Below are 144179 nucleotides of genomic sequence, written 5' to 3'. Positions count from 1 at the left end.
TTAGGCTTCAACTTTCAAACACTAGGAGGAGAGAGTGTCCTGACTGACGACCCCTGCCCCAAGTGACTGCATTCCTGCTCTCAAAGGTGGGTTTATCAATCACCTAGCACATGATCGCTGAGTGTGGACCACTGCAAGGGACTTTAGAGGACGCAATAATATATGATGCGATCTCTGTCCCCAGGAAGCTTGTGATCTAAATTTCACCATCACCATCATTGTCAGAGCTACCCCCTAGTTCTTATGTTCCGGACACTGTATCTGTTAATTCATTTACTTTACATCGTCATGGGAAAGGGTGCTCTCACATAGGAGAAGAATCTTGGAGGAGACGGAAAGATGTAAAGAAATAAATTACTTACTGCAATGCTTGGCACACAGTAGGCCCTTAATAAATTTTAGTTCCCTCTTTTTTTCCTTACGTTTGGCTGTGTCTGCACTAATCATTCGTGCCACTAGGTGGCAGTCTTGTGGTCTAAATAAACAAACAAAAAACCGAACTCTGACACTCATACCTTAAAAGATTTCTTGGGGTCTACCTACCTACCCATATTACTTGGTGGCTTTTGTGTCAAAGTAATAGAAATCTATCTGTTTGGATCCCAAACAATGGCCAATGTAAATACGTGGCAGTAAAGAGCTGTTAGGCGGGAAAATTGTCTAAAGCTGTGCCCGGGCCAGCACTTGGCGTGTTAGTAATAATCACTGTGTACGCTGCTTAAATGCGTTAAGTGTTAAATGTCCGTTTATCTCACAATGTCCTCGGCATTCATTGGTGACAATGCTTTTTTCATGTTTAAGAGCTAACTGTATTTGCAGGAATATATTCTTTGAAATAATTATGTTGGGGAGTTCACTGGCTACAGATCACTCAGTTACCTTCCCCCAGGAATTCAAAGGGCAAAAACATTAGCAAGGTTTTGTGGGGAGACTGAGACTCACAGCTCAGTCTTTCCCCAAAGTTTGTAATAAGCAATGGCTGAAGACGTTTACTGAGCACTGTGACAAACCAGTTACTACGCTCAGGCTGTTCACAATAACCCAATAAGTGAGTGCTATTGTTTTTTTCCCAACTGAATGATGTTTACTCCACAACTGCAAATTCAGTTCAACGTTTGAAAAACTGGTGCAAGTGCAATTTTCTTTACTAAGCGAATAAGGAGGAAAATTATATCATTTTCTGAACAGTGCAGAAAAGTCTGACAAAATTCAACACCCATTCAAAGTAAAAAATCGTAACAAACTGTGACTAGAAGGAGGCTTCTGTAATCTGATAAAGGTCTCTGCAAAAAGCCTGTTCTTTAAACATTATTCTTTAAAAATCTTTAGTAATGAATATGATCCAGCAAGCCCACTCCTGTGCATCTATCTGGAGAAAACTCTAATTCAAAAAGATACATGCACCCCAGTGCTCATAGCAACACTATTTACAACAGCCAAGGCATGGAAGCAACCTGAATGTCCACAAAGAAGGTGTGGTATATTTATACAATGGACTACTACTCAGCCATAAAAGAGAATAAAATACTGCCATTTGCAGCAACATGGTTGGACCTGGAGGTCACCATCCTAAGTGAAGTCAGACAGAGCAAGACAAGTACCATATGGTATCACCCATATGTGGAATCTTAAAAAAAAAGACACAAAGTAACTTATTTATAAAACAGAAAGAGACTCACAGACATAGAAAATAAATTTATGGTTACCACCTCCTTGGTTAAGTTTATTTCTAGGTATTATGTTGTTTTTGATGCAATGGAAATGTTTATGCCAGCTATTAAATTCTGGTTTTGAAGTGAAAAGAAAACTGAATGAAGGACCACAAGTGGCAGAATATCCTTCTTTCTTATGAGTGAGTTGTGTTCCATTACGTGTATGTGCTGCATCATCTTCATCCGTTCATCTACTGATGTGCACTTAGGGTGCTTCCATACCTTGGCAGTTATAAATGATGTTGCTGTTAATAGTGGGGTGTGTGTATCTTTTTGAATTAATTCTTATTTTGTGGTTGGCTTTATTCCTTTGATAACTATGTAAGTTTGAAAAGCTAAAGTTTTAAACATTCTTAGAAACAATAAACAGTATATATATGTAAATTTTTAAAAAATATGTGCAGTATATTGTGTATACATATTTACATGCAACATACTGGGTATGTGCAGTCAAACTGTAACAATTCTACTTAATAAAACTGAAAAATGAAAAAAAAATTATGGTTACCAAAGGGGAAGTAGGGCAGGGATAAATTAGGAGTTCAGGATTAGCAGATACAAACTACTATATATAAAATAGATAAACAACAAGGTCCTACTGTATAGCACAGGGAACTGTATTCAATGTTTTATAACAATTTATAATGAAAAGATATGTATGTAAAACTATAAATCACTATGCTGTACATGAGAAAGTAACATCATAAACCAACTATACTTCAATTTTTTTAAAAGATGCTTTAGAACATCTCAGCGGTGTTCAGCATGTGGTCACCAACCCGCACCGACACCATCAGGAACACCGTAGAAGCGTGAACTCTCAGGTCCCACCTCACACCCACGGGGTCAGATACTTTGCAGGTGGGGCCCAGCAATCTGTGTTTTAAAAGGCCCTCTAGGGGTTCCTGATGCCCTGGGAAGTTTGAGAGCCACTGCATTAGATTTTTAAAACATATCTGAGCTGTAATTCAGGAGACAGGTCAAGGCTCTGGTTGCTGCCCTGGGAGTGTTTCCAGCCCCTGCAGCCCTGCCTCCCCGTGCTGAGGGCGAGCCCAGGCTGCATCCTCAAGAGCAGTAAGATGCCGGGAAACACAGAAGTTGGTTGGTAGGATTCCACTAGCATGAAAGGAAGAGATGGAGCCTATGGTTTGCCTTACTGTCCCAAACCTGCCAGCGCCTGGTGGAGAGGACCCACGGCAGAGATGCCTTGAGCCAGTCCCACTGTACCGAGCCAAGTTCACCAAACAATGCCTAAATGTCAGAGTTTGGAGCAGAGAAAGGTTTACTGCTGGGCTGAGAAAGGAGAATGGGTGGCTGGTGCCCCCCAAACCCTGAACCCCCCGAAGGGCTTCAGCTGAGCCTTTTTAAAGTCCAGCTGAGGGAGGAGCAGCCCAGGGTCTGTGGTCAGCTGTGTGCAGCTCTCTGGTTGATGGTGACCAGTCCTCCGGCCCCAGAAGGTCTGAGGGCCACGGGCTCCTGATCATCAGGTAGTTAATTTCTTCCATTGGGTGGTGTTTTCAGCATCTGAGAAACTTGGGAAATCTGCGTGAGATACTATTATGTGGGTCCTCAAGAGAGAGGAGCTGCCACAGAGGATCTGGGGGAGGGGTCTGTCCCGGGAAGGGCCCCGAGGGTCCTGCTTGGTTACATCACATGACGCTCCTGTCCACCGGGATCCAGCCCGGCCTTCCGTAGGACCACTTCCTCTGTTCCTCCCTTCCTGCTGTTACTGTGTGTGTGTGTGTCTGGGGCGGCGGGAGAGGGGCTAGCTGTGTTTGGTTCCGGACAGACTGATTTCAAGAGCTGAATCGTACTTTAAAATGTGGCCTCCATGGTAAACACACTTTAAAAAGCCTCTACTTCTGTGTTGGTAAATCAGAAACAAGCTTTCTTCTTCTCCCGCAGAAACGCAGGAGAGTGTTAACAGCTGCTCTGTGCCGGCCGGGAAAAGCGCTGGCCCTGGGAAGTGCCGGGCAGCTGTGGGGTCGGCGGGGTCAGCGTTAAAACTTCCTCCTGTCCTGCTTTTCCACGTCCAGAGGGACAAAAGCGACGACGGCCACAGGGAGATGTGGAGGAACAGGGTGGGCGTGATGAACGCAGCAAACGAGCCACGAGGCTGACACGTCGCTAACAGGAGGGTGGGAGAGCCCTGTGCGCCCCGGGCAGGGCTTCTCGCACTTCGGTGTGCACCCCGCCACTGGGGAGCGCGTCAAAGGCGCAGATTATGATTCTGTGGGTCTCCGGGCGACCCCGAGTCTGCATTTCTAATAAGCCCCCTGACGGGGCTGGTCCCGGGGCTGCACTGGCGAGGTCGGGCTCCGAGACGTCAGTGCACACGGTTAGGTGGCCCTCTAGTGATAGTCCCGGGAAATCCAAGGTGTTTCTGCTTGAACAGAGAATCGGGCCCATTAAGATTTTTTAAAAATTAAGACTTTTAACGCCAGATTAATTAGAAATGTATCAGCTTTACAGAGGAAGAACCAATGTCAAGCTGGCTGCTATTTCCATCACCTCAAACTCCCCTTTATCGAATAAATGGAGACTCTTCCACTCTTACCTGCCAGTCTTTGAGACCGGGAACGCCGGGGCCATCCTCACCCCGCATTAACCTTTGTCCACACGGTCACAACACTTCCCCTTAGACTGTTTTCAGTCTGCATGCGCTACAGCTGTCCTCAGCCACGCTGTGAAGTTCAGACTTCGCAGCACACCTGGAATCCTTCCCAGCCTCGTCGGAATTGGATGGCCATACATGCCTTATAATGTCTAAGTGTGCGTGCCTTGTACAAGTGTATTCTGTACAAACGTATCCACACGTGCAGTGAGCGCCATGCCTGCCAGGGGCTGGGGGGCTGGGGGTGCGTGATCCTGCCACCAAGTAATTTTTCAGTCTACTCTCTCTCATGTATCATTTGTAGGAACACTCAAAGGCATTGTGTAGTCCACTGTGCAACTATGTATGGTGTTGGAAATGTTTCCATGTTATCAATGAGCTGTTAGGCACACAGCTATTTTTTGGAGGAGAAGGGGGTGGGGGAGAATCTGTCTTCTCAGCTATGCACCCTAAAATAGGATCATTGAGTTAAATTATGGTGAGTTTCATAGCTTGTTACATATTGACGGATTTCCTTTCAGAGAATGAAAGAATTTCCGTGTTACCCACAAAATATTCATACCAGTTTTCATGCAGTACCTGCTTCACTGGGTTTTATACTTTCAAACTTTTTTTTTCACCCTGATAGATACACTTAGGGCTACCACTCGCCTATCAGTGCCTTGGTGCAAATTAGGAGAAAGCAGCCTGTGGGCACATGTTTGTATGAAGAGAAACATGTCCCTCCTGTGGATGGACGCAGCCCCAGGACAGGGAGGAGGATTAGTGGAGGAGAGTGGACTAGATTTCAGCCCCTCTCTCCCATCTTTAAGTGCATGGTCCGAATCTTCATCTGTGGGGCTCTGTATTTCTTTAACAAACATTTTGAACCTCTGCTAAAACAGGTAAAGTTATAACCTGACACAAATATAAAAAATGCATTTCAGAGATTTTTATTCAACTCATCAATCAACAAGAAATCCAGGAAGATGTTAGCACAAAGAGCCCTTGCAGAGCTGAAAGCACTTAGAGGCAATTTAATAAAGGATTGTTAGGGTAAGGTTGCCAGGTTAGATAAAAACTGTTTAACATCCCTACAGGGCAATAGACTGCAACCCTCGTGGTTCTCTTTTCCACCAGACAGATTACTTGCCTCACTCCCAGACCTCTTTAGGTTAACCTTTAAAGAGTTGTAAAATGGCCCAGTTGATAGGAAGAAAGTCAAAGGGCAAACCTAGCCCTGAGCGAAAAGAACACCCAGAAATCTCTTTTGTCTGTTTCCAAGTTTTGCATAATTATCCTGACAGTTTCCCTCACTTGCAGTCAGAAATAATCCCCAAAGATTATTTTACATACAGAAAGGCTGGTCTCCTTAGATTTGGTTGGCCTAATCATTTACATGAGTGTGGCGAGAAAATTAATTACCCGTTAGACCAACCTGGGTTTACTCTGCAAACAGAACCACACGATGTTGAGCGACTCCGAAGCCCAAGACGCCCTGCTGACCAGATGCCACCCGTGACGCCTGTTTAGCCCTCAGAACCGTTCTCAGATGCAGCACTCGGGGTAAGGTCTCGATTGCACAAGTGACTTCTCCATGATTTCCTGGCAAAAAGGAGGGTGAATTACTATTCAACTATGCAAATAATGATGTTCATATGAAAAGAGAGGTGATTCAGTAGAAGTCTTTGTTTTCTGAATTCTGAAGTGTGAGAATCAGACGCCATTAAAAATGTACAAAAGTTTCAAAAGGTTTATACATTAAAAATGTACAAACATTTCTGTTTACAAAAGCAGAGGGTACTACACTGAGAGCTATGCTTAAAAAGGCAGAGCAAGGGCTTCCTACTATTGGCACGGAAACCTGAGTATTAAAAATAATTCCAGCAGTATTCTGAACAAAATCCCACGGTGAAGTTTCCCTCAGTTCAGTCCTCTGGAATCGATTCCCCTGCGGCTCTATCTTGGGGCAGCCACGTGCTCTCCTGAGGTCTGCCTGCATCTGGATTAAAGAGAGAGCAGGAAGTCCCCATTTGGCTCCCTGGACAGTATGAGTGTTACCTAAGCAGCGTCAGCTCACAAGCCTGCACACAGGTGTCTATTCTTTGAAGCATCAGTCATTTAAAGTGCCTCTGACACACCTTTCCACAGGGTTCTGAGACTGTCATTGCATGAAGGTCACATCCTGCGTTATCTCTGAGCCTTCAGACAAGCATCTGAGGGCAGCAGACGCCTGTGCGGCCAGGAGACGGAATAGCTGTGGTTAATATGTCACAGCAAAGAGCAGGATCAGCATGGAGGAAACCGGAATTCTCTGTGGGGGCCAGTGCTTAACTCCTTCGTAAAGATTTAACCAATGTTTCCCCTGAAAGTAAGAACATACCAGAGGTACTGAGGGCACTAAAAATCTCCAAGACCTTCCCACAAAACATGCAAGTTTTGGAATATCGCTGTTAATAACATTTCACCAACACAAACGTAACTTAGGGAAGGCTGGCTGGCTGTCTCCTCTGGTTTGACAGTTTATTCTGCGCAGTCCTTTTGTTGGGCTAATACTGAAATATGGAGCGTACCAAGCAAACCCAATTATTTCTAGCCTCTCTCCTCTTATAAGGTGAAAAGAATACATATTTGTGATTTCCAAGGGTCATCTGGGAAATTTCAAAAATAGTTTAAGTGTAAAAGAGAGCCCCTCCCCTTTTTAAAATGTTAAGGCTTGATTTTAGAAAGACAAAATCAAAAGAATATCAGAGGATGTCTGGGTACTTTATTAAGATAGGATCACAGGGAGCCTAAGAATTGTTGCTCAGTTACTTATTTAACTGGCGTGAAAATACTTAAAAATAAACGTGGAAGAAAGCACAGTCTTGTAAGGAGCCTTAGCTCTTTCGCAAGAGAGGAACGTTTTGCATTTTGAGTAACCAAGGACACGATTTTAGGAAACTGTGGAATCCAGGCTGCCTGAGTAGCTTTCTTAGGCAGTGAGCCCCTGCAGCCCCTTGGCATGAGCCCTGGGACCAGTCTCTCACGTAACAGGGAGGAAGCCAAGTCCCAGTTTGCGTTAATAGAATACACGGAAGTACATGTTTTCTGATGATCCCCTATTTTTAAACAATTTCTTTTAAAATTTTTTATTTATTTTTTGTTGTATTATACAATTATTTTATTTTGGCAGGGTGGAGGGAGGTAATTAGGTTTATTTATTTTTAGAGGAGATACTGAGAATTGACCCCAGAACCTCCGGGGTGCTAAGCATGCGCCCTACCACTTGGGCTATACCCTCCCCCCAACAATTTCTTTTTGTTTGTTTTTGTTTTGTTTGGGGGTAGAGGTTATTAGGTTTACTTATTTAGTTAGTTATTTTAATGGAGGTACTCAGGATCGAACCCAGGACCTCGTGCCTGCTAAGCACACACTCTACCGCTGAGCTAGTCCCCCCCACAAACAATTCCTTAGTGAATAAGCCACCAAAGCTGGCAAAGAGTCAAAATTTAGCACGTCTCATGGTTTCTGTTCACACTCAAGGAGTAGAAATGAAAGCAAGTAAAATCAGCTTGTCTTACACCCTCGACAACTTGTTACTCACTCAAATTGTATCTTTCATCATAGTCTCCCATTCTGAAACAAACATTTTATTTTTAAGACAAAACTACTCTTTTTTCTCTGAAAACAAAAACTCGCCCCATTACTTTGCATACACAGTTGTAATTTTCTGTCACTATTGCTGCTGGTATAGTTTTAGGCATGAATACTATAACTTGTAACCAAAGTAACTAAAGTGTATTTCAAACAGAAAAGTGGGAGCCAGGTAACTGAGAACTGTTTGTTACAAATAAGCATTTCAGTGACTAGCAAAGCTCAAGGATATGCATAACACAACTCTCTTCATCACACACACACACACACACCCTCTTAAAGTGGCAAAATGAACACTTTTTTTTAATGTGACCCAAAGATATAATCACTTATTGTGTACTGAAAAAAAACCACCCCAAAGTAAAAACCAAAAACTGAAAATCATGCTTAGTAATTGGTGTTCCATATTAAGTCTTACTTAGAAATTACTCCAGTATCAAAAAATTATTCATTAATTAAATTGATTTATTATTAATCCAAGTTTTGGAGTTATCTCAGGATTTTGGACATTATGTTTAAACTGACATACTACAAAACTTAATTACTGTTATAAAAACATTTGTTGACATTGTGATCAGTTTAGTTGAACACAAATACACATTTTAATAACCTTAAGGTGTATAAAGGAGTAATGTTAGTTTATTTGATGAGTAACCAACATAAGAAATTTATGAAGTTCAAGTTAACTAATCTCTTTAAGACAAAATAAATCAATCTTATGAAAAATTAAATGTGTGCTTGTAGTTCACTTAGTACTGATAAATCAGAGAAGAAACATAAAATTGTTTATTTTCTTTCTTAACCCCAAATTGTCAAACCAGTCTGATTTGTCCAAAAATATGCCTTATTTTTATAAACTTGGACTTTTAAAGTGTTTCTGAGCTAGCAGTTTATGTAAGGATGATTACCCCTCACCAAAAGCTTAGCACTTTCAAAATATTAAAGGTACAGCTTGTTTATTTTCTGTACATTTTGTGAATATTCATTGTGTGTAGGCTCGCTCTTATCCCTATGAACAATCAGAACAGAGTTCCTTTAACTGAAGAGGGGTAATTATTATTAACCTCTGGATGGAAGGAACTGTTTCACACTTGCACAATTAGAGGTGAAGGCTGTTCTAAATCATAGACACACAGGTGCATTAACACACAGAGAGCTTACAGCTTAGCGCTTAGGTCTACAGGTTCAGCCACAATCAGAGGGTAAACAGAGAAACACAAAATCTCACCTGTCCTGATCCCAGAGAGCCCTGCACAGTGGGCGTCAAATGTCTGGTTGATTGGTCGCTCTCTCTCTTGCCTTTTGAGCCCTCGCTCTGTCTATGGAGTGTGTGTCTACTTTACTTTAAACTAAACACCCCACAATTCTTGGTCTCTCTCACTCTCACCTTTCTGAGATGGCCCACATCCTGCCCACAGAGTGTCTCTCCTAAGCCATTTTCCCTTCTGAGTGAGACGGACCCCACTCTGTCTGTGGAGCGTGTATATCTATAAATAAACTTACTTTCACTTAAAAAAAATGTGATTGATTGAATTGAGATCACAGATATACAGACAAAGACAATGTGTGTCATCTCTATCTGAGAGAGCAAATCTCCACGGCCATTCAGCAAAGACACCCAGTCATGGGGCCACACCAGCAAGCTCCCAGCCACTGCCGGCACTCTCAGGGGTCAGAGACAAAGCAGAACCGCAAACCCAGAAACACACAAGCAGAAGCAGAAACACACCATAGTCAGCACAGGTTGTTTCATCACTGCTTCAGAGTCTCTCTGGAAGTCAAGAAAGGCTTGTCTGGGCTTAAGCCACCTGTAGGCGCACTTTTCAGGTCAGGCTGTTGAACTGGCTCTGGGGCCACTGGCCATCTCAATGGGATGCCCTCTGGAAGTGCTAAAGCAAATTTTCAGCAAGTTAAATTCGTGACTCTCATGCAAATATAAAACAAGCACATGCCAAACGTCATCAAATCCATTCATTGATGAGGGAACCAGTAAGATGTCAGAATCAACTCAAAGAGCATTTGAGGCACTGGGGATTCACAAGCTCAGTATCCAAGGCCATAGACTGTAAGCTTTGGTGTTACCTTTTGCACTAGACAGAAATTATTTGCATCTCTACCGGAGAAAAATCCCCAAGCGGTCCCACCCCGTGGAGTCATCAAATGGCTGTAAGACAGCCCAGTCACTACGACATCAGTCAGAGCTGCAGGCCCAGTGCCACCCGGAAGGAGCACTTGGCAATCTTCGCCTGTTTCTGTTTCCATGTTTTGCCAGCATTTGTTATCTTGTGGTTGGACGAGGGTTACAAAGACAACTAAGAAGTTCGTGTTTATTGTTTATGGTAACAGTACCTTCAGTTACTTAAAATGCCTTTCCTTTAATTGTTAGAGACGCTAAGTACTTTTGTGTATTTTCTCTTTCTGTTTTTGTCCTTGCACACTTTTTTTTTTAATGGAGGTACCAGGGATTGAACCCAGAACCTTCTACGTGCTAAGCACACGCTGTGCCTCTGAGCTATACCTGCCCCGACCTTGTACACTCCTAATTCACCTACTATGAATCACTCCTGGACTGAACCATGGGCATTTAGTAGCCAATTTTGTTTCCATTTTTGGCATGTACTTAGCAGACAGCTTTTGTCCCTTGTATTGTCACAGATGTAATTTCTTGACTGCTGTTTTCTTTTTGACATGTACAAAATATGTTCCATTATGAGATTAAAAGTTTTTTAAATACCCAAACATCTTAGAACTGATAATGTCTTTGACTTCTTCATTCTTAGGTTTACTTCTCTTTCCTGGCTGGATGAGCTAGTGCTTTATAGATTTTTATATGGTTTAATTTTTTTAATAGTTGGCCATTTGGGGAGTCAAACAGATTTGTCCATCGGCGACCCAACTGTAGACATGTTCAAACAGCATCTATGACAGTTTCCTTTTCCCCTCTGCTGTAGTGCTCCTGGTTTATAATTTAAATTTATACAATGATTGAATTTAATTTCTGGAGAGACATTAAGTTTTTAACTGTGATTTTAAAGGACAGTCAGCCCCTCTTACTTGCAGGTCCAATATCCACAGATTCAATTAACTGTACATCAAAAATATTCAGAAAAAAAATCCAGGAATTTCCAAAAGATCAAAACTTGAGTTTGCTGTGCACTGGCAACAATTCACACAGTATTTACGTCCTGTTAGGTAACTGTAGTAATCCAGAGGCGATTTAAAGTGAAAGGAGCGTGTGTGGAGGCTGTGTGCGGACGCGCACCGGTCCAAGTACGCACCTGAGCGCCCACGGATTTCGGCATCTCTGACGGGCCCTGGGACCAGTCGCCCTGGATTCCAAGGGATAGCTGCGACTCTCCCTTTGTAGTGTTCATGTTAGTTAAAATTCTCAAAGAATGTTTTCTAGAACATTATACATTTGTATTGAGGTTTATCCAGAAAAGAGAAACAGGGAAAACTAGTCAACACTTCTGAATCTTCAATGAGGATGGATTCAGGTGAGTCCGTCCCCACTTTGATTCTGCCATTTTCGTAGGTTAGTTCTCTTGGTTCCTAAGTTAAATTAATGCCTGAGTATTTTGAGTCTTCTTTTGGTGGTGGTAGGGTCACCACAGTAAATGAAATCTTACTTTTTAATTATACTTTCTAGCTGTATTGCATGGATAGAAAGAATGTGATAGGTCTTCTGGTTTCTCACACAGAAGACTCTTGCTTAGGGTTTCGTATAGACCCAAAGTATGCCTCCTGGCGCTGCGGTCACCAAGCTCCTCCCAGTTAGAGCCAGCAGGAGGCAGCGGTGAGTCAGGAGAGCTGCGTCCTGGCTCTGCCACTCCCTGTCTTCCAGCAAATCAGCAAACTTCCCTGTGCTTGGTTTCCTCAGCTGTAAAGTGTGAGTAATAACAGTACTTGCCTCAGTGGATTGTCAGGAGGATTAATTGACACCTCTTAGGCCACGTCGGGCTCACAGCGCTCAGCAAACATAGTTACTATTATATTAGTATTATGGTTTACCTAACCCCTAATTTAAGTGAAAAGAAACAGAGAAGCACTTCAGAGGACAGGAGAATTGTGTGCTGGCGACTGGTCCTCAACAGCCAGGCTTGTCTTGGGTCTTTGGTGTGGAAGATGTGCACCAGTTTGTCAAAACCACCTTCCAGAGACCAGAGCACATCTTGAGTAGAATCCATCTTGAGTAGAATCCATCTTGAGTAGAATCCTTCTTGTTTCCATAACCAGTGAATTTTTGCTTTACAGTGCAAATCTAGTAAACATTCCTTATTTTGTTTTGTGCATTCCACTTAAAAAGAATTGGCCACATGTGCCAAGAAGAAAACCTGGTCTCCTAGCCCACGTGCAAAGCCGCTATCACAGTCACTGGTTTTGCCAATGTTCATCACGTGTTAGGTTTTGCTTCTGTTGGCATAATTTCATGCCACAGTAGCCCAGTGAGGAGGATTCATGGCAAATGATACCCAGCAGTTTCAATTAGCGAAGATGCCAGGTGTGTGGTGTTGGAAAACTGGAACGGGAAGATACTAACCTTGTTCACAGAGCACCCATTACCCAAAACATTATTTTAACATCTGTTCGAGTCACATTCATTAGCAGCCATTTGCAGGATTGTGAATGGAATACTGATTTCCCAGGACTGGGCAATCGACAGTTGCTGGATTTGGAAACCAAATGGCTCCTGTCATTGAGCGTGACAGTGTCACAACATGGCTGCAAAGAAGGCTGCTCTGGTTTGACTAAGGGAAAGTGGAGCTGGCCGCAGGTTTCTCTAGAAATCTGGGAGGCTCGGGGGGACAGCTGGAGAGGCCCGGCCCCTGCCCCTCACCTCCCGGCCCTCACCAGCCCGCCCCTCCATCGCCCTCTCTGCCCACCTTCTTGTCGCCCCACCCTGGTTTGGCTGCGTCCGTTCTCACCCGGGCGGACACGCAGCTCCCTGCCTCTCCTGCCTCTAGCCGCGTTCCCTCCAGTGGTTTCCCCACATCGCTCCTGCCTGCCTGAGTTTCCTAACACGCACTTCTGTTTTACTTCCCAGAGCAAGGTTACTCAGTGGCTCCCAGCTAGCCACCACGAGGCCACTGAAACTCTTGGGGTGGGTCTACCAGCCCCTCCGGTGCCTCTGCCCTCATGTGATGCCTCCTCTCCCTCTGTTCCCATCCATACAGTTCATTCCCTGTACACACCCTTTACATTTCTGCTCAACTGCTTTGCTCCTTAAAGAGTCTGCTCTGCCTGGCAGACCCAGGGGGACTTCCCTGTGCTCCGACAGCACTTTGTAATGCCAACCAAAAATATAATGCAGGAGGCTGCAAATAAGAGGTTTATTTGGGGCCTCAAGAATTACATCTTGGAGACACAGATTTGGGTAACCCCAAAAGAGTGTTTGGGGGAAGAGAAAAAGTCAGGGGCTTACAAAGACAAAAAGCCACTAAAGACTTAAACGTAAGAATATAGCTCAGGGGTAGACTGTGTGCTTAGCATGCATGAGGTCCTGGGCTCAATCCCCAGGACTGCTGTTTAAAGAAAAAAAATCCCACAAAAAAACACGAATTACCCACCCCCACCAAGAAAGCATAAAAATTAGAACAAAAATTTTAAAAACCTAGTGGGCCTGATACCTTCTTTGCAGGAAAAATTGAAAACAAACAAACAAACAAACCAGAACACCACAAACCTCCTAGAAGAGAACACAGGCAGAACATTCTCTGACATAAATCACAGCAGTGCTCTCCCAGGGCAGGCTGCCCAGGCAACAGAAACAAGAGCAAAAATTAACAAATGGGATCTAATTAAACTTACAAGCTTTTGCACAGCAAAAATACCCTAAATAAAATGAAGACAACCTACAGACAGGGAGAAAATATTTGCAAATGATGCAACTGACAAGGGCTTAATTTCCAGACAGAACATATGAACAGCTCAGGCAACTCAACAACAACAACACAAAAAACAATAAAAAATGGGCAAAAAAAAAAAAAAAAGGGCCAAAGACCTAAATAGACATTTCTCCAATGAAGACATACAAGTGGCCAATAGGCACATTTTAAAAACTGTTCAATATTGCTAATTATCAGAGAAATGAACATCAAAAGTACAATGAGGTATCATCCCACACCAGTCAGAATGGGCATCATTCAAAGGTCCACAAACAATAAATGCTGGAGAGGCTGTGGAGAAAAGGGAACCCTCCTACACTGCTGGTGGGAATGCAGTTTTGGTGCAGCCACTGTGGAAAACAGTAGAGAGATTCTTTAAAAAACTGAAAACAGACTTACCCTATGACCCAGCAATTCCACTCCCAGGCATATATCCAAAGGAAACTCTAATTCGAAAAGACACATGCACCCCAATGTTCACAGAAGCACTATTTACAACAGCCAAGACATGGAAGCAACTTTAATATCCATTGACAGATGAATGGATAAAAAGATTGTCATATATATATGACACATACATGTATATAACACATATAACACACACATATATAACATATATAAAACACACATGTATATATACACGTATGTATACATACATATCCTATTATCTATATATATAATGGAGTACTATTCAGCCATAAAAAGGAATAAAATAATGCCATTTGTAGCAATATGGATGGACCTGGAGATCGTCATTCTAATTGAAGTAAGCCAGAAAGAGAAAGAAAAATACCATATGATATCACTCATATGTGGAATCTAAAAAAAAAAAGAAAGAAAGAAAAAATAGGACTCTAATGATCTCATCTACAAAAAAAATACTTGCAGACAAAGTAAAGAATCTTATGGTTAACCAGGGAAAGGGGGTGAGATGGGATAAATTTGGGAGTTTGAGATTTGCAAATGTTAACCACTATATATAAAAATAGATTTTAAAATTTCTTCTGTATAGCACAGGGAACTATATTCAATATCTTATAATAACCTTTTATGAAAACTAATATGTGTATATATCTTTATGACAGAGACATTATGTTGTACACCAGAAACTGACACATTGTAACTGACTGCACTTCAAAAAAAAATCAGCTTAAGTTCACACAGCTTAAGAAAATCATATGGGGATCTCCAGTGATGAGAATGTTTCAGTTTTGATGTAAACTTCCACCAAGAATTCTAATTCACGTGCATTCATAGTTTGAGAGGTGATGACATATAATTCACTCTTGTGACAGTTCCTAACAAAAGTGATGAAAGTGATTTTCGTTGAACAAATTTTAGTCAAAGAAACCATCTGAAGAGATTGCCAAGAATCGTCCTTGTGTCGAGTTATTTGGTAATGACACCCAAAGTGATGGAAAAAAACATTCCTTACTCACTTGAGGCTGCCAAGGGGATTGGAAAAACACAAGAATCCTTTTTTTTTATTAAGTTGTTTGAGCCTCTTTTTAGTTCAAAATTTTCTTTGCAAGATCTTTGGCTGAGTTCAAAGCCCATGTGTTCAACTAACAAAAGGAATCAAGCGCTCCATAGTCAGAGGGCCCCTCCCTGGGACAAGTTTTATGGCCACATGGACATTCTGCCTTGCCTGTGGACCTCAGCTTTGTAGGAATAAATTCAAGCTGTTTGGATGAGCAGTTGTAATTACAAAGTCATCCAACCATGCAAGTTAACTCAGAGAATAAGAGGTATCTTTCAGAATGACTTTCTCATCCTAATTTGGATGGACACTGGGAAAAACACAAAGCTTCGATGCGAAACAGTAGCTGTTTGGAATCACCGCCCATCTCTGCGCAGAGCTGGAAAAAGTTAAAAGGGAAAAATTCAACCATTTAAACAGCTTGATTCAATTCCTAAGTACTTCTCTTTATCTCCAGACATTTGAAGACTTCTCCAGGTTCCTCCCAGTGCACAGATTTTAGATTTTACCTCTGGAATGATAGCTTGAACAGATGGAACATGTCCTCCTGGCTTTAGCCCTAGCTGGGGTCACCACATGGGCACTGATGTAACTGTTCGCACCAGTGACCCGGATCCACTGTGTTACCGTCTCACACTTGTAAAGAATTACGGCGAGCAAGTCAGTTACTGGCTATGTCAACTATGGCGTGTGGCGGACAGAATCATGACCCTCCAAAGATGTCCTCGTGCTCATCCCCAGAACCTGCGCGCATGTTACATGGATAGAGAGACCCTGCAGATGCGATTAGGGGTAAGGAGCTTAAAATAGGAGATTAAACTGGATTATCTGAGTGAACCCAATCTAATCCCATGAGCCCTTAAAACTTGAGACCCTTTCTTGGCTGTGATCAGAGAGATGCAGCTTCATTTATGTGTATGAAACTTGACCAAAAGAGTATTTGACCCCTAATTGTTACCAAACAGGATAAAGTAATGAAGCCGGTGGTAATGACCACCCACTATGCCTCTGACTTAGCTTAAGAGGAAATAAGCCAGTTAAACCCGATGTAACAGCTTTAGAGGGATGGACTGAGGATGGAGACTCCATTTTCTCTGTGAATGAGAACCTGCTCTGGCTGAGAGGACAGATGGCCAAAGAGGTTAGGAGCCTGGAGGAGGGTCAGGAGGATGGAGGTGGGAGCTGGGCAGAACAGGAAGCAGGAGACTGAGCGGTGCCGCAGATGCAGCTGAGGTGGGAACCATGGGTGTGAGGCATGGTCACATCGGTCAAGACAGGGCATGGTTCTACCTGATGCCTCTGAGGCACATGGCAACCGTGGATGTTTTACAGATAATGAGACTTTGATGTACAGTGGTCGTGATGGCCCTGAAATTGTGGCTGATTGGCTTTGTACTCTTCTGAGTACCTATACCTCCTGGATGGGTGTGACCAAAGGTTTACAATCCAAAACTGGGCTGCAGCCTGAAAAATGGCTGGAGAACTAAGAGGCTGGCCTGTGAGAAGGGATATTTACATGAAACCTCCCAGGACCATGTCTGGAGTTGAAGTGAACGTAATCAGGAGTCCATGAATGAGACAAGGAAGATGGTGCCAGGTGTGGAAGATGGCAGGTGGCGTGGGTCTCAGTAGCTGGGAGATGCTGACAGCTTGAAGGCCCCTTGAGATGAGGAATGGAGGAAGAGAATAAATATTTCATTGTTAATGAATCAGAGACAAAGAAATGCTCCTTGGCTCTTATCTTTTGCTTCTAAAGAAGCAAAGAGAGAGAACAGTCCTAGAAGGGGAGACACTGGTGAGGTGGGTTGTCCAGTGGGCCCAGGTGGCCATAAAACTCATGCTCCCTGGAATTTGCAGAAGTCCTGGGGAAGTCTTTGATAGTAAGCAAGGATGTGAACTAAAGTTATACTTTAAACACAGCTCAAATCGCAGAGCAGGAATCCGCAGCTGACCTCTGGGTTACTGTCTAAGAGCAGGACATTTTCCACTTGGTAGTTCATTTCTATTTCCATCCTGGTAAATAAACAACCCATCCCCCTCTTTTTTCTGCTTCTCTTGCAGAATCTGTGCTAGATCATTTCTTCTATCTTTGACCTACTGTTTGTCACCAGAGGTTATCAAATACAGTGTATATTTTTCCTTCATCCTGGTGTTCTCTTTTTGAAACTGTTTTATGTCATTTCCTTTTTTCTTCTTCTTCTATTTTTGTAGCAGGTATGTCTCTCAGCCTATAATTTAAGGGGTACAAGAAATACTATTTTCAGAACATGCACCTCAATATTCATAGCAGCACTATTTACAACAGCCAAAACATGGAAGCAACCTAAATGTCCATCAAGATGACTGGATAAATAAGTTGTGCTATATTTACACAATGGGATACTACGCAGCCATAAAAAAGAATGAAATATTGCTATTTGCAGCAACATGGATGGACCTGGAAATTGTCATACTAAGTGAAATAAGCCAGAAAAAGAAAAATACCACATGATATCAGTTATATGTGGAAACAAACAAACAAAAAGACAAATGAACTTATTTACAAAAGAGAAACAGACTCACAGAAAACAAACTCATGGTTACCAAAGGAGAAGGGGGGAGGGATAAATTGGGAGGATCTGATTAACAGATGCACACTACCATATATAAAACAGATAAACCAACAAGTTTCTACTGGGAACTACATTCAATATCTTGTAATAACCTATAATGAAAAAGAATATGAAAAGGAATGTGTGTATGTTCATGTATGACTGAACTATTACACTGTACACCAGAAATTGACCCAACATTGTAAACTTTACTATATTTCAGTTTTAAAAATGGGGGGAAAAAAGACAAAATGAGTCACATAGCCGATGGAACTGAATACACACAGGGGACTTGCAGTGGCCATGTCCAAGCAGTCTATCAAAACACACATTTTTTCCTGTGTGTTAATATAATCTGGGGGATGTATCCTTGAAGCCAAATAAATCCTGTTTCTCAACTTTTTGCTTGATGGCTTTAGTATCCATTGATATCACATTGGAAGTTACAAAGCGGTGATTTTCTATTTTATCATTCCTTCTACATTTACTAGCTGGCATTCAGTAAAGACAAAAACTCTTCTTTTCCCTCTCTTTTCTGTGTCTCTTCTGTGACTGTTACTATGAACTCTTGGAATTTTAAAGTTCAATATGTTAGAATCCATAACCTTAAATCTGTAACAGAACGCAAGTCTGTGCCCGATGCACAGTGAGACCAAAAGATACTGAAATGTCAGAGTTTGGAGCAAAGAAAGGTTTACTGCTGGGCTGAGAAAGGTGAATGGGTGGCTGGTGCCCCCAAGCCCCCGAACTCCCCAGAGGCTATCTGCTGAGCATTTTTAAAGGCCAGATGAGGGAGGGGCATCCCAGGGTCTGATCAGCTGTGCACAGTTCTCTGACTGGTTGATGGTGATCAATCCTTGGGCACCAGGACATCTGGGGGCTCGGGGCTCTTGATCACCAAGCAGCTAGTTTCTTCCACTGGGTGATTTTGGGCATCTTAAGCACTCAGGAAATCTGCGTGAGATGCTATGATGTGGGTCCTACAGAGAGCAGCTGCCGCCGAGGGTCTGGGGGAGGGGTCTGTCCGGGAAGGCCTATAGGGTTCTGCTTGGCTACAGTTCCATTTTCTTTTTCCCTTCTTAAAATTTTTTTCTCTCTCTCTTTCTTTCTTGGCTCAAATTGTCTCGCATGTGGCTGTGGGATGTCCTTCCCACTGACTTCTCTGTCCTTTTGACATTACCTCACCACTTTCGATCCTTCCTTCTCTGGGGACAAGATTGCGATGTGGCATGTTCCCTCGGACTTTCCCCGACTTGGGTTCTGGAATCAGCCAGAGGCTTCCAAACTTCCAAAGATCACTACTTCTTTCTAATGGGCCATGGCATTTAGGAACTAGGAACCAGGCATCAGCTACGTTCAGTGTTATAGCATGTTGTCTTCAGCCCCTTTCTGTGGACACAGCTGAGTAGCAAACACACAAACAATCATGAATTGATACCGATACCAGCAGTCAAACTTGACAGGCACAGTTCTCCTTCACTTTTTCCATTTCCTATCCAGGCATGTGATGGAATTTAGCTGGTGATAAAGACAGCATGTCCAGTTGGTGAGGAAAATACGGCTCATTCAGTACTCTGTCTGGGGGACACTTGGCTATCAGTCTGAAATCAAATCCCTACTTAACACAAAACAAACTCCAGAAGAGTTGGTAAAAGGGGTATGAAAATATTAGAAAAACACTAGAGAAAAAAATGTATAATCTTGGGGACACAGGAAGCCCTTCTTCAGAAAGATGAAAGCCAGAAGTCACAAAGGACAGGCTGACAGCCTTGATGGGGGAGCATCCTGCACAGCACCCCCGTAAGTGCCAGGAGCGAGGTCACCGAGTCCCACTCCCCACAGTCTCCAATTCTGAGACAGTGTCACCTTGTCTTCTGAACAAGAAGAGCATGTTTCAGTTTAAAACTGAATACCATCCAGTAACCAGCTGTCCGCTTGAGGGCCTTGACGGAAGGTCAGGGCCCGGAGGTTAGGTCCCAGACAACCTTTACAGAGCACAGAGCAAGCCCCACACACACGCAGGCAGCGGGGTGAGAGCGTCCGGCAGGGCTCACTGGCCGCCCTTTCGCATCTTTGAAACCTTGCACCTGGTCCAGGCCTCGGCCACCCGCGCCAGCCTCTGCCTCCAGGAGTTTGAGTTTTCTTTATTGAGCCCATTCAGCTTCCCTGGGAGGGGAAGGGCGTGGGGTCCACCAAGGACACTTCTGTGGGGCTGACAGGTCCCCCAGTGGGCAGCACAGATGAAGGACTGGAGATGTGGGACACATTCCAGAGACAGGAGGATGGAATTCTCCCTTTATGACCCTGCCAGGGGCAGCCCAGGGTTGAGGTGATGTGATGGGGCCTTAGAACCACATGTCAACATGTGCCCTTTGTTCAAAAGTCTAAGGACACAGGGTGGTTCTTCAATAGAGCGAGCATGGAATTTCCATTTGATGCAGCAATCCCACTTCTGGGGGTGATACACAGAGAAGAACTGAAACCAGAGGCTCTGGACACCAACGCTCATTATTCACAGCAGCCAGATGATGGAAAAACCCAATGTCCATCAACGGATGAATAAATAATCAAAATGTGGTGCATCCATACAATGGGATGTTATTTGGGCTTAGAAAGGAATGACCTTCGTGACACTCGAGGACATTACACTAAGCAAAATAAGCCAGACACGAAAGGACTGTCTGATCCCTCTTACACGATGGTATGGACTGAGCTGTGTCTCATGTTGAAGCCCCAACCCCCAACATCAGTATTTGGAGGAAGGGGGTCCTTATGAAGGCAATTAAGGTTAAATGGGGTCATAAGGGTGGGGCTCTTATCCAATAAGATTAGTGTTCTTTTAAAACGAGACACCAGGTAGTTCTCTTTCTGTCTCCCTCCCTCCCTCCTTCCGTCTCTCACGCTCTCTCCCCTCCTTCTCTCTTCCCTGTCCCTCATGGTGTATCTGGAGTAGTCAGAGTCACAGACATTGAGAAGCAGCCGAACAGTGGTACCAGGGGCTGGGGGTTCTCGTCTGATTGCTACAGAGCTTCAGTGCAGAATGAGGAGACAGTTCTAGAGCCGGGTGGTGCTGATGGTGGCACAACAATGTGAATGGACTTAATGCAGCTGAACTTCTTCTTAAAGAATAGTTAAAATGGTAAATTTTATATTATGTGTATTTTATACTACAATTTAAAAAGTAAAATTTTTTAAAAAGTAAGAGGAAAAAGTCCAACAACCATGACACCGAAAGAATCTAAGGAGCATCTTGTGGCCCTTCTGAAACCCTGATTCTGCACGGTCATCCCAGACCAAGGGGCCACCTCTCCCACCGCCCTGCCGTGGACACGATGAAGACGCCTTCCTACCAGGGCCCCTGGGACGCACCCAGGTCAGCAGATAACAAACTGGAGGGCATTTCAAGTTCTTTCTGAATGGGCTCTGGAGTTCCGCTGTCACTGCAGTAAAAAGTCTTCCCAAGAGAGAAAGAAACATTGAGAAGAAAAAATGTTGGCAGCTGGAGCCTGAATTATCATTTTTGTCTCCAAAGACCGGAAAACACCTGGTCCCAGCAGACTTTCTATTGAATTGTATATGGCTTTCAAAAGTAGACTAATTCTTAGCTGACTGGCAAGATTCAGTTATGTTTGGCTGTCTAACACAATTTCATCCAAGCTCAAGCAATCACACATTATTTTATTTATTTTTTTAGCAGGAAGAATATACAAAATTACTGCCATCGCTTTCCTAGGTCAAGTTATAGTTTTGATGAATCAGGAAGCTTATAACAGAGCAAAGCACGTGGTCTCAGAGAACAGGGCAGTCAGGGAGCCGCGAGTCCAGGGCTCGGAACCAGGGATCCCCGCTTCTCTGAGCTGGTCCTGGGACCAGCGGTGTTAGCACACGCTCAGAGCCTGCGGGAAGTGCAGAACCTCCCACCCAACCCGGAACCTTGTGATCCAAAATGTGCGTTTTATCCTCTGTGGGGTGACAGGGAGCTTAACACAGATGTTCTAGATTTAACACTTAAGCTCTGAAAATTCTTTCTTTAAAAAGTTGAAAGATCTAGAAAATGCAAAAGCGGTCCAGCAAACACCCATATTCCTGCCACTTAGAAAGAACCGTGAATGCTTCGCCATATTTGCTTTTAAGGCTTTTTTTTAAAGCAAACAAAAACTAGTCATAACTTAAATTCCCCCCATTTCATTCCAGTGCATCTCTTTTCGGATGTTTAGATGTTTAAATACCATATTTATAGATACACGTATCATCTTTATGTGTTTTTTTAATTGGCAGAAATGGTATCGTATTGTAAGAAAAAAAAACCCTGCACACTTAAACAAGTCCCTAGGAACGCTCACTAAGGCTTGAGAAGCTCTGCTCCAGGTCACTTGTCCTCAGAGGGTGGCCCTCAGACCTCCCTTCGCCCAACTGCCTGGGAATACTGACTACAAATGCATATTCCTGGGTCCCGCCCAAGACCCGTGAGCACTCACGCCCCCTGTGATTCTTAGGCAAACGAGAGTGAGAACCGTTTCTGCAGTTCTCCCCAGAAAGTAGCTTAGAAAGCCGCTCTGAGGATTCGGGTTCTCCTCCCATCGCCCCACCCCCCTTTGCAGCCCCCTCCTTCGGGAACCTCGGACCAGGTCATAGGTTTGGGGGTGGGGAGTGAAACTGTGCCAGCGGGATTCCAGGTGGCTCTGCCTCCGGTTTGGACGGATTTTTTTTTTTTGATTGAAGTCTAGTGGGTTTACAATGTTGTGTTAGTTTCTGGTGCACAGCATAGTGATTCAGTTCTACGTATAAGTGTTCTTTTTCATTGTAGGTTATTACAAGCTATAGGCTACAGTTTCCCGTGCTCTACAGTAGGTCCTTGTTCATCTGTTTTATACACAGATAGGTTTGTATCTACAAAACCCGAACTCCCAATTTATCCTTCCCCACCCTCTTGCCTCCCTGGTAACCATGTTTGTTTTCTACATCTATGAGTCTGTTTGGATGGCTTTTAAAGGACGTTTCTATCTTTCTTACTTCATTCTACCTCAATTTCTGTCTCACATATGTGCACACGCGGGCGCGCGCGCACACACACACACACACACGCACACGCACACGCACACGCACACACACACACACACATACACAGGCGCACAGCCGGGCTGAGATAAGAAACGGAGTCAAGAGAAGACCTTTGCATGTCAGTCTTTGAGGAATAAGCCTGGCCCTGAGGCTCAGACCTTCCACCCGCTTATCTCGGAGTTGCGGGAGCCTCCGGACTGGGCGTGGCCGTAACCACCGCCGCCTCCCCGCTTTGCGCAGCGGTGTTGACGGCCTGGCGGCGGCTCCCTCCAAGGCCCGGCTCTGAGCACAGACCAGCGCGCGATGGGACCGAAGGGCCCGAAGGGCTCCCCTCAGCGCGCAGTGGTGTCTGGCCCCGTCTGAGCGTCCGCTCCGCCCTGCTCCACCCGGGCACGTGCAAGCGTCCTGGGGCCTCCGGGGCACACGCTCTCAGCTGACGCTGCAAAGTGGGCTTGTCATCAGGTCCTCCGGAGCCGGGCACAAGCTGAGAGCGAAATCTCAGCGGCCCGAGAGAAAGGCCGAGAGCCTGGGGTGCAGGGCGGGCATGTGCACGAGGAAAGAAACGGTGAGAGGCGTCACTTCCTCCCTGGGTCTGAAGACCCAGCTTGGGGGCCTGGCGTGAAAGGGCATCGTCGAGACGACCCTCACCGCGCCCCCCCAGCCGCCGTGGGGCCTGGATGAGGGTGACCAGAGGGGAACTGAACGCCGTGCCCGAGCGGGAACAGACAGCATGCCTGTCCTGCCCGCGGTCCTGCCACCGAGGGCGCCGCCGGCCCCGTGCTGCGGTCCTGTGGGGGAGGAGGCCGTCGGGAGCACGAGGCCGCCGCCGCTCGGCAAGCTGGACCGGCCAAGGGAGGCTCCTCGTCCCGCCGCGGTCCTTGGAATGTGCTGTCGCGACTCTTCCCGCGCCAGCATCCGCGTCAAGGACACAGCCTTGAGGGAGTGAGGTGTGGTGAGGCTCTCTGGGCTGCGTCCCGTTCAGGCCTCCAAATAAACGTTTGAAATGCTGGTGGGTGGGCGCGGGGATCCGCTTGCCTTTGTTCCCCGCGCCCGGGACAAGCGTCGTGTGCAAGTTGCCGGCTTGTGGCACCTGCCACCTCCCCGCCTGGAGCGCGCGCGCGCCTCTCTCTTCGCGGCCCCTGGCCCTCCCAGCCCGGGGCCATGTTCAGAGTTCGTCCGGGAAACTGTCCAGGTTGCAAAGCAACGAAGTGCCAAGGGGTGAGGGACTCTCAGCGCGGTGCTCTCCCAGCTGTGTCTTTCTGCCTTCCCGGGAGAAGCCAGAAAACAGGGTCTACAAGAGCCGAGTCTTAGTCCTGCGTGTAATAGTAAATTCTATGGCTGCAGCCAGGTGGCCGGCAGCACCGTGACTAAGACCGTAGGCGTCAGCATCGGAGGTGGGTCCAGGTTTGGCCTTTCTGCTTGCTCAGGAGCCACAAGGCACCTGCCTTTCCATCCCCACGTCAGTACAATGTGGCTAATACTGTCCGAACTGTAGTGTTGTTGGATGATTTAATGAGGTAATATGAGTAACGTTTGATGTTTCTCAAACTTGAATGAGCCTTTGAATTGCCTGAGAATCTTGTTAAACTGCAGGTTCTGGTTCCGTGCTTCTTGGGAGCCGCCAAGAACCTGCGTTTCTGAGGAGTTCCCAGATGCAGCTGGTCCACGGACCACACTTCAAGCAGCAAGGAGGTCAGGTGCATACTTACCAAGTGGAAAGCTTTTTTCTTTTCTTTTTTTTTAATGTTGTAACTTAAAAATTTGAAATAACTTTGTATTTGCAAAAAAAGTTGCCAAAAAAAAAAATAGTGCAAAGAATTCCTAGAGACTCCGTACCCAGTTCCCTCAATGTTAACACCATAGATGTCATCTTGGTACAGTGATCAGAATAAGGACGTTTTAAGCTGAAATACAGTTGATGAACAATATCGTGTTAGTTTCAGGTGCACCACACAGTGACCTGACATTCGTGTAGATCATGAAGTGATTACCACTGCAAGTCCAGCAACCACTTCTGCACATACAGAGCGACTACAGTATTACCAGATTCAAAAACAAGGACATTAATATTGAAACAATACTAGGGGGAGGGTAGCCCAGGGGTAACGCGCATGCTTAGCATGCAAGAGGTCCTGGGTTCGGTCCCTGGTACCGCCATCAAAAATAGTGATAAATAAATAAATCTAATTACCTACCCCCCAACAAAAAAAGGACAACTTAAATTTATTTAAAAAAAGGAAGCAGCAGCAATACTATTAACTGATCTTCATACGTTTTCAAATGTCATCCATTGCCTCACTCATGTCCTTTTCCTGGACCAGAATCCACCCAGATCACATAACCTACCTAATGACCATGCCTCTTTGGTCTCCTTTGATCAGGGACAGAGTACACGAGAGACTTTTAGTGAGAGGCAGCTCGGACAACAGTGGCCACTGCTTGAATTTCTTGCTCGTCTCTGAATTCACGTGGTTCTCGAACACCAGTGTTCATAAGCTTGTTTCACACGTTCATTCCGAGACAAACTGAATCTGTCAGGTGCGGGTGCTATATAGGGGTGTGCATTTTGATGAGCATAGTGGGGACTCCGATGCAGGTGGTGTGATGGGGACCAGAATGAGCCACACGCCCAGGCGAGGCGGACACAGCCTCAGTTAACACTTGCTGTGTGATCTCTCCTTATACAAGGACAAGCTGCCTCTGGTTCTTAAAAACATCTTCCGGAGCATGACATTGACTTGGCACATTTCCAGAGAGAGTGTGGACCTGCTCCCACCCCTCCCCCCTTTCACAGCACAAGTGCAGCCCAGCCACTCGCCCATTCTGCACCTGACCTTGTCACCTGACATACCCTTTCCTTTTCCACCTTTTCTGGGCAGCTCCAGGTTCACTCTTTCTCAGAGTTTGCCGCGAGGGGGCACCAGTGACTTCCAGCTCGTGCTGACGTAATAGTGCTCACCAAGGTTGCCAAATTAGCAGGCAATTAGCAAGAGTTTGAAGAAAGAGACAGAGGACGTCTCATCAGCCAGACCTCGCCACTTGTGGCCTCAAAGGTCTGGAGCTTCTGGCCTCTGATTGCATTAGGATGCATCCCAGAACAACTTACCCTGGGCTGTCTCTCTGCTGGCACAAATTAAAGAGATTTAATTGCGGGGAACTGCGGGGGGTGTGGGCTTGGCTTTCTTTGCAGGTTTCTCTGCAGGTCTGGGTCGTCCTGAGCAGCAAGGACACTGTGAATCAGGGAGCAGCTGTGTAGAGGCTGAAGCACAGAACTGCAGGCTTGACGCACTTTCCCCATCAGGTCCTGGTGGTCTTTGTTTTACATCCTTTTCCCCAGGGTCCAGTGAACAGAAGTGACACTTCATGTGTTTCAAAACCCACCCTCATCATCTCTGGCCCTGTGCCCGTGGTGAGTTTACTGTCCAGAGTGCTGGTAAACAAAGGTTCAGCGAACAAACACCTTTGAGTGTTTGCCGACTTCTGTAGGGGTAGGTACTCCGATCACGGTCGACGTCCACTCTCAACGTGACGGCATCAAAGGCTGAGCTGGGCAGCGATGTGCAGAAGCCCAGCTGTGTGTAGTAGGTCCGCCACGTGAACACCACGGCTGCCACCTCAAGAGCATGGACCAGGGTGGACAGAGCAAAGTAGGATGAGGATGAGGGAATGGATGAGGTCTGAGTGTTTAATACCCTTGTTTAAAAAAAGGTTTTTTGACTGTGGTAAAACACACAGTATAAAATCTACCAAGACCATTTTAAGTGTATAATTCAGTATGTTCAGTATATTCACATTGCCGTGCTGTCCCCAGACCTGTTCTCATCTCATAAAACTCAGTCTCTACCCGTTAAATGACGTCTCCCCCTCCCTCCTTCCCCCAGCCCCTGACAACCACCATTCTACTTTTTCCTATGAGTTGGCCTGCTTTAGATCCTTTATGTGAGTGGAATCATACAGTATTTGTCTTTTGTGGCTGGTTTATTTCACTGAGCATAATGTCCTCAAGACTCATCCATAGTGTAGCAGCTGTCAGGATTTCCATACTTTCTGAAGGCTGAATAGTATTTCATTGTGTGTATGCAACACATCTTCTTTATCCAGTCATCTGTCGGTGAACACTTGGCAGTTTCCACCTCTTGGCTATTTGAATAATGCTGCTACAAATATGGGTGTACAGATACCTATTTTGTTTCTGATCTTAGAGGAAAAGTTTTCAGTCTTTCATCACTGAGTCTGATGTTAGCTGTAAGCTTGTCCTGTAGGCCTTTATTATGTTGAGATAGTTATCTCCTATTCCTATGTTTTTATCATAAAAAGGTGTCAAATTTTGTCAAATCCTTTTTCTGCATCGAGACGATCATGTGTTTTTTTTCCCCAGCATTCTGTTAATATGGTGAAATTTATTGATTGATTTTTGCGTGTTGAACCATCACTGCATTTCAGGAATAAACCCCACTTGGCCATAGTGTATAATTCTTTTAATGTGGTATTGAATTCTGCTTGCTAGTATTTTGATGAGGATTTTGTATTCATATTCATCAAGGGGGAGGGTATTAAAAATATTCATCAGAGATTTTTTTTTGTAGTTTCTTTCCTTGTATTATTATCTTTGTTTTTATATAATTTATTTACTTGTAAGTTTATATAATTTACTTTAAAAAATTTTTCGAAGGGGGGAGGTAATTATGTTTTAAATTTTTTTTTTAATTTAATGGCAGTCCTGGGGATTGAACCCAGGACCTCGTGCATGCTAAGCATGCGCTCTACCACTGAGCTATACCCTGCCCTCCAATTTAGTTTTTTTGAAATATATATGTTTTTATTGAAGTGTAGTCAGTTTATAATGTTGTGTCCATTTCTGGTGTGCAGCACAGTACTCCAGTCATATAGGAACATACATATATTCGTTTTCATATTCTTTTTCACCATTAGTTACTACAAGATATTGAATAGAGTTCTCTGTGCTACACAGTATAAACTTGTTGTTTATTTTATACATAGTAGTCAGTATTTGCAAATCTCGAACTCCCAATTTATCCCTTCCCACCCACTTCCCTTCCTAGTAAGCATAAGTTTGTTTTCTATGTCTGTGAGTCTGCTTGTGTTTTGTAAAAAACTTCGTTTGTCTTTTTTTAAAGTTCCAGATATAAGTGATATTATATGATATTTTTCTTTCTCTTTCTGGCTTACTTCACTTAGAATGACAATCCCCATCAACAGATGACTGGATAAAGAAGTTGTGGTATATTTATACAACGGAATATTACTCGGCCAACTTACTTTTTAATAATGGCTGTTTAACAACCAGTCCGTAAAATTCCTGAAAATTTAACAATTGATTTTCATGAGTCAGTGTGAGCTGGTTTCAGTGTATTATTGTCCAGACTTCATGTGTCTTTTCCTTTTGCAATCTGGACCACAGTGCATTGGGAGGCTTGCTTAATTCCTCATAATAACAGGAAGAGCAAGAAATGAAGGCTACAGCTGTATGTCACCCTTTTCTGGCAAAAAAAAATAAAATAAACAAAACAAAACAAACAGAACAAATATTAAGCTGTGAATTATTTTCCCAATCCCCACCTGACTGCATCATCCCCCGTTTTTAGGGGAAGGTGCTTTAATCTTTATCTTTTTCTTGTTTTAACATTGGCCTGAGTAAGTGCTGTGCACGCACCGTCTCATTTCAGTCTCGCAACAATGTAGGTGCTGTTATTTTCCTCGTCTTAGAGATAAAGACACTGAAGTTGAGAGAGGCTACTCGCGGGAAGCCGCACAGTCAGGGCGGCAGCCAGAACTCGAACCGGGTCTGCCTGGGCTTCCCCTGTCACCTGACCACACGCTGGCGTGCGCTGGGACACACGTCGCCCCATCTGGTCCTGGGCTGCTGATACGTAACTGTGCGCCTTGTCTTCCAGTGCAGAGTCTTGAGTTCTGTCTGGGAATTATTTGGAAATGACTTGGTTCGTGTGAGGTTAGCTTTTAGGATTTATCAGTTCCCTTCTGAGGGCTCTGCCTGATGCTGTGTGAATGTGAGGGTTCCCACTCAGTGGCCAGTGGGAAGGAAATCTGTTTCCAGCTCTAAGCAACTTTGAAGAGTCATTCCCTTTGGATTTTTCTGGTATTTTTTTCCTCATCTTTGTGCAGTTTCTTCAGACACATATTACTGTTCAGTTTCCAACTAGTCAAAAGGGGACCTCTGCCGATCTCGAGTTCGCCTTCCCTTCAGCACTCTGCGAGCTGGTCCTGCCCTTGGCTGGGACTCCCAGTCCCCCCCTCAGCTCTGAGACGCTAGCCGCCTCCTCCCCTCCGCGGCGCATCCTCGGGACCCCTCCCGGGGGCACGCAGGGGGGGTCCCCTCACCTGCCTGCTCTCTCTCGGGGCTCCCTGTCCTGCACTGCCCATAGCCAACATCTCAAACCCAGTGACTTATGTCTTTTGTTCAGATTTTCTGTCAGGCGAGAGGATATACCTGATCTTTGTTACTTCATCTTGGCCAGACTTGAAAGTTCATATTCAGAGCTTTTAAGCCCAAGTTTTAAAAATCTTTAATGATTTGACTTAGGAGTGAACACTGATTTTATAACATGTCTTTCTATATTCCTGATGAATAAGTGAATTTTTGTACAAATTAAAGTTAATTAAATTGGTTTACAACCAGCTTTATGACTTCACTCTAATTTTATCATGTTATAAAAATACCAGTTTATACACGACTATGTTTGTGTGTGTGTGTGTGATTTAAATTCTCTGAATGTCCTACCTTGGTTTGATGAATCGAGTACTTTATCCTCTCTTTTTTTTAAGATCACACAAAGTAAGATTGGTTTCACTAAATGAAATTTAATAATTACATCTCTGTTTTTTGTCTTTGTCAAATTCAGGCCCCACATTCAGGACAATCAAACGGTTAGGATGCCACAGAGGCCTAAGCTGTCCGGTTCCCGGAACGATTGGCCACAAGCAGCACAAGGGTTATCGGTTCCGTCTGTAAGAGGGCAATTTTGAAACCTTCTTCCACCTTCCAGTCTCATAAAGAGAGGGGGAATGTTTCTTTCTAGAAGTGAAGCCTCCTCGGTTTTTACAGCCCTTCCTTAGCTTTGAGCCCACCACCTCGCACCTGTGGTTTGCGTTATTTAGTCACGGATGCAGGGCTTTGCACCTGTCCTCACCGAAGCCAACCTGTTACTTAAAAATGTGGCCTTTAAATGCCTATGTGGACTGAAGAGTTGAAATAGTTTGGGGGGTGGTAATAGCTCAGTGGTGGAGCACATGCTTAGCGTGCATGAGATCCTGGCTTCACTCCCCGGTAGCTCTAAACAAACAAACAAACAAACAGATTGGAGACACATCCCACCTGGGGCAGGTTGCTTCCTCCCTCCGGGTCTGATTTCTCCGCTGTAAGCGGGGGAAGAGGAGGATGTGCCACTTACATGGGAGCACAGAGTCCACAGTGGCATAGCCTGAACAACCACACCCAGTGGCCTTGGTTAGGACAACTACACGAGGCAAAGCACGCAAAGCGCCTAGAGCAGCGCCGGCACTTAGCCAGTGCTCAGGAAACCTGAGCTGGTGCTCGAGGCTGGAGGAGGGAACGTGATGAGGAAGGTGGCCCAACAGGGTCTTTGTAAACCATGTGAGGAAGCTTGGACTTCACCCCATGGGCATCCTGTAAGTACAGTCGGATTTGAGGCTTAGAAAGACTGCTCCACCAGCAGAGCGAGATGGGGAAAGGTTGAGCATTAAGGCTGGAAGCAGGGAGGGCCGTCAGGGGACCGTAGCTAGAAGAGAGAGTGTCTAGAAGAGAGAGTGGCCTGGACTGATGTGGCAGCGGCAGAGATGGAAAGCAGGACACTGACTGAGCACACGTAGTGAGTGAAAAAACCATTCATACCATTTTTTGCCTGATGGGTGTGGGAGGTTAGGTAGAAGAGAAAAATAAGAATGACTCAGGTTTCTGGCTCAGTAAGATATGCAAACAGTGGTGCCATTTATTAAGACAGAGAACACCGGAGGGGAACAGAACTACCTGTGTGGGTTTCAAGGTCGTGGAGGAAAAGGAAAGATGACCTTGGTGTGGAATGTGTTGAGGTTCCGTGTACTGAAGACATCCCAGGGGACATGATCAATTAACACAGGTACGCGTGGCATTGGAACAGCACTGTCCAGGGGAGCTTTCTGCAGTGATGTCAATGTCCGTTATGTCCAATATGGTGGCCACTACACCACGTGGCTTTTGAGCATTTGAAATGTGGCTCACGTGACTAAGGAGCTGGCTCTTTAATTTAATTTTGATGAATTTACATGTAAGTAATCAATCATGTGGTTAGTAGCTTGAATAACCAAACAGCCCAGACTTGGAGTTTAGAGTCAAGAGTGCAAATGATAAAAAGTAAAGTTTGACTTAAGGCAACCAGAGTAGTCTGAGGGTAATTAAGGGAACTCCTCTGGGCTTTATGATGGCTACCTTGGAAGTAAAACTGGTCTTAGAGAATCCCTAGTTTGGTCATAACAGCATATTAGTTTTATCATATTCAGCCTGTTGTGAATGTGTCATTTAGCTAACTTCTAAGCACAGTCGGTACCTTAAATTCATTCACTGTAAACGTACAAAGTTCCTCCTCCGATCATAAATATCTTCCCAGAGTCAAAGGTGCGTGTGGATGCATGGGGCGGAGGGGCTCTCTTGCTTCTAGAATTGCAGTATTTGGTGAACAAAACCACTGATCACTCTAGGCACATCCCTTGAAATGACTTCAGTAACACCCTGTCTCATCTTTCCAGACCAGAGACCAAGTGTTTTCAGTCTATCCACATATCTCCATGATCATTCTGGATGCTTTTTCTGGAAACCAAATAATTTTTTTCTGCAAATAGACAAATCAGAATTTAAAAAAAATTTCCAGCTACTTGTAACAATGGCTTGATATAAGGGTAAACATATTTTTTAGTTTCTACTTTTCTTTTTTACTAACTTTTTTGGTTAGATATTTGGAGGCACAGAAATATCACAGTGTGGCAGGTTGAATGGTAGCCTCAAAACTAAGTGCCAGGTGGGGAGGGTACAGCTCAGTGGTAGAGCGTGAGCTTAGCATGCATGAGGTCTTGGGGTCAAACCCCGGTGCCACCATTAAAGAATAAACAAACCTAACTACCTCCCCTCCTCAGTAAGTCAAGTCCTAATCCCCAGAATTTGTGAACATCCCCATGCATGGCAAAAAATGTGATTTCAGTCACGGATCTTGAAGGGTTTATCTTGGATTTTCTGGGCAGGCCTTAGATGCAATCCTATGTATCCTTGTCTGAGAAAGGCAGAGAGGGTTTTCAGACACACTCAGCGGAGAGGGCAGTGTGAAGACAGAGGTAGCTTGGAGTGACACCACCGTACACCAAGGACAGCCGTGCAGCCCGCAGAAGCCGGAAAAAGTAAGAAAGAGACTCTCCCCTAGAGCCAGCGGGGGGAGCGCGCGCCTGCTGACATCTTGATTTCAGCTCAGGGAGACTTATTTTGGGCTTCTGGCCTTCCAGAACTCTGAGAATAAATTTCTGTTGCTTTAAGCAGTCATTTGTGACAGTTTATTACTGCAGCCACTGGAAACCAACGCACGTGGTTGGAAACGAAGCCTCAAGGAAAGACCAATGTCCTGCAACACCAACGATGGTCCTGAGCACGAGCCCCTTTGCGTTTCCTTTAACTACAAGAGCAGGGCAGATCGTTCTAAGACGGCATTTTCTTTCAACATAGTTTTACGCTTGCCTGTATGAAAACTTTTTTTTTTCCGCTTTTATACCTAATTTGCTCAGAATATACCCTTGTGAGGAAACGCTGGAACTATCATCTGTACTCCACAGATAGTTTCCAAAGCTGGATAAATGTTACGTTTCTTTTTTTAAATCTCCATTAGATTTTTAAGATAAATCCATTAGACATTTTATCTAATGTTAGTTCTAATGTTAACCTCATGGTTACCTGTGCTCAGCTTGTTTGCTCAGTGCACGTTCTCCTGGAACGCCAGCTGCGCGACGGCAGGGACTGGGACCACCGCTGAGATCCCAACACCCTCCCGACTGCCTGCCTGGCATAGTGCTTGTGGAACCAGTGTGCTATTCGCCTACTGCTCCTCTTTGCTATTGTTTTCAAACTTTAAAAAAAGTCAGCAGAATCCTTATGTTGAAGGAATTCATACAGAATATATGGCTGACTTTTGTTTTGGGTTTTTTGGGGGGAGGGTGGTAATTAGGTTTGTTTGTTTATTTTTAATGGAGGTGCTGGCGGTTGAACCCAGGACCTCGGCATGCTAAGCACGCGCTCTGTCTAAGCATCACTGAGCTGTCCCCTCCCCCTAGAATGCCAATATATGAAAGCAGGTCTGTTCCACGTATGGGCAAGTGTGAAGTCCTGCTCGCCTGTAACATACTGCGTATTAGTACTGCAGCGTATTTTACACTGCCGCGATATGCTTGAAAACAGCCCACCTAAAGCTGGAAAATACTGTTCATATAGTCTTTTTGGAAAAATGAAGTTTATATCTAGGGTAAAAAGTCACGGTTTGGGAGATTTTTTTGGCTCCTGCTCATGAAATGGACCAGAGTAACAGAAGTAACAAAACTGATTTCTTTGGGAACACAACCAGAACAAAAGCTATTAAGAAGTTAGAATAGAAACCTGCTTCCAGGGTTATCCAAAAAGCAGGGACAGGCAGACAGCAGTAGCTTTGGGATCCAGCAGATGAGTTCAAATCCTAGTCTAGAACTCTTAACACGAAAAGAAACATGCACCCCAGTGTTCATAGCAGCACTATTTACAATAGCCAAGACATAGAAGCAACCTAAATGTCCATCAATAGATGACTGGATAAAGAAGCTGTGGTATATTTATACAATGGAATACTATTCAGCCATAAAAAATAATAAAATAATGCCATTTGCAGCAATAGATGGACCTGGAGATTGTCATTCTAAGTGAAGTGAGAAAGAAAGAATACCATATTATATCACTTACATGTGGAATCAAAAAAAAAGAAAGAAAGAAAAAAGACACTATTGAACTCATCTACAAAACAGAAACAGACTCAGACATAGTAAACAAACTTATGGTTACTGGCGGGAAAGGGGGTGGGAAGGGATAAACTGGGAGTTTGAGATTTGCAAATATTAATAACTACATATAAAATAGATGAAAAAACCAAATTTCTTCCATATAGCACAGGGAACTATATTCAATATCTTGTGGTAACCTATAATGAAAAAGAATATGGAAATGAACATATGTATGTATATTCATGACTGGGACACTGCTGTACACCAGACACTGACACATTGTAACTGACTGTACTTCAATTAAAAAATAAAAGTCCTGGTCTGTCCATCACTGGAGAACCTCCAGTGAATCTCACTTAGAACACGGTCACGTCACAACCCTACCACCTGCTCTAACGGGTTACTCTGAGGACACACTCAGGGAGCGGGGGTCAGTAACTAGGCTAGATGCCAAAGTTCCCTTGGTGACTTGCTTCTCCCTTTCCCTAAGATGTGTGCTTAAATTCCTCTTTTAGGTCCTTCACTTCAGGCTACTACAACATTGGTAGCGGAATATATGCAAATACGGCAAGATACTTAGAGGCCAAAGACTCAGTTTTGTGTGAATTTCCTTAAAGAGCGAACGATACCAGTTGGTACGGTCTCTGCATCCTGCGGCCGGTGGTCAAGTAGGAGTGCTGACCGCCCACCACCGCCTGCTCCTTCTCTAGGCCGAGCAGCACGAGACTCGGCTCAAAGTCCCACCTGGGAGTTCCTTGTCCCATCACTTGAGAGCTTCCCGCTGGCAGGAGGGCAACTGGGCAGCCCTGGCCTTGTTCCAGCTGCTAGGTTTCACGGAGAAATTTTTATCCGAATCCGAATTACTCTTCAGTACATCAAAACCAGCAGCTTGAATTTTAGTCACACTCCTTAGCCACGAGAACCCTGCAAGGCAGCTTTTGTCCTTTCTCCTGACAGCACGCAGCGCAGAACACAAAGCAGCTACCCAAAGTGGAGCTCCATCCCTCTGAGACAGGCGTGAAGGCCTCTCAGCCCCCATCAGTGGCAGCTGAACTGATTACATCGCGATCTGAAACCACTCTCTCGGTGATCCTGTCCATCAAGTCCTGGTCTCCAGCCCAGGCCTCTCCCACCGCCTACTGGATGTCTAATGGACAGCTCAAACTGTCCCAGATCGAGCTTCTCCCAAACCCCACCCCGCCCACAATGCTTTCCAGCTGTGGCCAGTTATTCAGGCCAAATACTTTGGAGTTTTCCTTAAATCTCCCTCCTCTCATGTACCTCAGTCTGTCCAGTGAGCAAATTTTACTGAGTTGGCCCTTGAAATAAAACCAGAATCCATTATCTTATAGTAACTTACGGTGAAAAAGAATATGAAAACAAACATATGTATGTTCATGTATGACTGAAGCATTGTGCTGTACACAGACACTGGCATTGTAAACTGACTGTACTTCAGTAAAATATGTATATACCAAAACAGAAACCCCAAAACCCAGCATCCAGCTACTTCTCACCTCTGTCCTTGTCACTGCCATCTCTCACTTGGACGATTGCAATCTGCTTCCTAACTGGGCTCCCCTTTTAGTCGATTCTGAACCCCAAAGCCAGAGTGACCCTGTTCTGATCGCATCACTCCTCTGCCCCAAAATCCTCTCGAGGGGAGGAAAAGCCAGAGTCCTTAAAGTCACCTACCAGAGCCCTTCGAGGGGGCCCCCACTGCCCTCTGAGCTGCCTGCTCTCCTCTCCTGCCTGTGCCCCAGCCGCACCGCGGCTCCTCCCGCAGACCAGGCACCCGCTCCCCCGCCCAGGTCCTAGTGCGCACCTCTCCGCCACCCCCCCCCCCCCCCCCCCGCTCTCTGCGGGCCCCTCCCTGCCCGACCCGCTGGACACAACCCCCACCCCATCCTGGTGCTGCTCCTCCCCCTCCCTTGCTGTACTCCCTGCCCCCCGGCCCCAATACTCCACACAACACAATTTAAATTTTACTTACACATTTTGTTTTTATCACCCAGTGAGACTCTAAATTCCAGGAGGGTAGGAATTTTTTTCACTGTTGTAGGACCCAAAAGAGTCCCAAGCACAGGAAGTAATTGTGCAGTAAACACTGGTCGTAAAGGTGGACGTCAATCCCGTTCCCCTGTCCCCCCTACCCCCGCCTTACTGATGATTTTAATGAAAGTCCCGCGAAAGTTCTTGGACTGAAAATAAAAGCAAAAGACCACTACACATTAGTTTGTCAACATGTAATGCCCTGGGTTTATTTTGTGAGAACTCTATCACAATTTTTCCAGGTGGGATTAAAAACCTTAAGGATAACGTATGCCAACGGCCTGGGCATTCAGACTTCGGTGCTGGCGAAGCTCTGGTAGTAGTCTGTTAAGTACCACTCTCTTCACAGAAGAGAAGTCATGTATTTCCAAAGGAAGGCACCCGATAGTTGTGGTTCTGGCCTTGCAGCCTTCTGGAGAATCTTAAAAGGAAAAAAGCTGGCTGGCTGTTTTTAGAAACTGGAATGATGATACACGTACAGCAATTACTGCGTTCTTCTCCCTTATATCCTTTTCCTAAGAACAAGGAAAGAATGAAGTCTTTTAAACAATTCGACAATAAAAAGTACAATTTTCCTCTTGTGCTAAAAAAAGGGCAAGACAACATAAACTCCAGTTGTAAGGACTCCGTCTGCAGACCTGACTGAACGCGTTCCGGCGTGGGAGGAAAGGGGGCTGCGGGCCGTGTGCAGAGCAGCGACGCAACGCTAGTGCTGTGAGTACCGGAGGGGCCCGCGGCGCCGCGGGCAGGCGGGGACGGGAAGAGTCAAGAGACTTCACTTTTAGCTTGTTACTTGTCCTAATGATGTCAGACCAGGAAGATCCCCATTTAACAGTACATTCCCCGTTTTTTTTTAAATTGATGCCTTTTTTTTTTTTTTTGTAAAATTCTGTATGTATGTCACCATTTTTTTCACATGATACACAGAAAACTCATGGACCCAGAGGGGAACCAGGTCATGTTCTACCATTTACAAAACACCAAGGAGTCCACAGCTACCTAACACATTTACTACAGCACAGGAACCAGTGAAGGTACAGTGTACAAAACTGTAAACACGGCACAATAAATAGATAAAACAGCAGGCTCCACACCATGCGCGTGTGATGAGACTGCATCTCGACACAACCTCACATCTCACACTCTTTGTTGCAATTTATCTCCCGCCCACCCCCACCCCCAGTGCAAAGCATCACAAATGAACACTTCCGTATTCAAGGAACATATATACAAGGGTATTACAAATAGCAGTACTGTACAGATAATTGCTGTATTCTTAATTTACAGGTGTTGATTTTTTTTTTCCTATTAACAGTAAGGAAAGAAAAACTGAAGCGTGAGAGATGAGCACTGCTGTCAACTCCTCACAGCTGCCACGGAAACGCACGAGCTGCATTCCATCATCCCCTGCATCCAACGCGACGATGCATAGCACCTAACCACATCCGCGGGCGGCGGCCCCTCTGGGGCGGCTACGTCACCTCCATCGCTACTGTGTTGTCCGCGATGTTGTTCAGGGCTGGCTTTTCCGATTCGTGATTTTCCCTGTGGAAATACGGTTCAACAGATCACTTATTTGCAGTAAACTGAACCAATCAAGATGACCTTCCCAGTAAAAAGCTGAAACATTTTTAGTAACAGAAGGAGACCTGACTCTTCCGGGACAAGGCAGCAAGTGAGGAACATGAGCCTTTGCAGTTTGTTATCAGGAAACACCCCCGAAGTCAGGCTCATGTCACCATAAACTCGGTGGCCGATGTGGCACCAAGAAAACTGTAGCAGCACCCAAGCAATCGAGGTGCTAAAAACACACAAAGAATTTCTGAGCTTTGGTTTAGTCTCAACCCCCTCCTCTACTGAACCTTTCCTAAGGGTTTTAAAAGGAAGCACGTGACTGAGGTTCACTAAGGCCAGGACTTTCAGTCAGGGTTCCTCCTGCGTGCGGAGTGGGGCCGCCAGAGACCCGACCCGCTGCTGTGCCTGGGGAAGCCAGCCACCTGTCTGGGCCTCAGTTTCCTCATCCGTAGAACAAAGGGCCTGAAACAAGGCATACAGAAGCTCCCACAGACTGAGTGCCCCGCGGTCCTCTAACTTCACAGCGGTGAAAACCACAGTATTATGTACTTAAGTAAGAGCTGTCACTGGCCGCTTAGCTACGACCAGGCCCAGAACACCGACGGCGCAGGTCAGCGTCAGTGCCGAGCAGACACGACGTCGGTTCAGACGCAGTCAGGGACGCGTGTTGCAGTCCGCGGTACAAACCCTGCTCCCTGCTCTGGGCGCTGCGGGCTGAGGAAGCCTGCGCGTCAGGCCGGCATCCAAGAAGCCCCCAAGTCCACTCCCCCCTGTCACTCCGACACCAGCTTACCTGTTAACCTCTGAGCACGCTGATACTCCCCCCCCCTCTCTCCTCCTCTGCCCAACCAAGATGAAACCTGATCTCGTTCTGTAGGACAGTCCCAGGTGCACCCCGGAGTGACACTGTTTCTCCTCATTTTGAAGTAAGAGCCATAATCCACACAACTAATTTGACAAGCACGTAATACTCTGATGCCTCTAGGACAGTTTTCGCCCATTACTCACAATTAATATTGTTTACCTTTTCATGCTTGTCTGCTCACTGAACTGAGAACTCCTTGTCTTCCCCTGCTTCCCCCCAAACAACTTGCAGACAGTAGGATTTTTACTACCATTAGTATTTAAAACAGAACAGAGCCTGAGGAATCATTCTAACCCATCTTTTGAAACCTAAGAAGACAAGTCAGCATAACCAGTAACGGCTTGATGAAAAGCTGACCTGCACGAACACCGGGCCCTGCACGTGACCGCAGCAGCAGCAGCAGCAGCAGCAGCTTGGCTCACTGGCCGCGGGGGCTTTGGTCAACTCTGCCCACATGGGGAGCCGCGGACGGAACTGCAGACAGAGAGACATGCTAAAGAGGGCGCCCTCCACGCAAAGGTGGAAGGGAAGCCAGAGCAGTGCAAGCTCTCGCTTATACTGAGAACGTGGCGCCAAATCGTGTGTGAGTACCCACTCTGCGCGCTCAGCTCAAATTCTCAGCAACTCTGAATTACAACATTTATCTGTTTAGATCTTAACTACGGAAGTCTCATCTAGACATGTTTAACGTATGGAAAGAAAAGAGCACAAACACCAAGAAATAAGTAGAGATGAAGGCCAGAGAGTCTGAGTCAGGCCTCCTGCTTTCCGATCGCCCTAGGCCTCCGTGACTACTCACCGTGGGACCGAATCTACGGAGGGTGAGGACGGGACCTTGGAAACTTGACAGTTTGCTGCGGCAGCCAGCTTTAAGGCAGACGATGGCACAGCACTTAAAGTCCTGGGTATATGTCGTGCATTTATAGGGGCAATAGAGTTTACAGTGGCAACTGATGAAGGTACAGTCAATCGAATGTTGTTCCCAATCAGAACCTGAGTTGGCGCAGAGTTGGCAGCAGTCACCTGGTGACTCGGCGCGCTGTGGGGCCCTGGAGTCTGGGTCAGGCTTGCCGGCTGCAGCAACGCCGAGGCCGCCGTCGACGGGCTCGTGTGGACAAGCGCTGCAGGCGCCGCACCGCCGAGGTGTAGGCCCTTGTACACGCCTGCGGGGAAGAAAGGACAACTCTCTGGTTTGCCACAGACGCGGGCGACAAATCTCAGCAAACCACTGTGAGCGCCCCTGTCCTCACCTGAGGCTGGAAGGACGCCGTTCACCCCAATTCCAAGCACCACGTCATCCTTCATCTTGAATCCCATCAGCTGCTCTGATGTCACCAAAGCAGAAGCGGCGAACTGAGCACTAGCAGAATCCAGAGTCTTGGAGACAAAACCCTGCAAAGAAAACAAAACCAATCTCATCAGCATCAGTCAGCCTCAAACTGATGTTAAAGCCACACAGGTCTACCAAAACCAGTCTGACTGTAAGTCAGAGTGACAGACCACTGGAGTATCTTCATCTCTCTGACAGTCATAAACCTGATCAGTGTCCAAGCAATCCTGTAACTCAAGGATTACGAATTCTGATCTTATGTGATAACACACAGTACGGAGTTACCAACATAAACCTTTTATAACATAGAAAGAGTGAACCTCCAGTACAAAGTACTGGACAAGAAACATGCTAGGCAAAACATTTCGGTGATTTGCGACGGATCAATGAATGAACAAATGCACGTAATGAATAAATGAGGACGTAAACTTCTTCCACCTGACTTACGCCCACGCACACACAGAACCAAAGGCACCTCTGGGACAGTAAGATGACCATCCTTTTAGAACAGAAGTAACACACATCACATCCTAACTCAGCCTAGAAATTAAGAAGCCCCTTGAATTTTTTTAAAGGATTTTTTTCCTCTGAGATGCTTAGAGGCGCAAATCTCAGCCTCAAGTAAGCCTTAAATATGCTTAAAAATGGCAAACATTTATCATGCTTTAGGTTTAAAAGTGGTTTCTTTTATTAGTGAAAGAGGTTATTTTAGTGTGACATTTAAAATAATTAAGGTTCCCCACATAACGAGCTGGGTGGGGTTGCTGAGGAAAGAGGTACCTTCACAGACTGCAGCCCAGACCGCAGGACAGGGCTCCGCCTGTCGTGGCCATGCTTTTCAGTTTCACGTGTTAAACCCGGGAGCACACCTCCCAGGCTCACCTGTCGTGCTCTTTTTAAACCCTGCACAGAATGGCTATAACGGAGATTCGGGCGAAGGCCACGTTCCTGCTAGTTAGATGCAGGCTCTGTGACGAAGGCTGGTGATCAGAGATGAATTCCGGTGGGAAACAACGAGGGGTAATCGCAAGGCAGACAGCTGCTCACCTGTGGAGTGTTGGTGGCGGAACTGCTGCTTGCTTGCTGCTGCTGAATCTGTGCGAGCTGCTGTTTCTGCATTAGTGCCAGCTGCTGCTGATGGTGCTGGTACTGCTCGGCTGTAAATGCTGAACGTAGAAGAGAAAACACTTTACAAAAACGCACAGCCATCACACACATCTTACAATACACTGAAACAAATCAGCATTTAAAAAAATACGTGTGCAAAATTAAAGCATTTTAGCTTTCTGCTTTATAAAGATCACTTTCAAATGAAAATTTCAGCAGTTTTATAACCACACTTAACAAGAGTGGCTTGAGTTTAAAGAAAAACAAAATTAAACTTTCTGAGTTACACATAGGAAAGAGAGGTGCTCACTTCCCACAATTCAAAACCATTATCTTTGTAAGCTGTGACCCTCGGGCTGGCTTGCGTAAAAGGTAATACCAGCTTTTTTTTAATCCACGTAACTGAAATTCAACTTGGCACTGAGCTTGAGAAGAAACCTGACAGTTACCATCTGGTTTCTAGTTCATTCATCTTACTGTCCCAGTGGTTCAGATGATCCCTAGCTGTTCTGTCCATAAATACTTAGCTGCTCGACACACTTCCTAACTTCAGTCATTACAAATATTTCCTTTGTATGAAATACAAAGTTGTTGGGTTATTACCTTTTTCTTTTCTAATTAAAAGAACCCATCCTTTAAGTTTAACAGGAAGAAAAGAGGATCCAAAGGTTAATTAATTTCCCCACCCAATTAACCCACCTGGAAAAAATCCAGTCAATAAGAACGGAGTGGTTTATGTTGGTTACTGTACAGAATGATGTCTGAGGAAAGACACTGTGTTATGCTACTTATGTTTGTCTATGGAGAGCTCAGTTCTAAAAAAAACAAACAAAAAAATGTTCATTTATTACCCCCCAAAAAAGTGTGTGCAGTTTTTAAAAAAGGAAACCTTTTTTCTTTTTTTTTTTTTCTTTGCCAATTTAAAAAAAAGCAAAAAAAAGAGCACATACAATCACAACATGACTTTACAGGCTTCTTTAAGAAGCCTGTGACGTTTGGGTAAGAATTATTTCAAAACAATAAAAAAAAAAAAAGGGTTATCATGCACCCCTGGGTACTAGGGAATCTATAAATCATGCATATTTTCTCCATCTAACGTTTAATGCTTTCAAAATACTGTCAGCTAATTTGTTACTGTCTTTGATTGCATTTTGATAATTTAGTTAGAACATTACTTCACCAAGTTTTATAATTTTCATTTAGCGCTCACGAAGAATCTTTCTCTCCCAGGATACGGCTTCTGCCTAGGACAACTGCAGAATGTTCAGACAGATGTTAGGTAGAAATTCTAATATATTCTGAATGGATCAGAAAACTGAAATAACATTTAAGAAAACTCCAGGTGTTATCAGTATTCACACAGGCTCTTATTCTTGAGCTGAACTAATTTCTTGGGCTAAAAAGGCAAAAAATAAGTTGTTGGAGAAATTCTATTATTCATTTTCTTATTTTGGGTGTTACAAATCTGTTTAGTTGATATCTGTCTTTTGATGAGTTTCTTTTCCTACCATGTTTGTAATCCTTGGATCTGAATTCTACAGGAAGACTTTTATTGATAATAGGATAGTCCCTAAATATTGACATAAAAGTAACTTTGTCAACATGACCATTTCCATGTAACAGAAATGTGTTAAATCAGAACTTGAAGAAAATTAAATTTAAAAAACGTTGCTGCTCTGAAAGTGTTTATAATCAACATAATGTTTATCTTTATATTTAAAAAAACCTATAAAAAGCAGTTGTTTAAAACTACAGATCTTTAACTTACTAGTTCAGCTAATATATTTTTGAAATTTATACTTGAATTTTCTAAGTTTGAGTGAGTTACTTAAATCTTGAATTTCCTCTTGAGATGCTTAGTAAACTTTAAAAACAAAAAAAGGACTGTTTCTGGAAGGTCGTATCATTATACACCTAGAAAATAATTTAGCATTCACTATAAAAATCTATATACAAAACTCCATTTATATAAGTGAAAATATTCTTTCATCTAACTTTGCCTGTGTTAGTGTGTTCTAATAAAAAAAATTAGCAATATTAAATTGGAAATCAATTTGAATAAAGGTTCCACATATTTTTGCTCTATTTAAATCAACATTTTAATCCTCAGTCTCTGAAGGTTTTATAAATTTCACTTTTTGAACAACTGTTAACATCCTCCTAATACAGATTTAGAAATAAAAATGCAACTGACTTTTTAGATCCTGAACACTCATCAGATTTTAGATCCCCAAGTCAGATTATTTCTTACCTCTCTCTATGCTCCAGAGCCTGGTTATGAAAACTCCCCTGAACATTTCTGTTAAATGTTCCAGAAGAAACACACAGAGCAACGTGTAAGCTAGAAGCGATGGTAATAAAACCATGGGTCTCGGGGCCAAGAGAGCCTGATTTTTTCTAAGTTCTCAGCTCTGTCATGACCAGCTGAGCATACCTGAGCAAGTGACTTAATAATCTTTTGGGGCTCAGTACGTTCATTCCAAAATACAAGAGAGATTAAAATAGCTGATCATGAAAGCCCTTAAGCTGTAAGAAGCTGAAATGGAGACGACCTTGGATATCACTGTACTTCAAAGTCCAACGAAATGCTAAATGGGAATAAACAAAGATGACCATATTCCCCTAAATTTCTATCATGGCAGAAAGTTTTTAGGTCGTATGTCTATCTCCAGATGGGGCGTAGTAGTCAGGTTTGCAATTTACACAAACACGGGCAGGCTGATTTTGTGGACAGATCACCAAGCCTAGAATCAGAATCATTTCACGGAACCAAAAAACTTTAGATCAGGAGGGATGCTTGGCGATTTCTTCCTACAACCTCACACTCGAGATGCCCAAGAACCTGTCATCTGAGGTCACGAAGATACTGAGTAGTGAAAAGGGTTTGGAACAAACCCTCCCACAAACCAATGAGATTTTAAATATATATATAAAAAATAGACAAAAGTTTGTTTGAGATTTAATACTGTTTACAAAAAATAATCAAACTTTTTACGTGTCAACAATATGCATCAAGTGCTTTCACAGGAATCTCAGACCCAGACCTCCTGACAGGCAGGACTCCGGGAGGGAGAAGAGCCAGGGGCTGAGGGAGGGGGGCACGGACAAGGTGAAAATCTGGGAACAGGGAAGGGCGGGCCAGGACTTCAGGCACATGGAGGCCACTATGATGATGGAGTGCAGGAGTGCAGGAAACCCACCAGTGCGCCTCCAGGACACACAGGACCTGTGCGTTTATGTTTAAGGAGGCAGCTTTTGTTCGATATGAACAAACTTTCTAAACAAGATTCCCAGCTGGAGAACAACCTGATCTAGGAAGTTGCTGGATTTTAATTTGCCCCGGAGGTATCTAGGCAGAGGTCAGATACTACTGTTGCTTTGGGAGCTTCTAACAATTCTCTGGGGTAGGAATTTAGATGAAATAATCTATAACTTCACGAGTCCACTTCTTATGCAAGGAACCAGCGTGCGGGACACCAGCACCTGCAACAGCCTGAGTTCAGGCTGCTGCCCTTTAAGTCACGTTCCCGAAGCTGGAGGTCAACTGAAACGACCCAGGAGTGGACGGGGTGGGCCCACTAAAATAAACTATTTGAAAACTCAGTTTCAGAAGATGGATTCTAGATTACTAAAATGTGTATTTCTTATAAAAACAAAAACAAAAACCAACAAACCCAAACACCTATTTCAAAAGATGCTCCTCAATTAGAAGTTCTTTGAGCAGTACACAGGGAGAAAATTATCTTAATACAAAAAAAAAGGGTACCTTTAAAGAAATAAATATAAACTGAAATGACTGCAGACAGTAATGTGACCCCCCTAATCAGTGAGCTTGAATTGACAATTTGGAGGTTCATAAGTGCTTATAAGTTACCTAAAAAACCAATCTGTGAAAACAAATCTTTATTACAATTCATTTGATAGCAAGATATGGCCAAGTCTGTATCATCTGACTGCAAGTGATTTGGACATGAGATTATCTGTGGTCAACCTTCCGCTCAGTGTGGACACTGCTGCACATCACATAGCTGTAAAAGCATGACTGCATCTGACTGCGGGCGCGGCTCCAGACTCTGCTGAGTGTGTGATTCTCATTCTGAAACACATCTGGATAAGGATTAAGGTCCCACAGAATGACAAAGTCTAACAATGAGAATATTCAACGTTCAAATCTAGAGTTCCTTCCCCACCGCACTCAGGAAAGTGACTGGAAGTGCTGATGAAATTTCACTGGGAATTCAAATCCTGAACATATTAGGGTCATTTAAAAATCATTTTTCTGTTTTTAGTCCTTCTGAGTTACAGAGCACATTCTAATTATGAAAAAAAGGTATGAATTCTGAATCTGATACCCCCCAAACTCAAACACATGCAAATGAATATTAGTTGCTGAACAAACACTAAGTTTTCAAAGGTGCTTTTGTAGATTAAACAACATCAAAAAAAATGTATTTGGAAACTGTCCAAATCACATATTAACTAAAGACTATTCAAAATACACAATTTACCCTTAAGTACTAAAAGCAGCCCTAGAGATTTTAACGCTGTGTCATTCTGCCGCGCAGCATCCAGAGGACCGAGCACTGCAGCGCCAGACTAACCAGGCCTCCACTCGGCCGCACAACCATGCAAAACGGACAAGACTGGGAAGGCAGCAGACAGACTCAGAGCAGCTCGATCAGAGGCGACAAAAGCTGGTGTGCTCAACTCGTGCCCTTCACCAAAAATGATGGGCTCACGATACCCTCATTCAGAATCTCCTACTTGAACGTGAGAACCGGCCCTTATGGAGGATTATTCAGAAAAGGAAAAAATCAGTCCAGAGGGCACCACTATGTCAACGGCACACATGTAAACACTAGCATTTAAAACAATTACAGAATAATCAAAAGTGGCTGAATCAAAACCCACATATCTGGCCAGAGCAGCAGGCAAGGTCACCAGCTGACCCGCAGGGTATGTAACGGCTAAGTTCTGAAGTCGGCACAGTAGAAAACTAAGCCCTGAAGACTCCGTCAGCGTGTCCGTGAGAGACCCACCTCCTTCCAAGCCCCACACAGCCAGCCTTCCTCTGGTAGCAGACTAGATCGGACTGTCTGCGGCTGAATACCAGGTTCGTATTTGGGGGCTACGCTACATGAGAAAACCTATCTTTAGAAGAACTACAGTGACATGGATGGAGGCAAAACGGCAGCAGCGCGAAGCAACAGCGCAGGCAGCGGAGCCGCGAGGGGGACGGGCCCCGCGGAGGCCCGCTCGCTCAGGACAGCTGTGTTCAGAGGATTGTCTAACATCTGAACTGCTAAAATTCTAATTTTTTCTCCACAGGCCTACAGTTGAATTCACTTAAGTTAAAGATACATACGGTATGAGTCGACTGCTCAATACTTTATAGAGCACGAAGAGAGAGCTTTAGGTTTCTGGAACATTCACAAACATGAAAGAATAGAGCGTTACCCTAGAGCAATCTGCAGGTTTCTATTCTGTAAGAAGATCTAGTAAAATTTAAGGGAAAAATTGAAAACAATGAAATGCAGCAGGAAAAAAACTGATAAACCCATGTAAAAACAGTATTATATATATAGGGGAAGGAAATGACTAAAAAAAAAATTAGGGTTATTAAAGAGTCTTTTCAGCTAAATTTTTGGTAATACTACTGTACGATGTTCACCTTTCAGTATTCTCTGGCAAATACAAATCAAGTCAGTTTTACAATATCCAAGCGTAGGTCTACGTATTGCTGAACAATTTTCATACACGGATCACGACAAATCCTTAGAATATTTACACAACTCAGCTTTAAGAGGTAGCAAAGGCGAGAAATGGATAGAACAAGCCAATTTTCTATGTGTGGTCTCAAAGAACTTTAAACAACTGGAAAATATTAGGGGAACACATTACAAGTTTATACTAAAATCTCTACACTCACACCATACATAACTCCTCCATACTGAAAAGTTCTTCATTTTGAATTTTAAGACTATAAAACCAGAGAGAAACACTCTTCATGAAACAGACTCTGAAACTAATGGGATTATAAATAATTTGCTAGACTTCAGAATAATTTATAGATTATCTTCAACTTGATTTCTGAAACGTGATGATCTTTCTTATGAGGCCAAAGACTTCCATTTCATAGAAGTACTTTATTTCTAACCACAAAGTACATTAAGTCTATGGAATCTTTCCTGGAGGTCTTTAAGAAGAAGAAGCATATTTTCATATTTACTAGGTTTAACTGTAGCCTTAGCAGACAGGGGGACAGATAAATACTATTACAGCCCTTTCAAAATCTATACTTGAATTATTTTTATAAAAATCTGTAGTAACATAATTTTAATAGCGAATTTCTATAACCTACATGCCTCAAACAACAGCTTTAAGATAGAAAACTAAAATTTGAGAATACTTTGAGACAGCATTTATTTTAGACACATTTCACCATGTAGCCATAATGCTGAAGTAGGTATTACCTGAAAATGTCCCCAAATTTATTAAAATAATCTTTTAATTTAAATGTTTTTCTCTGAAAAATCAATTTCCCTCTTACAAATTATTTTGAATTACTGTGTCATCAGATAAGGCTTTGCACGTCTATCGACTTGCTGGTCTACTTTTAAGCAGCCTAAGGAAAAGACCAGAAAAGTGTCCAAACATAATACAGTATCAGTTTATGGTCCATTGTCTTTTCACATTACTTGTAAAGAGTTGAATTTTGTGGTTCTCAAAGGGTATCCAGGAAACAAACCTCCTACATTAAATAACAGTGAACCCCCTACGCATGTGGGCATGTTTAAATGAAGACACGTGTACAATCAGGACTCAAATACTTAAACCTAGATTTAAAAAAACTACTACTAAGAGAAAGGGACTTCCAGCGCTAAGTATAAGAGACCACATATTCAAAACCTTGATGAACCGGGCGCTGCCACGGGAACACACCTCATAACGAACGAACATACCGAAGTGAGCCGCGCCGCCGCCGCTCTTACTCTGCGTGGAGGTACTGCATGTCTGGGTCCCGGGCGGTGCTGTTCCTGTTCGGTTCACACTCCTATACAGTTTTCTACAGGAGAGTTCATCATTGTCACTGTCATGTAGGGACGGTGTCCGAGGCCTGAAGTGCCGCCATCTACATGATTTGATATTGACTAGTATCTGACTGAGGTCTTTAGAGAAAGATGTGTCCGAGGTATTTGTTTCTGAGGTATTGGCAAACTGATTGACTGGAGAACGCTGTGGAGAGGAAAGCATTTCCAAGTCCAGATGGCGAAACACACTGTCATAGTCTGAGTGAGCTCTGTCCAGCAAGACCCTATCAAAGGAATGCAAAAACACACGTGTAAAACAGCTGCTCAAAAATCATACAAACAACGCTTCTCTTTCTCTCCCCAACTCCCAAAAAGCCATCTCATACTGAATATTTAAAAGCTTTAAATTTGGTTATTTCAGTATTTGGTTCTATGGGCTAAAATCTCAATTTCTTTTTCTTTTCTTTTCTTTTTTAATACAGGTACTGGGGATTGAACCCCGGGGCTTGTGCATGCTAAGCACGCGCTCTACCACTGAGCTACTCTCTCATTTCCCCAATCTCAATTTCTGATAAAGGTTCTTTGACTTTATAATGATCCGACTAAAGAAGGAAGTAATCACCTTAGAGCATCAGGTGTCCATTTTACAACAAACAGCAAGTCACATAACACTTCTACAGGTTGGCCTAACAGTGTGTCACTGACACTGTACGGGAGAATTTGATTTTTCACTTCCATTACAAAGCACCAAAACACTTCATGAAATATTGCTAACCTATCTGTCCTTCATTTAAGCAAAACTTAATTTTTTTTTAGAGGGGGTAGGTAGGAGAAAAGCAGTTAAGAGATATGCATTCCATGGATATTTCACATCATTAAAATTTCTTACAGACAAAATAACTCAGCCACTACTTACTCTCGAGGATATATTTTCGTGTTACGTATGTATGTAAACTTTATAAATGACTCCATCTTAGAATAATAATGCTGATTAATGCTAGTAAGAATAAAATACAGCCAGCAGAGAATTTTCACTACTACTGATGTCAGCATAATGATGGGACAGGAAGTGTTCTATAAAATGTCTTAGTGTCTGGATAATTCTAAACTAAGGATTAAGTGATTAAAAATTGCAATTAAGATTCAAAAACGAAAGTAATGTATGCATAAGCCATTAATTTACCATAAATTATATCCTTAGGCTTCTTCCTGAAAGCACCTTGATATTCTCTTTTGCCTTTGATTTTTTTTTTTTTTTGACATTATACTTGGGTGTCTTTCTTTTTCTTTGCTTTTCTGTGTTCTGAGATTTCTTCCCTGCCCTACACCTTCACAGAAAGACACCTGGAGCACGAAGGACTTCCACCAGGTTTAAACGAAGAAGTGCTGGCAAACTGGATGTCAAGATCAGGTCCTGCAGCCTTTCCACGGACGAGTTAAACAGCTCAGTATTTATATGACGTTTCTTGGCCTATATTTATCCTTTCCCCCCAGAACTCCTAAAACAGTTGTGTGGTTTTTTCAACTTAATTTATGCAGTCACGTTTAACCCTTGCCTTCATCTGCTGCCTTTTCTCAGAATTCTACCTGAGGAGAGATACCTGAGGTTTCCAGTCTTGGGAAGAAAAGCAGACCCACTAGGGAACTCCTAGTTACGCACAAAAAGCTCTTGTTGAGTAAGAAACAGATAGCAAAGTGGTAAAATGTTTCAGTCAAGAAACTCAGCGAACAGCACGCGGGAACAAGTGAGCTGCTCAGGAGGACTACCTCACCTTAAATGTCAGATGGTCGCCCCACCCGAACCCCCTGCGCCAGGAGCGCAGAAGCGCCTTACCTCCCTCCGCGCCCCAGCCGCCTCCGCGCGAAGCCGATGCACCTGCGGGGCACGGTCAGGGTCGTCAGACAGTATCGGTAACGCGCGTCCCCGAGGCCCCCATCTGCAGGGCTCGTCCAAGGCCAGTTGCCAGTTTGGTCTAAATGAGGCTTAAAAAGAAAAATCCCAATTATTTCGTTTTGCCAGGCAAAAACCAACAGTCTGTGCTTAGAAAGAAAAACGTAAACTTACAGCGTAGTACTGACAGCCTGCCTTCCTGCGGAAAGCAAAGGAGCCGTCGGGGTCGTTCTCTTCCTCCGCTTCCGAGGAGCCAGACAACACCTTTCAACAGAAAGGTGGAGTCAGGCAGAAGCCCTCCCAGCCCTGCCTCTGCCCCTACAGCCCCCGTCTCCGCCCCCGTCTCCGTCCCCCAGCCCCCGTCTCCACCCCCGCAGCCCCGTCTCTGCGCCCGCAGCCCCCGTCTCTGCCCCCCGCCCACGCCCCCGCGCTCACCTGGGACAGGGGCTCCTCGTCCGAGCTGGGGAAGTCGTACTGGTTCAGGTCTTTCGCGTTGAAGCCGGGCAGCGCGGCGGGGCCGGCCTGCGGGGGCGCGGCGGCCGCGGCCGGCGGGAAGACTTTGGGCTTCTTTTCATATTTACGCTTGGGTCGGATGAGATCGGCTTTATCTTGCTGCAGCGCGGGCAGGAATCAAACATGAGAAACCATGTTCAACAAAGTTTTGGAGAAGTTCTAAAAATAAGTTTACTGCTAACATGCAGGCATGCGCACTCAAGAGACAAGACCCTTACATTCAGTCATCTTACACGGTAAAGTCTTAGAGGTCGGTCTCTGAAAACACGAGGGTGCTCCTACAACCTACACATAATCAGCAGTATTCCGTTTTAATTAAAAGTAAAAGAAGAGAAGTTCTCCAGCTTCTGAAATCCTGTCCTGTAACTGAAATTAGTATTCACTGCGGGCTTCTGTATCTTTTTTCTTAATTTTCTATGAAAATTCTAGGAGAGAATTTAAAAATGGGACGTCTAACCTTTATTCCAAAGAATTAACAAATCAGTACTGGGAAAGTAATAATGAAAACGATTTTATGCATATACGGCAAACTTCAGATAAGCATTAACACAGTGAAAGATAAATCCATAATGCTAAGGTACTGAAAAAATCCAGAGCAGTAAGGACTTGCTGGCTGAACAACGAAGGCCCTTTGGAGCGGTGGATTTTGAGCCGTTGGACAGGTAAAGATATGAAATCACTCAACGGACACACGGATAAAATATAAAGGCAGGAGGGACGGAGCGACGAACACAGGGAGGTCAGAACCGTGCAGGCAGTGGGGGCAGAGGCCGGGAGAGGTGCGTCCCATGCGAGGCCAACAGGCCAGAAAAGCGCAGAGGCAAAAATGTTTGTCGGGAAGAAAAAGATCACAGCAGGTATCACGGTTGTGTAAATATGCTAACTGTGTGTCAAGTTCCCTGCAGTTTAGGGCCTTCCGGTCCTCAAAGAAAAGTCCATGATCACACTAGAAGGTCGCTCTCCCCACAGCTGCTCCTGCCGCGCCGACGGGCCAGCCTGAAATCAGAAGCGCGCTCTGCGCGTCCTTCCTGGGCTTACACGTGCTTCCCTTTTCACTGATTCCCTGACAAGACACCATGCCCACGCTATGAGCTACTGTCACCGCAGAGCCCTTCTCACCTTGCTGCCTTTGAACTCCTTGGCGTCCACCGCTTCCTGGTGTCGGTACTGGGCGCTGTTGGCGATGGGGGCGGCGGGCGCGGCGTACGCGGGCTTCCCGGGCTGTCTCTGCGCCAAAACCTCGGATACGATCTCGCCGCTGTAGTCGCCCAAGTTATACCTGCGTCACCGGAAACGCAGCCTGAGAAGTTCGTTCCCTAAGCACTCATCCTCGCGACTGCCAACAACTAACTGAGACACAGTGACGAACACTGACGGCGGTGAGCGTGCGATGAGACCGCAGCTCCCCCCGGGCTGCTCGCTGAATGCTTATTAAAACTAAAGACTACGTAATTCCTACTGTTTCTTTCTTTTACTTTTTGGCTTATAGCTTTATCTCGGCACCATTAATAGACAACTGTGGGGAAAAAACAAAGGTTTAAATTTTAACATAACAATTCTGGTCAAAGATGTGGTGGAGATGTTCAAATTCACGCCTAAAATGGCGCTGAGGGACTTACTGCTAAATTGAGTTGCCTGTGCTATAAAACTAATTTTCCTGAAATGAACTGCAGGAAATTTAACAGTGGTTTTCCCTGGAAACAAGGACTAGGAAACAGGGGAGCAAGGCCCTCCCTGCTGAAGGGTCATCCGAGGGTTAGGTGTACATCATGGGCCTGTCCCCTCCCCCTCTCTATATCCTTCTCTGTTAAAGAAACTCAGTAAGTGTTTAACATAAAATTCAGTGCCATCTAGTGAATAAAATAAAAACTTTAAAACTGGCAAGTGTTCTCTCCTTCACAGCTCTGCACACAACTCAAGTAAGGGCAAAAGGACATGATTTCAAAATGTAAATACCTGGCATGTTTCATTTACTCAACCCAGTTGCTTTCAAAGGAAATAAAGACAGGAATTCACGTAAAATTACAGTGTATCATCCTACACATCTCAACGGTCTCTGATTATTATGACAAGAATGTATTTCTGAAGGTACACACAAGTGCTTAGGAAGTAAGTCTACGCAAAACGCTAATGGTACCATACTTCTAATGCTATTAAAATATTTTACCTCTTTTCCATAATTTCCAGGGTTAAGTGCAATAGCTCCCTTTTACTCTTTTCTCTTCTTTTTATCATCTCTAGAATAGTAACAGCCCGACTGAGATCTCGACGCAGCTTAAGCATTTTTTCGTAAGAGGCTTCATCATTTTTGCGATTCTGCAAATATGAATTTGCTTGTTTAATGTCCATAAGCATTTCTAACTAGTGGCATTCTGAGTACAGCTGCTGATATAGAAGAATACATGTATTTGAAGGGTTAGATTAGAACTTAAAGACACTGAAAAGGAACATGGATCACCAGGAAATCAACTATGAAAACGGTTTTTAAACGGATTAACCTTAAAATATAATCATTAATAGCTCTGTAATGAATCTTAAGGTCAACTCACTTTAAACTGATACTTTTTCATTATATTGGATAGAAAGTCTGTCTAAACACCAATTAAAACACAGCCTTCAGATACTGAGATATTCATAATCATAGACACATTTTCTTACATCAAAAAAAATTACAAAGAAATGTCCCCAGGGTCTCTTACTTTTCGAGTTTGCATTTTTTCGGTGCGTCTTCTAAAAGCCACATAGGGGTCATTTGTGCTGGAGCCGTCTCGTTTCTCCTGTTTCACTGATGGGATGAGAGACGGCCCTCGACAGCTTTTCCTCTTTTTAATCCAGTATTCATAAACTTCTCTGATTAATTCATCGTCTTCTTTTAGCAGTAGTTTAGCTTCCTGCAGACTGACTGGCTAAATGCAAAATCATTATGTCATTTTCACATAACATAAATAGAGGGTCCAAAATTACTTCTAAATTTAAATAATAATCAGAATAACATTAACAATAGCAAGCATGCTGAGAACCTTATACATGTCAGACAGTGAGCTAGATGCTTCATTTCAATTGTTTAAGTTAATTTTCACAACGAACCCCATAATGCTTCTCCTCTCTATCTCACAGATCGGGAAGCTGAGGCAGAGAAATTTAAACATATTGCTGAGGTGCTACAGGTTAGTAATGGACAGAGACAGCCTATGAACTCATGCTTGTCCGGAGCCTGCCCGTGTGCCCTCTCCCCAGTGTTATGCTGTTTCCACGTAGAGATTTATACACACACACACTCTTATTATATATACAGTGAAGATCTACCTGCTGACCACTGCCTTTTTCTAGACGGTCAATCATTTCCTCAAATTGCAATGGGCAGATGTCCATCTTCTTCTTCAGTTTATTCACAAACACTTCATCTTCAGAATCCAAATCATAGTCGGGCTGTTCGGCATCCAGGCTAAAAGCTGACAGAAGAAACCATAGCCATCATTTACTGCGTGAACGCACTGACCAAGGCCTCCCACAGGTGTCTGGATAATTTCTAAAGGAATAAGAAAGACTTTTTTTAAGATTTTGTTTTCAGACTCACAACGTAAACTTCCCACATTTAAAGTTTAAGAAAGAAGATCATCTTTACTGTTAAGATAAAAGTAATGCACGATATGGGTGTGACCCCTCCCCCATGCCCCAAAGAAACTAGAAGCCCATTAAGAACATAAGGAGACTGTCAAACGTCCTGCGCTGAACTGTGTGAAAAATTATGTAGCTCAAAAATGAGGCAGTATCAGTAACTGCATGTAATCTGACACAATGATGAAAGGAGAGGGTCTCTAAGTAAGATCGTTCCTAGAATATTTAGGTCCTGCTTTATAGATCACTTAACGACTTTACCAGAAGCTCAGGGAGTGGCATTTAAAGCTGACACATCAGAAGCCATTGCCAACAGCGGGCAGAGCTGTCTCCGGGAGAGTGCGTTCCTGCCACGGAGGCGCGTCCCCTGGTGGGAATCGCTCTCATGGTGAAACGTGGGGTGTTCCTTAGACTTGCCAAGAGTTGAAGAAAAGGGCAAGAACCACTGCTTCATACTATTCCACCAAATGTCATTCAATTCCTTACCAAAACTAAACTAGTTTGATAATAAGTAAAACATTAAGAAGCTTGATATCAAAGTCTGTCTCACACCTTTCCCTGCTTTAACTCCTCCTAATTCCCCATCTCCTTCAAATCCAAATCCTTGGAATCGTAGGAGCCCCCTTCTGACCCAGGCTCCTCAGCAGATTTCACGTATTTCAAAGAGCAGGCGCTTTCATGTCTTCAGGCCTTTCCATCGGCTACTTTCCACCTGTCCACCTAGCAAAGGACTATTCAGATCTTCTCAGAAACCAGCCTGACAGCTGGTCCAGTGGAGTCCGCTCCTGACCACCCTCCGCCCAGTGAGCGGTTCCGTACCACTGTTTCATCTTTTGTAGAAGCTATGAACCCTCCCCCAGAAAACAGCACAAGCACACAACACTCAGCACAAATTACAAGCAATTCAAACGTCCCTAAAAGCTTGTGGCACCAAGGTTAAAAATCCTGTTCTAGATCACCCTCCTTCTTTTGTACTGTTTTTCACACATACTTCATAACCTGCTTGTTAAGCATTCGAATGTGCTCGATGTCCTTGAGGGGAGGCACTTTGTCTTATTTTTGTTTCTCTCTGTACCGCCAGTGCAGAGACAGTAAATTCATCATCACGCCCACTCTGCTCGCAGTCCTCCACTGAAAAGCATTTGGATTGACTCTATTCAAGTGGGGAAAAAACCTGAAAAAAATCTGCTGGGACAAGAGGGGGCTGTCTGGCACCCCAAATCTGCCATCCCTGCCTCAAGTTTAACACAGTATCTGGACCACACGAATCCAGTACACATTTGTAGAACTGAACACACTGTACCACTGTTTCATTTTCATTTTGACCTGTATCACACTTCTGTAACATCCCTAACTGAATGAATATTCACACTCCTTCATAAAAACCTCTGTATTAACATCTCTGCACCCATGTTTCTTGCAACCACAGGCCCTCCAATGATTTTCCATCATCTAATTCTGTTACTGCTATAGCAGTATTTGGAGATTTCAAAGTGGATTAAAACTCTGTTGGATTAAACACACTTGTTTTTCTGTCCTTAACCAAAAAAATTCGTATCTCTGTTGTTTAACAGTCACACTAGCCACATGTGACTAATTTAAATTAACTTAATGAAATTAAAAATTCAGTCCCCTGGTTATAGCAGTCACATTTCAAGTGTTAAGCAGTGCGTGTGCTAGTGGCCAGTGCTGTAGCAGACACTACAGATTATCAAAGCACTTCCATTATCACTGAAAATTCTACTAAATAGCGGTGACCCAGATACTCCAGAAAGCCAAACTGACAGGGACCAGCCATCAAAGTTCCTCCTTCTTCAGGGTGCGTTTTCTATGCTTTTAGGCATCGTGTGCACATCTGACGTGCTTCCGGCATACGTTGTATCACCGATGACAAGTCACAGCCGACCGACCAGGGAATGGAATCCAGATAGGAGAGGAAGGCTCCCACCCTGGAGACCTCCGTGTCTTTCCCACCGAAGCCGACACGCACCTGGGGGTCAGACTGCTCTTGCCTCTGCAAGCTTTTCTTAATTCTGTTTTCTGTTATAATGGAGGTACTGGGGATTGAGCCCAAGCTTTTCTTTAGTTAGTGCAAACACATCTAAGATCTTAAAATATGAGGAGAACCAAATCTTGTTCAGATATAAAATATCACAGCCCTAGAGAAAAGCTAACATGTAAAAATTCACTTTAGGATTTCATCTGACCAAAAACCCACAGCCCATGATTAAAGTGCAATTCGGCTTCAGCTAAACCTGAAGCTTCCAAACTGACAGCTCAACCGCAGCTGACACAGATGCAACACACTTACAGCGAGTGGTCCTGGAAGCAGGAGCACCTTCAAATTCCCTGGGCCGTGTTACTGAGTGGAGAAAAGGGTCTGAAGAGAAAGGGAAAGGAGTCGCCTCTTCTAATTAAGCTCTGCCAATGCACGTGAGACCCACTCGGCCAGTAACTGGTGAACAACAGGAGCCGTACTGGAGAGGCTGACTCCTTCAAGAATGCCCGGATAGGGATAAACCGAGGTACGTGCACAGCCAAACAAAACACAGCACTCCACACAGGAAAAAAGCCTAAGCAGAAAGAACACAGCAGCACATAGCGGCCGACTGTGTAAAGGAGACACAAAGAGGTGAGACCGCTGGTGAAATGTACGTAAACGTCCACGTAACAGACGCCTCCTTACGGCTCAGGTTAAGTGCGCGCAGGTGGGACGCCCTTGGCGCCAAACAGCACTTTTGTTTATTTTTTGGCAGTGTTTGTGTGTTTGTTTGGGGGGGGGGGCTAGGTTTATTTACTTATTTATTGTGATGGCAGCCCTGGGGTTTGAACCCAGGACCTTGTGCATGTGCACTCTACCACTGAGCTACACACTCCCCTCCGAACAGCATTTTTAAACTACAGGAAGCAAATAATGAAAGGGCATTTGAGTCTGTGAAACAGCACAAAATGTGGATTAGGAACAGGATGTAACTCCTGACTGGAAAGAAGGCGCATGCGTCAAGGCGGAGGCGAAACCTCGCCCAGCAGGGATGGCGAAAGGTGTCAGTTCAAGCGCCAACTCAGTGACCGGTAATACCGATTCGCCAAGCCCAGGAGGCAAATTCTGGGCAGCAGAAAAGACTGTCATAATGGTGGCACTTAGTGCGGGGTGGTAGGTATCTGACCTCTTTGCTTAGACCTAAGCAGACAAAGCATCACTGGCTAGCCAGATCATGAAACTCTTCACCTTGTTCACATTTATAAACAACAGAGCTTGGAGTCACATCAAGGCCGTACTCAGGGAGAGCAAATGGAGAAGCCCCGACGTGAAGGACCTGAGATCCCAGCTGTGAAGTCCTTTGTGATACAGCAGTGTTTGATGCTATGGGTGCTGTCTGTGAGAAAGCAGAACCAGAAGAACGCTGGGGGGAAGTGGAGGCAGGCAGAGGGAAGGAGAAAAAGGAGCCTTTCAGAACCAGGGCACACAGGCTGTGTCTGCTCTGAGAGGTAGTAAAAAAGTAGGTTCTACAAGGATCTATTTTTAAAAATATTTTTATTCATAAATAAATTCAAACTTATAAAAGCTTCAAAATATAGTACAAGGAACACCTGCATATCCTTTACCCAGAATCACCTGCTGTTGAAATTTTATTCCACTTTATTATTTGCATGTGTGTTTCTCCCCCCCACACACGCGCGCGCGCAGGCACCTGCACACGCATCTTATGAGCCGTCGCAGAGTAAACTGCCTCCCTAGCGGCTCTCTGCCGCCACACTTCAGAGTGTGTTTCCTAAGACAGAGGGCCTTTCGCGCAGCGGCAGCAGGCATCGGCTTTCCGTTCCCATCCTGGCAGCCCAGCCGGCCGTTCGCAGGTCCCCACTCCAGCACAGGACCAGCCAGGGACCAGGGCTTACTCTCCTTCTTGTCTCTTTAGCCTTTCTTAATTTGTACCATCTCCACAGCCTCTGTCTTTAAGATGTTTCCTGAAGGACACATCCCTCTCCCCAGGATTTTATGTTTGTTTGTTTAGGTGAAGTACTGCTGACAGACTGCGTTCTGTTAGTTTCAGGTGTTGCTAGCAGCACAGTCTTCACTCCGTGGGTCTGATTTTCCTGGCACAGTGAACGTTCAACTTCTTAGTCCTTCTCAGGGTCACCGACCTAGAGGCACACAGTGTTCATCTGTTCCTCATAAGTGGTGGTAATTTTGATCATGAGACAAGGAACTACCCAGTCACCCCATTATGTCCCTGCTGTCCCCTGCCGCTGGTAACGGATAAGCAGTTTGTGGGGAGAGTTAAGGCCGCGCAAATACCCTGCTCTCAGCAGAACCTCCTCCCATACTGAGCACACGCTGGAGTCTCTTGTGTGACTGCATCCCGACCGTGAAGGCTGTGAGCCCAGCCTCTCCTCTCTCCACAACACACCGCCCGGCTCCAGGCGTCCTCTGCTGCAGAGCCACGCGACTGCTTAGTACCAGGACGGACCCAGGGACTCCCGCTTCCTGCGGTTCATGGTTTGTCACTGTGCGTAATTACTCCGCTTCTCAGGATGTCCCAGAATCAGCCAGTGGACAGGCCTCTGCCATTTTTTAAGTGCTTAATCTCTGGCACAACAAGATGCTGCAGGTTGTCCTGTACTTACCCTGCCCCAGCCCTGGAATTGGCCATTTCTCCGCATAGTCCTGGCCCTCTTTAGTGGGGAACAGCGCAGAGAGCAGGCACTAGGTATGCACACTGCTACTCAACACTTTTGCTTCTTGGCCCTACCAGTGGACAGAGCTGGAAATGCACGTGTCTGTGTCTGTAGACGCACGTACTTACACAAATGCACACCAAGACTGCTCCTTTAAAGAAGGCTTCCTTTGAGGATTAACAGGAGAAAATCTTGAGAACCAAGTTCAAGGGGAAGGGAGAGAGAACTGTTCTGTCCTTTCTTCCAGAAGGAAGAGGAAAAGGGGAAGTCCCAGCTGTATAACCTGAAGCCTTATGGATCACCCATCAAAAAGAAACCACAGTAAGACCCTTTGGACCAGGAGATGCTGAATAGCACCCTGAGATAGTTTGGAAAGTACCCACAGTCTGGAACTAAAGGCGGCGATAATGGCTTTAATACAGGTTTCTTCCTGCACAGCTCTGACTGGGATAAAAGAGAGAAAATTAAGACCTCTTTCCTAAGCTGGCTGAAGACAAAAATAAAGTCGAGATTTTCAAAAACAAATGTCAATGAAATGTTAACAGATACATGTAATGAACACATTTGAAAACTGCTGGGTTAAAATAAACTTTTTTTTTTTTAACTGCAAGATTCCCAGAGCCCATAAACATAGTAATATGCATTATAACTCTGGGAGTGGAGAGGGAATTTATATGCAATAATTCTCAAACGTGTTTGATCATGACTTTTTTAGGCAATACTAATTACCATCCTAGAAACTCCATGGAAGTTTGTGTAACATTAGCTTAAGAGTTTTATAAAATTGAAATTAGGAGAATTGAAATGAACCAGTCTATATATATATAATTCGAGGCAATTACCCTTCATAAGCAATTTCTTAGACCACCTGGCAGTCAAGATTCAATTTTAACTTTACAGAAATTTACAGTATAACTAGCTTTTCTGTGTATTATAGTATATTAAAAAGCCAGTATCAATTTTTAAAGAATTAACATCAGTTTTACACAATCTCTTCCAGAAACCAGAGTAAAAGGGAACACTTCCAACCTGGTTTTTGAGGACAATATTACTTTGATACCAAAATCTGACAAGACTGAGCACACACACAAAAGAGACTACCAACCAGTATTTTTCATGAACTCAGATGCAAAACTCAATAAAATCCCAGCCAACAACATATGAAAAAAATACACACGACAGCCAGGTGGGATTTATTCCAGGTATGCAAGGCTGGTTCACTATTCAAACCCAACCAATGCAACCTACCATATCAACAGGCTAAAGAGAAATAATCACATGACCTTATCAACTGATGCAGAAAAGCATTTCACAAACTCAACAGTCATGATAAAAACTCTCAGCACACTAGGAATAGAGGGGGAAAGCAACACAAAAAAACCTACAGGCGGCATGACACTTAGTGGTGGAAGGCTGAATTCTTTCCCTCCAGGATCAGGGACAAGGCAAGGATGTCGGTTCTTAACACTCTTATTTTAACATCATATTCAAGTTCTAACCACTATACTAAGGCAAGAAAGAGAAATTAAAGACGTACAAGTTGGAAAAGAAAAAATAAAACTATCTCTATTTGCAGACTGCAACATGACTTTCTATGTAGAAAATTCCAAAGAATTTGCAAACACCTTCTAGACCTAATATGTAATTTCAGTTAAGGCCATAGGACGTAAGCTCAATACACAATTCAACTGCATTTCTGTGTACTGACAGTGAACAAGTGGAAACCAAAATCGAAAGTGCAATACCATTTTCAATTGTTCCAAATACATAAAACAGGTATAAGTCTTCCAAAAAGTACGAAAAAGATATGGATCTGGATGATGAAAATTATAATGTGTCAACAAAAGAAGTCAGAGCAGACCTAAACGCCTGGAAAGTCACACGGTGGTCACGGATTGGGAGACTCAACATAGCAAAGATGCCAGTTCTCCCTACGGTGACCTGTAAGTTTCACGCAATCCCCATCAAAATCTCGGCAAAATTCTCTGCACATGCAGATGAACTTATTCTAATACTTACAGGGAGAAGCCCTCAAGTACCCAAAACAACTCTGAAGAAGGAAAATGAAGGAGGAGGCCCTCTCCCTGACGGCAGGGCCATCACACAGCTGCAGGGGTCACGGCAGCGGCACCGTCTCAGGACTCAGAGGTGAACGGAGCAGAACCCAGAACCAGGTTCACACCAATATCCCTAATTAATGTTTGGCAGAGAAGCAAAAGCAATTCAACGGAGGAGGGATCACTTTTTCAATAAATGGCACTGGAGTACTCAGGCATCGGGGGTAGGGGCGCAGGTGGGGGCGAGAAACACCATGACCTAAACCTCACACTCAAAATTGACCATACACTTAAGTGCAAAGTGTAAAACTGTGAAATTTCTAGAACAGGTCAGAGGAGAAAGTCTTGACACCCAGAGCGAAACAAAGAGTATTGTTAGAGTTGATAGCAAACTCATGACTCATAAGACGAACACTGGTAAGTAGATCTCATCAAAATTAAAAACCTCTGTTCTGTGAAAGGCTCTGCTAAGAGGATCAAGACAAATTACAGCCTGGGAGAAAGTATTTTCAAATCATATATATGACAAAGACTTGTATCTAGAATATGCAAACAAAACAAAATGCTTAGCACTCAACATTAAAACAATCTAATTGGAAAATGGGCAAAAGACATGTGCAGTCATTTCACCAAAGAGGATACAGAGATGGCAAGCACACAAAAGCACGGTTAACCTATCAGCCATTTAGAGAAACACAGACTTAAAGCACAATGAGGTATCGCCGCACACCTGATAAGAATGGCTAAAACGAGTGACAGCCTCAGACGCTGGCCAGGGCACAGAGAAAAGCTGGATCTCACACACACCGCTGCTGCTGACGTGGGGTGGCACAGCCACTCTGGGGCTTCACGCACAAGTTCTTGTCAAAGTGGAAATGGATGGCCCAGCAACTACACTCACAGGACTCTGTCCCGGAGAAACAAAGCTTATGCTCACACAAAACTGCGCGTGGATGTTCACCGCGGCTTTATTTGTAATGGCTAGAACCTGGAAACTACCCAAAGGCCTTCCAGTGGGTGAACGGTGCAACACTGCGAGGCACGGGTGCTACGGGCGGACCGCTCAGCAACAGGAAGGGAGGACCTGCTGACGCGAGACAGCCTGGATGAACACCGAGGGCGTTACGTGAAGTCAGAGAAGTCCCACCTCAGAAGCACAGGTACTGCATGATTGCCTTCACGTTACGTTCGTCAGCTAACAGCTACAGAGATGGAGAACAGACCAGCGACTGCCAGGGGCTAGGGATGGGCTTAAAGGAGCAGCAAGGTGGAGTCTCGTGATGGTACAACTGAGTGTCTCAGTCACAGCGGCGCTTATACAAGGCTTCACATATTGTTCTGTGAATCTGTAACCATTCAAAACAAAATGTTAAAAGAAATTCAAAGGCAGCTAACACTAATTTAGCTTACTGTCTTTATTAATGTTCCAATTTTTCCAAATGTCTATCTTTCCAAATGCGTACTGATTAAAATTTTTTTCCCAAATAATTTATAATTCTGCTTCCATTTTATTACTATTAGATTACAATGTCAGCAAAGTCAATTCCTCTTCCGATACAGTACACTTCGACTTTTCTGACCATAATTTAATCTACTTGTTACCAATAAAATGTGATCTGTGTCCCAGTACCCCCATTAAAATAAATACATACATGCCTAATTACCACCCCCCTACCACCCAAAAACGTGTGTGTGGATTTTGGTCATCAATAAGCAGTTATTCATAAAACCTGCATTCAGAAATTTTTTATAGTAATGATAATATAAATTGATTATCTTTTTTATTTTATCTTGCTCAATCCTGCTTTAACTTAAAAGCATGTATTTTTAAAAAATTATTTATTTTACTTTTGGGGGGAGGGGGAGATAATTAGGTTTATTTATTTACTTTTAGAGGGGGTACTGGGGATTGAACTCAGGACCTCCTGCATGCTAAGCACGTGCTCTATCCCTGAGCTATACCCTCCCCCCAAAGCATGTTTCTTACGCGCACGAGATGTAAGATGACAGCCTGTGGCCGTGGAAAATGACGTGGCTCTAGTTAACACATATAAATAGGAAGGATCAGCTCGTAACTTTCACATGATGTAATTTTCCAGAGAACTAATTTTTGGGTCTCAACATTGATCAAATTCGTTTAGAATGTCTGTGTGTGTCTCACATGTAATTAAAAATGTGAGTTGGGCAAGAAAACACAAGCCACTTGTTTGGTTCACTTCAAAGTAGCCTTTAATAAATTGTAAGAATTTTGTTTTTTTTTTTGTAAAGGAAGTCAGTCAGGTTAGGTACAAGTTAGAGGGTAAAGATAAAAAATATCACAAGTTAAAAACACCAAATGCCAACACAGAACTGGTAAAAGCCAGGATGGGCATTATGTTTACTTTTGGTTTTCACATTCAAGAAACAATAACATACACACTTAGAATCCAGGACAGAAACAGATCACATGGAGAGAAGGTTAAATGAGTTAGAAAAATAGTCAACAGGTTAGAAACTAGTTAAAGCTAGTCTCTCTATGTCCTTAAAAAGAACAACAAAAGCCAAATGGATTTATGTTGCCCTGGGAAGAGCCAGACAGGCCCCTGGAAAAGCCTCCCGACCACACGGCAGCCGCAGCAATCTCGCAATCTCACCTCCGTAGCCCCCAGGCATGGTTCTAAATTGTCAGCTACTTGGGGTGAGTGAACGAAATCTATTCTCAGAAATCCACAAGCTCTCAGCTGTTCACCATGAAGCGTGATTAGCTACCAGAGGGTCACTTCCAGTGGAGGGCCTGTCACTACCACACACTTCATCCTGCTTGTCTAAAGCAGCATGAGACTCCACGCTGAGATGAAGCTAAAAGTCCAGGGTGAAAACACTTTTTCTGCCAAGCAGAAATCTCAAGCACAGTTTTAAAACATGAAAATGGGCTAATAACTCAAGTTGATGCTGGTCAATAAAATGGGTTCTGAAAATGGCCTTGAACAGATCAGAATCTGTCAAGTTACACAAGAAGGTAACACACGACATGGTTGTCGGAAGCGGGATTACTTACGCTGTATGTGAATGAGCTGCTTTGGCATCTTAAATTCCCCGGGATATATGGACTCGTAGTAAGCAATGTTGCTCTCCGCCTCCGGGACTGGTATAACCATGTTATCCCTCTTCTCACCATACACCTGCTGTGCTGAAATAGCCCGCTGAAGATGGTGCTCCTGGAAAGAGGGGAGAAGAGATGAGTTCGTGTATTAAAAAGCTAACAAACAGAACACATAGCCTTATGGGAAGGTTTCTGTTCATTAGGCTTTAAAACAGAGGGAGTTTAATCGTCTTGCAAGGATATTAACAATATAATTGGTGATAAAGACATTTTAAGTAGAAACAAGAAGATTGTTAGTACACTGTATATTTCCTCAATTTAGGAAAAGGTGCTCACAGAAATTGAGAGTTAAATTATACAAAAGATCCCCCAAAGTTCACTAACACTGTTACTGAAGTTTGCATTTCACGGATGGGACTTAAAAACAGAGTTAAAACATGTGAGCTTATCGTATGAAGAAAGTGGGCTACTTTGTGGATCCTGATTGCTCATTCACACGGTGCTGCACAAATGCCGTACAACAGCGCCACCGTTTCAAAGAAGGGTCGAGACTACGATCTCCATTTTCCGTTGGTGAAACTGACACAGATTCAAACTTGGTCTTCTGTCTTGAGCAATAACCTTCCTTATGAATTTCCAGAGGAGTGAAGCACAGGATTGAAAGCACAGCCTTCAGAGTTTGTGGCTCCTGGCAAGACACTTCACTCTTCTGATCTGATTCCTCCAGTAGGAGGAAAACAGAACCTACTTCACAGGCTTGGTTGGAGACTTAAGTGAGATAAACATGCGCCACGTGTTTAGCTTAACGCCTGGCATACAGCAGGTGCTCAACATAAGCTTTGGGTTAGCTGCCACACACATTTTACCAGTTTGTACTACCACCAGCTGCCTTAAAAATACCTGTTCTCACTCATCCCTGTTGTCACTGAATTTTGGTGAACATTTCATTAAATTTAAACTAATTTTTTATGAGGTTTGTTTATTTATTTAGTTTTTAATGGAGGCACTGGGGACTGAACCCAGGACCTCATGCATGCTGAGCATGTGCTCTGCCACTGAGCTCTACCCTCCCCCTAAGCTAATTTTTAAAATACTATATAAAATACAAGTTCAAGGAAACATTTCAACAGTATGAAAACAAAACATTCCGGTCTTCAGAAGTAGCCTGTAATTTTATATATATTATATATATTATTCTTTAATTGTATTCGACTACACAGATGTACCGTAACTTATTTAAGCAGACACTAATTGACAGGAGAAAGAACCCTGCCAACAACCTAAATGCCTATCCTTTTCCCTAAATGCTGCGAAAGCCAGCCCTGTCCTATCACAGCCGTGAAGGCACCTGCAGACGGCAGTGCTCAAGAGACCTAAGAAGTCACAACACGTATTTTGCCACAATTCCTTGTGAAAGCGTCTCTCTTCAACTGTAAAATCGCCCATCTTGTTATTTCAGGTTAATTTCTTTAAAATGAGTTTTTCTTCACTGCTGTCTGCTCATCCTCAAAAGTACTGCTTTCCTTTTTCTAACTGATGTTTAAATATGTGGATTATTTCCTCTTTAATATTAAGGAAATTAACACCCATGTAATAAATTCTTACAAATATCTTCCTGAAGTTTGACTTCTGATCTTTGTTTAGAGTATTTGTTCCACGCAGGAAAGTTCTGTTAGTGAAAGTTATTAATCTTTCCCTCTATGGTTCCGTCATCCTTAGTAACAGGTGTAAGCTGTATAGCCACAGATAGGGTGTGTAAACAAACCTTCCACTTTTAGAACTCAGTTTGATCTCTGACTCAGGCTGCTCAGTGGTTCCTGGGAGGACGGCTGAGGCTGTGTCTGCTCCCCCTTCAGCATGGTCTGTCACCCAGTGGACGGTCCCTAAGTGCCCCGACCCAGGGCGCTGCTGAGCCCGGCTGGGCCTCAGCCCCAGTGTCCTCTTCTACTCTCAGATACCCTCTAACATCAAAGGAGGTTTCCTGGGACCTATGCCTCCTGCTTACAGCAAACTCAAGGAGGGGGCGGGGAAGCGGGCACATTAGCCTCCACTTGCATTTTGTTCTTAACCTATTAGCATGTCTGTGTGTAAGTGTACATGTGAGAGACGGCTTATCTTTTTATTTTTTTGTATAAGCAGAGATAGCAAGTCACCTGTCCTAATGTCACGAATAAAATCATCTATTCCCTTAATGAGTAAAAATGTGCCTTTATCGTAAGTTGCACTTAGGAGTACTTCCAAGCTCTCTTTCCCTACCCCGCTCAACTGCCTCCTACGCGAGTATTTAACGTGTTTTTAAAAGCACAGCCTCATACTACATTTTATTGTCTAGTGCTTACTAGATACTAAATTCACTCTTACAATTCTTCAGAAGTCCCCTGGCCGTCTCATTTATTCTTCTAGACGAACCACAATGGGAACTGCTTTCTGGGTGTGACATGTTTTGGTTCTCACAGGCACCAGGATGTGGCTAAGAACATGGATCTGTAACCAGGAGGGCTCCGGGTCTGAACGCTGGCGCCACGGTTCACCAGCTCCGTGATTTGGGACAAGATATTTACATCAGTATGTTTTGTTAACTATAAACGCGCATCGTGTACCTACCACGTGGAACCGTGGTTAAGATCAAGTGCCCGAGACACACTAACTACTGAAAACACGGTAGCACACGTGCGCCTCTCATCATCGGAGCCGCTGCAGAGCTCTCCACGTGCTTGTTACCAAACACGTTTTCTGCAGTGTTTTAACACTGCTCTGCAGGATGATTTTCCCTTATGTTTATTTCCATTTTCCTGTAATTGTGAAATCAAATTTTTGTCTATCAATATTGCAGTAAATACTTACTGCTTAAAAAAAATCTTACGTGTGGTCTTATGTGTGGCTTTTGGTTTCATTAAATATTTGACACAATTTCCTCATATTGAAACTAAGGACCCAAGATGTATGTAATATACAGCAAATGTGGTTAAGTTCTTCTAAAGTCTTAAAAATCATTCCTCAGTAACTAGTGTGTAACTATAACCTTACAGGGTCCTATTTACCGTCTCCCCTCATCTGGACGAGGACTCAGAGGCAGAAGGAGAGCGCCCAGAGGAGCCAGGGCAGCTGGAAACTGCTGGTGAGGGGACCTGGGGTCAGCACCAAATCACACAGTCACAGGGCATGTGAAGGAGCTGTCCTCGTACTAACAGTAATAGCGCCGAAGAGTGAAAGATCACCCTGGTTGCTGTATAGAAAATGGACCACATTCTACAAAATGGAATATGCATAGCCTTTAAATGGTTCAGAATAATACTTAATGAAATGCGAAAAAAATCAACTTATTAGGTAGGAAGATCTGAAAACTGTATGTTCAAGATACTTGTGTTTTAATGTTTTTTTAAAAGAAAAAGACATAATTGAGCATACGCATAGACAAGAAAAAGTCTGCAAGCAGCTGACCACATGAGTCAGTCCTTCCCTCTACACTCCTTCATTCCTTCCCTGTTCATTCACTCCCCGTCTTGTCAACACTTGTTTGTTTCCTGTTGTCACCTCTTCCTCCCCACCCCAATCTAAGCATCATGAGGGCAGAGATTTCTGTCTGTTTTGTTCACTGCTAAATAAATAGCCACTGGAAAACAGTGCTGGGCACAAAGCTTGGTCCTTAAATATCTGTGGAATAAATGGATTTATATGCATGTATCTGTGTATGCACGTGTACACACACACACAGAGCACAAGATGCATCAAGTTTCAAAGTCTGTACACCAGTTAACAGATCACCTCCAGGTGGTACAATTTTGAAATGCTCTTCTATAATTTTCTTTATTTCCCTTATTTTCTAAAACATAGTTGTAGTTTTTTGACAAAAAATATGAGTGCATTTCACTAAGTGATTTCCTAAAATAAAGGTAATTTCTAAAAGACACTGTTTATTTAGTTCAGTAAAACCCTTCCCATTTAAGTCAGTTCAAGAGTAAAACATGCTTGCAGCTTTCCAGGTAAACCCCAAACTATATAAATCTATTTCTAAGAAGCAGAGCGTTAAGTTATAAATGAAAATGAGGCCTCTGCTTTGAGTAGAGATGTAAAATGATGAAGCCAAGTTAATACATGAAACAAATTAGAATAAGATGAGCTATGAATTAAATTCAGCAATTATTTACTGAATGCCTTAACTAAATGACTAAGATGATCCAACCTTACATTACAATTACACAAAAAGTTAGCTGTTCCCTGAAGACAACAGCTGTCAATGAAATCTTTAAATAAACCTACTTGCAGCACTGAGTAAGCCAGCCTTCCCAACCTTTGTCACTGAAATACTTCACTTCAAATTATCAACAGGTAGTCCAGTACTGAGTTTGACAGTTAAAACAAAAACAGAGAGAGAGAACGCTGGATTTTAAACTTAAGGACTGAAAGCGTCTGACATGTTAATGTAAACTGTGGTTGCTCTTAAGGGAGGGTACAGTCGTTCCAAACCTGTGACCACAGAATCCTTTTTTTCAGAAAATGTCTATTAAGAGCTCACGGAGGACTTCTGTAACATGGTTTGGGAGATGCTGGTGGAGGACAACTGGAGATACAGGGCAGGACACGGGGCTCGAGTCTGCTCACTGGCGAACGCTGCCTGTGGTTACCGAGTGCCGACCGCGGGCCTGGCCTGGGAACCCGACGGTAACTGCCACAAGCCTGCTTCCTGCCACTGCAGCAGGGAGGACGGACACTAATAAAACCTGTCCTAAAAATAAACTGTGAAGTGTGATAGTGCTATAAAGGAAAAGGACAATGTGTTACAGGAAATATTCACCGGCGAGGGGTTGATTGCAGGGACAGCATCGCTCTAACTAGCACAGTGACCTTTAAACTAAGAGCTGCAGGAATGGGAGTTAAAAGATTATTTTAAGAAAAGGGAAGGGCTATGTTTGAAGACCACTGGCCAGTCTGACATCTAGGGTGGGTAAAGTTTCTTTATGCTGTAGAATATTTATAATAATTAGGCCCAGTTGCAATTTAAGAGTTAATCACCAAAACACCACAAAGAATTCCACTTTTTCATAAAATAACAGAGGCACACCCTCTCAAATAAATCTGATCTTACAGGAAACAAAGTAAATAAAATTAAATAAAGAATTCTTTAATGTTCAATCTTACATTAAAATGGGATCAGATGAACCATGACATGACTATGCAAATAACTTTTAAAAGCCTCTTGCACTGCAAGTAATTACAGATGATGTTCTCTATACACAGCAATGTAAACAATAAAAAAGGGGATCAGAAAAGACTGAAGAAGGGGGGAGGGTATAGCTCAAGTGGTAGAGCACATGCTTACCATGCACAAGGTCCTGGGTTCAATCCCGGTACCCCTTCTAAAAGTAAGCAAATAAATAAACCTAATTACCTCCCCCCTCCCGGCCAAAAAACAAAAACAAAAGCAAGTATATAAAAGACAAGACTGAAGAGTGACCTCCAGAAAGTTCAGAGGCACACTTTCACGTCTCCGTGAACCCTGCGGTCGTGGCCCTGGGCCAGGAACGTTCACTTCCGTCACCTCAGCTTGCCTCTTGCATCGGAAGAGCGGGGGGCTTTGGAGACAGAGGACCAAGTAAGAATCTCAGCTTCCTCATCAGAGCAGAAGTCTAGCAAGTCACTCTGCTGCTTATTTTTATTATTTGTGATACATATATACTTATATCTTTCTTCTTACCCATCTTTCCTTTTCATCTCTCCAGCAGTTAATCTTCTTTCTTTTACTTTCCTCTTTTTAATTTTTGCTTACCCCTAGAAAAATTTTTGCCTTTTCAGATGGCTTTCACTGGTCTCTTTGCTAAATGTATCGGTAGTTAATTTTAAATGTATTAGTAGTTAATGCAGATTGGTTAACTGGTTATAAACAGGGCATATCACTTATACTTGGGAAGTCAGAAATACAGTTTTATTGATTAAGAGTGACACGCCTGTCTGTAGGTGAGACCCACCTGAAGGGACAGTTCTGTGTGTCTTAAACACCTGTTCTGTGCCTCTGTTCACGGGGGGGGGGGGGGGGGCACCACTCACCATGCGCCTCCCACCTGCCCCTCCAAGTTTCTACTTGTTCTTCAAAGTCTGGTTTGAGATGATCGTCCTGCCACCCCTCCCCCCGCCGCCAAGCAGCGCTGCCCCCTCATCTGTGCGTTTAGTCTCTGCTTCAGCTTTGCTGTACTCACGTGTTTGTTTACACACTCATCTCCAAAATGTGAGCTCCTTAAAATTAGATGCTACATCTAACTAACTTTTGTATCTTTTCCTTTAAAAGATGAATTCTCTCGTAGTTATCAGGGGACTCCAGATTCTTTTAAGGATGAGGACTAAAGATTATCTTTGTAATCTACCCCGCATCTGGTACTATATGGCAGATACTCAGTATCTTATCAAGTATCACTATAGAAAAATGAGAAGGATACGTCTAAACAAAACACGTGAAAAAAAATGAAGAATGTACTTCCACCTGCTCTATAGTAAGTTCTAATAAATATTACCAAGGCAGAAAGAGCTATTCAAGGTAACATTGTGCAAACTCCTAGACAAAGATTAAATTATATTCACTTATTCATTAAATATTTATTTAAGCAAATACTGACCTTAACACTTAGCCGTAACAACTAAGACCACATTTAGAATTAAAAACAGCTTATTAAAAGCAACCATATTGTGTAAGATTACTTCAGTGATGCCTAATTTGTAAAAAGCTACTTAAGCAGTTTAAGCCCTGATGATTGATGCACGTAGGGCTTGACTCCACTGCCACGGGAACAAAGGGATGAGTGAACAGCTTCCTCTCCTCTTTCTAACGGCATTTCTAAGAACCGAGCGTCGATGCCTGTTCAGAACACCGCTCCACACGCACCCCGAGCTCTCCTGTAGACCCCCACCTTCACCCAGCTCATCACTGCAGCCCCCCAGCTGGCTGCCCTGCTCCCACTCCTGTCTCTGCATGGAGCAGCCTGGTCATCTGTTGATACACAAGTCAGACCATGCCGTCCTTCCATTCAGAGGACTCCAGTCACCTCCCACCTCACCAGAATAAAAGCGAAGTTCTTAAAGCTGCTCACAAGGCACCCTCCTTTCCTTGCTCCCTCTCTGGTGTCATTCCCTCTCCTCTCCACCCCCTCTGCTCTGCTCACACTAGAGTCCGTGTTCTTTGTCACACTGTCACCTTCTTCAAGTCCTCGTGTACAAGTCACCTTTGCAGACAGACTACAATGAGCGGCTACAATGGGGTATGGCGGTGAGGATGCGAACACACGGGTCAGGGAGGAAGAGGAGCAGCAGGTCTTCCCGGAAAACGCGCACATCCACGTGGCCTGGCAACCCTGCTCCGAGGCAGCTATCCAAGAGAGATGAAAACACAGGCCCATAGAGAGACGTGGACAAGAATGTTCACATAGTTCCAGTCACAACAGCCCCAGAGAGGAAACAACCAAATGTCCATCATCAGGTCGGATGAGCAAACCAGTTTAGTGACACGAGGGAATACTACTCAGCGGCAAAAAGGAGCCAGCGATCTATACACACAAGTAAACAGCAAAAAACCCTGGGGTGAGGAAAAACAGCTCTGCACGAGAGTCCACACTGTTTGAGTCCATTAATGTGAAGTTTCAAAACAAGCAAATTCATCTATGGTAAGAAAAAAAAATCAGAACAGTAGCTATCTTGGGGGAGGGGCAAGGATGGCTGGGAGGAGAATGGGGGAATTTTCTGGGGTGGCGTAATCATGTTCACTATCTCGATGGGGGTTGGGTTATACAAGTACACGAAGTTGTCAAAATTCAGCTAATATGTACTAAATATTTGCGAATTTCGTTGCACGTAAATTTTACCTGAAAAGAAAAAAAAACAGTAAACGAATACTGCACTCTAGTTAATGATATGTATGCTGAAGTACTTAGGGAAGCATGCCCTGACACCTGTAGTTCACTTTGAAACGCATCGGAAATGAAGACGGACTGACAGATGAAGGGCTGACAGACAGACAGGTGGACACGTGTGTCAAGGCAGGTGGAGGACAATAACGGTTCGATCTGGCTCCTGGCTACATGGCAGATCACCGCAAAACTCCTGACCTCACTGTACGTTTGATATTTTTCATAATAAAATGTTGCAAAAAATATGGAATCTCTCCCCCTCGACCCCACTCTATCCTGTACCCTGCTTCATTTTGCTGGGCAGACTACTGAATTTCCTCATCGCTTTATTCATCGTCTGGCTCTTCTCCCCAGAATATGAGATTTATGAAGGTAGGAATTTGTTTTCTGCTTTGTTTGCTCCAGGTCTAGAATTGTGCTTAACACATACAAGTATCCAGTAAATACTTGTTGAATGAGCCAGTGAAATTATAGCAGTTATTTGAGGTCCACAAATTGTTCTGGCTTGGAAGAGACGTCATTAAAAAGTAAGATTAAATTTCATAAAAGCAAAAAAAAATTTAACACAAATACATTTTGCTTTTGTATTTAAAACACTAAGGGTGAACAGCTGAAGACTGATTAGACTATTTGGCAAGAAAAAGAGCAATTCGATACTTAGATTTTCTACACGAAATAAATGGTGGAAAAGTCCGTCTGTGGCCTTCTACTCCTCGCGCCTAACTCGGTGCTCTGGAACCTCATTTCCAGAGTGTGACACAGTAAAGGAAGCCGTGGCTAAGGCGGTTCAAGCAGTCCAGCCTTGCTGTTTCTCTTCAGTGTGAAGTGTTTGTCACCTCAGTACTTTTCCTTATAAAATATTCAGGACCGCAAGTTACTAAGCCGTCAGCGAAACGGCATCTACTTTGAGCCCTGCCTCCGCCCGCCCCAGGTCAGTGCCCCCACGTCCTGGAGCCGGGGCTGCTGGGGCCGCATTTCTGAGAGCCAGGCGGCACCGGGGAAGGGACTAAAATTAGTTTCTTTCTTCTTTCACAGAAGATACAATCTGATCAGAATATTTCCCTAAAAATTAAACCTAAAACGCTCAACAAGCCCTCACTTCCGTCTGCCGTCTCCAGCTGAGCATCTCCCCACCGCCAGTGCACCCCCAGGAGCGGGCTGTCTGCCATCGCCTGGTGCCTTGTAACCCGTGCAGTCACTTAAAATGCAAATGACGGCTCTCCTTCTGGGGGTCAGCACCCTAAAGCAACAGCAGCGAATACACTGAACATCTAGTTCCAACTTGTCTAAAACCAAGCACGTTTATGTGATCGAATACCAGCGCTTGGTCCTTGGTCCTCGTACATACTCACTCCTGCGACCTCACCACCTCCACCACCACCTGTATGCTGACGACGGGACTCCATCTTCCTCTCTCGCCCAGATTTCTGCTAACGTCAGGCACACGTGTAAAGACCTCTTCCTGCACGTCCCCCTGACATGCAGGACATCAGCCTCCCTCCTCACGCAGCGTTGATTTCAGGAACCACGTCACTGCACATCCAGGTCACCGGGTCAGAAGCCCCGACTTTCCCGCTCGCTTCTGCTTCCTACTCTCCCATTTCCAGATCAGGCACCAGGCCTTCAGATGTTACTCACGTTCAGTCTAGGAGGTACTCGGCGCCTTTCCACCCCGCTATTACGGTTCAGGCTGTGACAGCCTCCTTCCCTCCGTTCCCTTCGACAGCTCCTGCCAGTGGTCCTTCTACAAGAGGGTGGTCCCAACACTCCCACTCCGCCCTGGGCTCCCCCGGCCTTCGTGACGATGTGCAGACTTCTGGGCGCGGCCAGCAGGCCCCTCAGTGATCCAGCTCTAGCTAACTCTGCCGGTCCACACCTCACCATGCCGATTCCACACCCCAGCCGCAGGGAGCATCCAACAGAGCTTCCTAGAAACCCCTACACGAAACGCTCTACATGTGATTTATAATTCCACTAGGATGTCCGCCCCTCTTTTTAAAAGTCTCACCAGTTATATAACACTCACCACAGCAACACCGAAAACAGGTACAGGTGGCTTTTACAATGTCTACCTCACACAGATTCAGTTAAGCTCTTTGTGAAATTAGAAACCGAGCAACTCCAAACTCAAAAACAGGCCTCCCGATGGGGGTTCACCCCTAAACCACCTGCCTCGCAGACACCAGAAGGGGCAGGGAAGAACACCCAGAGAGAGAGCAGGCTCCCTGAGGAGGCTCTCCAAGACGCACTCACCTTGGACAAAGCATCTTCTTGGAAGAAATGATCCTGTGAAGTCTTTTTTAGCTTTATAAAGCCGTAGACCTTACTGCTAAGCTTATTAATTCATATTTCCAGGACTAAAGTAATAGCTAACACATGCTAAGCATTTATTTCACGCCAGGGCTGAGCTTCACCTTCACACCTTATTCCATTATTTCATTTAAAGCCCACATACATGTGTATTCTCTACTTCACAGTTAGTAAACTTGCCTAGGTCCATACAGGCAGCTGGATTCAAGCTCAGCTGTGACTTGAGTATAAGCCACTATATCAACTCTCAAAAGGGTGTAGACCCCACAGATTGCTTATCACGGGAAAACCAGCAACTCTACGGTGGAGGGACTGGGCCCCAGCTTAACTGGGTGATCGGAATGAACACTTCCAATGAGGGGCAGACAGATACGCGTGCCTCCAGATGCGATGCCACAAGAATGCAACACCTCACGGAATGTGTTAGCCGGGAATGCAACACCTGAATCTAACTGAGAAAACACCAGACAAACCCAAAATGGGATCACCCTACTTAAAAAAAAAAAAAAATTTAAGGGACTCTAATCTTCAAAACTGTCTATACCATAAAAGATCAAACACTCACTGAAATATCTGGGGGTAAAGGGCCATGATACAGGGAACTTAATCTCAAATGGTTTAGAAAAAACCCATACATGTGCAGGACAGGAAGGGTGTGTCGAAAAACAAAGCAAACGGGACACAATGTAAACACTGAGTACGGATGGGTGTACTCTTTTTCTTGCAACTTTTCTGTAAGTTTGAAATTATTTCTAAATACAGCTGACCCTTGAACAAAGCAGCAGTTAGCAGCACTGACCCCCATCAGTCGAAAGTCCAGGTGTAAGCTGACAGTGGGCTCTCTTCACCCGTGGTTCTGCACCCACGGATTCAACTGACCGCGGAGCCACAGCGCTGTGGTTTTTACAGAAAAAAATCCGAGTGTGAGTGGGCCCACACAGCTCAAACCTGTGTTGTTCAAGGGTCAACTGCAATATATATATATATATATATATATATATATATATATATATTTTAAAGCTAAAGGAAATTGAAGGGAAAAAAAAGTAGACTCTGTAAGCAAGAGGAAGAGATGGACGCTCTTCTTCCAGGATTGCTGCCAAGTTCCCGCCGTCTCCACACAAGCCAGGGAAAGTTCTGGTTCTTAATCTCCTCATCTAAAGCAGCCTCAGAGTACCTTCTACTGAACAGAAGTTCTAGGGACATAATTAGGTGTTATGTGAGGGATTCTGTGATTACATCATTTTAGGGAATGAAGAGGCAGTAACAGACAATGCTGGGCAGTTTCCTTACAGAAGAATCCTCAGCAATCTCACATTTGCCAAAACACACCATGGTTTCCCAAATGAACAACACACAAGTCAGCATTTCCCAATTATGCACTGACCACTGTTAGTGCGGTTTATATAAATGTTTGGTGGGACCAAGTCTTTAATTTTCAGTATTAAAAAGGTAAGCATTAAAATAAAGTTATAACGTTAAACTGTGGCAAATAAAAACCATTCTCTTCTACAATAATATCTTATCAGTTTGGGTAAACATAACCTCCTGACTCCACTGTTCAACTCACAGTGAGGTATTTTCTTTTTACTAAGTTTATTTTTAAAAAGGAGGGCAGCATTAAGACTATGAAAGCTCGGACAACAGACCCCCGTGCACAGACAATAAAGCGGATCAGGTGCTGGCGGACCGTAGCCCAAGGGGACAGACCCGGTCCACCTGCTCTGTAAACAGCTGTATTAAAACACAGCCACACTGGCTCCTCTCGTACCGTCCGCGGCCGCTTTCGCTCCGCAACCGCAGAGCAGCCGTCGCAGAGACTGCAAGGCCTGCAAAGCCTCAAATACCCTCGGCCTCTCTGCACAAGGGGAGCAGACGCCTGGCAGGGCCGTTACGCCCTGTTAACTTTCTGAGACCCGGCATCTGGCTGGGGCAGGGCAGGCCCCGGCATGCACCGCAGCCCACTTACTACCTACACGGTGAAAACGACGGCAGAGGAAGTGCGCCAGGTAAAACCACGACCACCCCACTGGGCACAGTGTCCACTCTGAGGACGTCCCATCATGCCTGCTGCTCAGGAAGGTCAGTCACTCCCCGAAGCGGCGGCATCTGGACCGAGGTCTCACTCAGAACCCCATGGTCTCTCTACTGTTCCTTAACCCCCTTCTTGTCGTCTTTGCCTTCACCGTAGGGGGCGAGTCCTGGCTGGTGCCCAGGGGAGGCCTCAGAACACGGAGAGAAGCAGAAAGGACTTGAACAGCGGAACAGACGGGAGACAGAGTCATGGGTGCAGGATGGCTGGAAGGCTACGACCAGGGGAGGTGAGGAGGGGCGGGCCGATGTCCTCACTGCTCCCACAGGATTCGGATTCTCCCCCGAGCACTTCACCAGACTGGAGCTCCTACAGCTCACCTGCCAGCAAGGCCCAGGCACCCAGGTCTGCAGGCAGGAGCTGGAAAGACCGTCACAGCCGAGCCCACGTGGGCACACACGCTGCCCTGCAGAACTATCCACTCTAGTCACCCCCTTGTACAGTTCACAGTAAAGGTAAAGTGTGTTCTTCTTTCATAAGTATTGTTTTATCTCCCTGAATGAGCAACAAAAAAAATCAAAATTTGCTACTTCTCCCCCTGGGCTTCCAACACTTTGCTTACTGTATCTTTGACACCACATTTACCAGATGTGGAGACAAAGTAACCTTCTTTGTACAGAAATAATTAGTAATGAGTTTCCCTCAAACAAGGAAATCAGCTTTTAAAAGGAGATTCTGAAGGAACCCACTTGGCTTCAGAAGTACTTTATTTAGGTACTATTACATAACCTAGTACAATTTTCAGAGGATGCTAAATGATTTACCGCCCAGAGAGCTAAAGACCCCACGTGATGAACTGGTAAGAGGGTTGAAACAGTCACAGACTTAGATGGAATGTGACCATACCCTGCTCTTCCCTCACAAATAACAGAGTTATCTACTGTATTTTCTACCAGTCAATGCAGCAATCAAGACTCAGTCGGTGCTTTTATTAACACTTTGTTTTACTCATCAAAAACAAAACTTTAGGGCCTGTATGAACGCAAAGATTCATGCCTGTTGACGGTAACCGTGGGAAACGCTGTAACACGGTTAGTGTGGGAAGAAGGGCTAGTTCATACATTGTACTTAGTATTCACTTTGGACCAAAACTAAAACTAATCTTACAAAATTGTCTTCCTATCTTAAATAAACCAAGTCCCCTGGTCTCACCAAAACCATAAAACTCCCCATGTAACTTCTCAAGTGGTGTCTTAGGTAGTAGCTAAAAAACAGAAGGGGCTCTGATAGTCTGAAAACTTTTTTAATTATGTTTGTTCCCCACACTTAAATTGACTCCTTTATTTAAAGGAACAAACACACTGGTAGATGAAAATAATATTTCATAACTAATTAATGTTATCTGGTATTATATTTTCTTATATAAAACACAATGTACAGAAATAAAATTTTTGACTATTAGAATACTCTATCACATAGGGAGACATACAAAAAGGCATACTATTTAAGAGTACACTTTTTTGTTTTATATGTCTGTTAGTCTGTTTTGCATATAAGTTCATTTGTGTCAATTTTTTTAGATTCCACGTGCAAGTGGTATCACACAGTATTTTCAGAGCACACATTTTTACATGTCAGAACCTGGATTAGAATCAACCTGAGTTAGAACCCCATTTCTGCCACTTACTAGCTGTGACGTAACACCTCTAACTTTCCCCTCCTTACCAGTGAGATGAGCTAACAGTCACTACGAGGATAAGATGAAGTGAGGAATGTGGGTGCACCTGTCAGACCAGCACCCAGCACACACTTACGAGCGCTTCGAACTATAGTGAAACCAGTGTAGCCTTTTCCTACCAGCAAAGGGCAGAACACACTACCTGACTCATTAGGCTGGACTAAGGATTAAGTGAAGTTACGTCCACAAAGCCTCGGGGTGTTATTATTGTAACAGGCAAATTATAATAAGTAATTTAAATTGTTTATGAAGATTATTTTACTGTCGCTATATACATGAGTCAATAAATTAGTAAGAAGACTAATTCCAAACTTATCTTGTGTTTTCTTAAAAGAAATCCTTTCTCCCATTAATCCTACAAAAAGGCATTTTAAATCTCCAATTAGTTTTTACTGGCACCCTGTTAACAACTCTCACCTCTGAAGTTAATCAACTTCACTGCGGAACTTAAGGACTTTATATAACAAATTCAGGTATCGTACTCCAGTGACCATCATACTCCAGCCACTTCTGCAGCTTTTATGAAAGAATGAGATCTCGCTACATACTTCAAAATACAAAACAAAAGAAAAAAGTGCATTGCAGTCTATGAGGAAGCCTTGTTCTTAGAGCTTTCCTGATCAAGTTAAATCAATGGCAGTTACTCATTTCAAAGACTACCTATGCTACACACTTCATCCACAGTTGGTATGAGCTAACTCACTGGAACATTTTAAAACTTTTAATGTTATGTGAAACAAATCTGGTTTCCTTTTTCCTATGGAAATGTAAGAAAAATGCATAACAACTTTTATTCGAGGAGGAAGGGTAAATGGTTGCAAACGTTGAATATACTTTAGCAGTTTCAGGTCTAATCCTAATACATTAAATTATTATCTCTTTAGTTAGTATTTATAGCCATAAGAGAAAGGAAACTATATTTTCTTGCAAAAGGTTTTAGTGCTCATATAAACATCACAAATTCTCTTATTTCATAGCAGAAATAACTAAAACTTCCAGATAGTAATACTTAAGACAAATTTCCTACAAAAATATTAACTAAACTGTGTTAAAAGTCTGTATCACCTCCAGAGTTATATTAAGCTTGGTCAGAACGCAAGGCTGGTTCTCCCACACCTACACAAGAACAAGCAGCGTGCTTTCCCGATCTCATTCCAAAGAAGCAAACTGTGGCAGACACCGCAAGTTAGCTCTTTTTTTTTTTTTTTAAACACTATAAAGGCAAAGAACTTGCCAGTGATAAACAGCAGCAGAGGACCCCGAACTTAATTAGGAATTTGTTTATTTCGATCTGATCGTGACAACCAAAATACGCCTTCAAGTGAGATACTTGTATTCTAATCTGACCAAACCATGGTCAGAATGCAAAACTGACTCTTTAATAGAGTGAAAGACAGATTAGACCTTAAGCTCAGAAGAGATAAAGTATGCTCTACTGAACGTACACTTCTGATCTGTCTTCACAAACATCTTCTAAACACTGCCCAAAATGCAAGGAGTTGTAGAATGTAATCTACAGTGAACATCCTCTTTCCCTCGCCCTCCCCCTCAGTACACAGAGATGAACACTGAAAGTGGAACAGACAGTCTTTAGTTTTGCTCATCAAACTGTTCCTGGCTGCCTCCCAGGAACACAGTACGACGGTGCTTCTCGGCCTTCCTGCAGTTGCCGAGGCCAGGTGACTAAGTCTGGCCAATGAGTTGTGAGCCAAAGTGACTTCTGTTACTTCTGGGCCAGCGTATTTAACTGCTGGTAGAGGTCGTAACCTGTCACCACGTCTGAGCCGTCTGCTGCATCAGCCTGGTTTCCCAGCTGACCCATGATAAAATGTGACATAAACAAGAACTAAACTTCTGAGGTTGTTTGCAATCACACATCATAACCCAGTTATCCTGGCTGACATAAAGTGGTCCCAGGAGTGGGGGACTGTTGTCACACAAAGACTAAAGTATCTGCCATTAGCCTGGGGGTCAGGCAGCAGGGAGACTTCCCAGAGGCTGCAAGGCTGACAATCCATATGAGGCAGCACGAAGTATCTGGTGAAAGTCAGTTACAGTGGCTTGGAAAGCAGATCATGAACTTGAAGCCCCAGGAGACGAGACTAAGCACCTGGACGTTAAAATGCTGTGCTGGTTGCGCTGTGCTTGGTGTTAAAGAAACAAATTTTTAAAACTGACCAGTCTGTAAGTAAGCAGGAATGAAGGAAAAGAGTTCAAAAATCTGAAGCTGTGCAGTGTTTGAAGAGTGCTTCTCAACTTAAACCATAAATTAAAAAATCAAGAAGGCCTCTAACTAACAAAAGCAGGGGGTAAGGTTCAAACCAAGGTATGACCGTGATACCCACAGTTAGAACATCTGAATGGATTAGTCTCAGAGCAGAGACCCACATAAAACTGAACACCCAGCAAATGCTTTCAGTTGAACAAAATGCTCAGAGGAAGCAGAGACAGAGACACTAGGGTGCAGCTCTTCCAGCAAGAGCGAACAGGCTGCGGGTATAGGCGTCCAGGAGACAGCCAGCCAGCCGGGCAAAGAGCAGAGTGCAGGCAATCTCGCACACCGAGCTACACAGAAACACATTAGAGGCCTCGAGTTGTGCTGCCAACAGACAGACAGAAAGCAAGAGCCCAGACTGAAACCAGGTTGACGTAAAAGTGCACAGGTCTCCCGCCTCCTGCAGGCAGGAAGCAGGCTGTGACACGCCTGGCCCTCAAAGGGCTTACTGTCCAAAGCGCACTTCAGATGAGGCGAGGGAGGTGATGGAAAGGAGGAGTCTCTGAGCTGTCAGTGCCAGACACACGGAACACAGCCCCTCCAGGAGTGTGCACTCGGCACCTAAACAAGAATATTCCCCACATCCAGGGGGAGGGGACCTTATAAAGCTGGCCCGGTGGGACTTTTGAGTTGCTGTGGATTCGCGGCTGCTGGGTTTCCAACCCCAAAAGGGAGCGCTGACTGTGGTCACCACGCCTCCAGCGTGTTCCGACGTATGCCGGGGTATGTGTGGGTACGAGGGTGCAGATACTTTCATCCACGGATCTCCAGATCACAAGAGGAGGCACACCCAAACCTGAGGCAGAGAGCTACGTGTATCACCTGGAAATCCCAATACTTCAGGCTTGTGCTGTCCAGCAGGGACCACGGGGAGATGAGTACATTCTGTCTGTGGGAAGGCGAGTGAGCCACGTCTTTGGGTGACCAGAAGGGCTGACCTGTCATTACTGTTCTTTGCCCAGAATTTTTGTTCTTCGCCTTCTGGTCTTATGGTAGGATTGTATCTCCTGGTCAACCAGATGTTTAGGTGGAGCCATGCAACTTGTTCTGGCCAATTAGTTGTGAGTTGAGATGATACAGAACCTCCTGCCTGGCTTCCGGCCAGAGCATCTGAGTAACTGGCACAAGACACGAGCTCTCCCAGAGCGCTTTCCTCATCCAGCAGTGTGCAGGATGGAGGCTCCTGTTGGTTGGACCCTGGAGTGAGGTCATGTAGAACAGAGCCCCCGAATCCACCCAGGGGATAAAGTCGTGTTAGAAGTCCGTTTCTGTTATAAAGCCACAAGATTTCAGGACTGTATGTTGACATTACGGCCTTGCCTATCCTGATAAATGGAGGGAAACCAGTAACACCACTGAACAACTGAGTCAGAGGCAAGTGTATAGATCAGATTCCTTCCACAGACGATAAACACGAGGTCTATGGTTAGGTGATGTTTCTGCTCACACAGTAATCACACAGAGGGAGAATCTGATGGAGGAATCGTTATCCTCATGTAATTCTAAATTACAAAGAGAGTTATGTTCCTAATCTCTAAACACAGCTCTGGGACAGAATGAGCTAAAAACATATGAATAAATTAGCAGTAGGCCAACTCAGTCATTCAACAAGTAATGGAGGCACGAAGCTCCGAAGCCAAAGCTGCCTGGAGCTCGGCCATGTGAAGACTCATCAGGTGACTACACAAGTGGAATGGAAGTTCACAACAGTAACTGCCAGACAGATGAGCTACTGTGGGAGCACGCAACAGACCTACCCCAGCGGGCAGGCATCTAACGACGTGGCCCCGGGATCAGTGGGAGACTCCCAGACCAACCCACAGAGGAGTCACGGTTCAGTACCAGGAGTAAAGGAGAGAGGACCCTGTGGCTGGAGGGAGCCCGAAGGCTTTGGAGGAACAGAAAGCAGGCAGGGCCAGATTCCATGAGGCCTCCTATATAAGCCACTTGAAAAGCAACAGGAACCCTGTACAGGTCGTTAGCAGGAAGCGACACAATGGTTTCAGTTTTCAAAGGACCACTGGCTGTGTTGAGAATACCAAGAAAGGCAGCAGTTGCAGTCTTGGGAAGATCTGTTAGGAAGGCACTGAAATCCAGGCAAGAGAAGGCGGCGCCCTGAATTAGGGAGGTGGCAATGAAGACGATCATGTCTGAACTCATCAGGAAATTAAACATCACTACGCTGCAAACTGGAATTTGTATTCAGGGCATTTTCAACTCTCGCCAGCCTATGGGAACTCTCACCCTGGTTCTCCACTTTCTCCACTGTGATTCACAGCAAACCTGAATACATTACACTCAAAGGACAGCGTAACATCTGTGTCACAATGATGCCTCTCCTTCAGGCCCAGCAACACTCATATTCCATCTCTTCCCAAGTGATTAGGCAGGGTGATTAGTGAAAACTCGTAGGCTGGAATCTTAGAAATCAGATTTTTAATTCAAACTTAAGATTTATTCCAGAAAGGATTTAAAATGGATGGGCCCAGAAGTAAAGAGACATTACAGTTTTAAATTGTTTTCTTGCTAGTGATACAAAGTATAAGGCATCCTTGAGAAGCAAGAATTTCAGATATGAGTAAGAATTAAGGTTCAACTGAAAAGTTTTACATGGAAAAAGCCCAGTCCTAAAAATAGAAAGACCAGAAAAAATGTTAATCCTATCGCAAGCTTTTCTGTATTCTGTCCATAATCAACAAAACTGTTTCATCACTACAAAAAGGTAAGAATTTCTGAAGCGTATTCTACAAAATCACAGTGTAAAAGTTCAGAAAAGATAAACAGAACTCAACATATGTTTTTAAATGGTGTATAGAAAAACCAAGACAAAGGAATCAGAGTGTATTTTTATGGAATTGATTCTGAGATATTTCCCTGGTATAAAGAACAAAAAGACTGCTTTTATTTTACTAGAATTGTATTACAGAGGAAGAATTCACGGGAAAAACATTCATACAGAATTTTCACATACAGTGTCAAGATGCTACTGTGACAGATGAAAAAGAAACTTCAAAGAAGGTAATAAAAAGATCACTGCAACCAAAATCTTGGTTTCCAAGACATTTTCAGATCAGAGAGAATTTTAATGTAAAAGCTTTAAAGTGAAATAATTGATTTTGATTTTGCATGATTTTACCTTCAAATGGGGGGAAGAAAAGAGATGACTTTTCAGAATCTCAATGTGAGAAGTTGGCTGACATGGTTTTATTAGACTCTGAGTGATAATGTACAAGCTACTCAATGTAAAAGTAGGTGTTTCTGATCTTTACAACAGGGACTGGAAAGACTGCCTCAGATTATGGTTTATTTACAATGTGAACTATAAGCTCCTTAAAGGAAAAGATATATCTGTGGACCCATAATATTTACCATTATACTTTGTAAGTGTAAGTTGACAAATATTTGATAAAACAACACAATATAAAATAAGCACTTTCAGCAGTTTAGGGAAAGGTTATGACATTTTCTCTGGCTTAACATTTTGGATTATTGGAATGTCTCACGTCATCCCCAATCTTAGAGGAAAAACACGCAGGACCACAGCCTAAACCCTACTGACTACCCTCACTCCAAAAGTCCGAAGGCAGTGAAAACAGGTCCCTGACCACCACTGTAGAATACAAATAATCATAAAGTACCTAGATTTTTCCATAATGTTTAAACATTGAAGAAACATTTACACCAGAACAATATTAAGTTTTTAAGATACAACACTGTTTCTGCTTTCAATGGGCTTTGAAGTACAGTGAAAGAAACAATCATATAAAATGAATGTTTTCCAAAACTCCAAGTAATATCCCTTGGAAAGGGTAAGTCAAGGAGGGCTTCACAGACGTTGGTCGAGCTCGGGGAAGGAAAGACACCCAGAGGGGCGATGTAAGCAAAGGCAGACGAGAGGAACCCAGAGCACATTAGGTCCGGCACAGGGTTCAGCTTATGGAGCAGACTCCAGGCGGCCCCCCAGGGGCCCGACCCCTTGGATCCGCCCCCTGGGGCAGGCTCTCCCCCGCTGTGCCAGTGCTGGCCCGTGTGACCAACAGCACACGGTACAAGGGGCGGCCAGCCCTTCCAGGACAAGGTTATGGAAGATGGCAGCTTCCGTCTTAAGCACTCTCACTCACTTCCACGCACTTTTTCTTGGATCATTTGCTCTGGGGGAGCCAGGTGTCAGGTTGTGAGGACACACAATTAGTCACAGAGAGGCCATGTGATGACTCCAACACTGCCCTGCTTTCTGCAGACCCTGAACCAGAACCACCCGTGTTTACTGGGATCAGTTATGCAGCAACAGATAACAGACACTGGTACCAAGAGTCCTCAATGCATAAAAGAAACCTAAATTGTTGGAATGGCTTCGACACCAGACCACGGTCTTGGAGGACAGTATTAATGAAGAAGCTGTTAATAAAAGTCTCATGGTGTTTCATGAGAGAGGTGAGGGCAGAGAAGTGAGGGCTATGTCCACTGGAAACTAGAGGAAGGGTTAGGAAGCAGAAAGTTTAGTAACACCGTCACCTCTGTTATGTGCAAAGCAGAAAATTTACCTAATAACTGGAGAACTAGCTAAGGAGATTTTCAACCAGAGAGCAGAAAGTGCCACCTTGTTATTCTGCTATATATGGTAAAAAATGAAAAGAAATAAACTAAATGAAGAACCATTCGAAAGAAGCCAGGACTCGATGGTTTTGACAATTTGCAGTCTCGCCAGACTGCAAATGGTGCTAACATTCAGAAATGGATTCTGAGCCAAGGTCAAATCCAGGACACTGAGAGAAAAAACAGGGCCTAAAAACTAAGCCGAGTGACTGCAAAACCTTTTGTTAAGACCTCAGAAAGATCAAAGATGACGCCTCAGAGTACTCTTCAGTCAGACAAAAGGCCAAACAGAACCACGTGCTTCAAAGATTCTCTCAATCAAACAGTAAGGCTGTCAGGAAGCTGACGGGTATGGTCTCTAGGCAGACGCTCAAGCTAGTAAAAGGCTTACCTCCAAGATGCTCATGGGAGTGGCTCTCAGCTAATGGAACAGACTCCAATAGAATTCACAGAAGACCCACAAAGTTTTTAAAAGAATTATATATTTAGAAATACTACCTTGAACTGATGGAGACAAGACAGTACAAAATGAAAAGAGGACTTCAGAGGCCTAAATTTTGGCAGGGAGCAAGTTAAGAAAACCCAGAAGCAAACATGTTCTACCTTCATGAAAAAGGAAGGGTGACCTAAATGCCCAATGGGCAAAGCTGACAGCTGGGGTGACCTGGGCCCAGGGACTGACGTTCAACCAAGGAGTCACCATCATCTGCCTGACTGGATTCCAGAAACGCTACGGACCAGGGACGGCCTCTGCCTCCCACCCCACCCTCTGTCTTCCTTTGAATAGGAACGCTTCATGGTGGTTACTCCAGGCCTGGCCCAATACTGCGTACTGGCCGGGGAGCAGATGCCTCTCTGTGGCCTCATGGTGGAGAGGGATTCGTACGTGAGAGGCTGCACTTAAGGAACTACACGTGAGAAGCCTCAGCTGTACCTGAACCCCGTGTGGATGGAACCCTCACGCCACCATGAGAGGAGCCTTCGGGGGGCTTCGGGCGGCAGTGAGAACATCCTGCCTGCGGTCAGCTGTGGCGACCGGCCTCCAACGACCCGCATTTCCAGGCGCACAGATTTGTGCAGCCCCTGCCCAGGGCTGGTTTGTGTCACCAGCAGCATATGACAAGTGATGGTAATTTCCAGAAATTAAGTCACAGAAGACTGTGCACTCTCTCTGTGGGGTCACCCCCTCTGGGGGAAGCCCACTGAAGCCCTAACCAATGGCGTTACTGGGACTCTGTGAAAGACCCTGAGCCAGTATCACCCAGATAAACCGCTCCTAAGATCCCTAACCCTCAGAAATGGTGTGCGATACTAAGTGTCTGTTGTTTTAAGCTGTTAAGTTTGGGAGTAATCTGTTACGCAGAAAAAACAACTAATGCAGAGCTTACGGAGGGGAAGGGAAAAGACAGAGGCCAGAGCGCACAGGGCCCAGTAAACGCTACTGAAAGGTTTCTGCACGTTGTTCTATCTGCAAAAGGAGCACTCTCACAGTTTTAGACAGCAAAATAGCCACCAGACTCGTATTTTTAAAACATCACCCTGATGACTTTGAGGGGCTGTAAACTAGAAAGCGAGAGTCGGGAGGCCAGCTAAAAAGTAACGACAAGCCTGTCACAATTAGAGGGCGCCCCAACCTTGCGTCAGAAACCCTGAGATCCAAACGCACAGGCGTGTGTGGAGGAGCGGCCTCAAGAACTGCAAGTCACCAAAACTCACAGAACCTGTCAAAAAGTACAGAAAACTTTTTTTTTCCAGCTGACAAGTTCTTCAAGAAGCATTTTATACACCAGAGGCTGGGAAACCAAGCATGTATTTAAGTTGAGAAGATAATCCGTGTGGGTTGACACCCTCGACACGACCGACTTCAGGCCATGGTTTCTTGGTACTCTGCCTGTTACGCCACATTCCATCATAAGTACAACTAGATATTCTGTACAAAAATCAGTATCCACTCACTGTCAAAACACTCCGTAACAAAAACCATTGGCTGCGATGGAAATCAGTTGAAATTTTAAAATCCTACCTAAAAAACACATTTCCATCCTTCAAGGACAAAAATTAAACCAAAATAACGAGGAGAAAAGATCTGAGCACTCACTATATACGGAAGCTGTATGCTTTTCCCAGGTTGCTCCGTTCTCACGCCACACGTAGGGATGCAGCGCGACTGTAAGAGCACCTTAGCTGTGACCTCACTCCACAGCTTGTGTTTTGAACCCAGCTGTTTTCAACCCCATCAGACCCAATGCACCCTCTTTTCAAATTACACCACTATTCTACTTAAGTTTTTCAAAAAATCAACCCAAGGATCTAATTGCAAAACAAAAGAGAAATTAAAGTAATTTATAATAAAATGTTACGTATTTCAACATGTAAATAACTGGGGTTATATACCGAGGAAGACAAAATGAAGCTTATGTGTCTACACAGAATCGTGAATGTAAGAGCTAAAAAAACAGACTTTTTTGCAGATCTGTGCTACTGTTGACTCAAATACCACTAACGGTGTTGATGAAGTTATTTGCAAAATGGTAACAATTCCTGCACAAGTTCTAAACAAAATAAAGTAGAACATCCCCTTATTTTATATACTAGTTGCAGTCCTGGAAAATATAATACCAAAATTATACAAAATTTGTGAAACAGAATCAGATTCTAGACTCTTAATTTATACATGGAAATTTCACCAGCTGGCACATCCTGTGAGACAGTTAAAAAGTCAAACGGGCAATTCTCTGTTTTGCAGGACTACCTTCCGCACGGTGGAACTTACACCGCCCCTGGCCCCAACAGCTCCTCCCCTGACCTGTCACAATCAAAAAGCACCCTGACAATCTCCCAGAATGTCCTGAGGGAGAGAGAAGCACTGCACAGGAGGGCAGCTGTCAGATGCCCCACCCTAAAGGCCCCACTTCTGGGTCCTGAAACAGGGTGCTGTGCAAAGCCCTTCTCGGAAAGATTCTCACACAGCCGCGCAGCAGGAGTGACAGGCGTGCCTGGGAGTTCACCTCGAGCCACCAGGCTCTACCTCGTGGGGTGGCCCTCCCTCTAGCCTATCCCACCATCTCTAGCCGCAGGAAGGGTCCCGAGCATCCAGAATCTCTAGCAGGACACTTGTTGAACTATCTGTGCATCTGTGGCTGGCTGGGTGAATCCCGTGATTCTTCAGCTCCTTTACCAACAAGAGGTCAAGACCTGACGGCACCACCCAGCATCACCCTGGCTAGCGTTTATCACCATTCTGATCTAACACCCCAGATATGACCCCATTTTCCACCCCTCCCCACTCTTCCACTATCCTCCAGTCTCAACACCACTCCTCTCTACAGTGGCAGCTTCCTTCAGTGCGCCCTCATCTTCCTGCCCTATTCGGAGCCTGGCAGAGCTCCCAACATCAGTCCTCCCTCAGCCCTTCCAAGAGCAGCTGTTTATTTTCCCACGTCCCACACACTTGGACAGCAAAGTGTCCTCCCTGCCTCTGGCTGCTGGTCCCGTACCATTTCCTCTCTGCTGTCTGTCAGAAGTTGTCACCCCTCAGATATTCATACTGTCCCTCTCCCTCCTCGGAGCCGCCACATCCATTCTATCGGTCAGTCACGGAGTTCCCGGCCTCCTTCCCAACCGCCCTGCTCCTCCGGCATCACCCTGAGTGATGACACCCACGCGGCAGACGCATCTACCACCACCACCTTCTCACCCACGTCGGCCCCCACCCCTGCACCCAGACATCACCAGTAACTGTGTCACCTCTGAAACCTCAATCCAAGCATCTCCCTCTTTAACCACCACCCTTGCGACTTAGTCTCCCTTCTCACAAACCTCCTCCAGAAGCCGCGCCCGCGCCCCACTCCTCACCAGCGCCCTGCTGTCTTCTTCCCGGGTGTCTAGACCCGCAGTGTGTCCCGATGCTCTACCTCACAAACATGGTGAGTTGACCCTCATCCCTCTCTTCCTCCTTGGTCCTTGCCAGGCAAACCTCAACCCTAGAAACATGTCATTATAGATCTACTTTATTCTTAAACTCGAGCTGAATGCTTGCACTCCACTGCCCACGTGAGCAGGCTGTTCTAATTTTAAACGGTCACCAAGATAAACAAGATTATACTGTGTAGCACAAGGAAATAGATACAAGATCTTGTGGTAGCTCACAGAGAAAAAAGTGTGACAATGAATATATATATGTTCATGTATAACTGAAAAACTGTGCTCTACACTGGAATTTGATACATTGTAAAATGATTATAAATCAATAAAAAACATTAAAAAACAAAAAAAACAGTCACCAATACCGAGCCCCAGCCAGTCCATGAATCCCACTGCATTCTCCAGTAAGTCAGGTTCCCACACACCTCTGTCTGAGGCCCTCCCAGTCTCAGGTAATGACCTCACCTCCTACTTCACAGAGAAAATAGCTCCTACTTCACAGAGAAAACAGAATCATGACAAATGACCCATCCTCCCACTGCCGCCTCTGTCAACCCATCAGACCATAGCCGCCCTTTCTTTTAAAAAGGAAAATGTGTTTCTGCTTTTATCAGTGACCAAGCCCTTGATGAAACTGATCCAGGAAAAGACAAAACAGCTTTAGGAACAAAGTCCTTGAGCAGAATAGGAAATAGGATGATTTTATTCTGTTTAATGACATCATTCAAATTATTACACTAGTTCTAGTAACTCTTACTTATTTATAACAGCTACTTTAACATTTCTGTCTACTAATTCTACATTACCTGGGTTATTTCTGTGTGTCTTTCTGTTTTAACTTTTCCTCAGTTACTGGTTAGATTTTAAAGCTTCTTTGCACACCTGGTAATTTTTTTAAAACGCCTTTATGGTGGTCTGGTTCCTGTACAGTAAACTACACGTGTTTCAGATGTACAGTTTGATGCATTGTGATAGATGGACACACCTGTGAAATCACCACAGACACAATCAGGAGAGCTGACATTTCCATCCCTCCCCCAAGAGGTGCAACTTTTGAATTCCCAATTTATCCCTTCCCACCCCCTTTACCTACTGGTAACCATAAGTTTGTTCTCTTATGTCTGTGAGTCTGTTTCTGTTTTGTAGACAAGTTCATTTGTGTCCTTTTTTCCCCCCCAAGATTCCACACATAAGCAATATCATATGGCATTTTTCTTTCTCTTTCTGGCTTACTTCACTTAGAATGACGATCTCCAGGTCCATCCACGTTGTTGCAAATGGCATTATTTTTTTCTTTTTTATGGCTAAGAAGTATTCCATTGTATAAATATACCACATCTTTACCCAGTCATTTGTCAATGGACACTGGGGTTGTTTCCATGTGTTGGCTATTGTAAATAGTGCTGCTGTGAACACTGGGGTGCATGGATCTTTTTGAATTATATTTTTCTCCAGGTATATGCCCAGGAGTGGGGTTGATGGATCATACAGTAAGTCTATTTTCAGTTTTTTAAGGAACCTCCATACTGTTCTCCATAGTGGCTGCACCAATTTGCATTCCCACCAACAATGAAGGAGGGTTCCCTTTTCTCCACACTCTCCAGTATTTATCGTTTGCAGACTTTTTAATGACAGCCATTCCGATTGGTGTGAGGTCATATCTCATTGTAGTTTTCATCTGCATTTCTCTAACAATTAGTGATGTTGAGCATCTTTTCATGTCCTTGTTGACTACCTGGATACCTTCTTTGGAGAAATGTCAATTTAGTTCTTCAGCCCAATTTTTGACTGGGTTACTTGCTATTAAGGTGTATGAGCTGTCTGTATGTTCTGGAAATTAGTCCTTTGTCAGCTGCATCATTTGCAAATATTTCCTCCCATTCTATAGGTTGTCTTTTCATTTTGTTGACGGTATCCTTAGCTGTGCAAAGCTACAGTACTCAAAGCAGTACAGTACTGGCACAAAAACAAACACATAGATCAATGAAACAGCATAAAAAGTCCAGAAATAAACCCATGCACTTATAGTCAATTAATCTATGACAAAGGAGGCAAGAATATATGATAGAAAAAAGACAGTCTCTTCAGTAAGTGGTGCTGGGAGAACTGGACAGCTGCCTGTCCACTTTCTAACACCATATACAAAAATAAACTCGAAATGGATTAAAGACCTAAATGTAAGACCAGACACTACAAAACTCCTAGAGGAAAACACTGCCAGAACACTCCTGAACATACATCACAGCAATGTATTTTTTGAACCAGCTCCTGGGGTAATAGAAATAAAAGCAAAAATAAATGGGATCTAATCAAACTTAAAAGCACACCTGGGTAATTTTTTCATTGGATGCCAAACACTAAGTTTCATATTCCACGACCTGTGAGTCTTTCTTTCAGCGTCTGGGGGCTTCACTCTGGGACTGCTGCCTGAATGCGCTGCACCCTCTGAGGCTAATGCTCAGTCTTTATTAGGGCGAGTCCAGGCTCATTTAGGCTAGAGCTGATCTGTCCCCACTACCAAGGAAGTAACCCTTCGGAGAGCTCTGATCTGATGCCCTCTGTGTTAGGGGGTCTTTCCACCCCAGTGAGGACACAGCACACTCCCAGCCTCACGTGAGCTCCCAGAAATGCTTCTCCTACTTCTTGCCAGCGGCTTTCCCCCCAAGTCTCAGAAGCCTCCCCATAGACAGGCTCAGATCATCACGTCAGTTTTCAGCCAAAGACTCAAGAGACCGCTCTGCAGATCCCTGTGCATCTCTGGTACCTTGCCCTGAACCCACTTCCGCCTCCCCACTCGGAACTCTCTGTCTTTTCAACTCAAGGAGTCACCTGTGCTTGTAGCCTGGAAACTCTTAGGTGGTGATCGGGGCAATGGCGGCTCAGCTCTGCTCCCCCAGCCCGTCTGCGGCAACTCTGTGACTCATTCTTAGAAGAAATCATGTGCAGATCCCCTCAACCCCTTCAGCTGTCGGCCTTTTTCTTCTGCTCCTCTTGGTAGCAGAACTCTTCCAAAGAGTCGTCTATGCTTGCTATGACCCTTTGTTTATCTTTCGGTATTTCTTCTTTCCCAACTGCATTTTCCTTCCCACCGCAAATAGGACAGCAGCACGCATCTGATCAGAATAAGCGGTCACTTCCCCTCCTCATATTCTCAGTGGACGTAGTTAACCACTGTCCTTCTTTCTGGAGACACCTTTCTCCTCATTTGCCTCCTACTTCTCCAATAGCTCCTCCTCTACTTGAGCCTCAAGGCACAGCTTTAAAAACCACCTACATCCCAAAGACTTTCAAATTTATGGTGCCAGCCCATGGCTTCTAAATCTCACACCATTCTAGTGGAAACTGCTCTAATGCATTACGTTCCTGCACACACAATTAAATACAAACGGGCAAGAGGCCCTTCACACAAGCCCATCCTTTATACCCCTCCCTCCTCCGGTTCCCCCTCTTAACCATCCATCCACCCAGCTGCTCACGGCAAAAGTCAGGGGTTATCTTTGATTCTTTGTCTCCATCTAGTACATCCAAGTCTGTCAGCCACATCCTGTTGGTCCTACCTGCAATCCAACCATTTTCTTCTTCGCTGCTGCTGCCACCCTGATTAAAGCACCATCAACTCACTCCTGCCCCATATGACTTTCTCCACATGGTAGTGAGAAGAATCTTGAAAAAAAAAACATAATTCAGATCGTGTCAGTCCCTTGCCTGAAAGTCTCTACAGGCTTACTTCATCTCACAGCCACCCACTCCTTGTACAGCCGACATTACCTCCCCAGATACAGACCCCCAACTTCCTCCAGGCCTTCGGCTCATACCACACGGCCCTCTGCCACTCCGCTCCAGCCACCGGGCCTTCTCTCTGCTCCTGCCTCAGCCTCTCTGCAGCTGGGGGCTCTCTGCCTTGGATGCTCCGCACCCAGGTCTTCACAGGGCTGGCTTCTCCCACCATTCAAGCTTCACATCCAATGTTCCTCGACTGACTATGCAAAGAAATTTCCGCCCTTCTCCTTCCACCTGAAATTCTGTCCTGTCCTGTTCCACTGCCACATACAAGTTGTTACTTTTTAACTTTTATTTATTTGCTTCTTGTCTGTGTTTCCTCATTAGAATTCAGTCATCCAATGAAACAGACACTGAACACTGACTGCGTGCCAGCACTGTCGGGTGCGGAAAGTGCAGCAGTCAGGGAGGCAGACAAGCCCCGCCCCCCAGCACAGCCAGGCCCCCCGGCCGCGAGGAGGGGGCTGCTTGTTCACGGTCCGGCCCGCGGGCCAGCAACAGTCCTTACTCACTGGGAAGGTACGATGGATATTTGCTACAAAAATGAATGGAAACGCATTTATCTCTATTTTCTTAGTCTTTGTACAATGTATCTCAAAAATTTCCACTCAGCTACTAAGACAATGATTCAATTCTTGCTGTAGACTTCAAAACAGCCGTGTTTATATGCTGTTTCCCCTTCAGACTCTACCACCTTATAGGTAAAGCACGAATTTGCAACCATCACTACACACTTCTGGCTCTAATTTCACATTCTCATAAGAGTCCCAGCGTTCTGTGACCACCACACCCATCTACATTCAAGTCCTTCAGAACGGGAACCCTCCCAGACTAAGCTGGAACCCGCTACCCAGGCGCCCAGACCACTTTCACTCCTGTGTAAATTATGCTTCGGTAACATGCAAATGAAGCCACCAGCTAAAGACTTCGTGATTATTCTACAAACACACAGAATACACATGAAAACAGACCTAAATATAAATACACTGGTGACATAATACAACCATTACTCCAGGAAAGCAACACAGCCCTACCTCATCTTGCAGTCAAGAAAACACACAGAAGCTAGAGGAGGCCTCAGGTCTGAGGACTCCCAGATGGATGTTCTTCCCACCTAATAATCACCTTCATTTAAAGACATGAGTTTTCACAACTACATCATATAATTCTTTAAGGACAGAGAACACATCTGACACATTTATACCAGATAGTCTTAAACACAAGGGGTTGTATAAATGTAAACAGTTTTGAATGGCAACAAAAAGCGAGGTGATTCTAACCCTCAATTAGTACTTGGTAATGAAGAAATTCATGTGCACAGCACTCTTGCCCACATCTCAGAGCCCCCTCATACGGCCGGTGAAAAGACACTAAAGTTCATTCAAGTAAGGTTCACCGACTTGTCAAAGGCCACAAACACCAAAGTACGTTTTTCTCAGAGGAAATACAATGGCTACTTGTGATTCCAGGATAATCAAAATAATTCATCCCAATATATAAAGATTTGAGCCTGTGTTAAATTATGCACAGGACATTTTAAGCCTCAGGTCATCTCTGCCCCTGAAATTTACTAAGGCTACATCATACTTCTTCAGGCAGTACTTGCTATACTGAAGGAAATTCAACCAAAATGATTTGATTTAATAACCTGTTGCAAAATTCTGCAAATTGTCACCACGCATATCCGAAACTCAACCAACTTTTAAAAGATAACCTTGGTAACAACAAATAACTGAGGAAAAGCTCCGCCTTTTAAAGGGCCCATTATACCCCCATTCATCCAAGCCACAACCCAGGCAATGACCTGCGTGCCCTGACTACAAGTTTGTTTTTGGTTTTCATCCACCTATATTGGGGCTGGTGGATGAAATTCAATTCATATATTTAAAGGTGTAAAGCTAGGTATCCACTATGTCCAAAATACTGAAAATGCTCGAAACCACTACCTATAATCAGAGGCCTTTAATCACCTTGATTAAGAAACACTTGCCACACTTACCAACGTGAAGAAGACAAGTCAGCTTCAAGTAGTTACTGAAAGTAGTTCTACCAAGTTGTTTAAAACATTTGAATCACTTGTTTTCTTGTTGATCTCCCCCATGAATTGATTTACTCTCACAGGGAAATTACTGTAATATAATCACACTTACATTACATACATACTTGCATGTATGTATGTATACTTAAATTACACATATAAAAGTTCAAAACTTACTTTAAAAGTAAAGGACACAAAATCTAGTTCTGCCTAAATATTTCATAATCTCAAACTGCTTTTGCACTTAGAGACTCACAATTCATCTTATTCCCGAATTACAATATGAAATTCTCATTTCCTTGTGGGTCGTCTTCTTCCAAGAAACAGAATCACAACCCGTATCATCACTTCACGGTATTATTACTCCTTTTAAAATGCTACCCACTGGTTTTAAGAGTACGCTTTAAACAACTGCTGATAACAAGTACCCGTACTTTTTCAGGAAAACTGAATCACACATACAGTCAGAACCCACACCTTCACATCTACAAACAGAGCTCTTGCCGTCACGCACGCACGTGGACACACATCTCCCGTCTGTTTCCTCACCACAGACCGCGGTGTCGCAGAATGCAGAATACAGACAACACCAAAACCTTGTCTGTTTTAGAAGACAAAATACTAGGAATGGCTGGTCTAATATTTAATCCCAGCCACAGACTCATGGAGCTGTAAGCACAGGTTACTGCCCCTGGCTCACAACTTGAAGACACCCTCACTTCGACGGCACTTTTACTGAAGCCCTATTAAGAGAAAGGAAAGGCAGTTCTGCACAAATCCCATTACAGACCGCGAGCACCCACAAAACACCACTAGCTACACGAGCCCACTCATTTCCACGATTGTTTTATAAGAAAATGAAGTCTAAGTTCAAATGGTACTAACCGAAAATCTTAACTACCAAAAGGATGCTGAAACAAGAGCTAACATGGAGACCTCAGGTGCCTGACGCTCGTTTTCAAGTCTCCTCAGTCTTCCTGAATTGCCTACAGCCTTTAATTTTTCTTAAGTCGATGTCATAACTTCCATACTAATGAAACCAAAATGACTCAGTTTGAAATCTTAACCTTGAGCTTTCTTATCAAAATTATCAAAATCTTGAGAGACTGGTGACAAATACCAATTTTCTCCCCATAGAAATATCATCATCACACAATTTTATAGGCGTATCATGGGATTCGCTACTTCCAGCATCATTTCCACGTAACTCTCAGATCCCCAGCTTAGAAACTCAACGATACCTTGGGTAGGGTAGAAACTTGAAACTAGACTTTATTATTGCTTCTCAATTATCTTTGATTTTAACTACGCTATTTGCTACTTAATGGAAAAAACTCCAAATAGTCCGAATTCCTCTCTAAGTCAAACTATCTGTAAAAATTGAACTTTGCTTCTAGGACAACTGACATTTCACGTATCTATTTTCACTTCCAATGCAGTGGACAGAATGCAGGAATCTACGTTAAAGACTAAAAAAATCTTGGTTTACAAAATTTTAAATGAAAAATTCTTGGTTTCTTTAAAAAAATAAGTCAAACTTTTAAATTTATCATTGAAAGTGATTTAAGCTTATTTTTATAAAACAGAAAAACTAGATTTTTATCAAGTTTTAAAAGCATAGTGCTTATTTTTTAACAGAGATATGTACATATTTCCAACTTCCCAATTAAAAGTGAAAAACACCGACCTGTCTACTTTATGAACTTGCTTTTAATGACACTGGTACTGGGCCAGTAATGAAGGACATAGTTTTAGAGAAAAGACAGGTGTACGAGACTATTTTGTCTGTTCAGAGAGCCCTATTAAAACCAGGTATTGGGTCGTGATGGCTAGACCCTACTTCTAACAGTCCCAAAGGTGGCTGTGTAGGGCAGTATCAATGCAGTGCCATCACAAACATCTTAATTACATCACTCATCCAATCCTAACCAGCCTCAGTGACAGGAGAGAGGGTAAGCCCCACCCCTTACAATAAACTGAGTCACACACCCTGGCATCCCAATGAAAAAGTTAACTGCGACAGGAACCGAGCAGCTCCATTTGGCTACGTATCACTTTAAAACCCACTTTCCTGAAGTGAGAACCATCCCTAAAGGAGAATTATACCTTAACGTAAAGCTCCAATTTTAACCAAAATAAATCAACTTCAATGAAAACATCTGATAGTACTGCTATCTTGGAAAAAGTATCCTTTCAATTAAAGGTGAAGCCGAGGCACTAAGTATTTTAACATTTCTAACCTTAAAGATTACAATCTTAAAATTAAAATGTTAAAAAATTACAACGGTGCAACCTCTGTGCCTCCATTTGCTTAAATTTTTGGCCATTTTTACACCCCTAAGGGACTCATTTATTTCATATTTAAAGCTGATAGTCTATTGATTTCCTGTGATTTGAAAATTACCTCTGTAAATCATTAAATCAAAGTCTTTACTTTTAAATCAAAAACTGTTACTTTTTGATTTATCAAGTTACAATGCATTACACAGTCAAGCCCTTTCATTTATTAAAACCTGGAGTTATTTCTCAATCCTACTAAATCATGAAAAAACGATTAACTGCTCTAAAGTTGAGTAAAATTCATGTTGAGGGGCGGGGTGAGGGAATTTCTATTAAGTTGTTTCTTAAAAATTAAGAGGCATTCCTAATTAATTAGGGCATTGTGTTCAGCTTATAATGCTAAAATAAGTTAAATGAGAATATATTAAGTGTTTAGATTCGGCATTTCTGTCCTTTACCACAGAAACAAAATATGGTAACAATTACCAGGTAGTTCACATGACAATTCTGCAGACACATGTGATCATGAAACGCTTTCTTAAGGTGAAGTCCTCAACTGTCCTATCCGAAACTGCCCCCTCCTTCACGAGCATCAGTTAGACTTCGTCTAAACCAGTCACTCCGTTCAGGTTCTAGGTCACTCCTGAGCCTACCCAATGCGTCAGAGGCATAACCTTTCGTCTTTCTAAGCAGTATTATCATCAAGTTTTCCTAAGGTTAACTCAGGATTCAATTTCCCTCTACTTGTGCTCAGCACACATTTTCAACGTTAACGTGCTCCCTGCAGGACCGTGATCTGCACGGCCTCCCCATCCCACCAGGATCAACCACAGGTGGGGGTGCCGACGTCCTTCTGTTAAGTTCAGCACCCACCCCTGAGGTCCACGCTTCACTGGTCTTAGCTTTGGTTGGGTGTGAAGTGAAACAAACTCTAAACAAATGATGGGAAAAGGTAGTCTGAAGGGGGAAAAAATGCCACAGAAACAGGGACTCTACATGTTACAAACAAACGACATCCACTGCACTATAAAACATCAAACTTATTTCAGTGAACAAAAATTATCTGCCAAATTTAATAGGCACTGATACTTGAGTTGAGCTCAGCTCCGCTTTCAGGCTGGGGCTCTTGGGACAGTCCAAGGTGTCCACAGAAGCGAGACTTCAGAATTTCTAGTGCCCGTAGTGTGTCTTGTTTTATCAAGGCTCCCCCCTTCCGTGGCTGCAAAACCAGAGCCACAAGTTAATTTCCAGGGCAGTGTTAACATCAACACCGCAACTTTGAAGTATTACCGGTAAAACTTAGAAACAAAAATAAAACCAAAAGACAAGATTCTGCAGTCACAAGTGCTTTAATTGTTAAAACAAATCACTTATTTGAAAATAAACAAGTGGCACCATTCTGCTCTAAAGCCGATACAGGTGAACGGAATCAGGAGGGTCGGTGTCACCGCGGGCACCAGGCCGCACACCCCCGGCCGCGCGCTGACCGCTGGGCTTACTATCTGCGAAGTCACAGTCAGGACACCACTCTCTAAAGTGACATCCATCTGTCACACTCTGACTTTGAAAGGTTAAACAACCCGAACAGTTTAAATAACTTTATTTTCAAAAATCAACATTACAGAGCATAATTTCTACATTTAAATTTCTTAACAGTCCAAGTTTCCACAAAACCGGAGCCCAAATCCAGCGACTCCTCCACTTCCTCGAACTGTCATCACTGCGCCCTGTTTCAGGCCGCACCTGAGAACCAAGGTGCGCGGCTCCCGAGAGTCGGGGGCTGGGGCGAGGGGGAGGCTCCGTCACCCGGCGTCCGACCCGACCTCCGCGACAGGCGCAGCCACGGCGGCGGCGAGGCGCCGGCGCGCGGTCAACACTGAACCCCCACAATTCAGTAAGACGGTGAGACTTCTGCGGAGGCGGTCACTTCACCGAGCTCGGGATGCAGGAGCGAGAGCCCTCCTTCTGAACGTACACCTGTAACATCTACTTAAACTGGGTCTCTCGTCCCCTGGGTTGAGAAACCAGCGATCAGGCCACACAGGTTTTACGGGGGGGGGGGGGGGCGGCGGGGGGGTTGCAATTAAGAAAGTTACAGGCTTCAGAAGAGCCACGTGCGCCCCCCAAACCTGCAGCGTCTCCTCAAGGACCAAAGAAACAGTCCGGACAGCGCGCTCCGCCGCCCTCCGCGTCCGCAGAGCCGGGGCGGGGACGCGCTAGCCCCGGGACCCGGCGCCGAGGCGAGCACGCGCCCCCCGGCCCCCGGCCCAGCGCCGCCCGCAGCGCAGCGCAGCGCGCCCCGCGCGCCCGGAACCTGCGCTCCCGCCGGCGGCGGCGGCGCGCGGAGGCCGAGCCGGCCCCGGAGCGCCACCCAGCGGCCCGCGGAGAGGCCTGCAGGCGGGTCCTCGGCGGCGCCGCTCCCATCCCGGCCCGCTCCCCTCTCCGGCTGCACAAGGCCCAGCCCAAGCTCTACGACCACAAAATGGCTGCCGGCAGCCTCGTCACGTGACCCCTTTGTGCCTTTCGGGCGCCCGAACTCGGCGGGGCCCGGGTCCAAGTGGCCGGGGTCGGCGGGTGGCCCGAGAGGAGGCCCCGCCGGGCCGCGGCGGCCGGGGGCCGCGGTCGGGGAGGCGGGGGCAGGCCCGGCCGGCGCCGGGAGTCGGCGGCGGAGAGAAGATGGCGGCCATTTTGTGAGGATCTGTGCTCCGCCGCGGGCAGCGGAGGGAGCGGGCCTGGCGGCGGGTCGGACAGGGGAGTTAACACGTACCGACTCCTCTTCCTTCTCCATTCCGGTGGGCATCTGCGGCACGGCCCGGTTTATCGAGGCGTATTCGTGCAGGTCGGGCAGATCCTCACAGCGGAAAACCGGCAGCGGCTTCGAGGCGTCTAGCGCCCGCGCCCGAAACGACAGTTTACTCATCTCAGGCGCAGCAGATACCTCTCCGCTCTGGGGAAACGGCCCCGGCCAGCGGGATCATGGAGAACCGGGGGTTCGGTCCCCACTCGCCCGCCGCTGCCGGGGACTGGAGGGGCGGAGCGCGGAGCCCGCCGTCCGGGCGCTCGGAGCAGCCGGGAGGTGGGAGGCCGCGCCGCTCCGCTCCTCGCTCGCTCGCTCTCCTCAATACGCCATGGCCAACATGGCGGACATTAAAACTCCACTGTGCGCTCTTCAGCCAACCCCAGCCATTCCCCACACTGCATCGCGCAGCGGCGCGGGCACGCGGGGGGGGGGGGCGCGGGCTCGGGGCCGGGCGCCGGCACGGAGCGCGCGTCCCGCCAACCCCCGGCGCCCGGCCCCGCGCCCGGGCCGCTCGGCCCCCAGCCCCGGCCGCGGGGGGTCCGCGCGGGGCGCTCGGACGCCGGGGGCCGCTGCCGGCCGCCCGCCCCGCGAGCCCGGGCGCGGCCGCTGACGGACGGAGAGCGGGGCCGGCGGCGGGCGGCGGGCGGCGGGCGGCTCGGGCACCTGTCGCGGCCGGCGGCGCCCGGGCCCCGCACCGAGCCGCTGCTCGGGCTGAACTTTCCCGGCCATTACTTTCAGTCGAACTCTGGGCTGCGTCTGACGCGCTCCGCACCCACCGGGCTCAGTGTAAACCCGCCATCCTCCGCGGCTCCAGAGGAGGGCTTGGCGTTTGCAGGGTTTTTGAATCCTGCACTTTACCTACCCATACTCGTTCTTTTATTGTAATTGAAGCAAAGGGACTCATCAGTGTAACCTTCAGGGAAAAAAATTTAAAGCAAGACCTACTTCACAATGTTGGCGCCAGGTCTTTATATGTAGCTCATGGTTTTTCTGCACTGGAAGGAAATGCTATTTCAACGCAGCCATGGGTTGACATTTATTGTTTGTTCTCTGGAAGACTTTATGAAACTGAATTATATGAAGACCCATAGTGCTCCTGCCAAACCAAAAGAATTTTTTTTTTAAAGCGAAAATCTGTATCGTTAGAAGAGATGTTGATGGATGTGATTGTGGACATTTGGTTTATATTACACACAGAAATGAGTATCCAGAGAGCTCTTTCCAGTAAAATATTTTAAAAATCAGAAAGACTGTTGGGGTGGGTTTAACAGATTTGGCAGCAAAATTTCAAATATTCGCCAAGATACAAACGTTTTGTACGTCTGCTTTTCTCCGTGGGGAATACATAGTAAAAAATAATCACTATTCTTAAATACTGGGTTGGACAGGAACTGTTATTAGCTTAAGGCATAGAGGCCAAGTGCTATCTTTCAGGCTGGTTTGGCTACCACTCTACCGGGTGGAGGGAGACAAGGAGAACACGGACTGCAGTTCTCCAAAACGATCCTGAAACTTCACAGGGACAACGCCCCTCTGTGGGGCAGATGGACTGTCATCTATGTCTCCCGTATCAGGGCGATGCATTTGTTCAATGAGCAAACATTCATTGAGACCTCAGAGCCCTCTAAGAATGTTGTTAATTACTTAGCACCCAGGGGAGCTCCTGGAGGAGCTGACACAGTGGGAGCAGGACCCGTGGGTGGCAACTGAAAGCTCAGGGCTATTTGGGACCAGGCAGGAGTGGCACCTGATCCGTGGGGAGTGGCTCTAATGAAAGCATTCAGGGAAGGCTTTTTGGAGGAGATGATATCGGAGTAAAAGCCACACAGGGTAAATATGGGTTAACCTTGCCAACAATAAAGGGAAGAAACGTATCTTGGGCCAGAGAAGCAGCGTGTGCAAAGGCTCAGACCCCTGACAGTGTCTCATATTCCGAGATCCTCAAGAATGACCACCACACCGTGGACCGTGACATCTGCCTAGGCAAGTGTAACAGTTCTGAAAATACGGGCTGAACTTTAGTACAGTAGTCCTCCCCCAGCCTACTGCATTAGATTTCTGAAAATCCTAGTAGTAGAATTTGGTTGATTGAAAAGCCTATGAACTAAAATTCAGTGTTAGGTCATGAGGGAACCACCAAGAAAATGAATATTTTTTTTTTCTTAAGCCTTCATTAAAATAACAGCCTACAGATAACGTTTTCCATATCCCATACTAGTAAGAATGGGCACTATACAACCAGGTTCCTTGTTTTCCAGAAATTCTAGACTCACCCTCCATGGCGGATTCAGAGAGATGCTTACACATTAAGCTTGCCTTTTGCAGGTGAGGTGCCTGTCAGGAGATACTTCCTTTCTGCACTGGTTCCCCATCCATCTCAGTGCCCTGGATTTCTGACCTGCAGGTCCTAATTGCTTCCCAAAGATGCGAAGGCTGGAGTCCCAAGCCTCTTACATTCAGTTCACGTCCCTCCCTCCTGTGGGGCAGAAGTGTAGCAATGAAGGCTCCAGTTGAGCTTCCCTCAGGCCCCTTGCAAAAATGGTTAATCCTGCACCGTCTTTCACTTTTTCTTTTCCCAACTTAAAGTTCCCTCTTTTTCCTAAGTATCCCCAACCAGGGTGACGTGAAATTCTCGGTGTGTAAAGCTGCACACCTTTCCTCAAAGGGAAACTTTTGGTTGGGATGGGACCAGCTGTATTTCAAATAGTTTTGATTCATGTCAGTTACTGAATAACTAGGCAACACGCAGGAGCATCATTGTAGGGGACACAAATAAGATACCGATAAAGGAATCCCCAGTTAATAAAGTGACCAGGACAAGGCAGGATGGTGACATGCCTGCTCAGAGTTGGGAAAGAAAGCAGTCAGCTCCAGGTGGGTGGATCAGACTTGATGGGGAGACGGCATGTGATCTGGCTCTGAGGACGACTGATGTTCCAACTGGTAACAGGGATGAGATGGTAGAAGAATTGGGTCTTCATGGGAGAGGGCAACCTGAGGGACAGAAAATGGGGAAGAGTCACCTGCTATGTGTCTGAAGATGAGGTTTACTTGTCCAGAGTTCAGTAGGAGAGGACAACAATCGAGGTATGACAAAACTGAGAAGAACTTGGGTGGAGGGAGTCAGGCTAGAAAGCACAGAGACGTAAGTTTTAATGGTAATAATAATCACTTACAATATCACTATCCTGAAATGTGATTCATTGGTTTCAAATACAGAATGTCCGCTCAAACAACAACAAAGAATGTGCCAAATGCACTAGCTCTGACAGTGGAGTCTCCTGTGCGTAATGTACCTGAAATACAGCTCCACGTGCCCAGTATGAGCCCAAGTCCTATTGTTACTTTGCAGTTGTTTCTAGGATTTGCCTCCTTATTTCTATCCTCCCTGTCTCAACCATCGTCCCAGCTCTCGTCACTTCCCACATAGAAACACCCGCTAGCCCAGGTCGTCCTCGGTTCACTCGTCCCCTCAACAAGCCTTTAGGAAGCTCCCACTTCACAGGACACTGTGCTGGCTCTTCCCCAATAGTGGCTGGTGGGAGCCAGCAGTGGCTGGTCAGGGATGTGGGTCCCCAGGGGTGTCAGGGCTTCCCCAGGTCAGTGTGCCTGAACCCCTCTTTCATGTGTCCTCTCTCCCCCAAGTCATTATTTACAGCTGCTCTTCATTCTGTTCATGACAGAGAGTCAGTTTTTTTTTGGCATGATTGTCAGGGCCTCATAATTTTGCCTTCACTCTATCCAACATCATTTCTCCTTTATTGCTTATGGCAAACAACCCAAGCCCTGCACTACAGACAGGTGAGTTTCACCACCATCTTTAGAAATTAGCAAGCCTTTCATGCTTCCTCTTTCCTTTCTTTTTAAAAGAAAAATTGGGGGGGGGTCATTAGGCTTATTTATTCATTCATTTATTATCATCATTTTTAGTGGCGGTACCAGGACCTCATGCATGCTAAGCACTGCACTTTTCCCTGAGCTATTCCTCTCCCCCTGTTCTTTCTTTCCATCTCTCTCCTCTCCCTGTCCAGCTTCAGATCTCTCCTTCTAGCTACTGAAGTGCTACTTCACAGGAACGTTTTGAAGATTAAATAAAGCCAGCCATGTCAAGCATCCCCATGGCCTGCGGCCCACAGTAAACTTTCAATAGTTGTAAGCTCTTGTTCTTACTGTTCAAAACCCAACTCAGATATCACCTCCTTCGTGACACTTCGATGACTTAATTTCTCTGGGGCCTCATTTTCTAATCTGAAGAATGAGTTGGGTGAATTCAAAATAATCCTTAAGCCTACCCCTACCGCACTCTTCCTCATCTCTGAACTCTTGTTACACTTTCCATCAGTAAGAACAATAACTTTATTTTCAAAATACCTTGTAATGGCCTATAATGAAAAAGCACAGGAAAAGTAATCTATCTATCTATCTATCTGGATCACTACGCTGTACACCAGAAACTAACACAACATTGTAAATCAACTATACTTCAATTAAAAATAAATAAAAATAAGGGGGAGGGTATAGCTCGAGTGGTAGAGCACATACTTAGCATGCATGAGGTCCTGGGTTCAATCTCCAATACCGCCTCTAAAAATAAATAAATAAACCTAATTACCTGCTCCCCTAAGATTTTTTTAAATAATAAATAAAAATAAATTTATTGAACATTTACTATATGCCAGGCAGTGCAAAAGTACATTTTAAATGCATTAGCTCACTTAATTTTCATGACCGCCCTGTCTATGAGGTGTGTCCTATCAGAGCAGTTGCAAGTCCTGCCTCTGGTCACAGAGCAGGGGAGAGACAATGCTGAGGCTGGAATCCCCAGGTCCAGAGTGGAGCCCCGACCCCAGATGACGGAGTGAGATGAGGAGTGAACTGGCAGTGAGCTGAGAGAGGGAGGCCATCCGTCCCCTTCCAAGAGGCTTGGCAATGAGGGGAGGGTGAAGGGAGAGGCAGAGGGGGACGAAGCCATTCAGGTCACCGGTTTTGTTGTTTTTGAAGGTGGGAGAGATGTGGGCAAGTTTGTTCGCTAAAAGCAGAGAATCCTGTAAATGGATTAAGTTTAGGACCGGCTTCCTCTGCAGGAGGGAAGGCAAGAATGGACAGTGATTCAAAAAGTTAAATCCTCAGTGATGGGAACAGTAAGATTAAAAACCAAACAAACAAACATAACACATGGTACCAATTTGGGCAGCAGGAGTCCAGATTCTGCCTTTCTCCAAGCATTCAACAAATATCTCCTGGATGTTTACAGACCTGGGCAAGGCCATTTGTGCAGAACTATGATAAGGAAGTCCCCGCGGCCTTCCAGAGCTAAGAATAAAGTCAGAGGCTGTGTTTGTATTTAATTGGGAAAATGTGAAATTAATGTCTTTAAAAAATGTGAGTACACAATGATCTCAACATTAAGAAATGATACAGTGCTCTAATTGAGAGCATTGTGCAAAAGTACTGAATACCGAATATTTTCACCAGCAGTAATCATTTGCCGTCACTTTCTTTTTCTTTTCATAATAAGCTAGATAAAGAAATGACATCAAGTACACAACATTTAGGAAAATAAAAACTGGAAGCCCTTTATGATGTGTTGTATGTTGGAAAGTAAACGTTGCAATTGTGTTGCAGCTTATTTAATAGGATACCACAAGAAACAATACCTGAACTGATTTCTCTAGAGTTGATTTATGCGTAAAATTCTGTGCATAGTATTTAAGAACTATGTTTTATACAAAATAAGATAGTTCGGCATATATCCAGAAATAGTCCATCTCTACTTTAAAAGAATAAAGCCAGTATCTTATAGTAACTTATAGTGAAAAAGAATGTGAAAACGAATATATGTATGTACATGTATGACTGAAATATGATGCTGGACACCAGAAACTGACACAGCATTGTACACTGACTATATTTCAGTTAAAAATAAATAAATAAAGGGAAAATTATGAATCCTAGAAAACTGTAGCAGGACAGACTCAAAATTATTTCAGTTCAACTGTGTCTCCAATATACATGACTAAAACCAATCAGGTCTGTCTAAGAATGAGTTAAAAATGGTTCCAGCAGTGTTGGGATTTTAAAAAACACACAAAAAGATAATGAAACATGATACATCTTACTGTGTAAGGTAAAATCCTAAATTTATAGAATATCTACTCTGAGCACAGCAAGGATTTGGCCAGAATTTAGATCACCATCCCTCTTGGGGGGAAAAAAGGTTATTGGTTAAGTCTGACCACTTGAAGGACTTGCTTTCCTTAATTCCGAGGTCCCATAAATCATGTGATCTTTTCCTCACCATCCTGGTGGGCAGGTGACGGGACCCCCACGACACTTCTAGAAGCAGCTGGGGGAGAAGTGCAAGGCATAAATAGGAAACTGTTTGGAACTTGAACAATAACAATTCCATACATACGCCATATATATACACACATCATATATTCCAACAATGAGTTTTCCAGAATAGAAGTCCATCTTAGAAAAAAGAAAAATTTAAAAATTAAAACATATGTATTAAAGGAATACATTTGGTAGTATACATCCAAACTGGATTTTCAAGTAAATTTACTTCCATTTACCTAAACAGGTAAACTACTGTTACCTTATTTAATCTAGTGACTGGCACCTACTGGCAGGAACGATCTGTAGCCTAGGTGTTGGTCCAAGGTTGCAAAGGGCAGAAGGATAAAAATGAGGGAGAGGGAGGGGAGATGGGGAGGTGGGAACCTTTAGGTGCCTTACAGTCTTGAACACATAAAACATACTACTTGTGTTACACTAATCAGTGTGGTACAAATGGTACAAGAGAGGTTAGAGATGAAACAGGAACAAGAGAAAAAAACTGTTCATGAAGTAGAAATTTATGTGGAAAGTTTTGTTTTGTTTTGTTTTGTTTCTTTGGGGGGATGGTGGAGGTAATTGGGGTTTTATTTGTTGTTTATTTATTTAAAATAATTAAGTTGTTTATTTATTAATAATAATTAATAGCTTAAATTATTTATTTTAATGGAGATGCTGGGGATTGAAGCCAGGACCTTGTGCACGCCAGTAAGCACATGCTCCACCACTGAGCTATTTCCCCCCCAACTCTGTTAGAAGGTTTAAGTCAAAGTTACAAGCAGGCGGTGGATACACGCTGCTAGGAAAGCGGGCATCCCAGAGAGGGGCTGCTAGGAACCGCCGCTGCTCCTGTGACCCAAAGAAGGGAGTTATCTCTATCTTCTTCAGAGACTTGGGGCACAGAAGTCTCTTTTTTTATTATCTAATAAGTTACGATTAGTGAAATAAGAGTTTTACTTTCACTCTATGTATTATTCTTCATTATGATACTTTGAGTAACACGGATCGTCCTGACGGCTTAGATGGCACTCTGGGTCCCGAAACTCGGGCTTCCAGAGCAGGGAAGGGAAAGTGACCGAGTTTTTTCAAACCTGAGGAGTGAGGTTATAGGTGTGGAGAATGACTGGTGGAGGGAGCGGAGAAGGGGCTGGGGAACAGAGCCCAGGGGAACCCGCACACCTGGGGGACAGCAGAGGGAGAAGGGCCGGGAAACGAACAGAGGAGGCTGGGAGCCGCCAGGTGACTACTTCCAGGAGGTGATCAATGAGAAGAAACAAAAAGAATGAGGAGGTCCCTGGAGACACAGCAACCCCGATTTCTACAGGACGGTGAGAGCAGAAAATACACCCTGGTGAGCTGAGGCGTGGGCTGGAGGAGCAGGCTGCATGGAGCCTGGAACGTGCTAATTCATCATGTACCAGGCAAGACGAGCCAGGTGAAATTTTGAAGGGCCCTCCTAGGACGCTTTCCTAGGTCCTTCCTCATAGGAAAGCACCCCAAGGACAAAAAAAAAATAGGCTTAGCTTCAGGACACAACCAGGGGCACATCATGAGTACCTCCCATGTCAGACATTAGAAGAGAATGTATTGCGTTAATTCTCCAGGCTTCACAAAATCCTCGTCTGGAGGAAGTAAAACGTATCTTTCATCTTTAAAACTGCAGAAACTAGTAAACAAAAGACCAGCCTGACTTGTTTGAGTTACTGACAAGGGCAGAGGCCACATCCAGATCTAAAATTTCTTCTGAATTAGGTTTCCCAAACTCTAGACTCATAAACCACAAGACAAAACAAGGACACTGTGGTGGCACATACATTTGGATATATATTTTGGTTTTAATAGACTTATTCATAATCAGGTTAACTATTTGGTGTTTTTATTCCTTTCCAGTCTTTTCTGGCTTTGTGTCTGTTTTTCATTTGCTTGTTTTACGACACTGGAATAGTACTGTGTATTATTTTGTTGTGGTCCTCATTTCTCAATATAATTCCCACCTCATTAAGCATTCTCCCCAGATGTTAGCTTAGCACTTTTCAAAATTATGTTCCATAAAACGCTAATCTCAGAAGTTACGTTCTGAGATGAGAGTTCTATAAAGAGTTACATATAAAACCAGTAAGTTAAGGGGTGGGGGTATAGCTCAGTGGTAGAGTGTGTGCCTAGCATGCATGAGGTCCTGGGTTCAATCCCTAGTACCTCCACTATAGAAATAAACAAACAAATAAAAACCTAATTTTTAAAAAGCCCAGTAAGTTAGGGAAAAACTGCCTATTATTTCTTCCTGTTTAAAATCCGTATAGGCTCAGACAAGTCCTGCAGGAAAGAAATCTATTTACTGATACTTAGAAAAGTATTTTCCAAATTTATCTCACCATGCAACCCCTTACCATGTGCTATCCATTACTACATTTGTTTTATAAAAGCACATTCTGAGAAATTGTTACCCAGGGAATTTAAGGAAACAGAAGTTTTCCTGAGCAAATTATCTATTTAATTACTTAAGAAGTCTGACCTGTGAACTTTGAAAAAGCATAAAGTTTTTATAAATGTAAAGTACTATCTTTATTACCACTTCTTCAGATTTTTATCCTGCTAAAAACAGTGCAAAACAAGACACTTAGCAATAAAACTGGATAGAATTCTAACAAGCACTAGAATTAAGAAGATAGCTGTGCTTTGGCAATAAATCTGATGTTTAATAACAAATTAACTAAGATGTTTCGCTACATTTCTTTGTCCAAGTTTCTCCACTAAAATAAAAGGTGCATGCTGAACTTCGCCTCAGATTTTTCGTACTCTGACTTAAGCTCTTCTAGCTGCAGTTTCTCCATCCATGAAATAGAAACCATAGCACAATCTGTCACATAGGTTGTTACATTGACTCAATGAAACCATTAACACAGAAAATTTAGCTTGGACCGGACACAAAAGTCATGCTCAATCAACATGAGCTATTTTTTAAGGATTTTTAAAATTACATTCCTTTGAATAGATCATTTTACTTTTCTGAGCTTTATTTTTGTACATACAGTATAAAACATAACCCTGGTTGTAAAGGCTTCAAAATTCTTAGCTAAGGAAACAAAACAAAACAAAACTAAGAAAACCTCAAATGAAACCAGAGACCAAGATACACATATAAACTAATTTATATATAAATATTATACTCATCTTCTAGAATCTTTTTGTTTCCAGTGAGTAGCTTTGTATCATTCCTATGTTTAAATCTACATGGCGCTCTGCTGTCCTCCTCGCTCCCCCCACCCCCACTGCCAAAAGATTGACCTGGCGTTGCCCAGTGCCTGCGTAATCTCCAAATCTGGTCAAGCCAGCTCCCCATGGGGTCAGGGCCTCTCTGTACAGGTTGCTCCTGTTTCCCTCAAGGTGAACACTTTGTGTAAAGAGAGTCAAACGATAAGTAGTATTTTGCATTCGTGCAGTGAGACACAGGTTATGTACTGGGAGGAACACTGTCTTCCATGTTTGAAGATGCAGATGCTAATCTAATGTTTACCATTTACCAGCAGCATGAGCCTAGAGAAATGATTTAATCTCCAATACTTAAGCATCTTGTATGCTGGGTCTAAAGAATACTTTTTCTTCACCCTCTTAGACCATTACAAAGAACAAATAAGATAATATGGTGAAAACTCTTTGCCAATTCCAAAGTGCCTTACAAATACAAGGAAGAATGAATCCTTTTATTTCAATTTCTCCATAGTGGTTAGGAAAGGCATATGTATATTGCCCCGAATTGACACACTGAAACAGGAAGTTGATCGCAGACTTGATTGCTAGTCTAGGGCCCTTCAGCTGTTTCCTTAAATAAGAAATCTTTACGAGAATACCAAAATTCATCCTTTTTATTTATTTTTTCAATAGTCTTTTTTTACCCCTTTATATTTATCTTGCCATATTTTTTCAATTAATCTAGACTGTCCAACACAATATAAAAATTTAGGAAATCTGTAAGTCTGAATTATTTTGGGATAAGCTACGTACCTGTATTACCATTTTTACAGTTACAATTTTTTTATAGTTTTCTCAAAATTTTCCTTATCTAAACCTCCATTTAGAACAGAAAATCAGTACAAATGTTTTCTTGAATTTTGCTCACTAGTTTACCCTTAAAGCATCATTTAGGGGGTGGGTGTAGCTCAGTGGTAGGCTGTGTGCTTAGTATGCACAAGGTCCTGGGTTCAAGCCATTCAAAAAATAATAAAATATAAAAATAAATAGATAAATAAGAGCAGCATTCAAGGTTTCTAGCAGATGATACACAGGAGCTTTAAGAAAAATCGCTGTAAGATAGAATGTAATATGCCGACGAAAGGCACTGGTTTCAGAGTCAGACATGATCTGCGTTTGAATCTCAAACTCTTGCTCTTTCCTAGCTCTGTAAACCTGAATAAAAGTCATAACATCTATGAGTTTCCACTTCCACCTCTAACATGGGGATGATGCCTACCTCCAAGTATTGTTTGGAATAGGTAAATAAGCCACATAACCAAACTGACTGGGTTGGTACTTTGCTGGATATTTTTCTTGCATTATCTCATTTAATCTCTACAAAATAGCTTCAATGCCTGTCATTAAAGATTTCAATGTATTAAATATTATTACACACACACACACAAAACCTGAGCATTTTTCTTAAGGATTAAGGAATAGTTTCCAGTGTAGGGTGGAAAATGGTTGCCCAAGAGGAGTGACTCAGGTCCTAACTCCCTTCATTTTAACATAAACGCTACACTGGGCTTACACTAGTGGTTCAGTCCTCCTTCCTCTTGAAGAAAAACACTCAAAACCTAAACCTGAAGAAGAAATACTACCTGAATAAAAAAAGGTTCCCTCTTGAATAGTTTTCCTGTTTCTTTCCATTCACAAAAACCACCACGCCCACACACGCTTCACAGCAGGCTCCTGCGGGACTCGGTTGTGTGTCTCTCCAGCATCTAGTTACCCGTCTTCCATCTTAACAGAATTCTCTTTGCCTTTATTTTGTTGGGTTATTCCATCATCTGTGCTCTTTCCAAATAATTAAGCTTTCATGCTCTGCTTGAAAAACAGTAGTTCTTCAGCATTCATCTTTAACAATGTTCTGTATAATGGTCTTTCTTAATTCTTCATGGGAATAAAAAAACAAAACAATTTTAAGTACTGCAAAAACAGGCTAATTTTCTAACAATATTGCCTCCAATATGTGAGTTTCTAAGACTATTTTTTAAAACCAAAGAGCTTTTCAGGCCCTGTTACATTTTTTTTAATAATTGAGTCATCAGTGAATTAAAAAAATAACTCATGCTAGGCTAGCTCATGTGTATTAAATTGTTATTTATGAGCATTTTATTTTAAAAGATGTGGGTTCTTTTTAAAAAAAAAATTTTTTATTGAGTTATAGTCATCTTACAATGTTGTGTCAAATTCCAGTGTAGAGCACAATTTTTCAGTTATACATGAACGTACATATATTCATTGCCACATTTTTTTCACTGTGAGCTGCCACAAAATCTTGTATATATTTCCCTGTGCTATGCAGTATAATCTTGTTTATCTATTCTGCATTTTGAAATCTCAGTCTGTCCCTTCCCACCCTCTCCCCCCCAAGCAACCACAAGTTTGTATTCTATGTCTATGAGTCTGTTTCTGTTTTGTATTTTAAAAGATGTGGGTTCTGATCCTGGCTTTGCACCAACTAGCTGTGTGATCTTAACCTTCATCAGCCTGGATGGACCTCAGTCTCTTGACCTTGAAAAGAGGGACTAAGACTTGATGGTCCCTCCCAATGCTTCCAGCTCATAAATTTTATGATTATCCCCCCATTTTCTATAGTTGGGAGAAAAAAATAGGGATATGTGAAATTTTCTAAGTGTAAGAAGCTATGAAAAGAAAATTAAATTTGAGATATGTGGTTTTTATAGAAACAACGCTTTTAATGTTTCCCAACTATATATTAACCCCAAAGAAGTGTATGAAAGCAAATAAAGTCCTGGAAGACATGCCTTAGGGAGAGCAATTTCAACGAGTGGCTCAAAGATGTTATACTGTGTTAATTAGTATCACTTGATGCTTAAACAACAGGATCTTATAGGATGCTTAGCAGAAGTAGCCTTGCAGTAAGTGTGGTCAAATGAGATCCGAGGATTAAGAGGTGCAAACTGTCAGGTATAAAATAAGCTACAAGGCTGTATTGTACCACACGGGGAATACAGCCAATATTTTATAGTAACTATAAATGGAGCATAACCTGTAAAAATTGTGAATTACCATATTGTATCCCTGTAACATACAATATTGTACATCAACTATACTTCAATTTAAAAATACGATATTGTAAAATAAATACAGAAATAAAATTTAAAAAACATAATCTGAGAAATCTATGGAAGCTTACAAATATATCATTAAAATTGGAAAATAAAGATTCAGAACTCATATGAAAAAGATACAAACTTTGAAACAAAAGCTGAAGCAGAAATGGTCAAAATAATTGTCTGGTAGTAAAAGATCTGCAGTCTTATATTCTCACTGGAAAAGTGCAGAGACTGTCTATGTAACAAGTTAAGAAATTAACAAAATACTATTGTCCAATATTATCGTCCACTGAGGAAAAACCAACACACAGCAACAATAACAATAATAGTAGCAACCAATTTAGCAATTTGAAAAGTATGGTGAAAGCAGTAAAAGTGTATCTAAGCCAGACATCAAAAAACTAGGTTCTTCAAACTTATGCTTACCAGGGGCGGGGAAGGGGGTGGGGAAGGGGGTGGGAAGGGATAAACTGGGAGTTCAAGATTTGCAGATACTGACTACCATATAGAAAATAGATAAACAAGTCCATATTGTACAGCACAGGGAACTCTATTCACTATCTTGTAGTAACCTATGGTGAAAAAGAATATGAAAACAAATCTAAGTATGTTCATGTATGACTGAAGCATTGTGCTGTACACCAGAAATTGACAGAAATTATAAACTGACTATACTTCAATATACATTTTAAAAAAACTAGGTTATGTTTTATATACTTTAGTAAGTTCTCCTAACATTGTTTCATTTATTGGGCCTTATCTCCGTGCAAGCATTGTGTTATGAACCATGGGAGACACAAAATAAAAAGGTGTTATAGCCCTTAGTGAACTTAATTCCTGTAAAAACAAATAGGGTATGTCCTGTGCGTATATTCTGGACCATCCTGGCTTGAAAGGAACATTTAAAATAATTTGATATTTTTATATTTTCAGATTTACAAATGACTGAAGTAAAATGTATAGGAAATATTTCATAAATTTACTTTACAAAGTAGTTTATTTTCATCTATCTTCATGATATTTAAGAACTAACTTTCAAGAAAAAAGAGGACACTAATGAACTCATCTACAAAAGAAGCAGATTTGCAGATATCGCAAATGATCTTATGGTTACCCGGGAAAGGGCAGGGGGAAGGGATACATTTGGGAGTTTGAGATTTGCAAATGTTAACCACTATACATAAAAACAGATAAAAACCAAATTTCTTCTGTATAGCAAAGGAAACTATATTCAATAACTTATAATAACCTTTAATGAAAAACAATATGAAAATGAATATATGTATACATATGCATGACTGCGATATTGTGCTGTACATCAGAAATTGACACATTTTAACATACTGTTATTTCAATCGGGGGCGGGGGGAATGAACTTTCAGGTTAACTATCTTAAACCAAAAGTTTATTCACCATTTCAGACTTTGCTTAATGAAGCTGGAAATCAATATTCAACAATCATGGACGAGTCAGCCATCAAGTCAAGTCGCTATTGAAAGTGACAAGTGCACGGCGTTATGGCCAGACATGGAAAGACGCATACACAAGGTGAACTGAGGGAGCCAAGGGGAGTTCGTGAAGGACCCGCCCTGGGATCACGTGTACCACGTGTATCATCATGTATCGACACAGAGAGAAAAGGAAAGTTCCTCCCTAAAGCATATTCAATATCTGGTGGTAACCTATGATGAGAAAGAATATGAAAATGAATCACATATGCACATGTATGACTGAAACACTGTGCTGTACACTAGAAATTGATACAACATTGTAAACTGACTATACTTCAATTTTAAAAAAGAGAGATTTTGAAATGTATTCAAAGAAAAATATTTTCTCCCTGTGTAAGCAGTGTGTGACGCAGTCTGATACCATCTTCCTCAAACATTTGAGAGAGAGAGAGGTTTTCTGGTGGGTGTGATGTAGCATTTGCAATGGTAAATTCCAGAGCTACAATGAATCTACCTGGAAATTTCCAATTTTCCACTCAACATCCCTGACCATCCAAACTTTTAAGAACCTTAGTGAGAGGTGAATTGAACCAGAAAAAATCTGATGAAATGTAGGGTAGATAGTCTTGAATTTTAGATATAAAGAAAAAAAGGTCTTAAATAAAATTTTATAATCATAAAACCCCCCAAATTTGAAATCCCATACATCTGGCATGTAAAATAGAATGTATATTAAAACTTCTATTTCTTATTTAACTAAAATTTCATTTTCAAGTTTTTCTCCACTCTTTCATTAGTTCCTTCAACACAGTGTTGGTGAACAAGTGTACTTGCAAAAAAAAAAAAAAATTGCAAAATCTTAAGTCATATAAAGAGGTGTTTCTAATTGAAATGCACTTTTCAAATGTATATGAAATCTGAGTTCCTATGCATTTGAAAGGAAATCACACATAGAAAACTGTCTATGTTTATGCTCTCAAATGAACAGCACTGTCATTCTGCCATGAACCAATCTGTTATTTTTTTTCTTCTCTCTTTAAATTTCTATTCATTTGGTGGGGGGGGGAGAACACTAAGTTATTTTCAGTATAAGTAGCCTTATAGACATAAACTCGTACTATCAAGAAATAGTAAACATAAGCAAAAAAATCTTATGCATCATTCAACGTTTCAGTGCCCCCATGCTGCCCCCTGCTGCCCAGTAGCCACACTTAACCGAAAATTGTCCCAAACTTTCAACCTTTCACATTTACTTCCCTTTAGTCACCCCATCAAAACTTATCTGGCCAGAGACCCAGACCACTGGAGTTTTCCTCTACCAGGCTAGTGGGTAAGCAAGTTACTCTAAGAAAGAGGTAGCTCCCCCGTATTTATCCCATCACCATTTTCTGACCAGTTGTAAGCATTTGGACTGACGTTCTGTGGGCAATGACCGACATCCAGGTTCCCAAGCTTGGCGTTCCAAATCCTTTCGGTGCTGTTTCCAAGCTACCAGTACGGGTCTGTCTCTCCCAGTCTCTAGCCCCCAGGCTTCATAGTTGGATCTCTACCCGCCCCGGGGTCCTAGCGGGTATTCCCAGGTGCTGTGAGTTCTCTCTCCTCCCTGCTTAGGCTCACACTGCTTTCTCTGCCTGACTTGGTTTCTCTATGTTGGAAGCCTACCAGTCTTCCAAGGTTCTGGTCAAAATCTCCTCCTCCTCCCTTTAATCCTTTAAGCTCTGCACAATTTAGTAGAAGCTCAAAAAAGGATTTATTTAATGAGTAAAGGGCAGTTAGCGAAGAAATCTTGATACTTACGATTGGGGGGGCTGGGTTTATTTATTTATTTTTAATGGAGGTACTGGGGATTGAACCCAGGACCTCTTGCATGCTAAACACGCACTCTACCACTCTACCACTGAGCTACACTCTTCCCCCCACAAAACCCTGATTCTTAGAAAGGCTAAGTGACTTATCGACCGTTAGCAGAGGACCCAGAGAGGATAATGGGAGGCTCTGTAACATGGCAACAACCTGACACCTGAATGGGATGATGTTTTTAATCCCCATCACACTGTGTAAGCCCTATCTGGATCCCTGAAATCAGAAGCATCTATGAAGACATGAACTCAAAGCACATACTGAGTGCTTCTGTCATGCGGGGCACTATTCTAGGTGCTTTAAATGCGTGAACCCACTGAACTCTCCCAGCAGCCAGGTGAGTAGATAGTATCACTTTGTTCCACAGAAGAGGAGACTGGGGGTCTGGACAGTTAAGAAATTTGCCAAAGGTTATCCATGTAGTAAAGGACAGACTGAGGAACTCAGATCGGTCAAAGGTGTGTATTTAAAGTGTTCTCGTAATGTCAAGAGAAATGTATATGAAGAGGCTTCTACTCAGCTTTCTGGAAGTTAAAAAAAAACCTCGTCAATAGAATAGCCTTGGAAATTGTGACCAGAGACTCAGACTGAGCCTCTGAGACACTCAGTGTCAATTCAGTACCTGTAAATGTTTGCAAGAGCTGACTGTCCTACAAGACAGAACTTGAAGGAATGTAGGATTCCGCCAAGTTCAAAGGTCTCTAAAGGACAGTTATATATTTTAAAAGATTAAGAAATGAAAAATCCAAATACTTGTCAGTTGATGCAGCCACTTGTGTGGGGACCAACGACTCTAACTTGACTTGAAAAATATAAAGATATGACTCAGTATCTCAGGAAAGTAGACCTTAAGAATATGTCCCCTTTTTTGATACAATGAACATAAATAAGGCTCATGACATCACATCTGTGTCCCAGACAAGGCTCTACTTGTGTTCTAACCAAAACCTCTGCTCAAGAAACTTCCAGGTGCGGGGAGGGCATAGCTCAGTGGTAAAGCGCGTGCTTAGCACGCAGGAGGTCCTGGGTTCAATCCCCAGTGCCTCCATTAAAATAAATACCTCCCCCCACCACCCAAAGGAAAAACAAAACAAAGCAAAACAAGAGACTTCAATAAGCGGAGAGGGCAGAAAAAAAATAAACTTGAGAAGGCAATATCCCAAATTGTTTGGTAGGACATAACTCTTTTCTGGGAGTAAGAGTCTTTTTTCAGAAAGATTTAAAGTACAGAAGTGTTTCTTAGTGTAAGCAATCATTCTGTTTAAGAACATTCGACCTAATGGAGTAACAGCCTATTGCACTTTTACGTAGAACTTCTACTAACTTATACGTAGTGTTGAAACATTAAAGAGAACTTAAGAATCACCGAATTTAAACGTTAAATTTATTAGATTGCTGAGACTTTAACTTCTTGAAAATGTTTGCTTAAGTACCAAAGGAGGCAATCAAATGTAGCAACTTTATACGTGTCTATAAAAAAATCACGAGGTGTTTAATTAAATAATGCTTTAAATGAGACCAAATTTTAAGGGACCATGATTTCTAAAATTTGCTAAATTTATAAGTATGAAAAGATTTGTAAGCTAAGTTTAAAAACATACCTTTGGGTATGTAAATTTAATACATTTCATATTATTTTTTGAAAACTCAAATTAACTTCAGAATGGCCTTTCAATATCCAAGACTCGCTCTTGAGGGCATCAGGTAACTTGGAACTGAACAGTGGTGACTGAGTTCTTCCAGCTAAAGTTGGTGCTCACTGGGCAGTCAGCGTTCATTGGCAGAACTGGTCTGACTGCCCAGTTAGTCTTTCAGTTTGAACCTTCCTCAGTTCCTAGCAGGCGGACGGCAGCTTTTGAAACATTGAGATGAGAGAAGCAACATTGTCCACCGACCTCCCCAATTTCAGGTTCAGTGGCTTGCTTCCACAGTTTCACTTAGCAATTCTCAACCCCAGCTGCGTATCCGAGTCCCTTGGACAGCTTTTGGAAACTACTTATGCCCAGAACCCATCCGGACCAACTAGACTCTCTGAGGATGCAGTATTTTGTTTTTAAGTTTCTGGGCAGAGCTGAGAGCTACTCAGTGCAGGCAGAGTTGAGGGCCGCTGGTCCACAGTGTGAGCCCACTGTGCTCGAAGGGACTGGTGCTGTCCAACAGAACTTTCTGCAATTACAGACATTACTGTAGACGGCATGTCCACGTACCTCCCACCCCAAAGTCACATATTGAAATCCTAGTCCCCAGTGTTTGGAGGTGGGGCTTTTGGGAGGTGATTAGGTCATGAGGGTGAAGCCCCAGGAATGAGATTAGTGCCCTTGTAAAAGACCCCAGAGAGGCCCCTCATCCCTTCCACAACGTGAGGACACATCTACGAACCAGGAAGAGGACTCTCACCAGACACAGGATTTGCCAGCACCTTGATCTTGGACTTCCAGACTCCAGAACTGTGAGAAATAAATTTCTGTTGTATATAAGCCCCTCCAGTTCATGGTATTCTGTTACAGTAGCCCGAACAATGGAGACAGGAATGTCCCATAAATCTGTCCTCCAATATGGTAATCATTAGCCAGGTGTAACTACCGAGTGTTTAATTTTTTTTTTAACTTCTTACATTTTATTTTTTACTCTTATTTTTATTTTATTTATTTTTTTATTGAAGTACAGTCAGTTTACAATGTTCCATCAATTTCTAGTGTACAGCACAATGCTTCAGTCACACATGAACATACATGTATTCATTTTCATATTCTTTTTCACCATGAGCTACTACAAGATATCGAATATAGTTCCCTGTGCTGTACAGTATAAACTTGTTTTCCTCCAAATGTTTAATTTTTATTAATTCAAATTTAAATGTACATGGTCACATGTGGCTAGTGACTACTGTACTGGGCAGCATAGTTCTGGCAACTTTAGGCCATTCAAAATGATCAGAGTCTACAATTACAGAGGTGCTCAGTGACGCTTTCCGTTACTGTGACCAGTTCAAACTTGCCTCTTCATGGTACTTCATCCCAGCTTCCTGACGAGGCCTCTAGTGGATGGAAGGCCAGCCCAAAGCTTATCCAGGCTTCTGGAAATGTTCAGGACATGGACTTTGCTGATTGCTTTTTATCCGCTTATGTTGGAAGTTTGCTTCTTGGACTTTATACTTCAGTGAAAAATGAGCTAAAGCCTTCAGAACTAAATATTCCTTAAGTCTCAAAGCAGTGAAGGAATTAAACTCTTGGAAAGGTCCTCTTCACTCCTTGGCATGTGATAGTGTTTTTCAACTGGAGGTCGTGATCTCTATCTTGGGAGGATGGAGAGTTTCCAGTGGACTCAGGCAGTGGCCTGAGTTTCAGAGCCAAATATAGGTCACTGGCATGACAGCCTCCTTTCTCAGTCTCATCGAAACCAGGTCCTTTTAATGAATGTGGGGCATTAGTGGTTGGTGGGATAAAATCTTGACAAGAACCAGCAAAATGCCACAGAAACAGAACTCTATTTCAGATGTAACTTGCTATTGAACACAACTAAGTTCTATTTTTACTTTTAAAAAATAATTTGTAAATTATGGATTACTATTTTTTAAAAAAAATTTTTTTAATGCACACCTATAGGAACTGCTGGAAAAAGAAATCTCAAATGTGATGCCCACTCTGAGGCATAAAAAGAATCCTCCTTCAAGTCATTGCTGAGTTTGTCAGTGAGCTCATTCTGACCACCTTTTCAATTCTGCAAATGTATTTATTTATTCATATATTTGCCAATCATGAAATGCCATCCTTTAAAGTCCGGCATATTTACCATGGCAGGTACCATTCGATTCTCTAGTGCAGCGTCTCAAAAGGTGGTCCCTGGACCAGCAGCAACAGCACATCTGGGAGCTTGCAACTTCTCAGACCCCACCCCAGATCAACTGAACCAGGACCTCTCAGTGTGGGCCCGGTGTCGGTGTTTTAGGTGATTCTGGTGCACAATGAAGTTTGAGATTCACTGACTCCCCCAAAAACGTCCCAGGGCGGAAACTTCTCTACATCCCACCAATGGTAGAGATGGGAACATTCTGTACATAAAATTGACCTTGTAAGTTGTGAAACACAAGTCAATATTCTATTTCAACCTCATGTTATGAATCATGAATTTATCTACTTCCACAAAGCCTCACTGAATCTCTAGTCTCTGATCTTTTTTCTTTCCCTATGAAAAATTCAGCCTGTAAAGGAATTTCATGAGATGTTCCTGAAGAGATGAGATGCAGTATGTGTGCCTTCAGCAAATTCAACGCACAAAAATTCAGCTCTATACAACAGATAAATTAGCGGCATTACTCGTTTTAAGAAGAGATGATTCAATTTATGAAACTATTCAGTAAAGGATTCATTTAAACAGGGATATCATACAATGCATATGCCAAGTTACAGAATGTAAATGTACAAATACCCAATGTCACAGTCCAGAAGAGGAGTAGGTACACAGGCTCTGATTCCAGACTTCCCAGGTTCAAACTCCAGCTTTCTCATTTACTGTGTAACCTGAGCCAAACCTCTCCAAGCCTCAGTTTCCTCATCTGTACAGTGGGTATAATAATTGTCCTATCTCCAAAGTTTGTGTGAGGATTTAAGGAGATACTTAATAAAGGTAGCATTTAGCTTAGAGGCTGGAACATTGTGAGCTCTAATTAAATGTTTATTTTTAGTTTTTCTAAAGTAGCTGCATCTGTGACCAGTTCACCTCTATGAAAACAGATATTCATGTTGTATCATTCGAGAATGTTTTTACAAAGCAGTTAAAGTTTATACAAAGCAAACAGGAGCTGGCCACACCGAGCACTGGATACTCAGCAGGTGTTTACACTTTCAAGAGTCCTTCCCTAGCCAAACCAATTAAGGGAATTTCAATCTCCCTGTCAGTGACAGGGTTTAGATATGAGCATGTCCTGCAAACCTGGCCAAAGAGCTGTAAGAAGCAGTATGCTGTGGGCCTCTGGGACGGAACTTCTTCCCTTCTGAAAAGATGCATAAGAGAAACTCTCTTCCCTTTGGAAGCTGCAGTATCAGGATATGATGCTTGGAGCTGCAGCAGCCATCTTGTGACTATGAGGAAAGACATTGCTGGCATGACTGCAATGTAAAAGAATAGAACCTACTAGGAAACCTGATAACATTGCTGAGCTATTGAACCAAACCTAGAACTGGCTTGCCTATTAATTATTAATTTAGTTGAAATAATAAATGTCCTTATTTTTTATGCCATTATCAGAAGGAGTCTACGTTAGTACAAAAGCAAACTAAATGACATAACACATTTAGTTAGTATCTTAATTGGCTCTATGACAAAGTAACTTGGTCACTTTGTTCTGGAGGTCATCTTAAACCACACATAGAGGATTCTTAATGAATAGGTCCTTCTCTTCCAATTCATTTGCATGTAACAGCAGTCTCACTTCCCTGCTCCATATCTGATGTGCTTAATGAAGTAACCATTAGCTAAATGTCTAATTATATTCTCTTCATAAGTTAAAATGTTTATTATAACAATTTCTGCTATATAAAAAAATCATTGAAAATTCTTTCAGAAGATTTTAAAATAAAAATAAATATTTTAATTCTGATACAATCCTTTAACACTGTAATTGTATTTCCCTGCTTCATTTTACAATTTTTATTTACATTAACATTTCTCTCATGACAATGTGAACAAAATGTACAAAATGAGGCTCTACCACCTTAAAAAAAAAGTTTTTATTAAATGGACATCACAAGAACACACACAAAATTCTTTCCACCAGAGTGACCCCCTCCTCATCTCTTCTTAAGCAAATAAGTTAATGTTTTATTTCTCACTTTGCAATAGGAATTTGCGTTAGGTAACCATCTATGTAGCATCTGTTTGGGCTAGATCTAAAATCTGAGGGCTATTTCTCCCTCAATGCGTCCCAGATAATGGTCCTTCAATAGAATGACCCTTTAAATCCTATAAAAACAGATTTAATTTTTTAAAAAGGTTTTACCCCAGAAATCTTATTATGCCTTCATTCCCAAAGAGTACCTCCCGTATCTAAGAGCTTAGATTTAAAGTGTCTTTTCCTTTGTGTGTGTGTGTGGGGGGGGCGGTATTTAGGTGATTTATTTGCTTCTTTATTTAAATAGAGGTACTGGGGATTTTAACCCAGGACCTTGTACATGCTAAGCATGTGCTCTACCACTGAGCTGTACCCTCCCCACTGAAGTATCTTTAAAATACTGAACCATATTGGACTGTAACCTCCATGAGAGCAGGGATCCTTGCCTCTTCTTCTGAATATTGCATCCCAGCATTTTGGCATAATAGCACATAATAAGAGGAAAATCTGGAACAAACAAACCCACAAATAAAAATAAATGGTGAATAAATCAAGTATAAAGGCCATTCCTTTCATCTTTTTCTTAAGGAAATCATCTTTGCCTTACTTTCCCTTCAGAGTCTCCATTAGAGAATTGTTTTGGAAAGATAAAAAAACAAAGTCGTAACACAAACACCCATTTGGTCTCTCATTTTCTTTCCCATCTGTTCCTTTGCAAAACATGTAATGATCTGTCCAAGAAATAGCACAGATATGTATGCACGAAAAGAGGATGGAATTAGAAACATATACTCAATTCCAAGTCTGTACTGAATTTGGTTTTCAGAGGGCAACATTTTTAGCTCTTTTTACTTCTCCTAAAAATGTTTATTCTAAGGTATGTAAGATAGATCATGGCTAATATTTTCAGCATTTTATGAGAGGTCATCTTAATATCAATGTAAATGTTTCTTCCTTTTTTTCCTTCATCTTTCCTAATAAGGTTGGCTAACCTGAAAATTTCCCCAATCTTTAGCAATACTAATGAATACAAACTAACAAATCAGGAAATTATGTAGGTTCACTACATTAAGTCTTAATAAAATTTTCAGTTTATTTCTGTTATTGACCAAGTCATAATTTCAAGTTCATTTGTCTGAGGTTCATTGTTTGGAATTTGATTTACAAATCCTCCATGTTTTTGGCATCATTTATTTCCTCTTTCTGCAAACTGTTTTTTGGCCATGTCACTACTCGTTGACCCCTCCCCTCCAAGAGGGATGGGCAGGATGAAAAAAATAATAATGATATCCTAACATAGTCAATGTTGCTACTTGCTACTATCTCCGATAAAAAAGTGTGCGAGGAAAAAATAAGTGTGTAATTGTTGATTAAAATGACATTCCAAGATTTAAAAAAAATTATTTATTGTTCATGAGCTAGCAACTGTTACTATGAAAAACTGAGTTCTCTCTATACTCCATTCAATAAAGACTTTTTCATGATAAAACATAGCTTATTTTAATAATTCTAATCCTAATCTCACCAAACTCATGAACTAAATGCCTATGAAATGTTGTCAATTAAGGAAAAAAGGAACCTCCAGAGAATCAAGAGCTAAAAGGAAGCACAAGGTGGATTTAAAAATGGAGAATAATGTAAAACAATGAATTGTTTTTGCCTCGTAGATTTAAACCTCCTTACTTAGTGATGTAAGAGCCACAGATAGAAGAATATCTTTAACATAAATATCCATGATGATTTTTAAGAGTCGAGATGTAACTATAATGGTTACTCATAATCAATGATGTAATAGTCGATGATGTAGGAGAACAAAGAACGTTGCATAGCTACATATGGACTTCACAGCATCAGTTTGTTTTTTAAAAGGGGGGCTACACTGTATAAGCATTTTTAGTTTCCACAAATTAAAACGAAAAAAATCACCAGCTGAGTAACAGAACGTTTTAGCAACAAACACATAGGGAAGTATATTTTATTCAGCAGGTTAACTTCAGAGAACTAAACTCTACAGCACAATCAGAGGATTAGATAATATATTTACACCTGCAGTATTTCATTCCATAAATAATCTATAATGTCAAATCTAGTCTTGATGGGGGCATTTAAATTTTATGAAGAGATAAAATGTTACAGTGAACATTTTCACATTTTTATAGCAGAATATAAACAAAATACAGGCATAATATATAATTATTTTTGAAGTTGAAGGAAAGGGTCTTACACAGACAAATTACAGGGACACAAAAATCAGAAATACTATATCTAGGTATTTTCACACTTTTTTCTACTTCAGAATTTTAAATAATTAGTAAAATGAGCATTTACACATTTCAAAGTGAATAAAAACACTCAGTAATAACTCCGAAATTTTTTACTCTCTCAAGAAATAATCTATTCAATTATGTGAAAAGGGGGTCTAGGATACTATTTCAGTTGTTTTTATTTGGCAAAATAACATGTTTTTAGGTACAATCACTGATTTCTCCCACTTTCTTTTTCAATTAAGGACACACTTACTATCTTCATAAACAACTGAAACGCTCACAGAGACTAGTAAAAACTATGTCACAGCATAATGTATATTTTTGTTCTTGGGAGGCTTTGGGCCTAAATTCAGTATTCTCCAGTCAGCTAACTTCCAGTAAGAACAAAGATGTAAGAGATTTATCCTGCATTTAGGTATACGAATACCAATATTTTTAAATTAAAAGCAGTTGTATATATATTCTTAAAAAATTATCTTATTCCAAGATACTTACTCTTTTTTGAACAAGGATACACATAAATTCAACTGAAATATCACTTCAAAATAAAACAAACTATAATGTAGACGCTGCTATATGTCCAACTACTAGAAAATTCCCCAGAGAAACTTGGAATAGTTATTTAAGGAATCCCTAGGTTCAAAACGAAATTCAACTTTTACAACGTTCAGTGAACTAAAACTCCAACGTTTTGTTCAATCGAAGACACTGGCACGTATGATACTGCGATATAAGGAAAATGCAAAATGTTACTGAGGAAAGAGAGGGTAAGCCAACAGCCTATTATTGAAGAAATTCGGATCTAGAGATAATCAGATCAGATCAAACACAACTGCAAACGCATGCTCCTCCCTGATGCCCCCTGGGCTGGGGTGACGACACATCTGCTCTCAGCCACAGTTCACAGTTCACAGCAAACATCAAAATAATACAACTGAATAATCTCCTCTGAGCAAAATCAACTTTCTTTAAGGAAAGAAAAAGATAAGATAATAGATCAAGTCTTGCCCCACCTCTTTTTTTCTCCCTTTTCTTTTAGTGAAACTGACATAAATTGTTGAAGAGAACCACAGCGCCACCAACACAGATCAATGCAAAACAAAAAAGATCTCCCACCGTGTGCAAAAAGAAAAAAAATTAGAAAAATGCCAAAAATTACAAAATGTCTCCCCAATGTACCTCCGAGAAAAACAAGATAGCTCTGCAAAGATTATCCGATGAGGAGCTTGAGGGAATTACTACCATGGAACACAAGTTTAGATCTGATCAGCAAATAAAAGACCCACTATTTAGTAACAGCCATAACTTAATATAAACCCGGTTATGTCAATCTCCGCCTTCATTATACCAAGGGCAGCTTTTCTGTAGTTTGTATCCAAGTAATCCATCAAGAAAACCACAATAGGACTATTTAAAACCAAACCAAACCAAACTACATCCATAGTTTGCCTGCTGATCATTTAATCCTGGACAAATTAGGTAATACACAATTTTTATAAAGAAGATATGCACATATTTGGCATTACCAACATTGCTGGCACAAAACAAGTCCATCTTGAAATAGCTGAGTTCCCCTTAGTTCACAGTAATCAAAGTATAATTTATATTATAAATATTTAGCTTTGATCATGGAGGAGGGGGGAACCTAATTTTTTTTTCTTTTGGTAAAAATTAACCAGACAAGATTAGGTGGAAATGTGCAGAGATCAAAGCTAAGGAAAAAAAATTCAAAGATTGGTTTTCCGAGAAGAAACACAATGCAAATCCTTTTTAGCTGGGAGCTCGTTCAAAGATTTAAGGGCATAAAATGTTTAAAATGACAAACTTACCATGAGTGGAAGGCAAAGAAGCAGCCAGTTCTGGAGAAATAATTGTAACAATATAGACCGGATACTTGAGTCCCCACCAGCAGCAGCCTGCAGGCAGCATATGGATCCCCGAACATCTTTGGAATATGTGGCAAATGAGAAGTCCGACTTTCTTCCATGATCGCGGGCTGGAGGGGGAGCTCCCCGGGATCCGTGGGCGTTTGGGGGAAATCGGAGCGATCCGGCCGGAGATGACCGGGAGGCGGCGGCGGCGGCGGCGGCGGCGGCCGGGGGTAACAACTTTGCGCTGGCGGCGGCGGCCGCGGATTGGCTGCCAGGCCAGGCCCGTCTCCGCGGTCCCTCCCGCCCCCGCAGCCCGGAAAAGGCGGCGTGAGGGCCATTTTACACGGGCTCCCGAGCGCGGCCGCCGGATGCCGGGCTCCGGGCTCGGCCCGCGGTGACGCTGCAGAACAATAGCGCCCCGGCCGCCGCGCGCGCGCGCGCGCGCGCGCGCGGGGAAGGGTCCGGGGCTCGGGGCGGGCGTCGGGGGAGCCTCCTGGCCGCACCCCGCCCCTGACGCCCCCTCGGGGGCCTCCTGCCCGCCCCCCAGCCCGGCACCCCGGTCCCCGCCCGGGATGCGGCCGCGGCCGCTGCAGAGCGGCTCCCAGCAGAGCACGTTTGCCTGCGCGTCGCGAAGGCCCCTGAAAGAGCTGTGCACGGAATGCACGTCGTTTTCAGCCCAGGGGGCTCTAACTCCTTGGGAGGAGAGGGGGAAAAAATTTAGACCTGGTTAGCCATAAGTGCTACCGTTTGTGCAGAAAATAAAAATCAAATAATGATGTTAGCGCGTCAATGAAAAACAATAGGCATCCTTTTCTACTCCCCACCCACCCCACCTCCTTAAAAACTGTTCCAGAAGCCTTTCCCAGCTGACAGAACCCTACCATTCTGCCTTACAAACAAAATGGCTGTGGTTCTGAGTTTTTTTGGGATCCTCCCACTGTGGCTCCTCCTGGCCTCCAGGAAGTGGTAAAAATCCAAAATAAATACAGCACTAAAAGTACATTGTCCAGGCTGGACTCTGGGGAAGCCTTCGGTAAGGGGGCCTCAGAAATATGCTGCTTTTTATTGGGTTTTTTTTTTTTTTTTTTAATTTTTGCTTTGAAAAGAACATCAATCACGAGAGATTTACTTGACTGTAATTTGAACTTCCTGCTTTACATATTTATAAGGGCTTTCGCCTATCTTGGCAGGCTTTCAAATTAAGTGGGCTGGGAAATTTGATGCTCCAGGTCTAGTTGGGAGCTGAGTCAGGCATTTTGGTGGTTGGAACTGGGCTTTTGAATAAAAACCAAGTCGAAAACTTAAATAAATAAATAAAATTAATAATAATAATAATAATAATAATAATAATAATAATGTTAAATGAATGCTACAGGACGATGGATTGCAAATGTAAAGCCACAAAAGTCAGCAAATATCGAAATGTGTCAAATACTGCATATATGTGTTAATTGAACAGGTTCAGTATAAAATTCCTTGCCAGCTAAATTTCTAGGGCGCCAAGGATAGAAGAGAGTTTAAGGGAATTGGCTGAAAAAATGGAGTGAGCAGGTACCTATAGTCTACAGACCCCTTCCCCCATACCCCCATACACACACGGTCTGGTAGCTCTATCCCCACCTAGAATTTTTTTTAATTTTTATTATTTTTATTTATTTATTTATTTTTGTAGTTTTTTCTTATATATATTTTTATTGAAGTACAGTCAGTGTACAATGTTCTGTCAATTTCTGGTTTACAGCACAATGCTCCAGTCACATAGGAACATGCATATATTTGTTTTCATATTATTTTCCATCATAGGTTATAGTTCCCTGTTATACAGTATAAATTTGTTGTTTATCTGTTTTACATATATTAGTTAGTATCTGCAAATATAGAGCTACACATTTATCCCTTCCCACCTCCCCCCTAGCATTTAATAGATGACTTTCTTAGAGAGCTCTAACTACAGTGACTGTATAATTTATTGTCTAAACTAGGATATTTCTGAGAGTAAACGTTTTACTTTGTAGTCTCAACAGTAGTTATCTGATGAGAGTAAATTTCAATGACATTTATGTGATTATAATCAGGACAACACGCTTAGGAAGTCATGTAGTGAAGAGAGTAGACTAAAATTCTTGAGAAATTTTTAAGCAGTTTTCCTTTTAATAGAAGAAAAATTGCTAGGGGCCATATTCACTATGTACCATTTTGTCTTTCCCCCACCCCAGCCGTGTCCTCTCCTCTTTTCTCCCTTTGCCCACCCTGATATATACATGAACATTCATATATGTCTACATACAAACAGTTAGACATATATAATTATATGTGTACATCCATAAAGACAGCTAGGGATGTGCATGTGTATATATATTTTTATTATCTACATGGTAGAATATTCTGTGCATTTTCCACAATATGCATATTTCTAGTTTATACACTTCTCTATGGCAGAATTTTCGTCAGAGTTTTGTAGACAATATTCATGATATACATAATTTGAACATCTTTGGTTTTGGTAAAAGTAAAATGTTGTGTGAGATGTTTTGGAAAAATTATCACTGAAAGATGTAAGATAAGTAATTCTCATGTTGTTTATTCAAATAGTTCTTGAGGGTTTAGAAAGTGCTGGGTGGGATGCTCGGTGCTACATACACATTAATGAACAAGCCGGCAGTTTTTCTCCTCCTTCGTGAAGCTCATAGTCTAGGAAGAAGACAGAGAAATAAGCAAGTAAACAAATACATAATTGCAAGTTATAATTGCTTCTAAAGGAATAAACAGAGTGTAGTCTTCCAGAAAAACAGGAAGGAAACACACAGAGAAGGTGGTAAGGAAAATTGTTTCTAAGCACATGGCATTGCATTGAAGCTAGGAGGAGGAGAAAGAGACAAACTTTAAAAATACAGGAGAAATAGCCTACCAGGAAGTGGTTACAATGTGTGCAAAGGTCCTGAGGCAGAATGGAGCTTGGAGTGTTCCAAGAAGGAAAATGAGGCCCATGGCTGTGCAGCACCGGGAGAGAAAGGGACAATGATAACAAGGGAGGTCCGAAATGTGGAGATTGGTGGGCCAACCGACATCCTTAAAGCCCAACAACCCCATTTCTGGACTCTCAGAGGTCTCCCTGTGGTCCCTCAACAGGTAAAGTACATTCTTACTGGACATGTTTCCCCTAACAAACTACTAGCCCCAGATAATGCATACCTTCTAAGAGTCATAAACCCCACTGCCCTTCACGGACCCTAAACCTCCTCACCTACAGCCAATTAGATACCTGGGCACAAGCCGATCAGGCACCTTGTGGCCCGACCTTATGAGAGACCCCAACGACCGGCCCTCAGCGCTCACACGGGCACCCCTCATCTGTGTGGCCCATCTTGTCTATGACAGTGCACCTCAATAAACTCTTTCCTGGTCTCATACTTTGTCTCTGGTAAATTATTTTACCACCCACATGTCACTGGCTCACCAACCGGCTCTGCATTATGACCCACAACAGTGACATCCTGCTGAAATCTGTAAGCTACAGAAAGGAGTTCCATAGCTAAGCAAGTGAGTAAAACGTTGGGATTTGAGAGTTTGGCGGTTTCAGTATCCAGAGAAGCTGTGGGCAAGTGGAGAAAAAGTCCACGCTAATTTTGAATTTACATAGCTGCAGCACAGTGTTTTGGTATTATATTTTTAAAAATCCACATTTCATCTGCATTGTTACAACCACTGATTATGACTCAGTTCATAAATAAATATGAGCAAGAAACAAATGTCTAAGATCACACATATTACCAGTAAAATCAGAAGGAAGAAATCAGGCAACTGCCTCAGTTTTGTGCTTCTTTTCAGTAGTGTTGATTTTGGTATATTTTTATTCAGAAAAACTCACATTTCATATCCATTGAACAATGCTCAATTACCAGTTTTTTTAAACAAATGAGGCAAAGCATGATTAAAGCTAGAATTTAACTAATATAACTGGAATAAAAACAGTGATTCTTTTTGAATTTGCTAACCAGTTGTTAGCAAACAAAATCCTATGTCTCCATGGGCAGAAACAACCTGTTCAATGTCTTCGACTCTAAGGAAAATTTAAAGAGCAGGTCAAATCAGTGAGGCCTAATCCCTTGAATGAGCTTTGATAGTAATAGGAATCTTTCCACTATTCAAATTATGAGCCAATTAGATAATGCAGCTTCTTAAGATCTTTCCCGCTCAGAACTGTATGGGCAGGGAAGATATAATTTAAAAATAGTAATGTGATGTATTATCATAATCATCACATAATCAAATACAATCATATTTTGCAATGAAATATATGATCAGTCACACTTATGACCTAGTTCAGGTCAGCTTTTGTCACCAAACAGATACGGTAACTTTTGAGGAAGATTTCGCTTCTCAGGGATTTGGAGAATTCGTCATTGTGGACACAGGACTGTGCGACTGTGGACTTTAACCCCTTTCAGGTTGGTACTTTTAAAAAAGTATTCTTAAACTTAAATCAAAGCTCAGAATCCTAGTAATTATGCACAGAGTGACAATTTGGAAACTGCCAGATTTCCATCTGTGGGTCTGCTGGATTAACAAGTTTCTTTAGTTACTTGTGAGGTCTTGGGCAAATACAATTTCCCCCGTATTTTCCTTCTTAAGAGAAGTGGAAGTTCAGCTTTTTTGGCAAAATGTTTTAAAGCAGTACCTTATTCAAATGTTTTAATATTATGTCTTTAGCAGGGATGATGAGCGTTTGCTTCAGAACTCTTTATCCATCATGGGATGATTTTAGATCACCTTCATCCATTGTGGGTGCATGAAGTGGCATTTTCAAGAAGGGTCATTCTCAGGAGCAGCTTGTAACCATTAGTGTGGGCAAGACTGCTCACTGACCAACCAGTATCCACCTTCCCTCCCTCCCTTCTTTTTTTTTTTTTTTTTTTTAAATTAGAATGTAGTTGACTTGCAGCGTTAGTTTCTGGTGTACAGCAAAGTGATTCAGTTACACATATACACACTCATGTATATTTTCTTTTCAGGTTCTTTTCCTTTATATGTTATTACAAGAAATTGAATATAGTTCCCTGTGCTCTACAGGAGGTCCTTGTTGTTTATCCTTCCTTTCTTACTAATAAAATTGGATTTTATATTGAGTTTGCCACCCACACCTGGGCTCCCCACACAGTTCTAAGCTGAGAGATTCGAGCAGAGGTCATTGGGCACAGCTTCCAAGAAAGCCTGCAAAAGGGGCTGACTCAGCGGGAGGTGCCCTTTGCTCCTCAGCCACGCCCTCTTCCCGCTGGGGGTGTGGCCGCCACACCTGGGCAGAGTCAGGAGCTATAATTTGCCAACAAGGGACAGCTCATGGCCAAGGGTAGCTGAACAGAGGGGAGAAAGCTAGGTTCTCTGCGAAGCCTCCCTACTACATGAATTTTTTTTTTAACGAGAGAAGAGAGAAAGCATAATTGGTTGAAAGCACTGTTTCGTGGGCTCTCTTCCTCACAGCTAAATGCAGTTCCACGCACAATTAGTGTGAGTAATCTTCAAAGTATTGTCTCTGTTAAATTCAGCTTCTTTTTATTTGCTGTGTAATACTAGGCTGAGAAAGGGAACTGGGGGAGGGGGGCCTTTATGAAATACAAGAAATCTGTCTTGTTCATGTATAACTGAAAAATTGTGCTCTACACTGGAATTTGACACAACATTGTAAAATGACTATAACTCAATAAAAAAAATGTTAAAAAAAAGAAATCTGTCTTAATCTGAATTGTAATTACATAGATATGAGATATGCATTTAGGTATATAAATCCATTGCCATATAAGTACACATACATCATGTATGTAAAAATTATTGAGCCGTATCTTGATTAGCACACTGAATATGTTTTATTGTATGTTATCTCAATTCAGGAAAGCTATTTTAGTATATGACAGTGATGGAGTTTGAGAATTTGAATATACACATTGTCAAAGAGCTACGCAGATGAAATTCTTTTAAAAATATTCAATAATCTTTGTTTTTTTTTTTTAATTTTTTTTTCCTAATGGAGGTACTGGGGATCGAAGCCAGGAGCTCCCACGTGCTAAGCACACACTCTGCCACTGAGCTACACCCCACCCCCCTAATAATCTCTTTGTTCTAAGCGCCTAAAACAACTACCCATTTCTCTCATTAAAAAATGGTTCTATTCATTTATGTTTCCCCTACTTATGCTCTTCTATTCATATATGTTTCCCTGTATTCATGCTGCTGGTGCAGTGTTCTAGAACCACAGATTACATCACACTCACTCTCTGAATATTCTTTTTCTTATTTGACAGCTGTATGCATGCCTCCATTAGCAACAAGCATCTTCATTTTATGAACCCTAAATCTTGGGTCACTCACGTCTCTTATTCCTAAATGACTTATCAGAATCCTAGGCTCTGTGGTAACTGACCTATTGTGGACCTAGTGGATGTGAAATGGTTTAACAGCAGAGCTCCAGGTTGGAGTGTTTTTGTAGTGTGTTACTGGAAGTATCATAGTAAAAACACAGCCAAGAGCAATTTTTCTTCTAGTATCCAATGTGAAAGCTACTCTTTTTGCTATTAAAAAAAAAGGCTGGACTGTGTAGAACTCCTTCCCACCCTACCTGGGATGGGAAGGTAGTGATGAAAAAATAAATCATACATTGACAGAGATCATACTGCTTAAAATGTCAGTGTTGCTTGTCATCAGAGAAATGCAAATCAAAACAAGATATCACCTCACACCTGTCAGAATGGCTATCATCAAAAACTCTACAAATAACAAGTATTGGTGAGGATGTGGGAAAAAGGGAACCCTAGTACTCCTTTGGTGGGAATGTAAATTGGTACAGCCACTATGGAAAGCAGTATGGAAGTTTTTCAAAAATCTAAAAATAGAACCACCATGTGATCCAGCAATTCCACTCCTGGGTATGTATTTGAAGAAAATGAAAACACTAGTTCGAAAAGATACTTGTACCCCAATGTTCATAGCAGCATTATTTACAGCAGCCAGATACGGAAGCAACCCAAGTGCCCACCAACAGATGAATGAAGAAGTTGTGGTGTGTACATATATGGAATACCACTCAGCCATAAAGATGAATGAAACTGCCGTTTGCAACAATGTGGTGGACTTACAGGGCTTCAGGCTCAGTGAAATAGACAGAGAAAGACAAACAGTGTGTGAGATCACGTATATGTGGAATGTGAAAAAAAAGTTTTAAATAAATGAATATAACAGAAGAGAAAAAGACACAGATATCGAGAACAATCCAGTGGTTAGCAGTGGAGAGAGGGAGCGGGAGGGGCAGGGCAGGGACAGGGGACTAAGACACACAAACTACCACGTATAAAATAAATAAGCAACAAGGATACACTGTACAGCACTGGGAAATACAGCTGTTATCTTATAATAACTTTAAATCAAATATAATCTATAAAAATGTTGAATCACTATGTAGTACAACTGAAACGAATATAATATTGTAAATCAACTATACTTTAAAGAAAAGTCTTATTTACTTTAAAAATGTCAGAACTGCATGGCTTCATGAGGCCAAAGAGGAACCGGAATAGAAATAGCAATAGAAACACAGGTATAGGGCGGGTGTATCTCAGGGGTACAGCACGTGCTCTGCACACACGAGGCCCTGTGCTCAATCCCCAGTACCGCCATTAAAAAATAAATAAACAAACCGTATAAATACCCCACCCCAAAAAAATTTTTTTTAAAGAAACACACACAATTGGTAAAGACCCTCGATTAAAGTATGAGCCTGAACAATCATAGAAAAGAGAGACAAGAATTTTTAGTAAGAGATCATTAAAGCTTCCGCACAAGAGAGACCACTTACAGTTACGGAACATGAATCATGATTGGAACAGAAAGAGGGCGAACCATTCAGGCCCAGGACGACAGAGGAGGAGGAGTTTAATAGGCTCAGACTGTGAATTATTTCTCTAGCTGTATCTAGCTAAGAATTCTTCTGTCCTTCACGCAGAGGGAGGGAGGGTTGGTGTTAATGAAGGAAACTCCACAGGTGGTTTATTGTATTTTAGTATTTAGTCAGTTATTCTTAATGAATCCTACTGCCTATATTGTATTGCATTTAAAGAATACTGTAGGCACTGAGATAAGTTACGTTTGGGGACTGAATAGCTCTCAACTGACAATTGCCATCAAACTTCTGGTGCTCAGAGTAAGTGGCGAGCAGAAGCAGCTCCTCTTACAGAAAATGTGCTTTTTCAGAGCTTATTCCTGTCTGGCTGGGTTAACACCTCACGGGGCCTCCCAGTGGGAAGCAGGGGGCCTTTATTTTGCTCGTAAGTGCGCCTCGTAAAGGACAAGCAGTTCTTGCAAAGCTGGATTGCTGGTGTGATGATTCATTGCAACCTTTTGACCACTGAAAGAAGCATTATTAGACACAGATGTGAGATTAAAATATATATCTTTGCACTCAACAGACTACTATCCAGTGTCAAATCTGGCTTTCACATTTTCTTGTTGATAAAAATAAGTACTAGTCTAAGTGACCTGTACTCTTTTCTTGCATAGCATTCTCTTCTATTGCATTTATTTTCTTTCCCAGGTGGTAAACGTAGTGTAAACTCGTTCCCAGCCACTTGGAAGGGATGGAGACGTGTACTGAAGACCACACTACCTGCCTGCAGTCCTGCTTCTTTCCATCTCTTTCTTTCCACGGCCTTTCCTTGTGCTTCTTTTTGGGTTGGCAAACTTTCAGAATAAGGGGTGCCAAGTCAGAGACCCCTATTATATAACTGAACAAGTGTGTGGAGTAGCAGCCACAAAAGTAACTCACACAGAAAAGATTACATAATTAACACGTTTGCACCCTCCTTTGATAAAGGGCCAAGATTTTGCAAGAGGCATTGGAAGACTGTCCCTTAAACTGTCACTGAACTGAAGTTCCTATGCCCGATGCACAGTGAGGCTAAACAAGCTGAAACATCAGGTTTGGAGCAGAGAAATGTTGACTGCAGGGCCGAGCAAGGAGGACGGGTGGCTCGTGCTCGGAAAAACCTGAACTCCTCGATGGTTTTCAGGGAGAAATTTTTATAGGCACAATTTGGCATGAGGTCTGCAGGGTGTGTGATTTTCTTCTGATTGGCTGTTGGTGAGATACCAGGGCAGCGTCCCAGGAATCTTGTGATCAGCCTGAAGTTGCCGTCCTTCAGGGTGGGGACCTCAGTTCCAGCAGAAGAACTCAGAGGTACTGTTATGCATATTCCTGCGGAGGAACTGGGCCCTTGCCGCCCTTGTTTCTCCCTTCCCTGAAGAGCACCTGATTCAAACTGTCCTATGAAATCAAGGGAGCTCAAGGAGGCTGAATGAAGCCTGTCTCCTACAGACAAGAGACGGGGGCCTTGGGAAGGATGTGTACTGGGGAGGACCCCACAGGGTCCTGCTTTGTTTCCTTGTAGTTCTAAGTCATTTGTAAAAGTCACAAGTATAAATTACTTAATCAAATAATCAGATTGCTTTCTTGCTTCTTAATCACTTACTAAGACCAGCTGAGCTGGATCCACTTTTTTTTTTTGATGGTCTACCTTCTTTTTTTCATTTGTTCTAGAATAACTTATAGCATTTCTTTTTCATTTTTATTAGGTAGAATTGTTACAATTTGACTGCACATACACAGTATATTGCATGTAAATACATACACACAATATACTGCGCATTTTTAAAAATTTACGTATATGTACTGTTCATTGTTTCTAAGAACGTTTAAAGCTTTAGCTTTTTAAACTTACATAGTTATCAAGGCAATAAAGCCAACCACAAGATAAGAATTCAAAAAGACGCATACACCCCACTATTAACAGCAACATCATTTATAACTGCCAAGATATGGAAGCACCCTAAGTGCACATCAATAGATGAACGGATGAAGACGATGCAGCACATACACGTAATGGAACACAACTCACCTATAAGAAAGAAGGATATTCTGCCATTTGCGGCCCTCCATTCACTTTTTTTTTCCACTTCAAAAACCAGAAATTTGTAACTGGCACAAACATTTCCATTGCATCAAAAACAACAAAATACCTAGAAATAAACTTAACCAAGAAGGCTACCTATACTTGGAAAACTGTAAAACACTGATGAAGGAAATTGAAGATGATACAAAGAAATGGAAAGATATCTTGTGCTCTTGGATTGGAAGAATCAACATTATCAAAATGGCCGCACTACCCAAATCTGTAGACTTACAGATCCAATGCTTATAGCATTTTATTTCTTTTATTTTTTGGAGGGGGAAGGTAATAGATTTATTTCTTTATTTAATGGAAGCACTAGGATTGAACCCAGGACCTTGTGTGTGCTAAGCATGTGCTCTACTGCTGAGCTATGTACCCTTCCCCCCCAAGAACGTGTGAGCTGAATTAATGGAGTTACGTGGGAATGAATATTGCCTAGAGAGGTAACTTTGGGGCATAAACACTTGGATAACCGGGAACGAAAGCCAATGGGCAAAAATGAAGATACAGGATTCCTAAGGGATGAGGGAGAAGAGGGTCAGAAGAGGGAGGTGGAGCATGAAATACCATGGGATGGTTAATAATTGTACTGGGACAAAGGCTGGATCATACAGGGCAAATTAGGAAATATGATCATTTCATATAAAGTTAAAAAAAAAAAAACCCTATGGCCTGGTGGCAACCGTTTGCTGACACTTATCACCACATATATGACAAGTTCGATATTACCAGCCTTAATTTTTGACCTCCACATCATTCACCTATTACTGACTTTCATGAGCAAAAGGAAATGCCAGGTGAGTCTGTGCATCCTCACCGCGCATTCTTTACAGAGGTTGCTTGTCCAGGAGTCGGTGTAAAAGGCTGATGTGGCCAAGATCAGGTTTTGGTCATCAGGAGAGTGAGTTAGAGTCCCTCTCTTTTAGGGTCCAGACTTCATTCTCAGAACTGTTGGTGAAGATCTGTGCTCCTGGGTTTTTGTCTTACGGTAATTTTAAGCCAGAAGCTGGCATGATGGACTGCTGGGCGTCTCTGCAGTAACTGCTGCAATATATTGTCATCACAGAAGTCTTGAAAGGTAACGTCCACTAACAGGTATCTTAAGCTGTTAGTATTTTCAAATCCGTTCGCTAGGTCCATTATACGTATTTGGTAACCAATACATGGAACCTCAGCTTGTAAACCGTAATTTGAGGGGTAGTTACAATGGGAAGCAACTAAATTCTTTTCTATTTTGAACCAGTCCTGAAGCAGGGCTTCTGGACCAGCTTTCACCCTGGGAAGTTGAGGGACTGAGGCTGAACTACCCGGGACGGGGCTGAAATAATTACAGAGAGGTCATGGGCCTTCTGCTTTCTTAGGAGTACTCAGTGGTGCTCCTCAGTACCAGAGAGCTGCGACCTTGCAGGCTTGGGAGCCTGAGTGGGACAGGATGCTGGGAATTTGCTGTGGCCAAAAGAGCCCCAGAGAGCCCTCGGTCACTCTGAGTCCCTGGGGCCAGCCTGTGGCGACAGCTACCATCAGGAGAGATTTATTGTAGCAGAACCTCTTCCTGCTGCTCATCTCTCCCTAGTGGTCTGTACCCCAGTAGGACTCACACCAGCTGGACGCCCGCCTTGAGACACCCCAAAGAGCTGTGGGCACGTGTAGGAAGGAGTGGACCCTTGACGGGGCGTGGACGGTACTTGCAGACTTTTCGCCCCTCCAGGGCTTCCTGTCTGGCAGTAGACCGGGACAGGGTTGCCCATCAATGTGTAGAGAAGCCATCTCCTCCTGCTTTTTAAAAAGAACATTCTGTGGTGAGATTTCTCAAACTAGAGATTCTGGGTCAGTGAGCTCTCTGTGAGAAAAAAGTTGTATTTTTATTTAAATAGCAATATAAGTGTATTCTGGATCATCTAAATGGTTCTTCTGCATGTTTAGTCTTGTGTTTGTGTTTAGAACTGAGTGAACACCGAGCACTTCTGTTTCAACCAGGGAGCTCGTGAGAAAGGACCAAAGCAGACTCAGTATGTGAATGACGCCTTTATGCCGAGCGAGGGCCACGTAACATCACAGGAGGCTGAGGAACCAAACGGTTTACAGAACCCTCAGGGAGAAAAGCGCCGGGGAGTTGTCCTCGCCCAGCGCCTGGCAGCCGCCCGACATAAGTCCCGCTGCAGCTGGTGACGAGGGAGGCAGGGCCATCGGTCACAGGAGACTAGACTTAGAATTTAAAAGCTTCTGGCTTTATTGCTTGGTTCACATTCACTTTATAGGTTGATATTTTTTCTTTTTCTTTTCAGGCTGGTATTTTTTTATAGTCACATAAGCTCATTAAGCAGGAGTCTGTATTTAGTTGCACGTGCGAGCAGGGATGGTAAACGAGCCTGGATGCAGGGCCGACTTTCTGGGTCTCAGTCTGAGCTGGGTAACACCAGGAAGGCTCTTTGTGCCCTAATTTCTTCATCTGAGGGAGGATAATGGTAGTGCCTACTATTTGGAGGAGTAACGACATAACTGTAAATTATGACACTAGTGTCCCGGCCGGCTAGCGGTCCCTATGGTAAATATAATTTAGTTCAGAAATAAGTGAAGATCCAGCAGTGTGAGAAGTCTTCTCTGTTGGATAAATTAAGGTGTATAAAATAATAAGTAACACTTACATAGCACATCATGTTTCTAAAGAACTTTTTCAAATCTATCATTCTACTTAGTCTTCAAAGTCTGCCCTGAAAGTTAGATAATATATATTTGTATTTGTTGTTGTTAGTTATGAAGATGAGGAGGCTAAAGCTTGGACCACTGAAGTGATGTGCCTTGAAAAATATATGTTTGCTATGAGCATTTGATATTTTTTTCCCTCATGGAGGATGAAGGAGTATTTTGTAAGCAAACTTTTTTCCATTTTCTTTTGGGTTGCTAGGAAGCTCAGAGATAATTTTGTGCTCGGTGCGTATTAGCCCTTGTCTAGTACTTATTGGTCTGGACACCTATGTTACAGTTTCTCTCCTGGTCTTGGTTTTCTGTTCTAATTTGTATTTTCTCTGATCTTGAAAATTTAGGCACGATTTTATTCTTTGCAATGTTTATCATCTGCCACATATACATTTTGGAAAACTTTGAGCTATAAATATGTAGTTTCTCTATTCCTCTTTCCCCGTCTAATTTTAAAGTCCACCACATCACCTCTACAGTGGGCTTAATTAATTAGCAAAGGCTCTCCATCATATTGGGGGGAGGATAACTCTGGAGTCCATTTGTATTCTGGAGAACAAGGTATTATTGTGTGTTGATGCTGGGCTTCACCCAACTGCTTAAAGTTGAAAATGCAAGAAAACCAGCCTTCCTCTAGTGGGAGCCACAGTCTGACTGGGAGGCATGAAAGCAGTAGATACATTTGAGATACTCTTTCATTTCCATTCACTGTTTCCATTCCTGAGTGTGTATGCGCGCGCGCGCGCGCGCGTGTGTGTTACTAGAAGTCATTTGAAAAAACAAGCACGATGTTCATCTATTCAGACTGGCCTTATTTTGGAACCATCTTCTTTTCATGTAAATAGATTTCCTTTTTTTGCTTTCAACAATAAATGTTGCACTTCTTCAAAGATTGAAATTTTCTTTTAGCCTTGGGCCACGGAGACAGACTGAGAATCCAAGAATTTAGAGATGGAAGGTAGTTTGTTCAACCCCCTAATCCAACACTGGAATACCTTCCATGGCAATCCTGGCAGATGGGCATCCATCTGCTTGTATACTTCCAATGCTGGGGAGCTCATTATCGCCCGAGGCAACACATAAATTCTTTCTTATTTGAGCTAAAATCAGCCTTTAACTTCTATCCATGGGTCCTGGTTATGGAGCAACACAGGAAGGCTTTTAAGAATTTGAAGACAGCTACAACATCTTCCCAAAGGAAGATAAACTAGATTCTTCTAAATTAAGACTTCTGCCTGGAATCTGGAAGAACGAGAATGGAAATAAATGTTATACTATGCAACACCCAATACAAAATGTTTGTTGCAGTTGCAGCTACTCGGGTCTCAGACGTGGGCAGAGCCTACCATGCAGTCCACTTCCTGAGTGTGACCCAGGGCTCACTCAGCGAGGAGTGGTCAGAAACCTGTCCTTGGCGAATAGAAATCCTGCTGTCTTGTTCCTGTGGCTGTTCAGAATTCCTTGAGAGGGCACACGCTTCTAAAAATTGCTGTGAGAGAAAAATTTGAAGGTTTTCCTTTAGATGGGAAAATAAATGCACCAAAATATAAACTTTTTGGAAGTAGAAACCCTGTTCAATTTTTCTTTCTGTTCCCTATAGTGCTTAATATCCTACCTGGCAGATGGAAGCTGCTGGATGAATTATTGTTCTGTTGAGCTGGAAAAAAGGACTGGTCGCCATTATGTTGAAATATATGTCTTTGGGATATATATGCAATATAGGTATTCATGTATACATACATGTAGAGAGAGACATACATACATACACATACACTACACTTTTTTTTTTTTACCTTGAAGCACTTTTATAATATCCCAAAGTCATTTTGTAATAATTCATAGGCAGACTTAATGCCACTATTCAGGCAAAACTGTTTTCTGGATAAACTGCAAATCCCGAACACCTGAGGTAACACGAAAAGCGTCATCTTATTTTTATGCCCTGAGGTGGCTGCGTGGAGAAGGCAGCCCCTTTTCTCTGCATTTTCCGTTGCTAAAGTGATCACGCTTTGCTCCCAGGTAGGAGACGCTGGCCCGACTCCTCACCCTCCCACCGCTTCCTCCTGCCCCGTCTTGACGCTTCCTCAGCTACTCTCGTTACTGGAGGCTAAGAAGGAAAACAGTGAGCGGGTGAGCTCAGAGGCAGCTTCTTTAGTCCTGGCTTAGGGTCTCACCTGCCTTGACTTCAGTGACCTTTGACTAGCGTCCTTCATGCAGCTGGCTTCCCTCCTGGGGCCAGAAGCCCCCAGTTTTAGCCCGGCTTGCTGCTTCCTTGCACAGTGGTTTATATCCAACCTGCGGTTTCATGGAAGCTGCCTAGGCTACTGTGAGATGCTATGAAGAAAGGTGGACATGGAAAACCCGTATCAACCCAAATGCCGCTCTTAGACGTGAGCACAGCACCCCTACTATCTCGGTACTGCTTACGAGCCTTTCCTTGCGCTGGTGAACGCCGGTCCGCCCAGGCCTTCAGCCACAGCGCAGGTCTGGAGGGGATCCAGGCTGAGCTCCGGGTGCCTACCCAAGCCAGGGTGTGAAGGCCCTCAGTCCCGACTCTGGAATTGCCATAAATCACACACCCCTGCGATCTGCCCCCCACCCCCAGTCTGCCAGCCTAGATGATGACCATGTAACTGAGCTCGTTGTGTGTGAAATATGCAGAAAATACCTGATGTCAGAATGGACCCCAACTGTTAGAGGAGAATGTTCTACCAGAGCTTTTACTTGGCTGTGAACTCCAAGAGGCCAAGCCCTGGATTGTCTTGTTTTCTGTTTTGTCTCCAGCGCCTGCACATAATAGGCACCAACGATTTCTCGAAGGAGCACTGGTTGCTGGTGCGGCTTATCTCCTCTGCTGGATAGTAAGTGGAAGCTGAGACACAGGGTGGGTGTGAACTCGGCTCCCCCGGGAGGGATGGAGGCAGGGCTGCAGGAAGAGAGGCAGGCTGTGGTCTTTCTAAGGATGACCCGAGTTTCTGTTGTAATTTCTGTGGGAGTGGTATTCTGTATGCCCAGACTAATAAAACGGAGATGAGTGGCACCGAGGGAAGGGAGCTGCGTTATAATGCAGTTGTCGAGTGGGGATGGGGCTTTTTACCATTAGACGTAGTCTCTGCAGCAAGCTAGGCTGAGCAAGGTGCCGCTGGGAGTCCTGAAGGCTGTGCACCTCTGAACCCACATGCATGTATATTTGCTCTTTGCCAACACTTGGCCATAAGGCAAGTCACTAGGCAAAACCATTGCTAATGTCATTAGGCAAAACCATCGCATCCTTCGAGGCACAAGCGAAAATCAAAGTATAATCCACAAACAGTTCTCTTTCTAATCTCAATTCCGCTTCTGAACTGGTTCTGTTAGACATCATTCTTTAGGAATGAAACATTTATCCCCAAGCCCCCCATCCCAGGTGGCAAGAAGAACACAGGTATATTTTCATTTAATCTGGAGTTTGAGTGTAGTCCTGTGGCGGGATTCCTGCATTTGAATACTGTGTGGCAAGAAGGATATTCAATCAGGCTCTTGCTTCCTTCAGACTCATTCTCTCAAATGTGAACCCCAACTTCAGCTTAGGTTTGCGAAGGCTTCAACTTAGCGAGGACGAACGCTTCATATTGCCAGTTAGGTCACTGTGTCTGACTCATTTGGACTGTCCGCAGGCGCCAGTCTGACTTGCCGGCATTGCAGTCCCACTAATTCCTGCTCCATGTCCTTTCGTTCACTGAACGCCTTTACTTGTGTGTCCTGCGCTAGGCACTCTGCTGTTCCCACAGCACACTACCCCCACGACCCTGTGACAGCCTTCACAGGGGCCTTTGGAAAAGAGCGGTACGGAAACCTAAAATCAAGTAGTCTTCCTGGATATACCTGGGGCAAATCTGAAGAAGGAAGAAGCTAAAAATAAACCCAGGAAAACAAGTTCATGGTCACTTGGTGAAGCATAAGCTCTGCTGAGGGCAAGTGGGTCTAACGAAGGGAGTGAGTGATTCTGTTGCGAAGGGACCAGACAGCAGGTTAGGGGAACTTCCAGTGGGAAGACTTTGGAAAGGTAAATAGGAAGCTGTATATCCGTGCGTATCGGGGGTGGAGGTGAGAGTGGGAGATGGACTCTAGGCAGAATTCAATGTGGTAAAGGCACGGAGGCATGAGACTGGAGGACCAGGGAAGAAACACTAAATATTGCTGGACCGTGAGGTGGGCAGTAGCAGGAGGTGGGTGAGACAGGAGAAGTGAGTGAGAGCTTATGTACGGTGCTAAGGAGCGGGGGGCTCACTTTCACCTTAGAGGCCATACAAGGCTGTGCAAGGGTTTTAAGCCAGGGTGTAAAGTAGCTTAAATGGCAGCCATTTGTGGATGTGTTGGAGGGAGGTCAGTTAGAAGACTGTTGGGACAGTTTCTAAGAGATGGTGACATGAGGATGGCATGTGCCACTAAGCAAGTGAGGACAAGTTGCCCAGTCACTGTGTGCCCGAGTCAGCCCCACTTATGCAATGGGTCCATTATGAACTTGTGATGAACCTTCAGAGGGGCTTTTGGAAAAGGCAGGCTGGTAAATTTAAGATCAAGGATTCTCCGTGGATATACCTCAAGCAAATACAAAGAAGGAAGAAGCTGACTAATCTGGAGAACAAGCTCCTTCCTGTGGACCCAGCCATCAAAGCTCGAATCCACTGGATTTAACCATGACACCCAAGCACGTGGTAACCTGCCTAGCACCGCCCCGCAGCTGGCTGTCAGGGATGCTTCAGACAAGAGGTTCTAGGGGAGGGAGTCCCATTTCCAATCCTTCTGCTATTTCATTCAAGGTGTCAGCCTCAAATATAGCTCAGCCAGGCTGGCCTCATTCCCCTCTGACAGAGCCTTGCTGAAGAATCCAAAATTGTCTGGACTGATCTCCCCTGCCCCAGCCCTACCCGCAGTCAAGCTTGGGAAGTTAGTTTGCCTGGAATTAAATTTTGATTGACACATGGCACTGAGTTTCAGAAGTACAGAAAGTGGACCACAAGCAGGGAGTACTCAGAACTCTGCACTCAGTAGCAGAAGGAAGAGACAGGAAGGTGGTGGGGGACAACTTGGGTGGGGCTGGCCTTGCTGCCCACCTTCTGACTGCTAGAGGGCCCCTGGCTTCTAGGGGCACAGGCCTTAGGGAAGGGAAAGTCAGAATCATCTCGCAGGAAGAGGAGAAGCTGGGGTCCTTATTAGACCACAGTGCGGCTACCTCCAGACCCATCAGCCGTCCCTCGGATCTTGCCGAGAGCAACTTCCCACCGCCCTGGTGTACAGGAGGAGCTCACCAGGCAAAGGAATAAGATGATGCACTTCACACAGATCGTAGGTTTCTTCCCAAACACGTAAACCTCTGTGGTCCCACTGAATTTGCATCCTTCCAGTAAAAGGGCGCAGGATCCATGCTCAGAATTTCAGACTTTGAAATAAACTTAGAGATTATTCAGTCAGCTTCCCTCACCTTTATACACGTGGACAATGAAACGGAGGGATATGAAGTCACTTGCCCAGGGTCCCAGGGATGCCCCTCACTCTCCAGGGTGCTTTCTGCTTGGCCCATGCTGCCTTTTGTCCTCTTTGCAAACGAGGTCTCACATGAGAGAATACAGCTGGAATTAGAAATAGTTCTGTGCAGCCTGTTCACCCCAGGGTGTGGCTGGCTTATGGGGGATCTTAAACTGTAGCAAGCTTCCTCATCTGTGAAATGGGGATAGTGTCACCTTCACATCTGCCTTGCAAAGGTGGTGTGAGGTTATTGGAAACCACATTCATGTAAGTGCCGTAGTGCTGGCACACAGTAGGTGCACTCCTGGCACACAAGAGGTGCACAGGCTGTTTTCCCTAAGGAGCATTCGCCAAGCCCAGCACGTGGAGGTGGGGGATGGGAAGCCAGGACTCTTGGGACCCACATTCCTCCCTGCAGCCTGGGTGGCAGAGGAGTGGGAGAGCCCGGTGGTTAGCCCTCCCTGGGGAATGCAGTGTCATAGAATATTCTCTAGTCCCAGTATCATGCTTTCATGCCCAAGACCCAACCCAGGACGTCTGGTAACCAACCCTTCGCTGAGAATATGACGAGGTTGTGGGTGGGCTGATAGTT

General features: G+C 43.4%; 1 protein-coding gene across 6 annotated transcripts; it reads right to left on the bottom strand.

Moving 5' to 3' along the window:
• Positions 1 to 36226: 36226 nt before the first annotated feature.
• Positions 36227 to 125622, bottom strand: EPC1 (enhancer of polycomb homolog 1). Of its 6 annotated transcripts, XM_064479561.1 has the most exons (15): positions 99426 to 99528; positions 92118 to 92223; positions 63749 to 63908; positions 53666 to 53811; positions 53059 to 53265; positions 52527 to 52675; positions 51479 to 51638; positions 50282 to 50458; positions 50021 to 50110; positions 49790 to 49938; positions 47887 to 48239; positions 40865 to 40983; positions 39738 to 39879; positions 39287 to 39650; positions 36227 to 37592 (listed from the first exon to the last, which is right to left on the bottom strand). In XM_064479561.1, the coding sequence occupies exons 2-15, from the start codon at positions 92130 to 92132 to the stop codon at positions 37520 to 37522; spliced, it is 2304 nt and encodes a 767-aa protein (XP_064335631.1). In that variant the 5' UTR covers positions 92133 to 92223; positions 99426 to 99528; the 3' UTR covers positions 36227 to 37519. The 6 variants fall into 6 exon arrangements, 4 of the variants coding, with proteins under 4 accessions (XP_064335631.1, XP_064335632.1, XP_064335630.1 ...); XM_064479562.1 differs by lacking the exons at positions 92118 to 92223; positions 99426 to 99528 and adding an exon at positions 125349 to 125622; XM_064479560.1 differs by lacking the exon at positions 92118 to 92223 and having other exon boundaries at positions 99426 to 99869.
• Between the last annotated feature and the right edge of the window lie 18557 nt (positions 125623 to 144179).

The sequence above is a fragment of the Camelus dromedarius genome, chromosome 26, assembly GCF_036321535.1.
Source record: "Camelus dromedarius isolate mCamDro1 chromosome 26, mCamDro1.pat, whole genome shotgun sequence".
NCBI classification, from domain to species: Eukaryota; Metazoa; Chordata; class Mammalia; order Artiodactyla; family Camelidae; genus Camelus; species Camelus dromedarius.
This window is presented reverse-complemented; position numbering and strand designations above follow the sequence as displayed.

Excerpts from the sequence above, each read along its gene's own strand:
- EPC1 (XM_064479560.1), bottom strand. The coding sequence starts at position 99,578 with ATGAGTAAACTGTCGTTTCGGGCGCGGGCGCTAGACGCCTCGAAGCCG. Across the intron at positions 63,909-99,425 it reads TGGAGAAGGAAGAGGAGTCG|GAGCACCATCTTCAGCGGGC; the intron begins GTACGTGTTAAC and ends CCCTCTTTCCAG. Across the intron at positions 50,111-50,281 it reads ACGAGGAGCCCCTGTCCCAG|GTGTTGTCTGGCTCCTCGGA; the intron begins GTGAGCGCGGGG and ends TTCTGTTGAAAG.